The sequence below is a fragment of the Oreochromis aureus genome, linkage group 18 (assembly GCF_013358895.1).
Source record: "Oreochromis aureus strain Israel breed Guangdong linkage group 18, ZZ_aureus, whole genome shotgun sequence".
Taxonomy (NCBI): Eukaryota; Metazoa; Chordata; class Actinopteri; order Cichliformes; family Cichlidae; genus Oreochromis; species Oreochromis aureus.
In genome coordinates, this window is record NC_052959.1 from 15,148,504 (window position 1) to 15,292,109 (window position 143,606).

At 40.8% G+C, this 143,606-nt stretch overlaps 8 protein-coding genes across 13 annotated transcripts in view; 1 reads left to right on the forward strand and 7 right to left on the reverse strand.

Moving 5' to 3' along the window:
- The window catches only part of zgc:153615 (uncharacterized protein LOC777747 homolog), a 9,623-nt gene extending 5,353 nt beyond the window's left edge, over positions 1-4,270 (reverse strand). The window contains exons 1-2 of one of the 2 annotated variants that reach the window (XM_039601783.1): positions 4,082-4,270; positions 1,084-1,193 (exon numbers count right to left, since the gene is read on the reverse strand). In XM_039601783.1, coding sequence (XP_039457717.1) covers positions 1,084-1,193; positions 4,082-4,183 — 212 coding nt within the window. In that variant the 5' untranslated portion in view covers positions 4,184-4,270. Of the gene's footprint in view, positions 1-1,083; positions 1,194-2,948; positions 3,079-4,081 lie in introns of those variants that run through there. The other variant, XM_039601784.1, reaches the window with a different exon arrangement.
- A 1,096-nt stretch (positions 4,271-5,366) lies between these two features.
- On the reverse strand, positions 5,367-7,373 carry LOC116332856. 2 transcript variants are annotated; one of them, XM_031755928.2, is made up of 4 exons: positions 7,056-7,373; positions 6,817-6,954; positions 6,621-6,739; positions 5,367-6,405 (listed from the first exon to the last, which is right to left on the reverse strand). In XM_031755928.2, the coding sequence occupies exons 1-4, from the start codon at positions 7,324-7,326 to the stop codon at positions 5,494-5,496; spliced, it is 1,440 nt and encodes a 479-aa protein (XP_031611788.2). In that variant the 5' UTR covers positions 7,327-7,373; the 3' UTR covers positions 5,367-5,493. The 2 variants fall into 2 exon arrangements, with proteins under 2 accessions (XP_031611788.2, XP_031611787.2); XM_031755927.2 differs by having other exon boundaries at positions 6,817-6,957.
- Positions 7,374-9,450: 2,077 nt separating this feature from the next.
- Positions 9,451-11,444, reverse strand: LOC116332871 (vegetative cell wall protein gp1-like). The gene is made up of 4 exons (XM_031755943.2): positions 11,122-11,444; positions 10,785-10,964; positions 10,591-10,709; positions 9,451-10,285 (listed from the first exon to the last, which is right to left on the reverse strand). Exons 1-4 carry the CDS (start codon positions 11,390-11,392, stop codon positions 9,488-9,490), a joined length of 1,368 nt encoding a protein of 455 aa, XP_031611803.2. The 5' UTR covers positions 11,393-11,444; the 3' UTR covers positions 9,451-9,487.
- Positions 11,445-11,825: 381 nt separating this feature from the next.
- Positions 11,826-17,240, forward strand: LOC116332874 (glutamate-rich protein 6). 3 transcript variants are annotated; one of them, XM_039602522.1, is made up of 10 exons: positions 11,826-11,999; positions 13,236-13,364; positions 13,459-13,545; positions 13,638-13,828; positions 13,961-14,025; positions 14,161-14,324; positions 14,891-14,973; positions 15,116-15,274; positions 15,499-15,712; positions 16,037-17,240. In XM_039602522.1, exons 2-10 carry the CDS (start codon positions 13,239-13,241, stop codon positions 16,286-16,288), a joined length of 1,341 nt encoding a protein of 446 aa, XP_039458456.1. In that variant the 5' UTR covers positions 11,826-11,999; positions 13,236-13,238; the 3' UTR covers positions 16,289-17,240. The 3 variants fall into 3 exon arrangements, with proteins under 3 accessions (XP_039458456.1, XP_039458453.1, XP_039458454.1); XM_039602519.1 differs by lacking the exon at positions 11,826-11,999 and adding an exon at positions 12,131-12,367; XM_039602520.1 differs by lacking the exon at positions 11,826-11,999 and adding an exon at positions 12,131-12,355 and having other exon boundaries at positions 13,238-13,364.
- Positions 16,925-21,651, reverse strand: selenot1a (selenoprotein T, 1a). The gene is made up of 6 exons (XM_031755922.2): positions 21,440-21,651; positions 20,514-20,624; positions 19,105-19,231; positions 17,869-17,956; positions 17,566-17,732; positions 16,925-17,439 (listed from the first exon to the last, which is right to left on the reverse strand). The coding sequence occupies exons 1-5, from the start codon at positions 21,571-21,573 to the stop codon at positions 17,608-17,610; spliced, it is 585 nt and encodes a 194-aa protein (XP_031611782.1). The 5' UTR covers positions 21,574-21,651; the 3' UTR covers positions 16,925-17,439; positions 17,566-17,607.
- A 576-nt stretch (positions 21,652-22,227) lies between these two features.
- On the reverse strand, positions 22,228-28,976 carry kif2c (kinesin family member 2C). Of its 2 annotated transcripts, XM_031755947.2 has the most exons (23): positions 28,854-28,976; positions 28,592-28,672; positions 28,403-28,491; positions 28,213-28,314; positions 27,588-27,636; positions 27,472-27,507; positions 26,627-26,773; positions 26,225-26,347; positions 26,024-26,121; positions 25,818-25,913; positions 25,659-25,713; positions 25,377-25,539; positions 25,109-25,199; positions 24,928-24,991; positions 24,760-24,851; positions 24,507-24,649; positions 24,157-24,370; positions 23,940-24,050; positions 23,786-23,853; positions 23,594-23,672; positions 23,432-23,512; positions 23,232-23,325; positions 22,228-22,582 (listed from the first exon to the last, which is right to left on the reverse strand). In XM_031755947.2, the coding sequence occupies exons 2-23, from the start codon at positions 28,650-28,652 to the stop codon at positions 22,521-22,523; spliced, it is 2,118 nt and encodes a 705-aa protein (XP_031611807.2). In that variant the 5' UTR covers positions 28,653-28,672; positions 28,854-28,976; the 3' UTR covers positions 22,228-22,520. The 2 variants fall into 2 exon arrangements, with proteins under 2 accessions (XP_031611807.2, XP_031611808.2); XM_031755948.2 differs by lacking the exon at positions 27,472-27,507.
- Positions 28,977-43,725: 14,749 nt separating this feature from the next.
- On the reverse strand, positions 43,726-71,803 carry ptch2 (patched 2). Its single transcript, XM_031755939.2, has 23 exons — positions 71,239-71,803; positions 69,608-69,800; positions 60,534-60,723; positions 60,376-60,445; positions 60,170-60,261; positions 57,957-58,065; positions 57,757-57,843; positions 57,535-57,656; positions 56,560-56,707; positions 55,461-55,592; positions 55,199-55,354; positions 54,955-55,047; positions 54,738-54,863; positions 53,496-53,883; positions 52,885-53,409; positions 52,207-52,349; positions 51,932-52,112; positions 51,565-51,845; positions 50,012-50,149; positions 49,551-49,693; positions 46,350-46,752; positions 45,687-46,260; positions 43,726-45,579 (listed from the first exon to the last, which is right to left on the reverse strand). The coding sequence occupies exons 1-23, from the start codon at positions 71,383-71,385 to the stop codon at positions 45,545-45,547; spliced, it is 4,476 nt and encodes a 1,491-aa protein (XP_031611799.2). The 5' UTR covers positions 71,386-71,803; the 3' UTR covers positions 43,726-45,544.
- Positions 71,804-81,236: 9,433 nt separating this feature from the next.
- eif2b3 (eukaryotic translation initiation factor 2B, subunit 3 gamma) lies at positions 81,237-117,274 on the reverse strand. The gene is made up of 12 exons (XM_031755926.2): positions 116,970-117,274; positions 112,851-113,013; positions 111,127-111,281; positions 101,176-101,335; positions 100,937-101,048; positions 94,622-94,711; positions 91,537-91,673; positions 90,881-91,071; positions 90,163-90,225; positions 89,831-89,979; positions 86,106-86,209; positions 81,237-81,428 (listed from the first exon to the last, which is right to left on the reverse strand). Exons 2-12 carry the CDS (start codon positions 112,996-112,998, stop codon positions 81,376-81,378), a joined length of 1,362 nt encoding a protein of 453 aa, XP_031611786.2. The 5' UTR covers positions 112,999-113,013; positions 116,970-117,274; the 3' UTR covers positions 81,237-81,375.
- Between the last annotated feature and the right edge of the window lie 26,332 nt (positions 117,275-143,606).

Genomic DNA, 143,606 nt, shown 5'->3' on the forward strand with positions numbered 1-143,606 from the left:
TCCCATTCTTTCCATACTCTCTAGATAGCCCATTGTCAGTCCCTTTAGACTGACTGTAAACATAACTGTGGCACTCCGGGAAAGCTTTTACTTTCGCTTTGCATGTCTGTGACTTAAATGACTCATTTTCTTCCTCTGTTGTTGCACAGTCTGTATGAAACCAGCCATGATAATTAAACGCACACACAACTCCACAACGTCACTGCTTCTACATAAATTTCTACCAGGGAAAACTATTCCATCTCCCTAATTTGTTTGTTGTAGTTTTCAGCTAACAGTTGTTAGTCAACAAATGACGTAATCTGATGATTAATGCCCTCTCCTGGCTGTAAATGTCTTAACCCTTTAACACCCAAGTATAATACAGGCTAAGTGGAGTTATTTTGTACATTTTCTCTGTAAAATCGCAATATAACTCTCATTATTGTGAATCATTTGAATTTCCTCTCCCAAGAATGGCTGAGGACTTACGGTAATGTAAAATGCAGGTAATAAAATCTAGGCAGAGCTGAATTTTCTGTCCGTCTTTACACAGCAGTATTTTGTGAATGCTTTTTGCTACAATGATACACTAAATATCCCCCAAAAAAGCTCTTCTTCTCTTCTTTCCGAAACCATTTGAATTTTGTCTCTAGCACAAATGGTAACCGAGTCAAGGTCATTTGAAAGAGCTTGTAAAATGAGCCCTCCGCCAGGCCTATTGTAAATAAAGGGTTAACTTAAGGTGCTTACATGATACAATTGGCATCTCAGAGACCCGGCCGACCAAATAAATAAATACATACATTTAAAAAAATGATTTTCATGAGATCCAGGCTTTGTGAGAACTGAGCAGCTTCAGGAAACGAAATAAGTTTTCAGTGACTGATGAAATTCAGTTCACCAAATGTCAGTGATTTTTTTAAATGTCATTTTATTGTACATCACTGTGCTCTGAAGATGTGCAAATGCAGTCAGAATGACATATAAAGCCAACAATCTATCACAGTATTACTATTACGATCCATACAAAATTCAAAATTATACCATCCAACCATTCTCTTCTGCTTGCTCACACATACACATACACTCAGTCAAACGCACCGAGACGAAGGGCCGTTCTTGCTGCAGCTGGTGTAGATGACTGGCTCGTCATCATAGAAACTGCCAAGGGCAAGTTTCTGCCTGATGGACTCTCTCTCATTCCTCTGGGCCTGCCACAAACAGAAAAATGTGGAAGCACAAAGAATATTAACACAGGCGAGGCTCCTGTGCTGCCATCTCTCTCTGCTTGATTTGCCAAGTGGGTCGCTTACTGACAAGGAAGACTGATGAAATTCATAAACAAATGCATAAATTCAGGTAATACGCCAAAATGAGAGGACACTCTAGTTTCTTCTACTCAACTATAAATCATCCTGTTACACCCGATTAAGAGGGAAGATGCGATGGATTCACATCAACCGTCTACTTTTGATTCCATGTATGAATATGAGTGTTAAAGCATTCATTATCTGCTACTACCAGCTGACAGCCTGTCCAGGATTCCTCATCTAATGCTTGTAGTATTGAAATAGATGTATAGAAAATGATTAAACAAATGAATCTGGCAGATGCAGTCCTCATTAACACTTCAGAGAAACGTACTGTTTCAACACTGAGAGACAGTGCACATATTATTTTTTTCACAGGCCAGGCCCAGAAAAGACTGAAGAATGAAACAAGTAATAGGTGTATCTGTCCAGTTATGTCAGTGCATCTGAATGCATTTTTATTAAAGATCTTTGTTCATTACAATCATAGGATTGTATTGACGGTGAATCATCCATAAATGGCTTCTTTCACTAATTTATGCATCACATTTCATCATCAACAGCAGGTACTATCTAAACTGGTTAAAAAAATTCCATTGCATTCTTTTAGTGCTGCTGATTCAAAATGCCGTGTCACTGTGGGCTGGTGTTTTACAGCTTCCTCTTCCTATGTGACTAGTTTCTCTTGACCGACATCCCATTTTTCATACTTTTTGTTTCACTTTAATGACATTGGATCTTTATGTTCTGCCTCCTTTCCCTCATCTGTATTTCTCATTCTTTTCCCCTTTAACCTTTTGAGCTTCCACCCCCGAGCCTTCTATCTCGTTTCCTTTTATTACACTTCCTCTCAGCTTCCAGTCTGTAGCTCCCCCTTTAAACCGATTACATTTTTTTCCCTTGGATCCTCACAACATGATTTTCTATTCTGGCATCAAAGGGAAAGTATTTATATATCGTGGATTTGAGCCAAAAACATCTGCTAAAGCTGCCTGAGTTTGTGAGTGCTCTTTGGAACCACACAAATATTGAATAACACTTCTAAAATTAGGCACGTTTCTCTTATGTGTCAGCGTTTGTACTCAAAATAGCCGCAAAACTGACACATACACACAACACTACACCCTCTTTTTTGTGACGCATCCTTAGATGAGGATGTGACGTAAAAGCATAAATGAGTTCATCGCCATCATTCTCCAAACCAACGCTGGCCCCTGCTCACCCTCTTCAGACAAACAGATGCCCTCCTTACTCACAAACTGACTACACGAGCACATGCACCCCCACAAACCAAAAATTGTACCCCTTATGAAGAAAGTACATGGTATGACAAATGCAAATGTAGAAAGATTTTAGTTCCTGTTCATACAAAAGACAGTATAACATACAATTATATAAATATCAATGATCTGAGATGGAAAATTGTGTCAAATCTGACCAAACAAATGCAGGAGCATACATATTACACAGATATATTCGAGCACAAACCACATACGAACACACCCACTCCCTTTTCCACTCATCCCATATGGCTGATTTATCTACAGCATCACACCCATGATGGATACCTATCATGTATACCTTTAAATATCTTGTTAAATGCTACACACCCATCAGAATCACCCACTAAATGCAAGCAAATACAAATCCACACACCTGGTAAATGCGTTTCTCCTGGTGCACCATCCTTCAGCGCATCGTACTAAAACAGCCGTCCTGCCCTCCTCTACACTGCAGTGAAACTAGACCCAGGAGACCCTCTCTTATACCGCAGCTCCGTGCAGGAGAGCGAGGGTGGGAGGAAGGGATGACAGAGCAGGGAGGGGAGAGGCAGCAGATAGGGGAGGGTGGGGAGACGTGGGAGCAGGAGAGGAAGGAGTGGGAAGCGACGGAAGCAGAGGAGGAGAGAGAAATCAAGGGAGGGGAGAGACGAAGCTGCTCAGTGCTGCCACTGCTTTCCTGATCTGTTATCTGTACCTCCATCTTCCTCTATTTTCTCTCTCTTGCCTTCTCCTCTTCATCTTTCCTTTACTGGAAGGAGAGGGACAAATAATAAATCTGTGTTTCTGATAAGTGGAGGCAGACATTTTGGATCTATAAAAAAAAATGGCAGTTGGACTAGGCTAGAAGGCCTAATGGATGAGAATGCAACAAAATACTTAAAGAGGCCACAGCTGGTTCTCTAATAGATCAACATCTGATTATTGGCCTTACACAGCGTAGGAGATTTGTTATATTTGTTTTGTCTTCTGGAGGAATTTCCTCCAGCCTCATCCCACATCAAAGGTACCAGTGTAATGAGCCGTAAGAGGCATAAGGAAGCACATGGCGGATTTGTCCACACGTGCATAAACAACCAGTGTTGCGTGCACACACACACACACACACACACACACACACAAACAAACAGGCTTGCAGTTAGTTCCCACAGTGCTGTGTCACAGTGCAGTTGTGCACTGATTAAATGACGAAAGACTGACTCATCTTCCTTCTTTCATCAACATCAAGCCAAATATTCTCAGTCTCTCCATGCCAGGAATTTCTCTTATGGAAAATATGCTGCATATATATATAATTATACGCTGCATGCATATGAAAACAGAACTGCATATTGCAAATATGGTGATAAACAGCCTGTTGTTGCACTTTTACCCACAATTTTTTCCCTATAGCCCATTCCTTTTTATTTGGAGAAGTCTCTTCAACAACTACAAGATACGTAGCCATCAGAACAAGTGTCCTCATTTATTTCCATGTGTGGATCAAACAAGAGACAGTGAATCACTCACAGAGATGCTGGACAGCCTGGTTCTTGCTCCACTATAACAGTGATCTGCCTGTGGTGCAAAGATATCCTTAAGCTCCTCTGCCCAGCTGCGACTGTTTACCATGCATCCTAGTCTTCCTCCCTGATGCTGTGCATCTTCCCACCAGTGGCACGTTGTGGCCTTTCTAGTGAATACGTCTCCCTCCTCTTCCTCATCCATGTCCACATCATAGTCCTCCATAAAGATATAAAGTAGAGTAGGCGGAGCAGATTTTAGAGATGGAGGAGGAGCTGAGAGATCTGGTCGGGAATCTAGCCAGACATAAACAGGAGAGGAATACAGATCTTTGACCAAAATTAGTTGTTTAAACGATGGCTGTTCCAGTCCATTTAGTGCACGGTATCTTAATGTTTCCTGTGGTAGCATAGATAGAAAAACATAGATTATTACATAACAAAATGAGATTTTTAAAAAATGTATAATTTCAGTCTCTGGTTGTAATCCTTTCATTAAGTTCATTTAAACAAAGCCACAAAACAAATCTATAGCCTGATACAAACATCCAAATTCTTTATCACTGATAAAAAGCTAAAGCAAAATCATGTGTACCACATAAAACGCTCACCTTGGCTAAAGAAATGCAACCACTTCTTTAAATGACTGAATAATTTAACCAGCTGCAGAGAGACACATATGCAGTGTTGCATGAATGATCTACTTGATTTCTTGTTCTGGAGCTTTGCACCCTCCAAGTAACGTTTAGAAAATGAAGTGGATGAACGACAATGAGCATGTCTGGATTCAGAGTCCAGCATTACACATCTCTCAGTTGTCACGTGTGGTTGAGTTTCAGGGAAGTGTGTACACACACACAGTCACGGGGTGCCCAAGGGGGAGAGAGAGCACTGTGCAAAACTATATAGGAACAGACAGAATAGGGTCTATATGTGCAGTGGGTGAATGGGATTTATGCAAAAAAAGTTTGTGCAAAGATACAAGAAAAAAAAAAAAATGTGTTCCATAAACAAGAACTAAAGGTAACCCTCTACAGACTTTAATTCATTGTCTTAGTATGAGCTCTAACATGTATTGAGGGGGGTTTGCCATAAATAGGTCAAACATTTGAAAAGTAATTCAGTTTGGTGTTTTAAAAAGGGGCGTACCATGACAACCAACATGCTTAGGACTGTGCATTTCACCATCATTAAATGACCAGTACTTTTCACATGAATGAAGAGAGTGTAGTGTTTATAATAATAATAATAATAATAATAATAATAATAATAAACACATACATGAGAACAAGTTCACAGTAGAAAAGTCTTTAATGAATTTTTATCATCATGCACCACAAGAAAACAAGATTTTCTTAGAACAATTTAACCATTACCAAATTCACACCATCAAGAAACCCTTAGCACTTACAGCTCTGCTTAATTCCCAGTCGGACCTCCTTGACCTTTGTACTGAGGAAACCTGGAAGCACTTTGCAAAGGGAAGCCTGAATGTGTTTGGAATCTAGATTTAAAACCGGCTTTGGCCATGTACTTCTGGTCATCAGGGAGTTTCTTAGCCTTGTATACAATATATGGCTCAAAAGGGAGCTTGTCAAATGGAACATATGGGGCTATAGGGGCTGCAGAGGTTTCTGGGCTCACAGGGCCTGGGTAACTCAGTTTCACAGGGGAAGCTGGGTAACCTGGCATAGCAACTGGGGTAAATTGAGACCAAGTAGGTTGCTTTGGCACATTTGGTTTTTGTTGGTATGAAGGCTTTCCATAGAAATATTCAGTCTCCGGGTTGTAGTAGTAAATCTGAGTTTTGTCAGGGATCATTTGCAACGGTTGGCCTGGTGGAAGGTAGTGCATATTAGGAAAATGTGGAGGGTAGTAGGCAGGGCTCTTGGAAGGATTTTTGATGCCACTAGGTCTAACAGTCGTAGATGGTGCCACAGTGGTTGTAGCTGGTGGCATAGTGTTCCTCACTGGGAGATAGGAGTAGTAGGGGTAATAAAAGTTATATGGGTAGTACAGAGGGTATGAATATGCAGGTGGCTTTGTGTGAGGGGGAGCGGTAGTTGTAGTTGGGTTAGTCTTAGCACCTGGTGCCATCATATGCATGTAATAGTTATACCAGTAGGAATTATATAGATTAGGATAGCAGGGCTGTTTTGCTTGTCGTTTCGAGCGATGGAAGTGCCACGGCCTGAGAGAGAAAGGAAATTTCCAGGGCTGTAGAACAGGTCCAGGGACTGTCGAAGCAGGAGTTGCATCAGGATTGACGACAGGGCAGATGAATTTAACTGCCATCCCCCGCCAAATCATTGGCAACACATAGCTTCCATTCTGAAACAAAAACAACATGTTTTGGCCTGGTTTTTAAAAAGCATTTGGCAAATTTAGCATCAAGCAGTTATAGCAACTCTAGGTTAGAAGAGTTTCTTTTTAAACTACCAAAAAAAAAATATGGAATTCATCAAATAGCGTGGATGTGAAAACCATATTTCACCAAGTCTAGGTCCTTTTAGCCACTTAAGGGGGAAAAAAACAAAAAAGCCTACCTCTGTTAGCACACTGCAGGCATTATAAGGGACATTTAAAACTAGTCCCAGTGAATTCTGGTGTATTGAGAAACCACAGCTTTCAGGCACATGCTTCAGTTTTAAGGGTTGTGCATTTTCTGAGAGGAGAAAAAAAATGCCAGTATTCAATGAGAGTTTTTAAAACAGTCTGGCATACTTATAATACTTTTTCTACCTATGTGCAGTTGTAGATCAGCAGCACCAGGCCCCATGGCCTTCAGCTTCATCTTGTTATCGCCACAGAGTAGTGAAGAGTTTAATTGCCTCCATGCTACTTCATTAGCAGTGTCATTCTTCAGCTTTGATCTACTCTCTGCTTTAGGAAGAAAGATATCCCAACACAAAGTTAACTGCAACAACCTTTGCCTCAAGTGTACCGAGTTTATCAAATTGACAGAAACAGCCAAGTGTTACCTGTGATGCTTGACTGATGCAAGTCAACTTGCAGCAACGCATGTCCTGTGGCAGCCGCAGAAGAAGCAGATCCTGACTGGAAGTTAAGCCTTTTTTCATGAAAGAGAATGCTTCCCTTTTTTCCATCTTTCACTGCAGTCTCACTAGATCCCTCATGTTTAACTTTTTTGCCCAGCACTCGCAAGTTTAAACAAAGGGCTAAAGAGCACAGGAGCAATGTGACTGCCACAGTTTGACATGCTCTACAGCTCCAACTTCTATCACCTCCCATAGTGGTGACACACGATGCAGAACAACCAAATCACAGCTTCTGATGCTGTCTGCAATTTGTCACCAGCTAATCAACACAGTTACAGTTTGCACCTGTGGCCTCATTAAGAGCCTTTGGCATCTGACTCTAGTATGGTCCTGGAATAAGTAGATGAAGAACATTTTTTATGGAGCATGAAATGCGTGGAATTCTATAGTCATCATAACTCATGAATATGCAGACAAGATTATCCTATTTAGATATACTGTAGACAGGTGCAGGCTCTGTCTCTGGTTAAACTAACTTTTAACAGTAAACATTTAATAAGAGCAAAATTATTCTCCTTTGGAACATATTTGAATTTTTCTTGATTCAATTCACTTAAGTGTAGGTAGGTTATTCCGATGAGCTTAAGAAACTCTTCTTTGAGTCGATTAATAATCAAATAAAAGGTATAAAAGGTATTTAATTTCATAAAATGTTACATTTAAAAAGGCAAGATGCATGCTTTGTTGCTCCAGTGCAGCCTTTAGGGCAGGGGTCCCCAATCCCAGTCCACGAGGGCCGGTGTCCCTGCAGGTTTTAGATGTGTCCTTGATCCATCACAGCTGATTTAAATGGATAAATTACCTTCTCAACGTGTCTTGAAGTTCTCCAGAGGCCTAGGTAATGAACTAATCATGTGATTCAGGTGTGTGGACCCAGGGTGAGATCTAAAACCTGCAGGGACACTGGCCCTTGTGGACTGGGATTGGGGACCCCTGCTTTAGGGTCTCGAGACAAGTTCTGTTTCAAGAATTACAGTAGTAAACACTGTCTGTTTGCATTACTAAAATTTATACCTGAATAAACCTGTATGTGCAAAATAGTGTGCCGTTAAAACAGCTTGTTTGCAGAGCTTGGCAAGCTATTACAACTGGCTAACTGAAAGGAAGCATGCACTCAAACAACTCCTTCAAGAAAAAAAAAAATCCAATGCGTGGCCAAAGATGGTGGTTATGGTAAATGGACTGGTTTATAGTGTTTTTTAACTCTGCTTGAGCACTTTATACATGTTTCATTCATACCCGCCCATTTGAGCAGTTTTTATTCTAAGCTTAAGTGGCATTTAACATTAGCACTCACAATGGATGCATGATACTTATGCTGGAATATTTGACATGCAGACTGGAGCAGCCAGGGACTGAACCACCAACTTCTCAATTGTTAGATGACCACCTTTGTCTCCTAAGCAACAGTCACCCTGGTTATTCCTGATTGTCTGTATTTACAAATTGTGTTTGTTTTTCATTTTTATTAAAAGGAAAAAAAATGATGAGTAAAGAGAAAACTGGAAGGGTGAGGCAAAATAGAAATGGTCAAAAATGAGTTGATATTTTGTGACAGAACTTCATGTAATGAGCTGAACAACCTGCAACACAAAGCGAAACAACGTTATAATGGTATACAGAAGCAATCAGACTGAAAGTGGATGAAAGTGATGTTCAGTGATGAATCTGCATCTGCATTTTTTTCTCCCCCCCCAATGGCATTTGAGTAAAACAGATCTCTTGAAGGACCCAGCATGCCAGGTGAAGGACCTGGTGTAGAACTGTACATGACTAAGTCCTGTAAAGATACTCCATTTGCTGGTTTGACTAAGTTGGAACAGCATGACAGAACATTGCTTTTTATTGGTGAAAAGGAAGCTTCACAGTTAAGGCCACATAAGCCCAGCATAGTGCAACAAGATAGGGACTTTCCAACATTAATTACATACTTAGTCAAATCAGCAAATGGAGTATCTTTACAGGACTTAATCATGTACAGTTGTACAACAGGTCCTTCACCTGACCTGCTGGGTCCTTCAAGAGATCTGTTTGCATGTTGTATACAGTGCTTTGAGTACTCTGGGAGAGTAGAAAAGTGTTATATAAGAATCAGTCCATTTACCATATCCACCCCACCCCCCTTTGTTTGGTGGGTGGTTGCAGACAACGGGGACATTAATCATTTAAATTTGAGCCCCCAACATCCAAATATCAAGTCTGCTTATCAATTCAAATCACCTCAGCACTACATGCTCACAACATTTACGATCCTTGAGTCGGAATCTGTGATGCTAATTGAGTTGAGCTGTTGAACAAAGAAATTCAAACCATGAACTGGTGTTATTTAAAGCATTTATTATATTTTCTTCAAACTATGACGAAAGGGAGGGATTGGGCATTAACTGAACTTGTTGATGGAAGTGTGGAAAATTGTGTGACTGAGCTTGAGGCAGCAGAGTGTCTGTGCTTCCAGTTTCCAAGTCTGGATTAGGATTGCTTGGATATTGAGGAACAAATTGAGGGAAAGGCGGAACATATTGATGGAGTACGGTGTCTGAGCTTCCAGTAGGAGCCGCCAAATCTGCATTAGGATTGTTCAGATATTGTGGAAGAGGGACAAACTGAGGGAAGTAATGCATATTGGGTGGAACCTGCAGTGACTGGGGATAAGAGTCACCATTAGTTGTGGTTTGAGTACCTGCTGGCACAGGTAACTGAAAGGGCCAAAGGAAAGGTGGACCGACTGGTTTGTAACCAGGTAAGAGAAGCTCTGGAGGAATGAAGATTTCTGGCTTTGCAGTGGTGGTTGTAGTGGCCATTCGGGCTGCCGTTGTGGCTGGAAGTGGGGGATAAAAGTAAGGATATCGGGGAGGAAAGGGCAGAGGGTATTGCTGGAATGGGGGCATTTCTGGTTGCTTTATGGTTGCTGCAGGATCCGATACGGCAACTGAAGGATATGGATAGTGCATTTGTTGTGGAAAGAAAAAGGGTTGAGGAACATGGGCATACAATTGGTCTGGGTTTTTGCTAGCGTAGGGCATCTGGGAGTTTGATGCAGGGTCCTGAGGGGTTTGAGATGCAGTCGTCATAGGAGCTGGTGCTGCAGGTTTAGAACACCAAAGGGAGACTGGAATACCCTGCCACCGCATTGGAAGCACATAACTGCCACCCTTTAAAACAAGGAATATCAGGACAGTGTTACCAGTCAAGGATTCTTTAAGTTATTTACCCCCTTTTAAAAGAGCCATAAATGTTAGAGATCACAATATTAAGTGTTTATGTTTAGCCAAGAGACAGTTCCAAACCCATGACTAGCAAAGCCAAGCCTCAGCCATCTAAGGAAGATTTTCCATAATTTTAATTTACTTCTGATAATTAAAAAAAAAAAAAAAAAAAACCCCACCAAGATTAGCCAATTTTAACAGGCTGCCAATTATTCAAATATAGCATAAAACTTAATTTCAGATAAAATTACCTCTTGAACCACACTGCAGCCATCATAGGGAACCATCATAACAAGTGACAGTAGGTTCCTCTGCATGTTGTAGCCACAGCTGGGAGGGACCTGGCTCAGAGGTACTGGTGGGGCATTTGCTATGGGGAAAAAAGTTTACATGACTATGCAAGCAAATAGACACTTTACCAAAAAAGTGAGCCCTGCTTGCTTACCTTGGTCCACTGCTAGCTGTGACACTCCTCTTCCCACTACCCTGAACTTCATCCGATCCCCACCGCACAGCAGAAAAGGTGCCATGCGCCTCCATGCTGCTTCTCTGGAAGTGGCATCATACGTTTGGCCCATTGCTGCTTCTCTGGAAGTGGCATCATACGTTTGGCCTTTTGACCAGCCTGACATGGAAAAAAAAAAAAAAAAAAAAAAAAATCCAGAAGAGCAAGTTTTGCAGCTATGCACAGAGGCATAGAGCTTTGAAATAAAAATCTAAATTTAAATACATCTCCAAATAAGCACACTTCTTCTTACATAAACTGTGGACCTGAAGCTTACCTATAAAATCCGCTTGATAAGATTCCTCCACAGATGAGTTTGCAGAGGCTTTCCCATATTTGCCCTCTGACTCAAGGCCTGAGCCTTTCCCGTCAGATATTCCGAATACGACTTTCCCCTTTTGAGCACCTAACGCATCGGCCTCTTCGCGCCATCCTCGCCTCTCTGTTTTCGTTAGTCGGTAACAGTCTATTGCTTGCACTAAATAGCACATCAGAATAACAGCTACAGCACAGCAAACGGTGGCACGTCTCCCCTTTTCTCTACGCATCGTTTAGCTGTGCGTGTCTCCTAGAAATGTTCAGAGCTGGAAGGCAAGACTTCGCCACGGCTATTTGTGCGGCAGCAAGCAAACCAGGTGCTGCCACAGCCAATCAGAAGCCGCTGCAGGGACATCAATGGATTCTCTAATTACCTGGCACTATATGCACCTGAGTAATGTCTGGTCAACATTTTATTCTTAACGGGCTTTGCGTGTGTGCGTGTGTGTGTGTGTGTGTGTGTGTGTGTGAGCGAGAGAGAAAGAGAGAGTTTAATTAAGACACACAGTAATAATTAATGAGGTAAACTAAGAAAAATAAATGCACAACCGCTGCCCCATCTAAAAATAGTATTAAAACGCACATGACCAAAAGATGAAGGGGCATGTGTTCAGAGACCTCCGCTGCTCATAAAAGGGAAGGAGCAAAAAAGAGTTCGGTCACCGAAGCGAATTTGTTTTGTCAGCTGCAGTTTCCAAGGTGACCAATGAAAGCCGGGGATCAACCTCTTACGTGCTCAGAAAATATCCAGAATTTGAACATCTACGATGCCATGGCAACCACCAAAGCTCCACCTGCTGGTGAAGCTGCAGAAAGGCTGTTAAATGAACCACTGAGGTGGGATTATTTCCTGCCTCCAAATCCTTTGTAAACACTAGATTACCATATGTACACATTAAAATAATTTTGGAAACGTTTTGGCTTTTCTTTTTAATCCGGACTCTTACCATAGATTTTACTGTTTATTAGAAATTTATGTCAGAACGCTTATGAGTGTTAGCATAACCAGTCAGACAGCAGCACAGATGAGGTCTGCTGTTATGTTTACACATTGCCATACAGCTATTTCATCTCCATGGTTACTAACAACGCCGGCTAGTCTGAAGCATCGCTCAGTACTTGACTACCACTGCGGCAAGTACCTGGTGTTTCATTGTCGTGCTGTCTTCAGCATATCTTCATATCTTCATAGAGTATGTATAGAGGTGTTTGTTTTCACCTACTGTTAGCTTTATCTGTCTTTTTTTTCCCTCCTTAAATGATAATTGCTTTTATATATGTAAAAATATATTAGAAGTATTATACTTGAGTGTGTATGTATTAGGGATAAGTTCTGATTCCTGGTAGCACATGAAACTAGCTCATTGAGCTGAGGATGCAATGTTTTATCTTGGGATAAATACACTAAACACAGTCAAGACAAAAAGATGAAGTCCAGCTTTTCCTGCAAGTCTGTTCAAAGTACATTTTTTTCAAACAAAATATCTCCTACATGTACATTGACTGGTCACTTTATTAGATTGGTGGACCCTCTTTTGGCTTCAGAACTGCCTTAACTCTTCTTGGCACAGAGACAACAAGGTGCTGGAATCATTCCTCGGATAATTTGGTCCATGTTGATATGATAGCATCACACAGTTGCTGCAGATTTCTCAGCTGAATCCCTGATTGCACCACATCCCAAAGGCCCTCTAGTGGACTAAATCGCCCTTTTTAACCATTCTGTTGTTCAGTTTAAACTTCAGCAGGTTAACTTTACCACATCCACATTGGCTGATTAGATGCACACAGTTGAACAGGAATACCTAATGAAGTGGCCAGTGAGTGTATATTTATAAATACATACCAACAGTATTAACAGTTCTCTTATTCAGACTTCTGTGTATCATTAGATGGCACTGCTACATTAGCTCATGATCTGCTCCATGTTCCAGACGACCATGTAAGACCTTGATTGGTTTCACATGGTCATATAATAATCTTGGATATTATTATATGGATTGATATGTCACTCTTTCTAAAACCATTGAGTGTTTCCTTTCATTTGTCATTTTTTTCTCTTTGTCTGGTAAGAGGATGCGATACAGTTGTCCAAAACCTGTCAGTGACCCACCCACCTATTGTATCAGGGCTGCAGGAGTTCTGAGGTACAATCGTGAGTCTGACAATCACAGGATGAATTTAACAACTTTTCCCCAAAGGGTAAAAAAAATGAAAAGACAAATATCTCCTTACTTTTTAAGGAAGGAAGCAAGGTGTTACAGATTATGTTACTCTAATAAAAAATGTTATTCAGTCCCAGACAGAATACCCAGCCCAATGTGAGTACTGTGGGAAAAAGACTCATCCTCTACTGGATCTAACATTGGTACAAAATCCTGAGGTGAGGCAGATTGTAAATGGTCAAGTCAAAATCCCTAAATTCACCTATTGTACTACATGACCTCCTTACCCCCTCCTCCCTGTCCATCTCAGACCCTCTTCTGTTGTGCTCAGCGGCAGCAGCTATGTCAAATGCTGGTGAAGCAAAGACTTTTGTTTGAGGAGAGATCTAACCTAACTGCTGGTAATCTAACTTCAAAAGACCAGATGGAAATTCTGTACCACAAATCCAGAGAGAGTGAAGCTTACCACAAGTTTATGAAAGGCTTTCAGAGAAAACCTAGGTACACATTTGCATGAAATTTTGCATTTTGCATGAAAATGCTTGTAAACAGAAGGAAAGTTGGAACAGAAATATGGCTCAAATAATGTGCAAAATATAATATGAGTAGCGTTTATTTTGTATTTTTTCATAGAATACAATCAAGAGATCCTACAATCTACGGTGGTTACCCAGTTAATCTGCTTGCAGGGCAGACCTGTGAGTAATTAGCAACGTTCACACTGGAAGCCTGAAACTTCTGCATACAGTCATAATAAACAGACAGACAGGTAACAGCATCTTGATTTTATAAAGCTCTGTGAAACTAACGCAGTCTATTTTGCTACTGTTTAGCTGTCTCTGCACCAGGGGTCTTCAGGTTAAGACTCTCACATGCTCCAGGAAAGGGGACAACGTACTGCAGTAGCACAAATGAAAAATGCTTAAAAATGGAAGAGGAGGTGTTGCTCCCTTTTTTTGATCGGAAACCAGTTCAGTTTGGCATATGTAATCATCAGGTAACATGCAAATTAATATTACTATTATTTTTCATGACCCACAGAGTTTGTACAGAGCTTGGTTTTTCTTATTATATTGTAAATATATGATGTTTTGTTCTTGCCAACACAGAGATTTCATTTATGGTTGAATAGAGGCCTCAGACAGCTGCATTATATACTAACACAATGCCCCCATGTGGTCACACTGTGTCTACATAATACATTAAACCCAAAACCTTCACAAAAGCAAGACTTTGTTATTACGCTAAATAGTATTATTATTTATAAAGAGAAACTACTCAATTTTAGTATCGTAAACTAGTAAGCAGGGTAAAAAGGCCAAAAGACAATCAAAATGACCCTGCAGAGGTTGACAAACTTAGACATTGAAAGAGAACTTGAATGTAGAGGTAAATTTGCAATAACGCAACCCTCCCACTTCTTTCAAACTCCACACTATTAGGTTATGATAAGAATAACAATTGTTTTTTATAAATAATTTTTCAAAAGTCCATGTAATTGTGTACAAAATAGAATTTCTAGACATGATAATTTCTTCTTTTGAACTTTATCTGTATTCACAGGTGGGGTCTGGAGTTTTACAGAAATTTTATTCCAGTGGCATCAAATTCCTTACCATGTTCCCTGATGGCTCTGCTCAGATCTTGTATCCTCTCAGATTTGATCATGAAACTTTGCAGAAGTGATTTAAAAATGCACAATTTAAACATTAAAGAAATCCAGTGAATTCCAGTTGAATTGAATATCCTCTATAGTCAGTGTTCCTGTCCTTACCAGCTTGGTTACAGTTATCCCTCCGGCCTCTTGGCTGTACTTATCGTGGTCACTGAACACAATGGAAGAGTCTGTATAGTGTATGACGACGTCAGTGCCCCTAATCAACAAATCAGAGCTATATTCCAGTCTGATGGCAGAGCGACATGCTATCACGCCAATGGAAACATATGGTAGATAGCAATTTTTTAATATTTACCGTTTATTAAATATTGCCTCTTTAAATTATATTATTAGCCCTATAGTTGTTGTTGTTATAGAGGTTGCTGTCAAAAAATGTTTTTGTTTATGGGGTGTAAATGTAATATTTAAAATTTGCACAGGTGAGCATAAATACATAATGGCAATGAGCTACAGTCCATTTATATGCATGTATTTTTCTGTACTCACATTGCAGGCTGTCCTTAAACATGTCTGGCGGCCGTTGCTTAAACAATGCAGGCAACATAACTTGCACGTGGAGCTGGGGTACTCCCACGCCCCTGCAGCCCATCTTTCTGTCCCTCAACAAAACTGTTGGAGTTCGAGTCCTGGGGAACAAACAAGTGTTTGTTTCCTTCTTGGCAGGCAGGCAACAGGCTAAGTTCAGTGTGGGTACCTGCTGTGCTCAGGTAAGACTGAAGCACTGTGCAACTAGTCTGCAAATTGTGAACTGGCTATTTTATATAATTAAACATATGACAAATAAAACATAACAAGGGTTAAAATGAAAAAAAAAAGTGTTGGAAAATATGTTCATTTTGAATATGACACTGGAATAAGTCTAAAAGTTTGGATATGGGTATGCATTACTACCAGTTTTCTGATGTCTTTCTTTCTAAAAGCAAATATATTTTGCATTTCAAACATTTAACTACACAGAGGGTTTAAATGATTTGCAAAACGACTGTAACAAATGCTAAAGTGCTTTATTAACGTGAAAAATCTTTGATTAGGGTGAATACGTGCATACTTCAGGCTCATCGGTCTCTAAAGACGAGCTGCTGGCATTGGCAGCCAAAATCAGGATCCATGCAGCCATTCAGCATCTTCACCAGTACCTGACGACACCCTTACATCCCCCAAAACTTAAGACACCAGCCCATCACCTACAGGTTACTGCTCAAAGGCTCCTGAAAGTCAGTGGTGATGTAATGATGAATGACTGTGACAAAGCCTTCATCCTCAAGTGCCTTCAGGATTGTTGATGTATATGTAATATTGCAACATGATGACAGTGATTGAAATTTAAATAAAGAAAAAAAAAAAAAAATAAGGCTGGAAAAACATTTTGCATGTCCCATTTTTTGACTTTAGTTACCAGAAAACTATATCACCTAAAGGAAAAAACCCCCAAACATTTTATGTACTAGCACCTCAGTGCCAGCATGTCGATATTTTAATATAGAGAGATAACCCTTATAGCACGCTTGACTGAATCAGTATTTTCTCATTTTTAAGGCCAGACTTACCTTTATTTTAAATTCAATTTAAATCGAGACCGATTTTACAAAGAGAATATCAAGTAAAGGTGTTATACAATTAACCCAATAAATGACTTTCATTACTCATTGTCTAAATAAAGTCATCTGTTGCACATTAACCACATTGTATTTTTTAGGCTGGTCTTGTAGTTTTGTTTTTTAATTTCTCCTCTCTTTTGCCTTGTAATATAAAATCAGTGTAGAGCTTCCTGAAGACTTAATAACCAGGTTGTTACTCCAGATATTTCATACCATTACATAGTATACCCACAGTAAACTATAAGCCTGATGACAACAGATGCGTTAGCCATTTAACACCACATCAGTATGTAAACTCAACACCACACTGCAGTTTCAGAGTTAAATAGTTAACAATATGTTTTATTAATCTCCTTAGCTTCCTCCAAGGTTTGTAAATATAAAAATTCAGAAATCATACCAACAGGTTCTCAATGTTATTTTCACAACAGTGATGACAGACTTTTAAGTGCTGCAAATTTCTACATGGTAAACTACTTGATAAACAAATTTCTACATATGGCTCAGTGGTACAAATGACACATTGTTTCTTTTTTTCCACAGAGATCAAATTATATTCAAATAGTTAAAGACTACAAGAACCAATGTTAACTCTCTCCTTAGGGGCTCACTGATATCACCTGGATGAACTCTGTAGTAGTATGAATAGTACAAGAAAATGACAAAATGGCCAGCACTGTTGCCATGGATCCCACTCTGGCGTCAGGGGCGGGTCATCTCTAAGGGGCGCAGTGAAGAGTGATGGGGACATCCAGTCTGTGCTAGCAGTGTTCCTGCCTTCAGCGCAGACGTTCATAAACATCACCTCACAGCCCAGTGAGAAACCCACCTCAAACCTAGAAGGGCAGAGAAAGGAGCAGACCAAATTAAAAAGCATAAACATTCACTTTAGTAGAAGTGACTCCAAAACAAACAAACAAACAAAAACAAAAAAAAAGTCCTTGGCACACGACTGTACTTACATGGAGGGGCTTTTAGCTCCAGCTAGGAATTGAACAGTAAGGTTATGAATGGTGGTGGTGCCTTGTGTTCATGTGAACGTTCATCTTCATTTCATTATCCAGGATTTGCACAAGCTGCTGCATGGAGGGCAGGTGACCTGACTCCAATTTGGACCACACTGGTACATCTATAAAAGAATATTTTCATTTTAATTTGTGGGCTAGATTTTGTTCCATCGTTTCCAGTTTATGAATGTTATTGCAAGAAAAATGAAATAAAGTCAAATCCACTGGGCACTAAGTACGAGCTGGAGTAACACTCACCATTTAATGTGATTTCAAACGCTCCTGTTGACATTAACTGGTTTTCAATCATGTTGCTGAGGAAGAACACCATCATGCAGGCATAAATCTGATGGAGAGGAAAGATTTATTTTATTTAAATAGAGTCTGAAATGTTCAGTGAGCAGAAATTAGGACAAAAACCCACAGGATAAAAGTGTTGCTCTACTAACAGGTTAGCATGTAGCTACTTTAAAATATGAGGTTCATGCCATCCATTAGTGCACTTCTGCAGTCACTCTCAGTGGAGTAACACTTCGCAATATGTTACGATTGTGAAGTATACGGGTATTTCTCACAATATATGCATTTTAAATCCAAGTCACATATGGGGCCCTGCAGTTAAACCCTTAAGACTTAACTGCAGGTCTCAGTTTTGTTTTATTCGTTTCCTGTCTGCAGTTCGCATGACAGGGATTGACAGTTGTGCATGCCTGTTTTTGACGCACACTCTTGAGCAGCTCTCCCCATATTGGCTGATGAGATTACAGTGCAGTAAGATTACACAACAACAAATGACAGGGTCTGGCACAGTCATTAAAACCGGATTTCTGCTCTCAAGCCACCTGATTTAGTGATAGCAGTCTAGATTCATGTTAAATATTATGCGAAAGGATTCCATGTATATACCGAAAGCAGCTTTAAAAGCAAACACATGAAAAACTTAAGATGGTCTTTGTTATCAAACATACGTGGCTTAGAAGCAATTTTAAAAGAACAAATTCAATAGCAAAACCAGCCCAAACCAAAATGAATAAGTCTTTATTGTGTATTTAAAAAGGCAAGAGTTGCTGTTATGTGTTTGGCTTTCAATGGCACAAAAAATAGTTTTTAATCTTTTCAGCCTTCTGTTAAAATGCAAGAATGACCGTTAGTGCAGAAAGGCTTTTGAGACTTCCCAGGTCTCTAACCCTGGGGATAACAAATCCAAGCCAAACAATACTTAACAAAACAACCAGAAGCCACCGAATGAAGAGCTAATGAAATCCTGCGGGTTTTAGTTGTACTTGGCAGTCTGTAAGTAAATGGAAACTAGAGCCCACCTTTCTTCATTTCTACATGCTACCCACGCCTGTGTTATCTGCAATAACTTGCCAAAACAATGTGCAGCTCCATCTACTGACAAGCCAGTCTGCTTTCTAACACGTTATTACACATAAAAACACTACAGTAAAAACGCTCCCATAAGGACACAGCTTTGATTCCAGGAAACCTTACCTTATTTCCTTGGCCCCATTCCCACATTCCGGGGGCTTGCATACCAAAGAGAGCGAACGGGTCCCTGCCGATGATAATCAGCCCAATCACCAGCAGTTTGAACACAGACAGGAAGGAAGCAATGTGTCTGTGGAAACAAAACAAAAATATGTGTAGATATGGATTTGAATACAGCTCTTACACATGATAACATAAAGCAGACAGAGCTTGTTACTGAAGTAAAATCTCTCCAAAATCTTTAGTTTTACATTGTGAGACATTGAAAACAATGGTTAAAGAATCTGTGGGAGTTTGATACCATCTCCATTTCTTTTGCACAGATTTTCTCGTGTGTATTCATTAGAAGCCCAGAAAAATACCTACGAGTCTCAGTAACACCACACCTTAACTACAACACCTGGGACTGCTACACAAATACATCTCACATGTAATACAAATACAATCCAATTCTCCAGGCAATGATTCCTCAGAATGCCACAGACTTATCAACAATTAATCAGAAACCAAGTTATAGTCCATCTGAAACAGTATATGCAAAGAAACAGTTCCATAGCAACTAGAATAGAAGGAGAAAAATTTCATGTTTTATTTATAAGTCCTCTTTTTGACTTTATTATCATAAGTCACAGTGCTGATCGTTGTACAGATGGACTTTTGTTAGTTTAGCTAAATACCCAGTGTTCTGATGCAAGTCTTGATGCGTGCTCAATCATCCAGGTAAGTAAATACCAAAAGGTTGATTCTGTTCATCTGGATGTAGCGTTTTCAGTGGGAGAAACATTTCATCACTCATCCAAGTGACTTCTTCCGTCTCAGCTGACTGCAGGTTTCCCCAACCTTATAAACAGTGCATTGCACAATAACTGAAACCAGCCCAGTGAATAACCAATGGGCTGTGAGGTCAGTTCTAAAACAGCCAAACAAATACTTTAGCTGAAACCATTACATCCATTTCTGTACTGTATACACCAAGGAAGGTATGCAACTTCAGCCCCGTTGCCTGAAAATTTAAGGAATTAAGGAATGCATCACAGTTGTTTGGATTACCTGCAGGGTGTACCCATTTAACATCTTTAAAACTTGGGAATGCAAAATGAAGTAAGCTGGAGTAAAATTAGCCCAGCTCATCTAACAATTTGTGTATTGCTCACATTTCGATTTGATTTGTAGACATTTTCTTCACTGAAGTGATTTCAGGACACTGGACTAAAACATCTTTAAAAAGGACAGCAGTTTAAGCTGTGTCTACCAAAACTACCAGACACCAATCCATGGCCAGATATGTTCGTGCTTGAAAATTTCACTTCCTTAGACAAATCACGGCTAATCCCAGGGAGCTTTCAGCCTGCTTTAATAAGGCTGGACGTAATCCACTTGTAACAAGGCAGGCAATCTTTCGCTCTGCTTACCGATAGATGGGAATAGGAAGATAGTTCTCCCCTTCAATGCGGATGTCTGGGTACCGCTGGTACAAGGCCTGCGTGTACTCCTCAAACACCCGCTTGTATCCTCAGGAAATGCTGTGGGGAATACAAGGACACTGCTAGAAAGCCAAGCACAGTCTAAAGTCAAAACAGGACAGTCTAACAAAGGTTACGTTGATGACTTAGCCCGGAGATTTGAATTTTAAACTCTTCTGTTGATCATTTACTCAAAAGTTTTATATTTGACTTGGCAGCAGCGCGTTATCATACATGAAAGCTGCATGTTCATCTTTGTGGGCTGTGTTTGCTTTCGTGACTATCTTATTTACATTGCAAATGTGGTCTTAAAAAAAAAAAAATCATATTTCCTCGTACACAAACGTCAAACAAAGTGAGAGTTTCCAGGTTAGCACACCGCCTCCTGGTCAGGTTAATATTTAGAGTAGTTAGTGGAGTAACTTGCCTAAAGTCTCCAGGTCTATCAGCGAAAACAATATGTTGAATTCACCAACAATAACTGCAGATCAGAGGGAACATTTTAATGTAATCTGAGAAAAAAAAAAACCTTGTCGTGTTAGCATAACAAGGATAACACATTAGCATGACCTACACACACAGTAGACGGTTTATTAAAGGTTTAACAGCGGAAGTGGAAGCCATGTTTTCCACCAAATGTTTACGAAAAACGTGCCAAAAATTATCGACTTCCAGAAAATGATTTCAGTAGAGCTTTTGACAGCTGTTTATTTATTCAGTTTGAACAACCCGCAGCGTTGTTATTTCCTAACAAACATCCGGGTAAATTAACCTCCTATCGGGGAGCGTTTACCGATTTTCGGCCTGCGACGCTGTTAGCCGAGGACTTTAGCTAGCGTGCAATGACTCGCCAGTTTTTTGGCTCATTTGCTTACCAGATTTGAAACTTGAGAAGAGGTCCCGTGGCAAACTGCATCTTCATTTTCTTTATGCCGCTGCTGTCACCAGCCGTGGCACAGCAGAGGGAAAACACCCCCAAAACCAGGAGCGAGAACCGTATCCACTTCATGGCTATCCTCTCCGAGGCTCCCTTCCTTAACCCGTCGTGCACAGGCAGGTTAATCTGTACATTTCGCTTCTGGTTGGTCCCTCCTCTGCCTCTTCCTCCAATCGCAGGTTTTAACCACTGCTGGTTTCATCTTTAGCACCACCTACCGCTCTGGCAGTTCAACTAATAAACAGAGCCTTTGGGCTAATAAAATATAACCTAGATCACCTCATCTTAAAGATGGGATATTTCCTTATTGGGTGTTTTGATAATAGTGTTGCAGCTGATCTGATGCCTACTAAGGTCACAGCACATGATCAACACTTACACTGGCAAAATTCATAGTCATTGTGCCCCATCATTCCCCCTTTTGAGATCAAAGTCTCATTATAGGACAGGGGCCATCAAAATGTTATATTGATTTTAAATTAGCCTTCCCTCACAGGGGCCAAGTCAAATAATAGAAGCAAAATCTTCCATAACAGCTATTTGCTGTGTAAAAAAACCCAAACAAAAACCTTCAACTTAGTCATTCAATTATTTATACAGAGCCACATCTGACCAAGAATAAATCAATTCTGTTAAAATTTCATAGAAATTATAAATTTGAATCATAGCTTTTAAACAGGTGAACTATGTTCACCTATGATGCAGAAAAGAAATCATACTGCATTCTTAGTTGTGGTATAATTTATTTAATGAGGTGCATAGACAACTTCAATGACCATTTCCATCAAGAATGAGCCCTCCAAAATTTGTCTCGATTTTTTAATGTACATGTATCTAATTCTGCACTAGAAATGAGCTGTCTGCCTAAAATATATAAAAATCACATATTTAATGAATAGTGTTCAAAAACATTTTATTGAATACACAGAAGTTACTACAATGAAACAAATATAGTAAGAACAAACACAATTTTCTAATAAAACAGCTCGTTATTCAGAAGAGAAGGTTTTCTAGTTGATTTAGTGATTCAGCCTTGCTGATTGCTCCTGATCCACAGCAGACTGCAAAGCCATCACTGTCTCTGTGGATGAAACAAATGAATGTAAAGCACACCAAATACATCCTTTTTTCCCTAATCCCTGGCAGGCTATACATTCAATTTTGACAAAACAAGATGACTGTTTGGCATCTACGCATTTGGTTTTTGGTTGTTTTGTTGTCTCATTTTTAACTCCTCAAGACAAGCCATGTACTCCATCACCATCTTGGTCTTTTAAAAATCAGATATGATGAAAGGGGCGGATTGGACTGTCAAACTGCATGCTCAGTGGCTAACTACTTGAAACAATAATCCTCCATTCTGACCATTACTTACACTGATCATTTTTCTCCCAATCTCACCCTGAAAATAATGACTAAATACAGCAGGGAAGTGTTTACAGAGGTCACATTTGGCAACTGTTTTTCTTTCTATAGTAACAGAAGTCTTTTTACAAACCCTAGGTATTGCCCCCTTGTGGCCATTAAAAACAACAGAATTTTAAGGCATCTCTTTGTTGTTTTTTTCCTCAACTGTGAGTCTACACCTTTATTTAAAACAAAAAACCAAACAAACAAAAGAAAAGAGGCTGGAGCTATGTAATAAGGGGTAAAGTTTTGTATAATGAGCAAGCAGATTTAGTACACTAAAGTCACAAAACAAATCAAGCAATATTTCGGTTGGTACAAACCCAATAACTTTTTGGAATGATCAATTAGGTTGGGGAGTCCTTCCTCGATGTTGTATGAGATTTGGTCCATTTCTTGTACAAGGTCACCTGCCCTCTGAGTGAAAAATTAGGCAAAATTACTCATTTAAAAAAATAAAATAAAATATAACATTGTAACTTGAATCCTAGAAAAAAAATATACAAAGTTAGGAAAACTCTACCTTGAGCTCTGAATAAACTTTCTCCTCCAGCTCAGCCACCTGAGATATGGCATCATACACACCGGTATCCAGAACTGATTCCTACATCACAAAAAGTGTGATAAGTTAAATCTGAGAAACGTCTACACAGGTTATAACTGGATTCATGCCGTGCAAGCTTACCTCTTCTGAGGAGCTATTCATTGGCTCCTGTGTCTTAGGTGCTTCACTGGCTTTGGAATTGCCATTAAGTTCCTTCACTCTGCAGAAAATGTTTCAAGCTTCATCATACAATAAGGCGACTGAGAATTCCCATTAGAAAAAAACAACAACAAAAAGCCCACAGATTCAGAGCTTCATATGCTAAATACATACCTGTCAGCATAGCGCAATGTGTTCATTGTATATTCACATGAGGTCATACCTGGAGACACCATAGCAATCTGTGAAACAAAGAAAAAAAATTATTTGATGTGGATTTCAAAATATTCAATCCTGAGAGGAAGTCAAATTTGGTGTGGTAACATACCATGCAGGTCCTGGACTTCTCTCCAATGAAAGAATCCCTGAGGACTTTGGTCAAAGTGCTCATTCGGAAAGGAATGTGATCACTGTTCTTTCCCAGTGAACGGATACACTCCTACAGGACACAAGAGAGGAAACACCAGTGTTTTTGAGTTGCTGTGCATACATTTTTAATGGAGAGAAAACAGAGTACTTCTGCCTTTTAATCAGCCATCGCTTACCTTGAGAGCCAGAAGGCTGCGGTTGATCTCGGCAGTTTCAACTAAAGTACTCCGGTCATTGCTGCTGACATCTGTACCTCGCTCATTGCCAGCCAAATCGACCAGCGAAAACTTGCCGTGCAGCGTGGTAGCACGGTCATTGCGCCGAAGCACAATTTGAAGGATTGCATGAGAGCGGGATGAGTTGGCGTTGGCTGAGGTTTGGCCCGACGTTCTGGAAAGAGAGAGTGAGATACTAACTTAGAGTTTGCCTACCTACACTAATGGGTAATTAATACGTTTTTGTGCTCTTTCAGCAACAAATAAAAATGCACAAAGAAACATCAAACACTTTCTTGATACTAAACTACCTGCATGAACTGCCAATCTGTATCATCTTGATGACCTCCTCTGCTGAGGTCACATAGACCTCTTCTAGGCCGACCACCTGAACCTGTTGTCGTTCATCTTCCAAAACACGCAGCTTGGCCTTCTTATGCAGCAGATCATACACCTAAATAAAAAAAATAAATAAAAAGGTCTAGTTTGTTATATGGATTAATTGAAAATGTGGATTCAGTAGATATCTTCAGAGTGAAGGTTGTTCCCTTCACGTCTTCCTACCTTGCCATTGTAAATCTCAAAGAAGCTGACATAGGCAGAGAGATCCAAATTAGCATACCTCCTGTGGTTGAGGTAGGCAAAAACATCATGGGCTAGAAGTGAAAAGACTCAAATTATGACAACGTCTGCTTTTTGTACAAAATCCAGTTGTTTCATTTAAGGTCCTACCTGCTAATGCGTAGATGCCTTTAGCGCTGTTTTGCTGCTTCCCTGTGAAATCACCTCCCATTGTCTTAAAAATAAATAAAGACTTTGAATAAATTCTATATTTGCAAAATTGTGCTTCAAAAAACAAACAGACAAAACAAAAACACAAACCCTCAAAGTCTTAGCGCAAGTGAAGACTTACATGAGTCTTACCACTTCCTGTCTGGCCATAGGCAAAACATGTTGCCATACCACCTTCAAAAATGGACTGCACCAAAGGTTTAGCTGTGAACCTAAAGGAAAATCATAATTTTAGTCGTCATTAACATTAACAGGAAAATTACAGCATGTATAAAAGTATACATCAAGTCTCCAGTGTACTGGTCAATGTCCCAGTTGAAAAAGCTAAGTTAGAAAATGTACAATCGGAGCCACTGTTGGCTTAATTAAAGGAAAAATGAGGTAGTTACTTGTAGACAAGTTCATTGGTGGCGGTCTCATCAAAGGAGTAGTCAAAGTGGAAGACTTGATTGTCCAAGTACTTGGTGAGGTCCACCTTGTGTTTTGGCTCATGGACCAGTAACGCACCTTTCCCAGGTACAGACACCACATCAATCTCCTTTTTATTAATCTCTACAATACACAAGAGTATCGGAGTCAGTGTATAAACATGGCAACTGTTTTCTCTCCCTTAATTACTCCTTTATATTCAGACGATAGAATAGAGAATGTACAAATTATTCCTGACCTACCCTGCTTGTTAAGGGGCCGCTTGCGAACGCACACACAAATCCTTTGGGGCTCAATCTTAAAAAAGGCAAGAGATGTGCAGAGAAATGAATGTACTACAGTTTCCAAAGCTACAATAAAACTTTCTGGATGTAACATTGTAAGTCCATGTTCAAACCTACCGTTTCAGTAGTTGAGAAGGGTGTGATTTCCAAAGTCGCTCTGAAATCCTGAATCATCTCAAAGAACTTCTGGTTGGGCCGGGAACCTTCCAGAAACTATAAGGACAAGCAAACAAAAGGTACTGTAACAAAATGAGGAGTAGTTTTGCTCATGTTTAAAACAATTTACATTAAAAAAAAGAATAATGGTTAAAGAAATCTTTCACCTTTCCCTTCTTGGTTTGCATATCTGGAGGCTTTATAACACAAGAGAGCCTTTTATTGCCTTTGTTCAACTCCACGGGAGCCACAGATTTCCTTCTGCCTGAAATGTGAAAAAAAAAAATATACACGCTGAATATACACACACACACCGAAATAAATAAATGAGATGTTAACACCTAATACCAATAAAATGGGTTACATACCTCTAATTGTGGATGGAGGAGGCATTTTCTCAGGTTCATCGTTTTCCTTTATGGCCTCGGGAACGAAAGGCTGCGAAGTCGCTGGTTGCGTATCATTCTTTTTACGCTGCTGATTCGGAATTGCTAGATGACAACAAACAAATATATTTCAGATTTAACAGAAAGAAAAGACCAAAATATTCCTTCATACATTTAAAGTACTCAGAAACTTATTCAAATACATTTTAACAGGTACATGATATGACTTTGTACCCTGCAGATGACAAAATGTATATGGCATGGTCACCAAGAACAACATTTCATTGTTAAATGAAACAGATGTGGCTCTCATTAGACCATGTTATACATTTTAACAAATCTTTTTGTTTACCGTTTTAAATGAATAAATAAATCACAACCAACCAGAGTTTTTGAGGACTGATGATGGAGGGAGATCGGGATGTATGGTTTCTGGGTTAGCTGAAGATGATTCTGCAGCTGAGACTGGTCCTTGAACAGAACCCGGGGCCTGAAACATACACGTCTGCCGAGCCTGGGACCGAGTAGCAACTGAAAGTGACACAAGACCAAGTCAAACTGCTGAAATATGACTTTATGCATTTCAGACTGATTATTACCAGCATTATTGTTCTGGAGTAAGACAGCCACTACTGGTAAAGTGGAGGAGAAAGAGGAAAGAAACAAAAGAGAAAAAAAAAAAAAAAAAAAAAAAAAAAAAAAAAAAAAAAAAAAAGCTGTATGAGGCTGTCTGGCAAAACACAAGTGACACCAACAGTAAATTCACCACTTATTTTTCTAAAAACAGAACAACCAAATTAGACATCCACAGTGGTAGAAAAGTATATTTTAAGCGAATAACAAAGATATGAAACACTAATGTGCTGGTCATCAAAATGGTTCTAAGTCCTAAAAAAAGGACTTAAAGGCCACTGTACATGCACTTTTTATTCTCCAATGAACTGATCAACCAGTGATATCAATCAGCGCTCCTTTTTATAGCACGATCTTATTTCTCAACAGGCAGAATTTAAGGATGAAGAGACAAAAAAAAGACATTGTTGCATATGCATGTACAATCACCCAACACCTAAGTGTATTGATTTGCATCCCTTGTGTGTTATCATTAATCTAATGTACATCTAAAATCTGTGAGTTCAGCTCTTGCAGGATTGTCACTCCTCGCCCTTGCACCCATAACCAAAACAGGACCGATTTGCTTTAACAAAAAACATGCACGCCGTGCCGACCTGACTCTTCAGTTCTGGTGACTGTTGTAGTAGAAGCTTTTGGAAGGAAAGAAGCCATTAGGCAAGAGTACTTAACATTTACATCTGACACACACAGAGACCCAATATTTACATACAGGAGGCAGGTGCAGGAATCCTAGATGAGCGCAGTCGACCCTCGTATTTCTACAGAATAAAAACAGAAAGAAAACTGTATAATGCTCAGTCCAGTCAGCCATTTAACTCCCTCATAAGAAGCACCGTGTACTTATGTGTACAAGTTATTAGAACGTCATTCTGCATGTAGTTACATCAAACAGTATAAAAGCGGGGGGAGATTTCTAAATCCAGATGATGTACTATGAGGTGCAATCTTAAAAAAAAAAAAAAAAAAAAAAAGTTATTTGTCACATATAAAACAAACAAACAAAACAAAAATGCTCAATTGGAATTAAGCCACTGTCTTAAGGTCATCTACATGTGGTGTAGAGCATTGCTTCAGGTTTGCTCATGGGAAGTCTTCATTTACAACTACAGTTGTGCTCCTTTTTGATTACACCTCATACAGCACAAGGCTTCTACTGAACATTCAAATTCAACTCACATGCATCCTTACATCCTTCATTGAAATAAGGGTCAACTTAATGTCACAGGAGAGGCTACACAAGGAAGCAGGATCATCTAACCTTGCTGTCATCTGGTGACTGACAGCAAGGTTAATGTAATAAATTATGAGAAAAAACAATGTAGGCTAGCACTCACCTTTTCTGGAACATGAGTCGGTGGGTCAGGAGTTGAGTTTGTGATTGAATTTATAGGGTCCAAAAACTCTGGATTGAGTATACATAACTCACTTAGATCAATCTAAAACACAGAAGAAGAAACAGACTCAGCATATAGGATATTTTAATGTATACCTGGTTGATATTACCTCAGTTATGACATTACTGACCCCCTTTCCACGGCACATGTTCCTCTCATGCCACTCAACCATAACTGTGGACCTGTCAACGGATTTCACCGTAGCCGAATGGACTCGACCTAGTTCACATACATAAAAAGCATGCCCGAGTTAAACTCACGGCACACAGGAAGTACAAAAAAACATAATACGAACCGATTTAATGCAACATGAGCTCACCATCACTGCGGCTGATCTGGACAGAGAGTCCAACGAGAAGTCGGGACAGGCTGTTCTCCATTATAGGACCTTCTTAAAAAGCTGGAAAAAATGAAGGTAACGTTAGCGTATTAAGTATCCAACTCGCTCTCTACCAGTTGTGTTGTCGTCGCCGTGAAAATATGTCGCCTTTTCATGGAAACGTAAAGTTTGATTAAACCAAACCGTCAGTCGTTTCCATTTGTTTATTTTTAGTTTCTTTCAAGATAAAAATCAGACTTACCTTTCACCCGTACCAAACTCAACAGCGCCCAGAATTTAAACTGGCGTTATTTCCGAGTATTTAAGAATCTGATTGGTCTTCGTCATTTCATAGAGTCCAGCGTTCTTCTTCTACGGAGTTATAGGTGGCATTTAAATTGATGTTACACTGCCACTCATCGGACAAGTTAGGAAGGACCGCTACAGTTGTGCAAATGGAAGAACTTCGATACACTAATTCAACCAGACTAGCTCGGTAAGATGTTGCTGACTTTAATGAAATGCTATCTTTTGTCCACGTAAGCAAACAAAAGCAGAAAAGCAGGCTAGTAACATTCATTTTAACAGACAAGTGCTTTACAAGAAATACACATCATACAGTACGGGATTTATATATATATATATATATATATAAATGGTAAATATATGTATTTATATAGCGCCTATATATATATATATATATATATATATATATATATATGTATATATAGTAAATAAAGCTAATACTAATAATAAAGGAATATAAAAAAAATGACCAAATACTCATCACTGATATTTATCCTGAACCCAACAAACTTTATTTTCTAAACCTTAACTGAAACTGAAACTAAACATGATATAAAATCATTATACAGCCAGCAATGGTTTCTGCATGACTTTATCTGTCTCACATATCAGTTTTAGCCCTTTGATTTACAACATTGTTTTGGTTCATTTTTTCCCCGGGCATTTCTTACACACAGCTCTCTTAATCAGTTAATCAGGCTGAGATCTGGACTTTGACTGGGTCATTGCAACACCTTTGTTCTTTTCTTTTTCAGCCATTCTCGTGTAGATTTGGTGCTGTGCTTGGGATCATTGTCCTGCTGTATGCTGTAATTTTGGCAAACCTTTAGCTGTCAGACACATTGCCTCACATTTGACTCTAGAATACAGAGGAGCTCATGATTAACTCAGTGACTGCAACATGCCCAAGTCCTGTGGCTGGAAATCAAGCCTTACTCATCACCCCTCCATCACTGTGCATTGCAATTGTTGTGAGATGTTTGTCCTGATATGCTGTGTTTGGTTTTCAGTGTGCATTATGACCAAAAATCACCACTTTGGTCTTTTCTGTCCAACAGACATTGTTCCACAACTCTTGTGGTTTGTTGAGATGCAACTTTGGAAACCTAAGTCTTTTTGCTGTGCTCTTTTTAGAGAGAATAGACTTTCCCCTTTCAAACCTTCCAGACAAGCCTTATTTATTCAGTATTTTTCTCATCGCAATTTAACATCCTAACGGAGGCCTGTAAAGTCTGAGACGTAACTTTTGGATTTTTTGCAGTTTCTGTGAGCATTGCACGACCTTGACCTTGGGATGAATTTCCTGAAATGTCAGCTCTTGGGAAGATTGTAACATTGTGTTAACACACACCTGAATGCTCCAGACCAGCAAACTACCAAAACTCCTATTTTCATAGTTTGGTCACACTTGCAGATGCTTAATTAACGACACATGCATTTGATTAGCAGCACCTGGCTGTTACTTACCCTCATAATTCCATTGGAAAGAGTAGGAGTGTAGTTAGTTTTTGACAGGACTGTATCTACTTACTTGGTAGAAAGTCCAGACTACTCCCACTCGCTTCAAATGTAACCTGATAGCAGTGCAGCCTAGAGTTTAACTCACTACAGATCACTATGAGATGTGACATTAAAAATAATGACAGAAAACAGACCGATGCATTTCTCAGAATTCACATTTGCCACATTATGGAGTAATTAGACTTTCAGCAATACAACATTGCACTATGACATAGTGATTTTGTTATCTTAACATGAACAGGCTAACAACTGAGCTACTGTAGAACCACAGGCCACATGTTTACATGTAGATCACATAAAACACTGTTCTGTGTAAAATTTTATTTTAAATTTTGAAATACTTTTTAGATCATAGCAATATTACCAGTGAAACCTAAACCAGAAATTTAGAGACATTACAAATACAGACTGTAGTCCTGTTTGCCATAGTCCAATGGCAGCCATGCTGATATTAGACTATTGATTTGGTACATCCATACAAAATATAATAGAAATGCTGCAAACAAATATAATTGCAGTTTTTTTCAGTGGGAAGCTATTTTTAATTTAAAACAATAGCAGCATTATCATGACATCGCTGAAACCAAACAAGCCTCTTTTAATATTACATTTATAGATATTTCAGTTCGTGAACACATCCCTGATCATTCCACAGTGATCTCCAAATGTGCTAAAAGCTGATCTATTTAGCCTATTGCATTTCATGCTTGCGACCACAAGAATCCAGTGTTTATCCACACGCTGCCTCTCTTCTCACACTCACTGCAAACCAGGCACAACATTTCAGTCCTCCGTGACATCAACAATCAGGGACAGCTGGAGAATGACCCATGATGCAGTTCAGCCTTGCCTTCAGTGTGGGAGGCTTCCCATTTTTTTCTCTTTTCTTTTTCGCCCCTTAGCCTCCCCACTACGTGCCCACACCCTCTCAGTTTCCAAACCTCCTAACTATACACAAGCTAGACTTATGTATACACATTCTCCACGAGCGAACGCTGACACATGACAAATCAAAGCTCTAATAAACAGCTTGCGCTGAACAATTTCCCCCCCACCACCAAAGGATGAAAAATAAACAAATCCCTGTCGGTTGAGCGTCCAGGCCATTTGGTAGGTCTGTCTGTTGATGACTGGGTGGCCCAGGGCTGCTTGGTGTGAGGCCTGGGATGGAGCCACAACTGTTTCCTGTGGGCAGCCCAACCCCCAGAACCTCTCCACAACTGGCTTAGTGGGTGGTATTCCCCTCCTCCCTTTTTTTTCCCTCTCATCCCCTAAACCTCTACACCCTCCTCCCTCCTCTCCCTCCTCTCCTCTCCAAGCAATTCTCCTTCCCCCTTTTCCTCCCCTTACTCTGTCAGTCCATCCATTCTCACAGCCATAGTCCTCAGCTCAACACTTCCCCAGTGGCCTCAAGTGGGCCGAGTAAGATAAGAAAAAATGTAAAGAAACCTTGTCTCTGTGTGCACCTTGTCCAAGTATGCCCTCGTCATTTACATAAAGCTAGAAACTGTCACAAGGTGTGATTTTTGCCTGATTACAAAAACATTGGGGGGGGGGGGTTAGTAAAGTATCACACATCCTCATCCACATTTTCTTCTTTTTAACACATATCTTTAAAACTATAACATATTGTTTCTCTTTTTCAAGAATTAAACTACAAAATAAACCACAAACCAGCTGACAGTGCACATCATTAAAATGTTCTTTGAATTGACTCATTCAGTAATTATGTTTTATCTATTCAAATATGTCTGTCCCAAACCTGAGCATGAGCTGTTGTAAACGCACATCCTGTTATAGACAGGCTAGGTCACGGGAATGTGCAATAATGTAACAAAACAGTAGCATCTGTGGCTTCATGCTTTTGTTATTTTCATATACGTTTGTGCGTGTTTATTCAGATTTTTCTCATGACTTTGTGACTGTTGCGGAGAATGTCTCGCACATGTTGCAGAGACTTCAGGGTGGGCTTTCCCTTCAAGCAGCCAGCTCTGTTCCACATTTGTTTGTTCATACTGATAAGGGTTCAATACTTGGCTGAAAAACACTAGAAAAAAACAAACTGAAAATTGGGTTTTTGAGTTCAAGTCTCCTCTTTTAAACACCAAAGTTGGCCTCGACGCTGTCACGCCACGCGAAGATCACAGTCGCCGAAAAGACACAGCGGCATTTTTAGGTGCTGGCTTCACGGCGTCGATTGTTGGTGGTGTTTGATCCGAAGAAGAACGCAGTCTTGTATCTGTTGGCCCTGTCACTGTTTAACCGCTCCCCTTTTTTCCACACGTCCAAAAGCATATTTTCTTAGTGTAAAGAAAATTGGCGGTGGCCGTAGCTCTGTTCCTCTATACAGACTAAATAAACATGCGCATGCATACTGTACGTGAGCTGAGCACACTTATAAACCACCCAGGAAGGCTGACAGACGAGAAGAGGAGCAGTGAGAGGAACAGAGAAAGAAAAACTGAACTACTTTTTCATATTCTTTCTTTCTTTTTTGTATGGTATTAATAGCAATAATAATTCTGTAACCTTTGCCAAACCTAGCACCAATATAAAATTAGGTCTTTAGAATAAGTTTAGCATTTGGGTGTAAGCTGTTGGTGAGTATTAGTCAGTTTTTCCCTAAATATAAAGCGGACTTTAATTCTGTGTCAGCTTTATAGTAATGCTGAAATACTGACCAATGAGGCAGTTCGTAGTGGGCATGTGATTTGCTATAATCATGTCTGCAATGTGCAGTTTTATCAAATGTTTTTCATCTTATTTATCTTTCTACGTATTTCCTAAATATATAGGGTCTGTACTGCATTTTACAACATGACCAGCAGAGAGCAATATAACTACAAACAGAACTGGCAGCATGCAGTCAGGTACAGCTAACTGTGGGATTTGAAATAAAAGTGCTGACAGGACTCAAGATTCAGTATTAGAATGCAGGTTTTCTTCTTTTCCATAGCATAGCTTTGGGTTGGTACGTACTGTTCCATAACTGAACCCACTGCGCATCCACCAGGGAATTAAATCTTCTCAAGCCAGAGAGCTAAACGTGCAACTGGAACATTCACTCATTAAAGCATGTTAGTATTCTTGGCATGTGGAGATCCAGTAAATAATGCCAGTGACCCTTTTTTTTTCTTTCCATGCCATTATTTTAAAAAAGTAAGTACTAAATTTTCTCTTCAGCCACATCATTTCAAGCTTTGGAGTCATTCAGTGAGGATTTCACTCACCTTTGAACTTGTGAGTTCAGCCACACAAAGTTCTATTTTTTCCCCCTGCTTGCAAATGCATATTTGTTTCCTCAGCAATAATTTTATTTATTTATTTTGGCTCAGAAGTAAACAGTTTTTTGAGTAGAACCTGCAATTACAGTAACACTATGGGCATGTGTTTTCTGCCTGTACATTAATGTAATGATCATTTTTATACCTAAAGTTAAAAATCCAATTAATAGAATCATTATTATCGGCACAGAAAACTGGCTTTTTGTTAATGATTAGCCAGCAGTGTATGTTATATACACTGCTGGCTAATATTACAGATCCACTAGAAACTAGTCAGCACACTCAGTAAGATAAATATTTAAATAAACTAAAGCCAAGATTGATGACAGTGTTGGCACAGAACTAAGTACACTTATTCAAGTAACAGGTATGTATGCTACTTTATGCTTCTACTACAAACTCATGTGATAGTTTTATTACTAGATTTTTTATAAGTCAAACAAACAAACAGAAAACTATTGTTTACAGTCCAGTAGATTTCTCTGCTAAAATTCAGATGGTTTCATTTTAACAGCCGTTTTGAAGCCAAAGAACTAAACTTAACACGTGCAACTACTGGTATTCATGCAGTGATACTTTATCTGTAAGTTTTACTTTATATATACTGTATTAAGTTGCTAATTAGCCACAATTTGATGTGATGGTGTTGTATTTTAAAACAGAATCTACCTGTGAATGTCGTAATGGTGATCTCCTTGCCTTTTTGTGGTAGCCAGGTAACTGGCAATGGTGATTTGAGTGTTTGGCTTTGAAAGGAACAATTAGTTCCTGTAATGACTTTGGCTGGGTGATTTAAGCTGCTAAACCTGACATATGACCACACCCCATCTGTGGGCGTCCTGTAAGTGTAATGTAAACTGTAAAAAACCAACACCCTATATGCATCACTAGCTCACGCTTTACAAGTTTGAATAAATGTTTATTTTTGTTTTGTATGAGTTTGTCAGAAGATGAACACACTGTGATTATAAAGGGATGAACATGGTAGGCTGTGGTGTTTAAATAGTGTTCAGATGGTATTAAGGGGCCCAGAGTGAAGAAAATATCACCCATACGATTACAGCGCCAGCCTGACCTGCTGGTACAAGGCAGAACGGATCCATGCTTTCATGTTGTTGATGCCAAATTCTCATCTGACCATTTGAATGTTGAAGCAGAAATTGAGGCTTATCGGACCAGGCAGTGTTTTTCCTAATCTTCTGTTGTCCAATTTTGGTCAGCCTGTGAGAACTGTAGCCTCAGTTCCTCTTCTTAGCTGACAGGACTGGCATTAGGTGTGGTCTTCTGCAGCTTTCAGAGATGCTCTTCTGAATACCTTGGTTGTAACAAGTGGTTTTGGAGTTATTGTTGCCTTCCAATCAGCTCAAAGCACTCTAGCCATTCTCCTCTGGCATCAACAAGACGTTTTCACCCGGAGAACTGATGCTCTCTCTTTTTTTTAGACCATTCTCTGTAAACACCAGAGATGTTTGTGCAGGAAAATCCCAGTAGATCAGCAGTTTCTGAAATACTCAGACCAACAAGTCTGAAACCACATACGCACCACCTTCAGACTCATTTAAATCACTTCTCTTCTTCATTGTGATGCTTGGTGTGAAAATCCTAAATATTGTCACCCTACATGTGAAGCTATTTTGAAGAATTTGAAAGTAAAAGGCATTATAGCCTTTAGATACAGTACTGAAATACCATTAATGTCATTGCTTTACACCCACAACCTCACACATACTGTAAGTTAGGTCACAGAGTGCAACTTGCGGTTCTTCAACTTCTCTATTTGGTTGGTAAAAAGTCCACAGGGCCACTCTGTCACTCACAATTTCCCTATTGGCTTTCATTAGTTTCCAAAGTTAAAGCAAACTGCAGAAAGTAGAGAAGCTATCTAACAAAAAATGGAGGTGGTGGTGGTTGGGGGGTTGCAAAATAAGGGTTATATCTTAATGTAAATCTGTCCATTGAAAGTTTAATGGGAGATTAAAACCAAGTTTTATCCATGACTGTGAAATTAGCCCATAAATTCTATTCCTGAATTCAATCACTTTCTTTATATATAAACTGTAGAGACTGAAATACAGCAGGCCTCCATACGACCTCTTTAAGGGAACACCAATTGAAACCACAAACCATGAATAGCACAGAAATGTGTTAGTGTGCTTTTGAAATTAATCCTTAAAACCCACCAGTGTTTTGGGTTTTTTTCTCCCCCTTTTTTTTACAGGAGCCAACAGAGAAGGCATGTTTGCTTGTATAGTGCAGGGTACAGCATGTGGACCCCAAAGTTCTCAAAGAAAAACTACACCTACACACAGAGCTTTACGGCCTTCTCCCAAACCACAGCAAAGGGATCCACTGCGAAGGTTTCCAGAATAGCAACTTAATTTTTGTGTTTTACTAAGTTCCCCGAAAGAGAGAGAAATGTGGCCGTTCAGCGAGATAATTGCAAAAGGATGACAGATGAAGTCATGTTACCAAACTAGCAGATTGTATCACTTGTTTTAAGAAAAAGAAATCAGATAATGAGATAAAGATTTCCTTTCCAGTGCTCCAAGTCCGCAGACAATGATAATATTTCAGGAATTAAAGCTTAAGATTGAGCTCTTCATCGAAGGTTGTAAATCTCACCGAGCTCAGATTATTTTTTTCTCTCTATTGTTTAAAAAACAAAATAGTTACGTAGTCCCTGTCAAACTTTCTCTGACTTATGCTAAGTGATGTCTTGTTTGTAATAAAACGAGCAACAGACCTCGGTTTGAGACAAACAGAAACCCCTAGTTAGCATATGCAAGACAGATGAACAGGCAACGAATTAAAAAAAAAAATGTTGAAGCTCAAATTTCATTAAAAAAAAACAAACCCCAAAACAAAGCGTTAAAGAAACCACATCGCTGGCCACACTGTGAGCACTGAAGTGTGTTTGAGAAACATTGCGGCAAACTTTGGTTTATTATCAAAAGATGGAACCAAACATTTTTACCTCATAATGACACGATGATTTGGATATTGTCTAAAAAGGCAAATGACACATGTTATTGTGTATTTGTATTGCTTTTATGCTACTAACATTTTTATCATTTATCCTGTTATCATTAACCGAGGTCTTGATTTCCCCACAAGGTCCCGAGCTGACACTTAATTACTTCAGTTCCATCATAAGCTACCTACACGTGAGTGTTAGTTTTATTGTTAATGTGTTAATGCCATTGTTTGCCTTTTCTATTGCACAGACAATGATTTGGCAGACCCTGAGACAAACGATATTGAAAAACCACGCTCATGCATGGTGTCAATTATAGTTTATCATCTGGTTTGCCTAACTTTCTGTAGAGTAAGGCTCTGCCTTATTGCTCCCCAGCCTGCCCCAGTCCTCCTCCTCCTCTTCTCCTCTTCACCACATGAAATGGCTGTCTGTGCCAGCCTAGCGCTGAGCCTTCATTAGCTTTTACTACCCCACTTGGATGTGTTTAGCTTTGCTCTCTTTCTCTGCCTCACTGTGTGTGTCTGTGTGTGCGCGTCTCACCCTCTGTGTGTGTCTGTGTCGGCATATGTTTAATTACCAACCCCCGCCCTCCCTTTGGAGTACCCCTCAATGCCATGCCACCATATCATTACACTGTGGCTGCAATTTAAACTTCAGTCACACATACAGACGCACCAGCATACCCTGGCCGGCCTGCAAATTGCAAAGAGGAGACAGTGGGGCACTGTAGAGAGCTGCTTTAGCTCCTTTATTCTCCCCTAAAATGGAGATCTCAAATGGAAACACACATGCACAAAGGAAGTGATGTAGAGAAAGAAAGAGTACATGAAAAACATAAGAGAAATTGCTGTGCCAGAGAGTACTACAGCACATCCCATCAGGGCTGATCCACAACTACGTTTGGCGTTCAAACTGTTATTGTTTGAACCAAACAAATCACTTATAAACACAAGGCCTCTGCCTTACGAGGCTCATATTTAGGCCCTTCTGTAAACAGCAAAGCACAGAATGAATCAATTAAAAGGGCATTACGCTGGTTCCTGTTTATTTAAAACATGTTTACACTATATGGGCCCTCCTGCCTGTCTGCATGATTGCCTGGAACTTAGCATTCCTCCACCTCCTCCTCCTCCTGCCACCCCTCGACGGGCCCGGTCACGGCCAAGGTATACCAAATACACACACGCACGCACACGGTGCATAGATTACAAACACATTTGTTATGTTGAAGAGCGTTTTCAGTAAATATTGATCTCGTTCTTCCTCTGTTTCTGTGAGAGATGATTAGAAGAACTCCGTCGGAGCAGCGGTCTGCTACAGTGTGCAATCACTATGCAGGAACACATATAAATACATGCAGCAGCAGAGAAACTCAAGCCTTAAAGGAGCATTTTGTTTCAGATGGGTGAGTAACTACGTATATAAGTGGAACAACATGTTCTTCGATTCATTAAACATTTGCTGAAGGAAAAATATTGCTAACACCTAAAATATTGCCACAAATATATATAAAAAACTGCAAATAGCTCAATCATATTAATTTAATAAAGTAATTTCATAAAGGTGAGTGAGTTGTGGTTGCATAAGTTATAATATTTACTTTATTACAGAGTAAGTTTGAAATAATAATGTTAGTGACCTCTTAGGAGTCACCTGGTTGCTGATGACTACAGACCTTAGCTTCTGGGTCTTAAAACTGAAGCTAATGTAGAAGCGCCTTAAATCGGCATTCTACCTGAAGGCCACCAGATGGCGATAATTGTGGTTACAAAAAGAACTCCGGTCCTATAGAAGTCTATGGGAGAGCAGCTTTCTGTCTTAATCACTATAAAGGTTTTCCTGCTGATTTTATCAGTTCAATCACTCATTTTATGTGATGCTGAATGGAAAATTAAGTCTATTTTGTAAATTATGGTCATACCATTTTTACATAATACAGATATGAAAGAACGTACTTACTGGCTAACAACTCAGACCAGCCCTTCCTTACCGCATCCGGTATTTTTGGAAACACTCGTCTTCAAAACCAGACTTGAGAAACCAATCGTTATACTGTCTATGCTGGTCACCCCTTTAGAGTTAGGATGAAAACGTTTTAGCCACATGCTAAACAAGCTCATTTTCAAAAAGTTAAAGATGACATGTTTCAAATAAAATCTAATGCAATTTAATTTTATTTATACAGCACCAAATCATAACAACAGTCACCTCAAGGCGCTTTATATTGTAAGGTAGACCCTACAATAATACATTCAGAGAAAAACCCAACAATCATATGACCCCCTATGAGCAAGCACTTTGGCGACAGTGGGAAGGAAAAACTCCCTTTTAACAGGAAGAAACCTCCAGCAGAACCAGGATCAGGGAGGGGCGGCTATTTGCGCAATTGGTTGGGGAGAGAGAAGGAAGACAGAATAAAAGACATGCTGTGGAAGAGAGACAGAGATTAATAACAAGTATGATTAAATGCAGAGAGGTCTGTTAACACATAGTGAGTGAGAAAGGTGACTGAAGAAGAAACACTTAATGCATCATGGGAATCCCCCAGCAGCCTACACCTATTGCAGCATAACTAAGGGAGGATTCAGGGTCACCTGGTCCAGCCCTAACTATATGCTTTAGCAAAAAGAAAAGTTTTTAACCTAATCTTAAAAGTAGAGATAGTGTCTTTCTCCCGAATCCAAACTGGAAGCTGGTTCCACAGAAGAGGGGCCTGAAAAGTGAAGGCTCTGCCTCCTATGCATACATTATGACCTCACGCATCTACTGTTGGAAGCTTTTCCACATGGTTATAGGTCTATATTTCATAAAACAGGAACAGGGGGGTGGTGAATATAATATCACACAGGTCTGTATTATACAGGATGCAAATCTATGAAATTGACATCACTTGCCCTAAAACGAACTCCTCCGTATATATGTAAATACATACATTTTCTTAACCATATCTCCATTTTAGTAACCCCTGAAGACTTGAGCCAGTCCAAACCGTCATTGAGTGAGAGGTTCGTTATACCCTAAGCAGGCCTAGCCAGTGTATTGCGGGGCTAACACAGAGTACAGGGCTCACATTCACGCCTACAGCCAGTTTACAATCATTAGTTACCCTAGCATGCACTGTGGGAGGATGCCTGTGTACCTAGAGAATATACAAAGTTCATAGTAGCCATTAGATAGTAGTGATTAAGGAATACTAATTTCTGATCGTTGATATTTTTTTGCAGGTAGGAAGATGGTGTCGAGGATATCACTACAGTCTCACAGCTGTCTGCATGGCCTGGTGACCAGAGTCCTCAAGACTTGGATCAGAAGATCAACACCACTCTCACGTCTCAGCTGTGGCGCTAGAGCTAGGAGGCTGTTAGGTTGGCTTAACAGAAATCACTGAACAGTATTTGTGTCTCCTGCCAATTTCTGGATTATGGTGGGTTTAATTTTCAGATTTTCAACAAGAACTATCAGTTCTTACAAAACAAACAAACAAACCAACAAAAAAACGATATCCTTTTAAAATACAGTTTACACTTTACTGTAATTATTCTCTTGAGTAAAAGCGCTGCTGTGGATGTGAAGAGAAGCAATCCCAGTTCCCCAGATTTGTGTGGTATGTCACCCTGAAGTCTGCTTTCTCACTGGCTTTACAGCTAATTCCCCCATTCTTCTCTGCTGTGCTTAGTGCAAAAGTAGAAACACATACACCACCCCCTGCTTCACACAGACGCGCATGCCAGTGCATGTTTTTACACTCACACACTCACACACACACGCACCCACCACTCTCACACACATGCACACACACACACACTTTTCTTTACTAATCAGCCCTATTGAATTCCAGCAACAATAGGCGCTCATCCTCGGGCCACCCAAGCAGTGCATGCACACAGACACACACACATGCACACCAACAGCACCAGATCATGAGTTCTGTCTTTTGTTCCTTTATCATGTTTTTTCTTCCTTCATTGATCTCACCTCACACAGGTCAGGAGTTGGCACTGGAAGATCCTGTTATCTGGACTATCAGCTTCTGGGCCCACACACTGCACTCGCTTACAGAAAGGAGGGAAGGAGCTCTTTTTCACTTACTGTTAACATCCACTGTCCTGGCAATGCTGACGAGAAGCAGACACATCGAGCAGTTTTACGTCCAATGCTGTCCCTTCTATGACGCCTCACAGACAGACTGTGATGTGCCTGTTGCCGTCATTACGGCTACTACATTCCTCCCTAATTGCAAAAGCTGTTACCGACCCTCAAAAAAACTGCGATAATCTACCTTGTAAAAAGGGTTCATGAAGGCAAAAAAGTTCTGACTCGAAATGATTAAGAAATTGCTGCTCTCACCCTGCGGCTCACATTTGCCATTACACAATATTGTTATTTAATTTCTTGGCTGGGGAGAGGAGGCAGAAAAAGTTTACAAGTAGTTCTTGTACTGCTCAGGAAAAGTCCAACACACCTTAATTTTTTTTATCCTATCTTATGTGGTTCCCAGAATGACTCAGCACTCTTAAAAACACACACATTCTCCTGTTTCTTAGGCTGTGGGGACATAAATCTGTGGGGACCCACCTTCTTTTCAGAGGAGCAGGTCCTCACGACATAAATCAATATATTGTACTGGGTTTGAGATTAGGGTGAGGTTAAACTAATATTAACCTCAGGATAAGGTTTGGGTTTAGATAAGTAGTTTTCATGCTTAAGGTAAGGGTAGGTTTCCAGGAAATTAATAATACTGAGTATAAAGATGAGGTTTCACACACACATACACTGTTATTTCATATACTGTTACTCTTTAGGTACATGCAAAATAGTCTCTCATAAGTGTGAACATTAGTCTGAACAGTTGTTTACATAATTTCCCTCCAAAGCATGCTGGCTAAGGCTCCAGCCCTGCTGTGACCCATAACTGGACATGTTTTCTCGTCACTGAGCTGTGACATTGCGCACAAATGTGATGACATCACTCGCTGAGCAAATGTTCTCATTAATGAAGAGCTTAAAACAAAATCAGCAGGGCCCGCGTTGTTCCTAGCTCGAGGCCGTACGTGAGATAGTAGAAACTAAGAGATATTTAGGTTTAGCTTACCCCGAATATAGACACATGAACACTGCGTTGTGTTGTTGCTGTCTGCCTGTGTGCAAGAGTATGAGGCTTGTGTTAGATGTGCATGTGCATGACAGCGACTTCAAAAGACCGAGGTATCAGATTCAGACATGGGCTGCTTTGCCTGGGCTGACAAACGAGGAGCTGTTGTGTGGGAAGCAAAGGAATTTACAGCATCTACCTTTTATCTACACAGGTGGGCCTGTGTGTATGTGTGTGTGCATCTGCGCACGAGGAGGCAGGGATGTGGGTGTGTGTGTGTGTGTTTTTGAGAGAGAGAGAGCATGTAGCTTGTTTTATGTTTGTGTTTCAGAATCTGCAGTGCACATAAACACAAGAGTCTTGATGTTTGTGTGTGGGGGTGTGTGTCCGAGATTTAGACAGATGAGTCACAACAATAATTCAGGCAACCGGTGATCCCAGGCACCTTACAGGTGGTTCAAAGCTCCAGTTCACTGGTTCCTACTGTTAAGGCATTGTTCACGAAGTGGGGACGTCTTACTCAGCTGGAAGACACACGCTGCTAAATGCTTGTCCGTGTGCGACAACTCTTTCTGACGGATTATTTCCTAACCCCAAACCTGTGTGGCTTTCAGTGGGTGTCAGATGACTGTCAGGAAGCTGAGGGCACTGTTATGCTTGGACAACACCTCAGGCACAGTGAGATAACAATAAATCTAAACCGATAAGACATCCAGTTCATTCTGCATGGAGTTTTCTGTCCTTTTCATGTCCTTAGACAATCATCATAAATATGTTTATCATCCCTCTGATCTGTGAAACTCACATTTATTTGAACACCAAGAAAACAGTGAGCGAATAGCTGCGTTTATGTCGTGTTATCCTTTAACTACTGAGTACCAGACAAATGTAGCAAGTATCTTGAAGACTTGGGATGAGAAAAATTAAAAATGTGGTCATCAAAATTTTATGCAGAGTTGGGTTAACTGGGGATTCTTAATTGTGATAGGTGTGGATGTGAATGGTCGCCTCTCTCTGTGTTTGGCATCTTGTCAAGGATGTAGCCTGCCTCTCTCCCTTTGAGAGCTGGGGTAGGCCCCCAGCTCACACAGTTATCCAACACGCTTTGTAAATACTTTTTACTGTATGTAAGGTTTACATTTTGATCTGAGGTTGGCAAAAAAAAATGTGCAAAGCAAAATTAATTTAGTTTTCAGAACCAAATGAAGTGAATCTGCGTAATCTTGTGCTTAAAATGGATGGATGGAGTATGCTTAGAAAACTCATGTCAATCCTTCCCTGATAATATAATAAAGATAATATTAAAATCTTAGTCTTTATCTTAAGCATCTCTTTGATTTTACCGCTTTAGTAACTTAGTGCTTGTATTTTAAGGCCAGAAGGGTCAACATGCTTCCTTGAAGTCTTCTACGCGACACTTCAACATTGTGTCTTGATGAGAGAGCAGGCCACAGTGTGAGATGTGTGCTCCCGTTTTATTTATTTGCAGGGCAACAGGTGGACGTACACACACGCAAAGACTTGCAAAGACCAAAGAAGCACTTTTTTTCATTCCATTTATTTTGTTAGTTAAATTTCTATAGCAGGTGAGGGAACATAATGGTCACACAAGGGTTTTTTCTTGAGCATAGTTTTCAGAAGTCACAGTGTTTTAGACGTGGACAAGAACATTTTTAAAACTGACAATGAAGAAGGAAGGGCCAAGAGGAGACTCAAAAACAAGGTGTAACAGTGACAAACTCCTACACACCTTCTCCTTCATGGTCCTCCAACCGCCTCCTCTGCTCCACACACACACGCACGCATGCACACCTCCTGCTCTCACACACACACACACACACACACACACACACACACACACACACACAAAGGCCTCAGCTCTAAAGTGTTGTGAACCCCTTCCCTCCCATGACCTCCCGCCCCCCACTCCAAACCCCCCCCCCCCACAAAAGTCAACAGAACAATAAAATAAAAGCAAACTCAGCCACAAATAGATATATTTATATATAATATATATTTACTCTTTAAAAATAGAACTTCAGTCTAGATACTAACAACTGTACAAACTACAAAAATAAAAATTTAATATAAATAATTTATATGGCATGACATTAACATTTTTTTCTGAAATAAACTACAAATCAATGCAGGACTCCCTCGCCCACCCCCTTCCCACATGCGCGCACACACGCACCCACACATTCACTCACTCACACACACAGATACTGACAACACCTCCTGGCTGTCTATGGTGTGATCAAACTGTGAAAGGTGTTTTTGTTCAGCTGCAGTAGCTACTTGACTGTTTTTTCATATTTACAAAATAAAAAAACAAAACAAAAAACCCAAAGCTGCCACTTGGAAAATGACACACACACACATAGACACACACACAAATAGATCTGCAAGTTTCTCCCTGCAATTATTTAACCTGGCAGTGATTAGACCAATACTGAACAAGAATAATAACAACTGAAACTCTGTAAAGCAAATGAAATGAAAGAAATGTAACATGACACATACATGAGGTTTGCATTAACAGACAGAGTGAGTCATTAGAAAAAAAAAAGTGAGTCAGAGCGTGTCGAAGCGCTAACTAGACTGAAACCGGTTTACATCGTGTAATAATTGCACAGGGTCGCGATAAAAAGAGACCCTAATAACCCTAAAGCAGCCAGCAAAGAAAAAAAAGAGAAAATAATAAACTAAAAAAACTCCCTTTGCATTTGTGAATTTTAAGATTCCCTTTCAAAAGTAATACGAGAAGGTGAACGACACTTTTGTTAAAGTGACAAAAGTAAACATCACCCACTGTAGAGCTTACAAAAACTGCAGGAAAAAAAAAGACATCAAAGCTCCTTCAAGTAATTTAAAACTGCAGAGGCCGTTGGGGCACAGGAAATATGAATTAAGCGTGTCATGATGGCTGATTGATCAGATTCGACCATTTTCAAATAGATGGTGACAAGCGTCAGCCAATCACTGCCAATCGTGGTACACATTCTGTGTCTTGACAAGAGAAAGCGATAAAAACATATTTATACAATTACAACATAATACTGAGCTCTGAATGCTGTGATAACAGGGGAAGGGTGATGTAGTGAAGGCACGGCGGTTACTACTGTTAAGAAAACACCATCTGCTGTGTAAGTTTTTACAGTGCACACTACGGCAGAGAGTCTGTCAGACGCAGAATATCTCACAGCGCAACACTGTGATAGATGCTAATAGGAGAAGGGGGAGGGAGGGGTACTGCATTTTTCTTTTAAGGCAAATTGCTTAAAATTATTTTGAAGTGTAGCAGCAAAAAAAGGAACATAATACAAATAGAAATAAAACACTGACCATGTATGTTCAATAGCCTATAATCTTAATAACATCTCAGCTTTGTGAAATCATATAGCACATTTCTTATTCTATACAGTGCAGGGGGGCAACCAAAAAAAAAAAAAAACACAAAAAAGAAAAAAAAAAATCAACCACCCCACTTGAAGATAATCTTTTACATCTGAACTTTTACACAAGAGAATACCCAAGTTATACAGTACTCTTTTAAATAGCTTCCCTCTTGTTTAGTATTAAAATATATACTCATAAATTTATATAATTCTTAAAAGAAATATTTTTTTCGTCTTAACACGTCCTTGAAGTAAAACCTCTCTTTTATTCTTTAGAGTCTATGTACAGCTGTCAATGCGTGACGTGACGCCATGTGGACGCTCTGGGGAGTAACCCAGAGACTCGAAGAGAGAGGGCGAGGCGTGTGAGAGGGTCTAGCAGTCTTTGGGTGCCTGGATCCTCAGCTCACCTGTAGCAGACAGAAGACATAGAGTAATCAGACTTTAGGCAAGGGGGACATTAAGTCACGGTCACATGTTACTGTCAGTGACAAAGAAGCCTGAAAACTTTGCTCACCTTGTGTCTTGTCAAGCTGATACTCTGTCTGGCCCTGTGTTGCTTCCAAGTCCTGGAGCTCTAGAGAGTCTCTTTTACATGAAGAAAAGTTTGTTTTGTCACCACATGTCCTCTTAGCAGCCTCAAAACAGTCCGACTCGCTGTCCGTGTCAAAACCTTCATGCATGTAGCCTTGGTATGCTGCTCCCGGCAAGGTCGGGTGGACAGCCACTGTCACAGAGGCCGTGGCTGTAACCATAGTAACAGGTCCCCCGGCGGAGCCTTGTTGTGTTGGCAGGGTAGAGTTGCTATGGCTATAGCTCAGCCCTTTAGTCCTGTTTGGCTGAGGCCCTCTAACGTTCTGGAACCTGGGGCCGCTTTGAAAAGTCCTCCCAGGAAAGTGGGCTCTGTCGCCGGGTAAGTGTTGGCCAGGCTGAGCCTGGAGTCTCTGGAAGCCCCTCTGCTGCTCCCGCTTGTTTTCATCCCAGCATGTAACCTGGGATCCAAGAGGAGACTGTGCAATGTGGGAAGATTCACTTAATGGTTCAATCCTCCCACCAGGAGCTGTTGCATTTTCTCTAAGTGGCTTCACCACCTAAAACAAACAAATGTTTACAGTTAACTTTCATAAGATCTGATGAAAAATAGGGCAGCTTATTTTATCTGCATGGTCATGCAGCGTACCGTAAGTTTAGGGAAGCTCGGGTCTTTGCTCGCTTCCAGCAGTATATGAGATGTTGCTGGTGGAACGCTGGTGTGCGATGCTAAGTATGCACTCCGTTCACAGTACTTATAATCCTCCTCCCCAATCCCTGATGTAGTAGTCAACTCAGAGTAATACTCAGAGTCTGATGACTCAGAAAATGCCTGTTGACGAGAGCGTGGGTTGGGGTGGCCTGTGTAGTACCCATGGTGGGTCATTGGTGGAGGCAGCGGAGGCTCTGGAGAAGGTGACGGCAGGCAGCTGGCATTGTCAACCGGGGTGACCTCAGCCGGAGGACCCATCATGGAGAGGAGGACTGGGAGGAGAACCAAGCCATTAAGCATCCCCAAAACAGTCAGGATGGCTAGCACAGCGAAGAAATACCTGAAGGATGGAGAGACATGAGATGTTAGTTTGGGCGTGAACCAAAAACAGACACGACAAAGAATCGGTGTCAGAATAAAAGCAGCCAGTAACACACAGTAATGACTGATCGCTGTTAATGCATTTAACCATCCTGAAATCAGACAAATGCCAAAGGACAGAGAAGGTCTGTCATCCCTCTTTAGCCTATTGGCAATTTTTTCAATCAACTGGTACGTGCAGTGACAGAGCTGCAATCCATTTAATCCTATTTTCTTTTGCATGCTAAGTTTTATAGGGATTTGGCTAAAATACAGATGCGTTAAAACTGTCAGCCAAGCTCGTGACACTATCACACAAAGTACAAGACATTTAACATTTGACAAATGTTTTTGTTTTTTTTAATTTTTTTGCTTTATCCATTTTTCTATTTAACGTTTTTGTTATGCAACACATTTTTTTTTTCTTTAAATGGACAAAAACACACACTTGTGTGTGTGCAGCACACTCCAAACACACACATAGTTGGCACATGAGGAAGGGAAGTAGCTCTGGGGAAGAAGTCAGGGAAAGCCCAGTGTTTGTGTATCAAAGGCGAGGGGGTTGGGTGGTGGGGTGGGGGCAAATCTGATTCCCTGCTTAGTCCAACTAAAACATGCTTTGATGCCTCCACTGCTGCTGCTACAAGATATTCTCTCGCTCGTTTTCTTTTTTTCTTTCTGCTCACACTGTGCGTGTGTGTGTGTATGTGTGTGTGTTTCCATCTCTGTACAGCTCTGAGGAGGCCAGGGGTGGAGGCAGGCCACAAGAAAGAGCTCCCCAAGAAAATTAGAGAGGACTCCACTTAAACACTAACAGAAAGCAGGGAGACAGTGAGATGCTAACCACCAGCCAGACTTAAAGAGGTAAAACAAGAAAAAAAAAAGAGGGAGGGAGGGAAAAAAATGACAGTTGGTATGAGGGAAAAAAGCCAACAAGGACAAGGATAATAGCTGCAGAGTGTTATGGAAACATTCCCTCTCAATGGACTACTACAGTGATTATTACTACTACCTCACTTGACAAAGGTCACTCTTTTGTCTGATATGTTTTCTCTTTTCCTCTCTAGCAGCTGTCCTTATTTTCCTCTGTTATCAGAAGGATATTCATAAGCTGCTTTGCCAAAAACCTGCGGGGACGCACATATTTAACGAGCATGCTTAATTGAATTAACGCACATTCACCTGCAGATGGCGAAATGATAAATAGTTTATCAATATTATTATTATTATTGTAGAATGGCGTTCACATTTGAGCTCACTTGCTTATTTTAACCCAAAATGACAATTCTTTACGTGGCGGAAAAAGAGACAGAAAGAAAGAGAGTGAGACGTTGGTGGGACCTCCAACAGCGTCGCACTGTTAGGAATTCTGTTGTTTATATAAACTGTAATCTTTTCCATTCGTTGTCAGGCCTGCAGAGTCGTATGTGTGTGTGTGTGTGTGTGTAAGAATGAGACAGTAAGCGCTTACACGCATGTACGTATGTGCGTTTCTCCACGTGTGTACATCCGTGTGTGTGCGTGCGCACTGCCTTGTGGCCTGCCTGCATGTGTGCACATTCTACGTAAGTATGTGTGTGAGAGAAGTCTCTGAGCAGAGCTGAATTAGGCGTGCTGTTTATTCAGTGCATTACAAGGCCAGGAGATGTTTACAGCAGTATATTTATGCTACTCCCCAGCTAGCCAGCCTTGGCTTCCCCCAATCAGCTACAGCTACAGCTAAACAAGACCTCCAACAGAGACTAGTCCCCTCTGTCTCTCCTTCACGCTCTGTTTTTTTGAAAATTGTCTCTCAAAAATGTGAGCAGAGAAAAAGTACTGGAAATTTGCTCTGTGGCACCCTTAATGCCAATCCAACTTCCCAGGTATTCTCAAATTCCCGCTACTTAAATATATGTACACTTCTTTATGAGTGTAATCCAACACTTTTGGAAGATCTACTCATCAGGCTGTGACCTAGCCACCCACAAAGACCTTATGTCCTTGTACGGAAGCCACCCTCAGAAAACGTCTCCTGCTCCCTCTGCTTCTGTCTCTGTTTCTGCAGAAAACTGTGCTTTTTATGTCATGGAGGCCTGCTGCAGTCTGTGAGCTCAAGGCTGTGGTTTAGGGTTTGGGCCGAGACCACATTCGGCTGAAAAACATGGAGGTATTCGCCTTTTTTCCACTCTGACCATGAAACAGTGGTAGAAAACACACGCACGCACGAGAGCAGATGCACACACAATTTACACTCACCAGTATAGACTCTTACACACAAACACACACACAGAGGGTCTGTTGGTGGGCCGCAGAGCATCTGACCAGTTCAAATTTAGCTCCACTTTTTTTTTTTCATTACGGCATCCAACGTGGAAGGCGGGAATGCCAAACAGATGATAGGAATTTTTACAGATTCCCCTGTGTGTGTGTGAAAGAGACAGCGTGAAAGAGTGAGAGGGAGACACCACCCAGTGGGCAGCAGAACACTTCCATGTTTACAAGCAGCTGCTACACACACCCTTGATGTTTTCCCCATTTGTTTCACTCCAAGCTCGAGGAGTCAGATGTGCGTGCGCTCCCAGAGTGACAGAACCAGGTGCTTATTTGTCACTGTTTGTGTGTCTCTGTGTGTGTCTAAAAGAACAACAAAAAAAGGACTTCCACCTGCATATAGACCTCCAAAGTGAGGTTTCCTACTGCACCCAAAGTGAGACGAAACAACCGGCTCCACAAAATGCTGATTCTTCTAAAGGTAGCATATGACCTTTTCGAACGAACACACTCACACTCACTTACCTCATGATGAAGTCAAATTCGGACCCGGCCAGCATGAGAACACCCAGCAGCGTGGAGATCGCGCCGTCAACCACCGGCGCAAACATGTGCTCCAGCGCCACCGCCGAGCGCTTGTTTCTGTTGCCAATCGCTGTCAGGAAGCCCTGCGGAAGAGAGAGGGGGGAAGGTGGGGAAGAGAAGTGAGTTGGAAATCTTGCCGATCACACAAAACTTGTGCTTGCGGTGAGGCTTTGGCAAGCTCCCTAGTTCCTGCGTTTGGTTTTGTTGAGGATTACAACACTATGCTACAAGACAGTAGAGTGTGCATGGAAGCAGGTTGCCAGCATGAGTGAGCAAGCAAACACCTCAATAATTTTAAAATAGCCAACTTTTCACCAGTTATAAATAAAATATTTTGTAATGCATTTTCTTCTATTAGGTATGAGTATAGATTAGGTGGTTAGGTGCTGCTCATTCCTTACCAGAGCGATGTGAACAGTAAACTCCACTCCGATGCCCACGGAAGCGATCAGGATGACCACAGGAATGGCACTCAGCTTGATGCCAATTAGACCCATGATGCCAAACAACTCCACAGTCATCATGGCCAAGATAAACACCTGAAAAGCACACATGAAATTTAGCGTTACCACTTTTCCAGTGCAGGAAATGTTAAGCCAGCCAACACAGTAGGATGAAAAAAGAAGATATGGCTAAACGAGACTGTAAAATTAAAGCATTTCAACTACGATAATGCTTTTCTTTCTAGATGGAGCTGAGTCCTGCTGCCACAATCTTTGACCCTGTGCTCAAGATCTTAATGACATGAGATCAAATTTCCCACCCTCGGGTTAATCCCATCCCCCTCGCCCACTCCCATATTCCTTCTTTCTCTTTCTCTTCTTCCTTCCCATAGATGCTTAACACCAGAGATTGACAGCGCCAAAGGCAAAGTGTTTGCACCACATTCACATTTACTTGTTCATAACAAATTTTCTTGTTTCACTTTTTCCACAAGATTTTTAGCCTGTGTCGCTCATTTTATTGTTTTCTGACATTTAATACAACGGCTAAGAAATGCAGTGCCACAGCTTTCGAATGCCTTCATGTGGGGTGTTACTGTAAAACCGCAATACAAACAGCAACAACAATCCTTAGAAAACAAGGAGGAGAAAGCAGTTCCTGGCCAACGGCGGCTTTTGATCCCAGCAGGGGCTTTTAGCTGGGGCATAGTTAAATTGGAAATGATAAAAGCTGTTTTACTGCTCGACCACATACAGGCTGGGTGAAGCCTTCACAGGCTGGTTGATGCTTGGAGACCATGCATGCACGTAGCTGTGCCTCTCTGTCTGTGTTGTGTTGCTGTCTCAATCAGCGCTGCTGTGGGCCGCTGCTTAAATTAAACGCATTCCTGCTGAAACCGGCTCTGTAGTTGAGCTACAGACCCCCAATGGGGCTATGCGGATGTGTGTTTCTGTGTGAGTTTGGGGTCTTTGAGGACCACCGGTCCCACCAGCTTGTGTGTGAAATGTTATCCATCTGTTGACCACTCAGATTGTCGCTTTTTCCGCTCTCCCACACGCACATACACGTACAGACACATATCCCTGATGGATGGGTTGTGCAGGCCAAGGTCGCAACTGGGCAGATCTGTCCTGTCCCCAAATCTCTCCCTCTCCCTTTGACAAAAGGAGTGAGAGAGTTGGAGGTAGAGGCTTCAGGAGGGTAAAGCCTTTCTTGCTCCTTTGCATTTCCTTTTTTTTTAGGCTAGCCGAGCCCACATTAGAATGACAAAGGGCCTTGTGTGTGTGTGTGCATGCTGGCCCTCAACAGAGAAAAAAGGGGCCCCCTAGACAGTGTTATTGAGCTATGCTGAGAAGGGTGAAAATAAAGAGAGCGAGAGGGAGGAAGGGGTTAAGGATGCTAAGTTAGGATGAGGTGGAGAATTTAAAAAAAACCCCAGAAATGATGTGGAAAAAGGCGTGATATGATGGAATAAAAAAGTGGAGTGCAGGATGAAGAGCTATCCACTTACAATGATGCCTGCAGTCCAGGGGTTGAGCAGGAGGATCGCACAGACCAGGAAGGTGCAGGCCAACACCACACTGATCGACAGCAGGAACCAGTGTCGGAGGCCAATGTACTGCTCCCAGAACAGGAAGGGGTATCCGTTGGGGTAATTGAACACACCCTTGCGGCTAAACTCGTCGCAAATGGTGCGCACACTCTCGATGGCTTCCACAAAGTCGCTGGCCTGACGAAGGCCGTTCAGGTAGAAGGGGAACTGAGCAAACTCCAGGGGCTCTGCAGCCGGGACTGCAAGAGGAGATGAAGAGAAGGTAAAGGGATTTTGTATTCACACCTTTAAATGCATCCACTCTGACCAAAATCAGATAACTTACTGCGCAGATTTTCCCCTGTAGTGTCATACTTGTCATGAATCCATTCTCTGGGGTGAGGGTAGAAGTTGGCCTGAGATGCAGCGTAGCCCAGGGGATCATTACTGACCCAGACTGTCAGGTAAATGTAAAAAACCTCCGGGGGGATCAAACCCTCGACATCCACCAGCCGACGAGAGGTCAGCTAGAGAAAAAATTTGCATTTGTTGATTATATTTTCATCTATAATGTCAAACAAACATATTATGAGACAAAGCCATCTTTTTTATTTAACTCACCTGGCTGTAGTTAAAAGGCTCTTTCTTGGAGCCAGTCTGGATCAGGAGCTTGTATGCCAGAGCCCCGTCTTCTGTGCCGTTACGATAGCTGTCAGCGGTAATTCTGCCTGCCTGCCAGTCAGCATCAAAAGCCGCCTGAAGACCTGTGTGTGAGGTAGAACACACAAAGAAGAGAGAGGATTATTGAGGCTGTCATTTATAAATGCTTTGATTTCTGTTATCATAACAGTTCTTCTGCATGTCTGCCTGTGTGGGCAGTGATGCTGAAAATGTGGAATATCAAGTTTCCTTTTCTGGATCAGATTGACCTGATAGCTATTACTTTTTCTTCACTGGATCTGTGACACATTCTAGCCTAAGGACGCGCACACACACACACACACACACACACACATGCCAAGATAGCCTATGACCTCAAACCATGAGCGAGTACGTCACCTCTGAGCCCAGGTGGATGCAGTCTAACAATGTGACTGAACTTCCACTCACCCTTTGCACATTCTAACCCCCACACCCATTAACCCACTCACTGTTGTCTTTAGCAAAAAGCATGTCTGAAAAAACCTAATGCATTAAATACCAGACTCTGACATCATTATCAGAAAGAGACAGAAAGAAGAAGTTATTACCTAACTCCCTCTAAAAAAACCCCAAAATAACATTACTCTGAATTCTTACCTCTGAGCCAATCCTGGAAGTAGTGCAGCCACATGCGGGGCAGTTTGTTGTCGCTGTCTCTGACCACATATCGAACTGAGTTGAAGGCGTTGTGCAGCTGAATCAACAGCCTTTGAGATCGAGCATAATCGAATCCGTCCATAGTAACCAGGTACATGTTATAGAAGGAGAAATACTTGAACTGGGCGTCGATGAAGTCGTATTCCTTGGTGTCACGTGGCACGATATCGGTCAGGTAAAGGCCGTCGTGCACCATGGTGGTACCGTACAGGCTGAGGCCCAGGAGGCACAGGAAGAGAACAACCACGGCGGCTTTGCTCTTAGGCTTAAGGAGCAGAGGGGCATATTTCTCCCTGGCAAAATTGGACAAGTTCCAGTGCAGGAAAGGGAGCGGTACACACTTTTTCCCTGATCTGGAGTCCTCCACCTGGGCTAAGAGGTCTCGTGTGGAGCTGGAGGTAGGGGTGAAGAGCTGAGAGCCATAGGGGTCTGGCACAGAGGTGGTGGTGGGGGAAGGTGATGCGGCTAAAAGGAGGAAATACAAGCAGGAAATGAGCATTCCAGTATCATAAATTATCACATTGTCAGAATCATCATAGAGTACAGTTTACCTTGAGGCTGGGAGGGAGGGCAGAGGATGATGGAAGGAGGGCTGGTGGAAATCTGTGAGGTAGGCGGCAGAATTGTTACAATATGCTGGCCTGCCGCGTCGCACTGCGTGAACGCCTGCACCGTCGTAGTGATTTGGGTGCTGGTGGTGATGGTCGAGCCAGCAGTGTACTGGTGCGTGTGCGCCGTCGCCGTTGTTGGCGTGTGAGGCTGTTCTCCGGCGTCTGATAACTCTTGAGGTGAGAGGTGGATGACGCGATCGGAGCACGGGCTGTAGAGACAGCAGAGGATGTCCAAACGCTTGTCCTCGCGACGGTGGAGGTCCAAACTGAGGATGGCGGGGAAGATGAGCAGCACCATGGCAAAGTTAAACACAACCACAATGGCCGCCTAGGGAGAAGGAGAAAAAATACAGAGTGAAATAAGAGCAAGATAGAGCTAAGAAGAGACTGAACAGGATATAAAATTACAGACACACCAGCCCAGCTGGGAAGAGTCAAGACTTTTTTTTTTTTAATGTCTGACACCACAGCCCAGTAAGTAAAGAAAAGCTCTTCTCTAAATCACCAGCCACGAATACTAAGCGAGCCAGGAGGGGAAAGAAAAGAAAGAAGTCACAAAAAAATATAGAAAGATATATATAAATATAAAGTTTGAGCAAAACCATCACCCTTCACCAGTTCAGCTACTGCCTCCCCGCTCACCCATCCCCTGAAGCTGACATTCTAACTGGCTGTGGTTTCCAGAGTGTGTCCATCTTTGTGTGTGTATTTGTGTGCGAGCTTGTGTGTTTCAGACCACCCACAGTTAGTCACAGATCAGAGAAAACCGCCTTGACGGCCCAGTGATATACTGGTCCACTCCTCCCTCCCTCTCCCTGCCGTTTTCTGTCTCTGTCTGTTCATCACTGTCTTTGCTCTGATTATTTCCCATTATACATATTATACATATTATATGCGCATATATATATATATATATATATATATATATATATGTGCACTTACACACAAAGACATGCACACACACACACATACACACACAAAAAACATTGGCCCTCTAGGTGCAGTGGCAATAAAACTAGGAACAAAGGCTTCGCTTGCTTTGAATAAATGTCAACTCTTTTAAGTTATCTCTTTCATTTTAAAAGGAGCCCAAGGCCTCATGGTGTGCGATTGTGTACAGCTTGTTTATGCATGCGCGCATGTGTGTGAAAGTGTGTGTCTGTGTATGTCTGCAAAACATACCTGCAATGAGAAAGCTCGGAGCGCAGGGATGGGTACGAGAGCAGCCATGAAGAATGCAATCATGTTGTTGATGGAAGTCAGAGCCACACTGGTGCCGGTGCGACGCAGACAGTCTCCTGTCCGCTCCTTTACAGAAAAAAACAGAAGACACAAATCAGAAGAGAGGAAAAAAGAGGAGAGGACAAAGGAAGAGAGGAGAAGAGGCTTTGAAAGGTACCTTGAAGGGTATGTTGCTTTCAGTTTCTGTGAAAGAGTGAGCCAACAAAAACATATCATCCACACCGATCCCCAGTGCCAGGAAGGGAAGCACCTGGAATAGGAAAAACATCAGTCGAGAATAGAGTCTGAATGATCATTCAGCATGTGGAATCAAACTCTGTGATTTAAATCAAAGGAGGACCTCCTTAAATTTAAATGTGCTTATGAACTGAATGATGTACGCCGCTCCCTTTATGTTGTACCTGTGTCGTAGCGGCATTGAAGGAGAGGCCAAGCAGGGAGCAGAGACCCAGTCCAGCTGCCACTGACAGAGCCACCAACAGCACCCCAGCCAACCCCACGGCCCCCTGGGATTTAGCACAGTCCCATCTAAGCATGGTCACACAGGCATAGGCCAGCTGGAGAGGAGAAAATGTAATATTATTATTATTATTAAAGACAGTGAAATGATACAAGATACTTATTATCCATTAATAATGGGCAAAAGTCAGTGACTATAATCACCATGAGCAGGTATCCTCCAGCCACCCTGATGACGCTGACATCAGAGAAGGATTTCATGATATCATTGAGGGTTGTGGTGGAGAAAGCATGGATGGACTGACTGGAGTTTGCTGGAATACTCTGGTGAACCACCTGAAGGGGAAACATCAATCAAGTGTTAAAGCGTTCTGCTGAAGAATTAAAAAAAACATACTACCCAATTTATAACTAAGCAATGAGGAAGAGCAACTGAAGGAATATGCATCTTGTTACACACATGGTTCAAAATCCCGCTAAACTACTACAGCCCTATATCTTAGGACCCCCTAAAATTTCCGTTTGAAATGTGCATGGCTGTGAAAGCGAGTAAGACGGCCCGAGTGTGTTTTTACATGTGCTAGCGTGTGTGTGTGCGTGCATAAGTATGACAACTGAGGAGTAATGAGCACAGATGCCAGAGGTTGTGAGGTCAAAGGTGAAAAAGGATGGGATCGCATGGCTCAGAAGGAGTCTCCTGGTACATCATGCTCATGGTGGCCCATGAAGGAACCAAAGCGCCCGAAAGCCATTTACCTGTAAGCGTTCGACCATCATTTGCTATCTCGTACAGATCTGCTCTTGTACTTGTAATCCTGTAATATGTCGGGGTGGGGGAACCTCATGTCTCTGTCAGTTTACGTTTGAGTTTTGTTACCCCTCCTCCCCTCCCCAAATGCCCCTCCCTCCCGCTGTGCTTAGCCTCGCCGTGGTGGGTGTCAGCTATCACAGCAACAGCTTGTTCCTATAACTAGGGCCCTGACAGAGAGGGAGATGATTGGTCTACCACACACACAAACACACACTAACCCGGTGCTCTGGTCTGCCCTGCGATTCAGTTTACAAGGGAGCTGAAGACTGATGGAATTCAGACACTGCAGATTAAAGTCTCAGTGCGCTTGTGTGTGTGTTTATGTGTGTGTGTCAGTGAAGATGGCAGCACGAGGACAAGGAAATGAGCTCTAATTTTTCTCCCCCTCCTCCTACATGATCTCAGTGACAACAAAATATCTTTATTTCTGCCCTGCTGTCCTTGAAGCACGGTGCGTTTAAAGGAGCGTGAAATCTGTGTGCGAGTTCGTACCTCGACAAACTTTCTCTGCCAGGATTCAAGGATGGCGGTGGCTTTCTCCTCATTCCAGTTAATGTCGTGGATTTCATAGTCGTCCTTAAAGTGCTCGTATAGCTGCTTAGGACTCATCAGCAGGAACATGGTCTGGAGAGCCTCCGCACTGCAAACATGCAAACAAAGTTTAGGACACATCAGGAATGATGGGCGACTCTTAAAAAAAACATAATATAATCATTAAGTCTGAGTGTTTGGATGTCCCTCGTATCTGAAAGCAGGTGCCGTCTCTTCTAAGATTTGTCCGCCTGCCTGCTTGCCCATCTGCCAGTGTAAACAACTAAAAGCAGGTGTTATCTAGTCTGTCTGCTCGTCTCTAGGCTGCAATCCCAGATGTCCTCAGGTTTTCTTGGCACCGGCAAAGCAAGCAGCAGTGCCGCTCAAAATGTGAAAGAGATGATCATAAATCACATCCAAGAATAAGTGTGGCTCTTGCAGATGGGCCTGGAATCCTCTTTCATTCAAGGCTCTCTTGGGTCTGTGGAGGGGGGCTTGATCTGGGCTCTGACCCAGTGCTCTCACTCCATTTGTACTGGCCATGCTTTTATAGCCAGTTGAACTCTGAAGATTGTCTTATAAAGAGCCCTGGGTTAGATGAAAGTGAATTTGAGTGTTATTCGCCTCCTTGTTTTTCTTCTTCTTCTATGGTCCCGCACACAACAAATGTGTAGCAGGGTGGGGGGGCTTTATGTGACTGTCAATCATCTTTAATTGGCTGATCCCAGACCGGGGTCATTCAGGAAACTGATCCCTCTCGATATGAGGCATTCCCAGCATGCGTCTTCACTGCTGTTAGGGGGTTCCATAGATTCAGAGGGGAACTCGTAGCCTACTTGGCTGGTAGTGATCGCGTCGCATCCTTACTATTGAATCCTTTAATCACACAAGAGGAAGACAATGTATAAATATACCCACAAAAACACACACACACACCTCAGCAGAGCATCCTGGCTGTTCTTGACCCGCCCTCCCAAAATGAGCTCCTCTTGCCAGTGCATGAACTTCCGGCTAAAACCATGGCAACCACCCTGGAGACGCCCAGCAATGTCAGGACTCTGAATAAGAAAGCAGAAATATTAATATGCGCGGCTCTTTGGTTTACTTTCTGTGCACTGTAAATAATTACTAAAGTTGCACTCTTTCATGCGAGGTTACCTCTCCTAGCTCCTTGTTAGGTGCACTGAGGGGGCAGTCAGGGTCTGAGGGGTCTAGACATGGTCTGTTCATGTAGGCATGTCCCACCTGAGGAATCAAACAATGTTAGAGATGTCTCAGTACACAATAAGAGGTGTAAACATAGATGACACACAGCCTTGTTTAGTAAAGATATCCGTGTCATCTTTTCTATGCGTCACCTGGGCTTTGTCCAGCATCTCCTTGAACCCTTCCAGTGAGGTGAACTGGCTCAGCTCCTCCATCAGCTTGACTGGATCTAGATTCATCCACTGGATATCTTGCATACCCCTGCAGAGCAAAGATACACTTTACAATGGCGACAAACACACACACACACCGATTTTACATTATTTGTAGGAACTTAAGGAAGGAAGGCAACGTAAAATAGCTTTTATGAGCGTGTGCCCGCACGGCTACGTGGCTTTGAATTCTTTGCTAATGTTTACTCTGGGCAGGAAAACTTTTACTTCAGTTTCTCTCTCGCTCCTTTGTTGTGGTGGGCTACACAGGAGGCTAGCTGCAGATACAGGATAAAATAGCGTTTATTATCCTGTTTCACGCTGCCACAATGCCCAGGGAAAAGGCACAGTGGCTGCCTGCTCACTTTCATTCCTCAATGCCCTGCACTGAGTCATAACAATTACCTCTGCCTCCCAAACATCTTGATAAGGAGGGAGGGAAGGGAGAGGCCAGGAGGATGGAAGGCAGGGAAAACGGGCGAGGGATGAGACGGACAAATAACCTGTTTGTTAGCTTCACGTGTACTGCACTGGTTCGCTCTGCAATGTGGCCTATATCGGGAAATGTAATGCACTTGCTCAAGGAAAATAAGAATTTTGGAAAAACTGGAGGAATTATGTTTGTGGTTTGTGATTCAGCGAGACAAAGGGAAATAAAATTATCCCAAAGTATCTGAACTCCAAGCTGAATCTCCCCCCGATGGTTCATGAAGAGAGCTGCTCTCCTATTCCCACATACCAGGGTCCCCCTTTTGCTGCTGGTTGCAAAGACACTCCTTTATCAGCTAGTTTTTGCTTGACTGGACCGGGCCTGGGCCCTTTTGTTTTTTCATAGATTGCTGCTTTTTGTTCTCCCCGGTTCTCTCACTCTCTTTCTCTCCCACTCTTCACTCATTCGCTTTCCTGATCACCTCCTCCCATTTTCTTGCTCTCTATCATACTCTTATTTCTTCTGTTTTTGAGCAGTTTTTTTGTTTTTTTTTTAAAAAGGGTTGGAGCAGAAGCTGACTAAAGGGACAGTGCCGCCAGTGAATGCAACAAGCTCTCGTAAGCTCAACGGCAACAACAAAAAAATGAAGAAGTTAAATACATTTAATAAATAACAGCAGATGTTGAGCACTGTGTGAATGTTTGGAAGATGTGTGATTCATCAAAGGCCCCCTTCTCTTTCTCTGGTGCTATGCTTTTCACACAAGCCAACAGGGAGATGCTAAGGATGGGAAACTTGTGTTTGTTTCTGTATGTGCTGGCTTGTCATGCAACATACCGCTGTCAGCTAAGACACACACATAAACAAATAATTCCTCTGCAAAGAAACATCTGCTATGATCTAAACTATCTTTTCTAAACTAAGCACACAATTGAAATATCACTTCTGACGAGGAAAAAAAGAGATCCCTTTCAGTGACTCAATTTCTCAAGAGAACTTTATCCCCCGCAGAAAAAAAAATTAGAATCTCCAAATGCCCAAATACGCCCAGACTCCACAGTTAACTGTCTTGTAGGCTCTGTCCTTCTCGGGGGACTTGGGGCTTGAATACTGCCCATTTTATTTGTTGGACAACTTGGGAGCTGGGAGCCCGGGGCATTACCATGAGAATGCCGAGTGTTAGCCGTGAGCTGACAAAGCCAGCCCCCCTCCCTCCTCCGGGGCCCCTGCACTGATGGACACTCACTCGTAAACTGAAAGAATGCTTACCATTGTCTGACCCAAAGGGCTCCCCTGCCACCACCACCACCGCCGCCGCCGCCACCGCCGCCTCCCCGCCCTCCGTTCTACCAACCCACCACCCAGTTGCTGTTACAGCCATCTACTCTCTCTCCATCCCTGCCTCGCTTGCTTGCCTGCTGCATCTCTCCCTAACCTTCTCTCTTTGAATTTCTCTGTCAGTACACCCCCTTTCAGTCCCTCTCTGGGCCCTAAAAGAACTCTATTACTGACCAGCACTGTCAGTCACAGCACCCACTGACAGACTACTGAAAGCCCAACTGTATGTCTCCATCCATCATGTGCTAGAAGTGACGGACCCCTCCAAAAGCTCTACTCAGATCAGATGGAAGCAGTGCATAGAAACAGCCAAGCCGTCAATGAAGTGCTTAAAAGTGCACCAAAAAAAAAAAAAAAAAGTTATGGCAAATATTCCAAGACTTACGGTAAATAGGCAGAGCCTCCCTGTAGCTTGGCCCCTTCCCAAAAGCAGTCCAATGGGGTGATTATCATACAGGGGAACAGCTTGTCAATCATCTGGGATCAGGAAACAGAAAAGAAAGAAGTAAACATCACAAATCAGTGATAAATAAACGTAGACACAAAAAAAACCCCAAACAAAACAAAACAGCTATTTCTTCATCGACTTACCCTTTCGATCATGACGTTCTCTATAATGGGGACTCCAGATTTATAGCATATTTTATTAAGATCCCATGATCTAAAAGAAATAAAAGTTTTCGATTAAAAGTTTTATTTAAAAACACGTGCGTGCGCGCAGCAGATCTTCACAGAGCATGTCCACTTACTTTCCAAACAATGACACCTGTACTTTGCTGGCGGACAGCGCGGCTTCCATGTGAACCAGCAAAGCTTCCTGGGTGAGAATGTTTGTGCCCTCTTCTTTGGGGGTCTGGATAAGCATCTGTGAGGTAAATACAGACTCCTCTCCCTGTTTTTCCCTTGTGTAGCGAAGCTCTGTGCTCACACGACTGCCAGCTAAAAAAGTAGAAATGAAAAGTGATTAGATAGACAGATAGATAGATTTTCTTTAATGCACATGCAAAGACACTCACACATTTGTATCCTATTACAGAGTAGGTTCTGTGCGTACATATGCACATACACACACACACACACTTACACAAGAACACACACATATATTGACCAACGCCCTTGGCCTTCGCCAGTGTTGGTTTTGAAGGCACTTCACACAAGCCAGTGTCTGGCCAAGAGAAATGAGTAATACAGCTTCTCATTGGCTCCTTCTGCGAAACAGATGTGCCCTGTTAGTTAGTGAAACCAGCCTTCTGATGCCCCCAAAACGCTCTACTGCTCTGTTTAGGGCAGCAGATACAGACCAGGACAATCTGAACTCATAAAAAATAATTATGATGGGCACTTCATCTTTTATTCCTGATGTTTATGCACAGTTTTCAACCTTTAAAGGTTGTTTATTGGAAAATGTGTTCATCTCAGACTCTGTATTTCTCTGCAACGCTTCCTCAGCGGTGTTCTTGCGATATGGCATTGAAAGACATAAAAGTGCTTAGAAGAACAAATGGATAAAGAACGGTGAATATATTCGTGGAGGAAAGAAATATGGCTGTCAGAGATGGTGATGAAGAGAAAAGTTAGAAAGCGGATGAAAAAAATGTAGAGCGAGGGAGAGAGAGAGAGAGAGAGCGAGCTATGTTGTGCTGTGCAATAGACCCCAGCCCCCTAATTACAGGAGGTTGCCCTGAAAAGAGTTTGCCAGCCGGGGGGATCTGTGCCTGTGCCAAGTGGACATGAAACATGCCGCGCTGGATCACAGAGGGCCCGTCTGCCCCTCTTGCTGTCCCACTACACGACAACCCCAGAGAGACAGAAGGGAGGGGAGAAAAGAGGGAAGTGGTGGGAGTTTAGAAACTAGGGCTACCACCTTCTTGATTCTAATTTTTGTCAGTAGTTCACCCAGTTTTACTGCACTGCACTTTGCAGCTGCGAGCATCTATTTTTTTCATCCTTTTAACACTCTCTCATCTACCTCTCTCTCCATCTCTTTCTCTCTCTCACACACACACTCTCCCGCTCTCTCTTTTCCCTCACGCTTTCTGGAACTCCCCCTGGCTGCAACAAGCTCCCATAATTGATGGGGAGAAAAGAAAAAACAAACTATTCAGCCTATGCCGCAAAAGTGTGAGATCAGGTTAGAACTGCGGTCCTCTGTGACACAGTCCAATATTTCTAGGCTTCGCTTTCAAGGCTTTAATTACATTCGCAGGGCCTTGAGACTATCGGGTCACCTTGTTTATTTGCAGTCACTGGTGTTGGGCTCAGTGCATCTCACAAAGAAAACACTTCAAAATGGGACAAGCTCTTGTTGGATGTTCTTTGCACAAAAACTTTTTTTCTTTTTTTTTTTAAAGCTAACGTATTTATAAACCACAGCAGGACATATGCGAAAGAAATAATTCTGCCTGGAATTTTGGAAATGTTAGAAAATGAGATCTGACTTTTATTAAATCATTTTCATACTGCCATGAAGTGTAAACACGAGATTTAGTGTAAAACATTTTAATCCCCGTGGCCCCGTTTGGGTTTTCTTGCCCCACTAATTTCCAATCAAAAAGAAAAAAAAAAGGCCACTAAAAAACTGAACACTTTCCGTTTGAGGACCTCTTTGACATCTGTTAAACCTTTTTTGACATTTCGTATGTTAACCTCTGCAGCGTGGGGTTTTGATCCCAACAGGAACTGGGTGGCTCGAAGAGACTCTGGCTCTGTAATTACAGGCCTCCTGAAGTAAATTATAGCTATTTGTGTCTCGTTCCTCCCATCTGGACCACCCAGGCAGCCAGTCCTCTCTCGTCTCTCTCTCCCTCTCTTTCTCGCCTTCTCTCCTCAACCCCCGGTCCGGCCCCAACCACCCGACTTCTAAGCTTCCCCAGCACTCTGCTCTGCTCAAGTTCACCACTCTCTCCATAAGAAGCCTCTCCGTCTCTACCTTTCTTTCCCTGTTCCTCGTCCCCCTTTTCTCTCTCTCTTTCTGAGGCTGTTTTTCCCTTTCTCACTCTTTTTCAGTTTCCCCCCCTCTACCCTCTCCCTTCACCCAGGCTTCGCTCCTCACAGCCTTAAAGAGACAGTTCCCAGAAACTTTCTTCCCACCCTGGGAAGAAAGTGCCTTTAAGGTTGTAAAGCTGGGTTTTAACAGCCCAGTGGCTGGTAAGTTTATTACACGAGCGATTCTGAAACATGAAATATTAGTCCTTGTTTGGCAACATGATCAAAATTGAAAAAAAAAAAAAAAAGAAAAAAGAAAAATGGAGGGCTTGGAGATGGGTGAACACAAATGATCGCAACTCTAAATCACATCCCATCGGTTTTTCGAGATGCTTTCGCGATACTCGACCACCATTACAAATTTTAGCAAACAATTCGACTCTGATGGGCGCAACATATGAATTCATTTACTAGCTTCACCACTAAAAGCACTTTCACAACAGTTACGACACTGGGAAAGTGAAAAGCGAGGGAAAAATGTCATAACAAGCCCTGACATGGTTTCATGGCTGTGGGTGTACAAAAAATAAAAAATAATAATAATAATGTTTTTAAGAAAGCGTGTTTTCATGTGCCCGTGTATATATATGTGTGTGTGTGTGTGTGTGTGTGTGTGTGTGTGTGTGTGTGTGTGCACTGAGGTGAAACAGGACTCTGTCTTCACCAACCTCAGTCATTTCCTACCCACCTGACCCTTCCATCCTTACAAGCCAAACAGACAGCATCTCCTAACTCAATAAAATATGTGCGGCTTCTCACATCTGGCTTCTAGAACGATCCAAGACCACCTTTAAAGGGCTGTTTCTATTCTATTCTATTCTATTGTGGTTATGGGTACCTAGTCCCAGTTCCAGGCCATTCTAGGTCAGACCAGGCCGCCTTCAAAGTTTAGTGTGGTAGATTAGCTGGATTAGGGGGCCCCTGAAAGGCCCCACGCTGCTATGGAGGAAGACTCAAGAAGAAGAGGGCTGAAGGTGACATGTATGCTATTACTTGCTATGTAGTGCATTTGACGTTTTTCCTGATTTACACAGCATGACAAGATGAGAAGAAATATACAGCCGATTTCTACACAAAACTTCCTTTGATAAAATATAGTTCAGGGGAGGTTGCTACGCTACGTTTATCATAGTGTAGCAACAATATGAAAAATAAATTAAGTTATCCCTCGCCTGCTGTCTTTTACCTATGATTTACTTCCTTCTCCACTGTTTTATTCACAAAAGAGCTGCTTTTTTTTACTTCCTTTTGATTTTCAGCAATGGAGCTAAATGAGACATTCATTCCTTCATCTTGGCACCCAAACAGGCCCCCTTCTTTTGGACCCACCAGAATCTCCACTTCGGATTCTTCAGCCCAGTCCTGCCCTATGGCATTCCCTAGCCAGGGCACTGTCTAAAGCAGGCTGCACCCCAGCAGATGGGCTGTTCCTCTATAGAATCCGTCAGTACAGCTCCAGACTGAATGCACACCCTTTTGTCATTCAACCCTTCAATTTCTTTCAGATGTTTCCCAACAAACACCAGAATAAAATAAAGAGGGAACGTTTTTTTTTTTCTCCCCTCAACAAAAGCAAATGGACCAAAACTTTCCCAGCCTGTAAAACAATGCCAGAGTCGGGATGTAAGGGGGGGTGAGGCAAGGGGCAAGAAAGAGAAGCTGGCACTTTGCTATCTTACCTATAGAAATACAGTGTATCTGTTTAGCAGCTGTCAAAAACACCATTCACTCAGGAAATGAGCTAAACTACGCGCACACACAAAAAAACAAATGTGGTCTCTGTTTGTCCTGTAACTTTTCCCTGCTAATAAAATAAAAAAATAAATACATAAATAAAAAGCTGTCTCCAAATCACACCTTAAAAACTGCATAAAACAGCAAAAACAACATGAAAAATCAGTTTCACTTACTTTCTATTCAGATGTGCCAGTGGTGTTAGCCACCACACATAAATTTCCACGAGGGCTGGCATTTAGGCACTTTCTATTTCCATATGTATAGGCTTGCCTCTGCTAATTATGCTAATCATGGGCAGTGTTGGCCACTGTGAAAAATAGTCACATTAGACACTCCACTGACCGCTAATGCTGCTTAATGTGTGGTTGAAACATACATTCATCCCCGCCTGAAAAGCAAAATTTTTCCACGTTGCTGGTCTCATTCAGATGAGAAATGAATTTATTGAGCCCCAGAAGCATTTCTTTTTTCCCTCCCAAGTACCAAGAAAATGTTCAGTCCCCCTCTCTCTCTCCAGCTCCCTCTCACTTCACTTTTTATACTTCCATGGTGTAAAGACAGAGGCAAATGGTGCAAACTCTAAGGTGACTGGTGTCGCTTTATTCCCCCCCACACCCACCCCACAGCCAGAGACAAAGGTTGCTCTTCAGCGAAGAGATAAAGGGTGCCACACTATACTGATTGAGTTTTTATTATCCCATTTTCGGTTGCATTGCGGCCTTTCTAAGGATATCGCATTCAATGTAGCAAAGAGCCTGACAGTCCAGTGCCCTTTTTTCAGCCCAAAGACATGTTTTATGCTATCACTGTAAACCGGTGATACTCATTACCCAATAAATATATGAAGAGCTTTTATTTTACAACCAAAGGGAAAAAAAATGAAGAAGAAAAAAACCCCCAAACAAACAAGACTTTAAAAAAGGGAAGGTAGAGCACGCTCTTTTGTGCTTCCTGTCTCAGTGGAAGCAAGAGCCATGTGTCTGTCATATGCAGATGTATCTGTAGCTGCTCAGTGTGTGTTTATTTGTTGGGGGGTGGTCCTGGGCTCTCTGTTGAAGAGCGTGTGTGTGTGTTTGGGGGATGCTGAGAACGGGGATGGAATGAGGTAGTCTTGGATTGAGGGATGGAGGGAGAGGGGGTGAAATAAACATTTAGAAGTGACCCAGGTTGACTCTGTCTTGTTTGTTCTCTCTACCAGTGAGGTCCTGGGCCCTGAACGCTGGGAGTTTATTTATCTAGTTGGGGCACCACCGCGCACTATTCACCTCCAATAATACCTCATAGAGCTCCCTTTCTCTGTCTGAACTGGGGCGCTGTGTGCACTCCAATGAATTATAGCATTTACCTGCTGCGCCACTCTGAGGTTTGTTTAGAGAAACTGCTCCAAACGGCGAAACGCCCACGTGTGCATTTGTGCAAACTTTTTTGCTCTCCTCTCTTTAAATCAGTCCACACCTCGGTCTCTTCATATCTTGTCTGATTCCCTGTTATTCTGTATCCACTGTATGGTCTTCACCTCCCTCTCTCCTACATAAGACTTTTTATGGGGCAACTGCTATCCGGATAGTCCTCGTCTCGCTGCGCTCATATTTGGACAGCTTGAGTCTGTGTACATGTCTGTCATGCCTCACCCAAACAACTGCCAAGAAAGATGAGTTTAGTTAAAGTCAGAGTAAACAGCACCACTGTTACATGAAGGCATTTTCTTTACCCTCTTTCCCATACACAGCTTTTCGGCTGTGGCTTGATACGCGCCTGAAAACAATTATCCAAAGGCTGCGCAAAGGCATCCTTAAGTTTGACACATTTTAGTGAAAAAAACAAAAAAAATTAAGCTTAAGAAAGTAACTTCTCTTATAAAACAAACAGGGCTTTATAGAGAAAGACATCCATGAGACCGTTTCGCACTTGATGTTTGTTCAAGTGAGACAGGCAAAAACAGCAGCAAAAAAAAAGGAAAAAAAGTGTGAGCTTGCAATAAACCTTCCACCCCGTTCCTGCCCCAGCCCCCCCACACCATTGTCTCCTCTTATCCTTGTCCTCTTCCTGCGCCTCTTTTTATGATCTTTTTCTTTTTTCCTTGTGAACAATACAGAGCCGGGTCACATGTTGCCCAGGTCATACCTTAACTTTCAAATTCTCAAATGTGGCCCAAGCTTGATAAGCAGAACCACAGTGTAAACTTTATTTAATTCTAACTAGATAACATGAATGATTTTTTGAAAGACAATTTAACTCAATTTAATCCACGCACTTTATGAATGAATTAGGAAATTGGCAACAAGTGCCATCCCTCGGGCCAGCACTGCAGTTTAAAAAGGAAGAAGAAAAAAAGATGTGCATGGGTGTAAGGTAATTTGATGGACGATGTCTGTCTCAGATCCTTTAGAGCAGAGGCAGTTAGCCAGAAATAGTTCGTAATCCCCTTGTCAGACTAAACACCCTGATACTCCAGCTTTTATTCTCCACTACACAGGTGCGAGAGCTGAAGGTACGATGAAGCCTTCTACTTATAAGTTGCGCATCCGCTCTGGAAATGCACGAGAGTCCTCTGGTTGAAGTAAACGATATGAATAAAGACATAAAGAATGCTTGATTGATTGTGAAGTGTAGGCACAAATTCTGTCTCTCTCGCTCTCTGTCTACATTTTCTAGACACAGACTGCACTGCTGTGCTTCACGGTGTTTTGGTCCTGTTGGAGGGAGGAAGCAATTAAAAAAAAAAACAGCCCTGGTGGCCTGACTTCACAGAGCAGGCAGACAGACAGGTAGAAATATAAACAGGCGCACACAAAGCCCGGGCAGACAGACGGGAACGCAGTCAGGAACCTGAGGCGGGTAGACAGGCGGCCAGGCAAGCTGCACGCACCAGAAGTGACAAAGATGACAAGTGTGCGTGTTTGTGTATGTGTGTGAAAACTGCAGGGGGCAGCTCCTAGTATGAATATATGATGGGAAGCATATGCTCCTAACACATTCAGATACACACACACACACACATTCACATTCAGCTTGGAGTGTTAACACATAAGGTGTCAATTCACAGCTAGTTTCATCTGAACAAATTAGGGTACAAGTGGGAAAACTTTCATTTATGCCGCTTCTTAAAGTTGCTTTTGATGTAAAGCCAAATTACTTACATGTTTAGATTACCAAACACGACAAATAAAACTTAGGAACTAATGTAAAATATATGTTTATAATTTCATTCCATCAGTCTGAAATCTGATGTCTTACTAGAAGGCATACTCTTTTTTTGTTATGTGTATTGGTGCATGTGTCTTTTTCTGCGTGTGTGTGTGTGTGTGTGTGTGTGTGTGTGTGTGTGTGTGTGTGTGTGTGTGTGTGTGTGTGTGTGTGTGTGTGTGTAAAAGAGAAAGAGAGAGAGACAGAGGGAGAACTAACCTCTCCTTGTTACCGAACCACTTTACTCTCCATTGAGGCCCTAGCAGCTTTGTCAATGGGCTATTGGTGGAAACAAGGCAGGCAGAAACTTTAGAAAGATGGCCACGGCCTCTTAAAGGCACAGCATTCCTTTTGAGCACCCCCCCCCAGTTCAACTCTCTCAATCCCACAGCAAAACAACTTGCACACAAACATCTAAACATCTCCTTTAAAAGATGGCTTGGCCAATTAGCTCAAGAGGTAATCCCGAAGCTTTACACTAACCACAGTGAAACCAAAGAAAAGGGACACAGTGGCAGCTCTCCTTCTTATTGTGGGAGATGGAGGCGTTTCCTTCAAAGCTAACAATTTCAGTGGCTACATTTTTAAAGATTTTTCTTTTTGTTTCTTTTTTTTTTTATTTGTGCTTGATAGAGAACCTTATTTAAATTCCTGCGCAAGTGAAGCGCACAGCCTTCCAACAACCGGCGGCGTGTGATTCCACCAACACCTCCACACAGGTCCTGTGGGAGCCGCCTGTTCCTGTCCTCCAGTGACATGGTGGGCTTAAAAATCCCTATAGAGTCTGTTTATATTCACCAACTGCTGTGGCGCTTTTAGAGCGTGCAAAACAGGTGGGTAAACTTCAGCTGCATTCACTTATATTTTTTTTTTCTTCTTGTGAGGAGGAGAGAAGGGAGGGAGGGAGGAGGGTAAGGGAGGGAGGTGGTGCCTGCTTGCTTGCCTGCCTGCCTGCCTGCTTGCCTCTTGTTGAATGGAATCCAAGAATAGTTAGGGACCACACAGGGAGCTAAGGGGGGGAGGGGTCAGAGCCCTCAAAGATGGCTAACCATTCACACAGTCCATCTGCTGCAGGGATCAGCCCCGGCACTGAAGCCTGGGGGTTTAAAAGGAATTTGGTCAGTGTGAAAAACCAAATAAAGCTGCCTCTGCCGCTGGAAATGTACAGATAACCTAAACGTAAAAAGTTCAGAGGTAAGGAACTGGAGCACTATCAATAGAAGAGGAAATTGTAGGATATCAAAAAAACAAACAAAAAAAAAACACGGCAGAAATGTCAGGGATGTGTTTGCTCTCATGATGAAAAGACTTAGAAGATAAAGAAGTCAAAAAACATGAAAAACTGCTAATAAAACCATATACAATGCACAGGAGTGAATGGTATGAATCTGATCTATACAAGGCTGTTAATACTGGGTGAAGTAAGTAAGTTTGTTTTCCTTATATGGTGCTAATGCGGTTAGAAATTTGTGCTGTAATTCTAACTTTAATAAAAGCCCCTAAAAAGATAAAAAATACTTAAACTAAGTCCCACAAATCCTCAGTTCTGTCATCAGGATTTCAACAAGACAAGCCATTGTGTCGCTCACTGAACACCTAGTGCCCTCCCACGGCACTGAGATGACACTAACCCGTATCTTCCTGCCAACACCTCTCATCATCAGAACTCCAGCTAAACAACTGAGAATTGTGTACAAACCAGGGGATGTCTGCACCATTTGCTCTATCTCAATCACTCTCTTAGTTTAATGTCACTTTATCAGCTGTCACGATCCAACAAAAGCAACAAGAAAAAAAAGTCCACAAACCAGCTACAACGTTGTGAGGGAGCATACCGAATGGTAGCTTTACTGTAGACTCAGTGCCAGCGACAGACAGCATACAGTTAAGTGTTTAAGACATATCACACACTCACCTTCCACCCATAGCTGTTCAATGTTGGTTTCGATGGCTGCGACTCGGAGTCCCACAGACAGAGCCCCGAAAACTAAGAGTCCAATAAAGAGGACCTTCCCACAGTGCCTCTGGATGTAGCAGCCCAGAGAGAATAGGAAGGCCTGGAACCTCGCCCGGATCCAAAGAGGAGCTTTCTGACCTACTGCCTTCCCCTGGATTGGAAGCAGGAAGAGGATGAGAAAAGAACATCATCATTATTATTATTATTTATTACTATTATACTACACATAATCATGCTTACTGTCTCAAAAAGGTTGGTTGCATATCTTTTCAAACAACGTTGTGCCAGTAAATTCTAAACATTTGAAGAGACATGCATCTGTATTCAGAGACAACATATGTTTGTTATTTAAATCATGCTTTTCATAAAATGGAGACAAGTCGTGGTGCCAAAGAGCTCTGATGCAGGTCTTATGTGTTAAATCTCAGGCTAGACATTATCTGTAGTCCTATCCCAATAATACGATTTAAATGACACTGTGTTGGGACTATTTTGTACTTAATGACGTCCTTATTTAAAGAGAGAGATTTCCAGTGTTTTGGCTTACAGCCTAGAGGAGCACCCATAAATAAGAAAAATAAGAGGTGACAATTTCATTCCAGAGCAAAATGCGTGAATTTAAAAAAAGCTGAAAGTTAAAACTGTGAGCTTGTTCTACTGAAAAAGAGCCATTAACACATTTACTATGCAGTTCAAGCTATTTCTATAACTGTAGCCCAACAGAAAAACATTAATGGATATCTTTTGCTCTAATTTGGTTCTACTTCACATTTTATCAATAATTTTACACCCATCTGTCTAATCTCTCATTTGCTGTGAACTGCCACAAATGTCACTGCTGCGCTAGGAGACATTGCTGTAGTGTTGTGGCTTCTCGCAGCAGTGCTGAAACACGTCCAAGCATCCGGGCGGTCCAAAGATGCTTTGTCAGATCAAACTCAATCAGTGAATTCCTTTACAGGACCCACCACATTTCCAAACAGACCCCGGGCCAGTGCGCTCTCCGCTGGCTGCACACAGCCAAAAAAACACGCACAACACGCCTGGGATAGGGTATGGGAACAAGCCCGTACCTTTCTTTCTCTCTCTCGCTCTCATCACTGTGGCTTTTAACAGCAGAAATCAATGAGAAGCCGATGTCAGTTCAAATATACAGCAGAGTTAACATACAGCTAAAAAAGACGACTCGTTCATTTGTTATCGCTTTATTCCGGAGCGCTCCCCCAAAATGTCACGCAGGTAGGCTTTTGGTTAACACGGCTCTTTCCAGTTAAAACGATTTATGTTATCTTACATCAGCTTCTAATGGCAATTTTCCTTTCAGTATTAAATAGTCAAATCAAACCGATCCCGATTTTGCAGTCGTCTCCCCTCAGGGGAGCACTGGTGGTCCCCGGACTCCGGTTTGATAGCTGCTGCTTAAAGTCTACACCGCATTCCCACATGCGACCCTCAAATCCCGATTAGATAACCTAACTCCTAAATAAATAAGCTGCCTTTTTTGGGGAAAACTTTTCATTCACATCTGCCGACTGGATGAAAGCTGTTTTCACAGAAAAATCCACTCTAGACTGCGACCAGTGTATCACCTTTGAGATCTGTTTGAGTGCGAAAGCAGCGTGGCAGTAGCTGGGTCTCCGGAGTAGGTCTGGGTTCGCAGGCGGCTGGGAGCGTGTGTAACTCGGGGGTAAATCTCCAAAGACGCCGGCCCCTGGGACCCCGCGATCCGAGGCCATAGTCCAAAGAGCGTGAACGGCACGCAGAGCGAAGCGACACAGAATCGGTGCGAGTTCAGAAAAAGCGACAATAATCCAACATAGAAGTAGAGCGCATCCAGCAGCACCGGCAACAAACTAGAAGAACGTTTTCTAGTCTTCCTTTGAGCCAAACAAGTCTCTAAACTCCATCCCAACATTATGCGCCGGAGTCCGTATAGATCCTTCCGTCTTCATTCGTCCCGATGGTGTGTGAACCGACGTCTCAGAGAGGAGTAGTAGCTCTAGTAGTAGTAGTAGTAGTAGCTTATGTCTGAGCCGTCCGTGTCAAGTCTAACTCCGATCCCGTGGCGGTAACATTTGGAGAAGTTCGCCTCTCGGCAAATCCTGAAAAGGAAGGTTTGATGGAAAAGTGCTCCGGCTCCCATTGGCCAAGGAAGAGGCAAATTACTTTGCAAACATCGCCTATTATTAGCTGCTAAGCAACAGCTCACCAAAGTGGAGAGAGAGGGGGACCACCCAGGCTGCTGCTGCCTGGGCTGGAGGGAGGGGGAGGAAAACGGTGGGGAGGAGGGGAAGGGAGAGAGGAACTCTTTCAATAAACTGTGCACGGCCGCGCATGCAAACACACACACCCGCGCGTGCGTGCGCGCACACATTTACGCACACAGCTCGCTCCCTGCCCCACTCACTTGCTTAGTGAGCATTATTCCCAGTGGCCTGGCCTCCAGTTTGTAGAGGCAATCGCACATGCCATCTATTGATATAACAGCGACAGGCATGCACGCACACACAATTTTCAGATTTTCTGTTTCATCAACACGAGCCAATCAGTGAAAGGAAGAAGGAGGGGGGAGAAGAAACGTGTTTTTATAAAGGATTGTAAACATGTGATTCTTCTTTTGTATGGGGGGAATTAGAGATCTTTCAACACTTTTCATATCACTCCAGGGCATCTTATGTTTTGGAGCCTCCACATTTGTTAGACATTTCTAGCTTCCCAGCCTTTGCTGTGAGTGCAGTTTGTTTCAGGCAGCTGTGGAAAGAAGCGTGTGATCCTGTAGGTTCTTAGCACTAAACAGCTGTAACCTCACCTCTTATGGCCAAAAGCTTCTAAAAGTAGGTTGGTGGGGTTTCTCACATCCTAGAAAATATCACCCCTCAGTCCTGTAGTCAAGCCTTTTAAAAGATGGGGGAATTATTGGACACGTGCATCTCTTTCATTAACGCCTTGGTGCCGCCTGGTTTCTCGGCGAAAGCCTTATCTCTCTGGAGAGACTTTTGGAGAGTTTCCATGTCTCGCCATGCATGGTTTCATGAGTTCAGAAAGCAGCTCACCTAAGAATAATGTCTGAAAGAAACAAAGAAAGAAAGATTGTTTTCTCTCTCATAAAGTAAGTAAAGGGTGTCTTGGTGGTTTGCTAATGTAAGCCTCCACTGGCCCCACTCATGACTGTATGGGGGTGAAGAACAAACACTTTCCTGGATTACAAAGTCATTCTCCACCTAAACACTGACCTGTGCTGCTGTGCAGAACATTTGTCAGGTGGCTGTTACTAATTTGAGGCCCGTTGAGGTGACTGTAAAACTATCTGAAGCTAAAGTTAAGCTGTTTGAACATGTCTGTGATGGTGCTATGAGCTCATTTGGTTTATCACTTTGCTGCTAAGTTGTTATGTCAGTTTTCACTGTTTGCATGATATCTAGACAAGAATAAGAGATAGAGAGACATGGGCAGGCTTATAGGGATATTCTATTAAAGGGGCTCTTGCACACCATGAAGAGCATAAGACAGGGACTGAAAAATGATCTTTATTTCACAATTTTCATTTTTTTACAACTATTAATAATGAAAAGTCATATGAGGAGTCAGATTCCAGAGTTAGAATAAGAAAGAAGACACTGATGCAAGAATGAGGTACCAGGGATGATATCGGTCTACAATAAAGTCTGATGTACAGGTTCTGGTTGACCAAAACCTATTAACTGTGCGCATATAATGAATGATAAAACAATATTAGGTGGGTTATGGATTTTCCAAATTATTCAGATTTTTTTCAATTTCTTTTTATGTTTAGGTGGAGTAATAAAAATAAAATACATTTGAAATATTTGGTATGAATGTCTTCACTGTAAAGTCTAATTAGTTGCCAGAACTTTAAAAAAATATGCAAACTCGTTGAGTAAACCTTACTCAAGATAACTAAGTTAGGGCAACTTAGTACAGTTGTGAATGCCTAAAAAACAAATAAACTACAAGAGCCATTGAAAGAACTCCCTGTACCAAGACCCCATCTCACAGTTTTAAATAAAGTGAATAGAGCCACGCACTAGTACAATAGAATTAATACTGTTATTCTTGCGTGCCATGTGGCTATCAAGTTTAATACAACTCAGTAAGATAGTTTTACAAACAGCACTGAATATGTTTGTATAAATATTTTATTGCATTGCATAAGTAAGGCTTATAACATCACTGATATGAATTACTAAAAACAAAAACAAAAAAAGAAACATATTTTAAATGAGTGATGTCAAACTCATTTGACACTGTGGGCCACCTACAAGCTGACTTCGATCTTATGTTTCTGTCAGTGTGCAGAACATTTAATCCCATGCAAGAAAAAGAAGTATGTCTCTTAATCTATATGACAAAGAAATGCTGCTGTAGTAGCTAGCTTAAATTGTAAGAAATAAATATGTCGGGTAGCTCATTGCCCAGACTGTCCTGTAATTATAAAATGCCCTTTTTTTCTTAAAAAAAAAAAAAATACTATGTAGCCACTGTATAAAAAATGAAATTTTTGTAGTAGATGGTGAAAAAACAGGAAAATTTCTATTATTTCATTGATTATTTCTTATGTATTTAATTAGGTGTAGTATGAATGGCCATGGGGTGGGTATTTATCTGTAGCCAAAGCTGTGAAAATGCTTTTAAAAATCCTAAATGAATGTCCTCCTTTACATTTTCCAAAGCTGTCCAGAGTCCTGGCTGGAAGTCTGCCAGGCCAGTTCTGACTCCTGGGCCTCATGTTTGACAACGCTGTTGTAAGTGGTTAATAGGATAGCGTCATAAAATCACTAATAATTGCAGTAAGAAAAAAACATAATGTGACAAATCACATAGAACATGCTGAGTAAACAAAGCATGTTTATATTATTATCATTCTTTTTCACAGCAGCCAGTCTCCAGCATAAGCCAATTAATATGAAATATTGCAAAAAAAAAACCCAAAACGTGGTTTTATATTGAGTTATGTGTATATGTGCTATTATTTTTGACCAACAGCACTGGTTAATTGTTGAGTAACTCAGATAAGGACAGTAAATATTACTAAAGGTTTCCTGAATTTGAAAAATCTGTCAAACTGCTTAGAAAAACCATTGTCATCATCTTCATCATCTTTTAGAATAAAACAGCACAAATTCACCATCACTCAGTGTGTCATCCTATCTATGGAGGTGAAATGTAGGCTCACAGGGTACTGTCTTCAGTTCTCATTAACCACCCCTGCCATTCTGCAGATGTTCACTAACATAGCTGCATATTGTAAACACTTCTTCATCTTGATCTTCAGTCAGAGGCGTCCATCTGCTCCTATAACCTGCTCATGTTCAGGAGTGGCACTCGAAGGCCTGTTTTTCCCCTTCGTGGAACTGGGCATGGCTTGCCTGGACTGGGTTGGGTCGGGCTGAGTGGTAGAGGGAAACAGGCAGCTGGAAATGGGAGCTAATGTGGAATGTGAGGAATTGGGTTGTGTGGTAGGGGGCCCCTTCAAGCCTAACAAACTCAGGGAGGTCCGAGGCCTGGTCTGGAGGCCTTGGATAAATAAACCATCTGAGATGACCATGCGCTGTGCAGATATCTGCCATCACACCTCCCTGGCTTCTAAACACAAACCACCCAAGCCCTCTCTCCTTCTTTCACCTTTCCATGTCCTTTGTCCCACATGGTGCCTCTCCCAACTTCCTCTTTCTTTATCATCTCTCCTGTTCTGTCTTCCCTGCCTTTATCTCCACTTATCAGAATCAGATTTTTTCCCCCTTCAGCTCGCATTCAGCCTCCCCAGTCCTGCTCTCTCCTAACCCCCCCTATCTCCATTCCTCCATTTCATCTCTCCCCAGAGACTCCATCCATCGAGCCGTTCATCCATGCATGGCTGGCTGTCCGTCCGGGGTTCTGTATGTGCTATAGGCAGCGCTACAGAACCGCTCTGGCAGTCAGCCGTCTCACAACAGCAGAGACACTGGGTGTTCAGGCCCACGGTGTTTATCTTTTAAGACAGACTCTGAGACGGCTCATGCCGCCTTTTCTCTCATAAAGAATGAATAAAAGCAAAGAGGGTCTTCACGTGGAAGACACACTTAAACCCAGCAGACGCTTTGTACGTATAGCCAGTAAAACGAGCTATTACAAAAAACGGTTTATATATAATACTTCAAGAAAGGAACGGGGAGTTATGTTGCTCAGAAAAGTGCTGAACTGCAGTGCTTTCTGAGGGTTGTGGGAAACTGGGGGGGGCAAAATAACTGATTGGATTTGGAGCATGCACAACATGTCAAAAATTTTCTAAACATTTCTGGATTCACTTTTGACAAAAAAAAACCTTTAAAATAAAAATCCTTCCATTAAAATGCACCAAAGCAGGAGGTCAAAGCAGAAGTAGCTGTCCTTCTCTTATCCTCTTCTAAAGTTCTCTGTGTTGAGCTGCATATCATGTTATTATTATTATTATTATGTCCTTTTATGTCCAGTTAATAATTAACATGCGAATTAGAGAAAGTAATGTAATTTAAACAAATTTCCCACCCTTTCCTGGTATTACCTAAAGGCACTAAAGTATTTTATACATAAAAAATAAAATAAATTAACAAACAATCAAAACTCTGTAAGACAAGTCAGTAATAAGGGCGATAAGATCATAATAATTTTCTACCCCTTCATTACACAATTTTCATATTTTTCAATATTTTGTCATGCGTCTTAATATTTCAGTATACTGAAACATGAAGCATCAGAGCATCCCATCCAGATCTAAAAGAGAAAAAGACTCAGACATAACAAGAATAAACAAAAAAAAAATCTGTGAAAAAAATAAAACAGAACAGTCGCAAGCACGTTTAAAGTCAAGCCCCATTTAAATGCACAGATTATATTCACAGATGACCAAAGCAAATATTTTAGAAAGATAAACAAAAACACCGGATCAGTTTTAAAATTCTGAAAATGTTTGTATTGTTTCAGTTATAAACTAAATTGCACGCGATTCATGTAAAGTTCACCAAGTCACATTGGTGGGAAGACCCTGTAAGTTTTTCCAGCTTGATAACACACACAAACGTTTACTTCCCAGATATCAGTGAAAAGGCTCAAAATTTGCCCGGGTGCTGAGAGACACTTTCTTTATTGAGCATCTCCGTCAGTCTCAGAGCAGAGTCAAAGCTGCCACCCACAGTCTCACACAAGATTAATTATGATAATGCACTCCTATACCCCTTTGTCATCGAAATGAATGGTTGCGTTTCTGGGGGGAAAACACACAAAACCCAGAGAGAGACAGTGAAACACACTTTTCTTTAAGTCTTTGTTCGTGTGGTTGTAACAGAGGTATTGTCAGATGCAGCAAGCAGGTGGCAATGGAAACTTAGACCTGTAGCCTTTACAAGAAAGTGCGAACATGCATATGTATGGGAGTGAGAGCAAGCATAGCTGAAATGGTATGGCTTTTCCAAAAAAATAGTGCCACACTAGTTTGATTTAAAAGTGTTGAAGCTCATCAGAAAAGCTCCACCTTAAAGATTTTGAAACATTGGGCTCTTCTTAACATGAGACACATTTTTTTTCCTTCAGTAGAAAACTGAGGCTGAAATTGCTGAGACTTTCTCACTATTTTAAAGCCAATAACAAGCAGCTTTTGCTTAAAGCTGGACAGAATCAAATGAAAATATCACTGAATGTCTAAGAAACAAACTTTGGGCTGTTCCAGTTAAACACACAGCGGAATGAGATCAGAAAGAACGGGGTATCTGAAGACTTCTTCCTTTGATGTTGCTGAGAAAGATGTGATCCCAGCCGAGCGCCCAATCAAAGTTTAGTTAATTTGCTGGAGAGGGCGAGGGTGTGTGTGGGAGGTTGGGGGGTTACAATGTGACAGACAGCGATATCTGGCTTAGTGTAGGTGTGTCCGAGGAATGTCACAGGGGTTGTTACCCCACACACTGAATCTGTGTCGCCACACACACTCTTTGTTGGCCGAGCAGCATAAGCAACTGTTGTATGTAATACTTGTAAAAGGGGTGTTTGTGTGCACATGTATTCAAATGCTGGTGTGTGTGTCTGTGTGTGTGTTTTTGGTGTGGTGGTAGCATCTTAAAAGGTATAGTGTGTGGAAAAAAAAAAAAAAAAGAGGGAGGGAGGAAATTCATTTGTGGCCAGAGAACACAGAAGACAAATTGAGGAAGTGTTGTGCTAATGTGTAGGGGTCAGCAGCAAACACACGCAGGTTTCTGACTGACTGCCACTTGGGTGGCCTGCTTGCTCTCTCTCTCTGTGTGTCTGTCTCTTGCTCACCCACAATCAGCCCTCAAGCCACGAAGCCACCCATCGTCTCAGACACCCCCACCACCACCCAGAGCAGAGACTCCACCCCACCTCTCTGTGCATCTGTTTGTCCGTGCACCACACATTTGCCTCCACTGTCCATCTGACCCACCCATCTTGTACTGTGGCTCTTTATTTCACACTTCTCCAATAAAACTTGAGTTCATGATGACTGACCCATCACTGAGCCACTCTGAACCCCATTTGTTCTAAATTTTTAAAAAAAATGAAGAAACTCCCAAGAAACTTTCCTTTCTGCTTCTAACATAGTGATTCTTAGTACTCGTCTTAACTCATAAGTCAAAATTTAGAAAAGTGAACTATTTCTTTACCAAATCTATCAGCTTTACTCTGGATGATCCAGACTTTACTTTGGATAGTTTTCCCCACAGCATCTTCAGTAGACAGTATCGCTCCAACAAAAGCAAATCAGTCATTTACGGACTATCAAGAGTCTCTGGAACACTAATTTCTGGAAACATGTAGCAAGTATTAAAAGTATTATATATTTTTTTTCATGACTTTGTGTAAAACAAAGAAGGTTGATTTATTTCAGTTTTATTCAGGCGGTGGCCAGGGTGTGGCGTTATAAAAACTAAAAGTTCACAGTCCCTGGAGGGTAAATGAGACCCCACTTTTTCAGATTTACATGAACTTCCCCTTTTAAACTACAAATCGGCTAACCAGCTGTCTTTTATTATACGAATCTCTGGGATGGAGTCATGTGTCGCATGAGATAGCATCAGTATAACATGCCCAGAGGTGTCATATAATGCATTTATCTTAACAAAAAGCATTAAACGTTGACAACCATTTGAATCTTCCCCAACCAACACTGAGCCACTTCCCAGACTCTTAACAAAAGGAAAAAAAAACCCTCTGCTGAACTCCAGACCTCCGTCAACTTTTGTCTTTATAATTCAAGCACACCATCACAAAACAATACACACTTCACACTCAACAACCAGGTGTAAACACTCACCACAGAGTCATGGGGAAAAAATTAAGTTTGTCTAAATTTCACAACCGTTAAGACAAATCTTGTGGACAACCAATGATCATCTATGAAATGGTTCTGTATCACAGATGACTGGTTTTATGATAAAACACACGAGCAGGTCTTCATAACTTGCAAACCTTTGGATGCATGTGTGCACATGTGCATTTGCAGTCGTTCATAGGGTTATCAGTTGCTGTAACAGAAGATTAATAATGGTCACACACACACAAGCAAACAAATCTACTGTATGTGCCGGAAGACGGGTTCAGCCATGGTGGTGCTTTACTGAGGGGACTCCGAGGTATTTGCGTAAATATACAAACCTTTACCCAAACACACCCGGCCGCCAGATCTCATCATGTGGTCGAGGAGAGAGGTCAGAGTGGAAATTTACCAAAAGCGCAAACACGGCCAAGACAAAGAACACAGACAAAGTGAATCTTAACTGTTGTTTTTATATTTTTTAAGCTAGCAAATGCAGTCTTTCAACACCGCATTTAGTCACCCTCGACATATGAGGAAAAGTTCCAAAGTAAGAGCCCTTTGCAGAAACCACTGGCTTGTCGTGACTGCTGTGATTGCAATACTTACTAACATCAAAAATGAGACAATTTCACATTGAGAATGAAAAGTAGATTTAACGTTTAAATAAGCATAAAAATGATTAGTAAAACTTTTAGCAAAAGTTTCACACAGAAATTGGAATAAAGATAAAATGAGGTAGAAAAAGCAAGAAGCTGCAAAGTAATTCAGTCTGAGTACTTTCTGCAGTAAATACAGTGAGAAGACATTTCTGTGGTGCATCCCGAACAGCCACACAAGTGTCTGAAAAAGCTCGTTTTTTCAGCCTGACGCACACACTTATAAATAAAGTGTAACTCCTTTATTCGTATCACACCCCCCCAGCTTAAAACTGAACTCATGATAGTGTAATTTTACATTTACATGCATATTCTAAACTTACTATTTAAAGATGGCCGTCCAGTTTTCTACAAATCCTGACACAAACTGCTATGGGGAGAGATTACAATCCTTCTCAAACTAATTAGGACAAGTAAGTCGCTGCTAATTAAGCTTACAAAAAATAAAGAGTTTTTCTACAAATTTAAGATCCATGATTTAGTTTTCTAATCAGCTGGATTTGGCCACTTTGCGTCAAAATGATCAAGGTTATTTTCGACACATTACACAAACCACAGACTGAGTTTATTAATCAGTGAAGCAACCCTTTAAGGGTAAAACTTTGTGGTCAACTATTACTGCTTTAAGAAACTCAAATAATGAATGAAATCTATAGTTTTAACTTTTAACTGCATGATTCATACTTTACTCCATATCTGGCATTGTTAAACTGTTATGGCAGTAAATTGTATTTAAACTCTTGTAAAGTATAAAGTCAGAGAAGTAACTGTCATTTCTAGTGAGTATTTATTTGAAACACATGACTGTATAGCTGATATAGACTAACAAAGCTATCTAAAGGACACCAGAGAGGAGGGAAAAAAACCCCGCACCACGATAATCTCTCTCCTACACACACGGGAACATCACATAATCAGGCCACAAGAGACAGTCTAGATGTCTCATGCAAGGCCACAGACACAATAAGAAACGGGGGACAGTAAATCACGCGCATGCACATGTACACAAAAAAGCATCCCTGCAGACATCCCTGTCCTCATCTTCTTCCTTTGTGACTAAGAAACCCTCAAACCTGTAATTTAAGAAAAAAGTCGAGTGATGGAATGCAATAAATCTCGTGACAGCAAAAGGAGCAGTAATGGAAAGAGGAGAAGAAAGAAAAGCATCGGGCGCAAGTCGGCTTCCTCCTCTGCTGCGTTCGTGAATGCGTGTGCGTGTGAGGGTGGGGTGTCGGTGTTAACTGATACAGGATCAAGTTGGGTGGTCCGGGGCCTACACATACACCATTTTTGTGTACAAATAAACTTAACCCCCACGCCATTGTGGTCTCCCCTCCCACTGCCTTTTCTCTCCCTTCCCTGGTCTTCACAGCTGCACAGTGTGCATGTGTAAACACCCGTGAACATTCGAACGTGCATGAGTGCGCGCTCCTCCCTCTGGAACAGGCTAAATTGAGTAATTGACTGCTGCTATTAAGAGACAGTAATGATCTGATAATAACTAGTGTGGTGACATGATTGCTAAGGTTGACTCGGTACTGCCACAGAAAAAGTCTGTAAAATGAAAGAAAAAGAGGATTTCTTAAAAACAGTAAAAAAAATAAAATAAAATAAAAAACACATCCACAGGTTCAAGTTGACTTGAGTTTATTTGGACACTGTGTACAAAAAAGCCAATCGAGGTCAAAATCTAGGCTTCTGATTGGCCTATCCGCTGGGGGAATTAGGGCCGTGTTTTGCTGCACTCGGATTGGTTAATGAGGTGAAAACTAGATCTCCATGAGCTGGTCTGTTCCAACGATGATCTCGTTAGTCCGTTCAGCTGCAGAAAAGAGATATGAGAAAAGAGATTATATCAGTTGCAAACTTATCTTGTGATCTTCACAGTTGAAAAAATAAAACGGGAAAAAAAAAATGCCACAATAATCCTCCCCAAAACCCTTTGAACAAATTCAAAAATGTGCAATCCACAAGTGTCAGCTTCAGCGATCTCTTCTTGAATATTGCCACCATGCAATATGGACTTGCACTTTATTGCCAACTGGTGCACTAAGCACATTAAAAAAAAATATTTCAAATGCTGAATGACTATAGATGGTTGTTGTTGGGCTTCAACAATACCCATAATGTGTTCATCGTTTGAAAACGACTGCCTGTAATGTGAACCCCTTTCCTTCCACATCACGGACACAGCAGTGCTGACAAAACATATCACTGGCTACAGGCGCCAAACAAATATTAGATTTTTTTTACTAAGAATGCAAAGATTTCTAATAATAAAATTGTCATTTGGCAGCTACATTTATACCTTGGATTTCTCATGCACTTCTTCATGAGATTTTCAGCATTTGTTTATAAACATTATACCACGAAGATCCTGGAGCACAGTTTTTGTGCTGATGTTAATGCTGGACAAGGCTTGAAATCTAGAGTCAGTCAGCAGAGAGTTGGTGATTTCTACAATCTATGCTCCTCAGGTTGCTGTTGCGATAATAACACCTAAGTGTTGGCTGTATGTTGAATTTAATCAGTTACTAATTGATTACTTCCAGCAGTGGTGTCCCGTTATTTTACTGATTACTTATTTTCAAAAGTAATTAGTTAGTTACTTTTTAAAAACAGATTTACAACCTGAATAGGTGATAAAGCTATATCTTTCAGCCCAATTCTACTTTTTTGCATAATCCATCATACAAAATGTAATCAAATGGAAATGTCTCTTTTAATACTTGTTTTATTAGTTTTAATTTTTAACTTTATGCATCAAACAAAAATTTAATTATATGCAACATTCTCTGACTGGAAGAAATTTGTTTAACATTTAAACCTATTTTCTGTTCCAGCACATAAAATAAAATATTTTTTTGTGTTTACACTCACTCTTTCAAATAGATGCTGTAAAACACAGCAGAAAATAAATAAACAAAAGTTGCTCTATTTTCACCTGTAAAGTAGGACGGGAGTTTAGGTTTAGCCTGCATATTGTGCCGCAGCGGTCAGTTGAAGACTCAACAAACTGTGAATTTCCCATTACAGTCGTGGCGCAAGGTGCTTGCTTGGAAGGGTTTTTTCCACGCACAACGGACACTTGTTTTTGTCACTTTTATGGAATCAAACTCAAAATAAGGTCAGTACTTCCACGCTTTAACGCTGCATGCTACACTCTGTCGCGCACTCGATATATTATGATCTGCAGACAGCTGTTGTCACGAACGTCGCACTCGCTTTCGCTGTCATGAGACGCCGCAAAAAATCACGGTTTTGTATCGCAGTAACGCAGCGGTGGCAAAGTAACGGTAATCTAATTACCGTTTTGCAATAGTAATCCATTACCACAAAGACAGATTACTGCCCATCTCTGCTTACAGCTGATGGGAATTAATTTTATGAATTGACTTTTTGCAGCAGTGGTGTCTTATTGAAGTACCATGTTCGAATCCAGTGAGCTTTTCAGAACAACCCACTCTTTCACAAATGTTTTCAAGGCAGACTGCATGGCTAGATGCTTGATCTTATATACCTGTAACAATTTTACTGAAAACACCTAAACTAAAAGATTAAGAGGTGTGGCCTAACACCTTTGTCCATTTAGTGTAACCTTCATTAACTGAAGTAGAAAAAAAAAAATCAACTAACAAAATATTTAGTGCAATAGAAAGTATTTTTTATTTCTGCATAATATTTCTAGTAGCTAACAAATTGAATACACATCCAATAAGGAGTTAATTGGCTCTTTTTCTTTCTTAAGTCATTCTCTACTCAAAGCTAGTTTAACATGAGGAAAGTCAGCCCCGACTCCTCCCCGCATCGCTCTTTCCCTTCATCCCCGAGCATCGGTACTGATCCAAAGCAAACGGTGGCAGAGAGTTATGTTCCATCCACACAGACAGGTTTTAGTGTGAAGGAATCTGTTGCTCAGAATGAGCTTATCCTCAGCTGTGAAGAGGGGAGAACAAATGGAGCATGGGACAGCAGGAGCGGGAACAAGAGGGAGTGACTGGGCAGAAAGGGAGGAAAGGTTACTCACACTGGGCCAGATAATTTGTCACTAACTAATAGAGTTTGTAGATGTATTAGGACCATATGTAACATTACATGTTACATATTTCTACTGCTGGGCCTGTGACACATATAAAAGGAGTCAACACGTGGAGTTAAAAAAAACACCTGTGTTTTGGAATAATTATTACTGTGACTATTTCCTTTTCCACCCTTCTTATAGCAACGCATTCTTATCAAAAGCTGCTGTTTGCATTCGGTCATAGATAATTCTTTGCCTTTTTTGTCAGTGTTTTGAAGCCCACTTATTCTATGCCTACATCATAAAATGTGCTACACATATAAACAGAAAGAAAGAGAGCTTTCTTAAAGAAAACACTGAATTGTTTTGTAACTCACTGAATAAAAGCACACATTCAAAGCATCCAAGACCAGTGCGTGAGCTTGCATCGTTGGCATGTGTAAATAAAAGGCAGTGTATGTATGACACCTGCAATAGCGAATGCATATCTGAGTGTCAGAACACCTACAGGAGAGGTATGTATCTTTAAAATATCAACACCTGATGGACGTAGACGTGTGTATTGTATGTGTGCGTGCGTGCGTGCATGCGTGCACGTGTGTGTGCGTGGCTAACTGTCAGGGTGGTCCTTAGCTGCTAACAGCTTCAGCAGCAGAGTGGGTGTGTAATGTCTTTAGCAGCCCACTGTCAGCCAGCTAATTTGGTGGTGAGAGGTAATCTTGTGCTCTCCTGCAGTAACAATGTAACGCAGGAGGGAAAGAAGGCTTATCTTTACTGCAAAGCATTACACAGAATAATCTGATCTGACCTGTTCTTCATACACAGCCAGGCTTGCCTGAGTGATTCTGCCAGCCACTGTTAAACTGAATCTCCAGAATTGTTGTGTTAAATCTTTTGAAGTAGGTAGGTTACGGCAGATTAAACGAACATATATTAAAAACCTGTGTGACACTCTTCCGAGTTAAGTCTGTTTTTATTTCTTTGCCTGCTAATTGATTTTGAAATCCAGCACATGCATGCCAAAATATGAAGGTAAGTTTATGTGCCAAATTATTGGAATAACAAACATCTCAGTGAACCCAGGACCTTTATGGCATGTCGCAACTTCAGTCACCGAATAAGATTCAAATCTCTCTGCTGTATCTGGTACTTTTTTGTTTTTTTCTTAAACTGTAAAATCTTCTAAGGAAGACGACTGGCTTTGGGTTGTCTGATGAATCTGACTTCAGTTTGCTGTATACACTGGACGTGTTAAAATAAAAGGGGACAATTTATGGTGAAAGGCTGGATCTTTGCTGTTGTTTTGGCCTTATAGCACACGCAAACACAGGTCCAAGTTTCCAGTGTTTAGTATAATAATGTCAGGAACTGTCTAACAGCAAAAAGGGGAAAAAAACAAAACAGCTGAAGCAAGATCAGACTTCCTGCAGCAATCGCTCACTGGATGCTCCAAAAGGCTTCAGCTGTTTCCAACAGTTTTAGACAAGTTTAGCTCAAATTCACACTGTTGTTTCTTGGAACACCCTGTTGTTCACTCAATTAGGCTGCTCAGTCTGGTAGCTGAGCTCGCCCTCTCTTTCTCTATATGTGTATGTGTGTGTGTGTGTGTGAGAATGCGAGTGTGTGTGGATGTGGCTGGAGGCTGTTGAATTCCGGGTGGTCCTGTTCTGGCCCTGCTCTCTAACCTCTCCATCAATGTGACACACACATACATACACACACGCACAGCTAGCTTTTGGGACAAGAGGATTAAGGAAATTTAAAAAAAAAAAAAATCTCTGACAAATCGGACTTGAGAATGAAGAAACTTTCCTAGTTGGCTCTAACACTTGGCACTTATAAACAGATACCACACACATACATTAACACCTTATCCGAGTCAGCCAGGGAGAAGTACAAATAAGCGCATCAACAAAACCTGGACGTTGCAGCCTGTCAGAGCTATTTTTTGTGCTGGAAAATGTTAAGAGTGCAAGATGTCTCTGCTTTTTTTTGTCCATACTAGGATTTTACTGCCCATTGCTCAGGATATTTGTTTTACTGAGGCCATCATTTATCCCATAGTGTCCATTTAGTTTGGGGATTGAAAACATGCTCCTGTTTAACTGTGCCATTTAAAAGAATTAAAAGTCCAAATGTACAAACCGAAATGCGAGTACTGAGAGGAAACAGGAGTTGACTACAGTGTGGGCACCAGAGCAGCTATTAAACTCACCTTGTGGTGAGACTGCTTTGCCAACTGGTCAAAAAAATAAATAAATAAAGCCATATAAGTGCTTATAAAACCAGAAATTATAATGTTCACAAACCCATTACAACCAGACAAACTACCTGCCGAGGTAGACTGTTTCATATGACTAAAATCGAACAGCAAGACGTTGGTGTGCTGAGAAGAATGAACAGGATAAAATGAAATCAGGCGATAAACACTGATAGGCCATTTCTTTATGTGTGTGCATTTATGTCGGTGCCTTTTACCTTCTGGTTCGATGTGTTGTCCATTTCCCACCAAACAGTATTTGAGGTCTGCTCCTCTGCCAATAACAGCATTACTGCAGATCACGCTGCCTTGGATATTACACCTGAAAATAACACACACACACAAACTGCATGAATTTGGTTTTATATCAATAAATCTGTATGTGTGCCAGCCACTATGTTCCCACAGTGATGGTTGGTGGCTCTATGCATTGAGAGCTAACAGGTATACATATACCTGCCGTGCAGTACCTGGTGAATGGCATCATACGACAATGCCATTCGTCAGCATGTCGGTTTTTACTGCCGTTTTAATGGTATATCAGTACAGATGTTCAGAGAACCACAGATGTTGCAACAATTTGAAAATATAAGACTTTGTAGAAAATTTCTTTGCCTCTGGTTTTGACTTCTTCTCTCCAATATCAGTGCTGATGGGAAGGTGTTTTTAGAGTGATCGCACCTATTGTTCAAAAGAAAACTGCAGCAGCTACCTACACTATGGCGATGAGCATAAACGGATGTGGCTGCGCGATGACGTTATCGGCAGCACGCGAAGCGACCAATGCGGCACATATACTGGGACCTTAACGCTCCTTTAAACAGAGGAAAGAAAACTGACATTACATGAAGAGATGCCACAAACCTGTGGCTCTCTTTGCACCACCACTTTACCAGAGATTTCATAAAAAATACCCTTGTTCATCCAGCTAAAAATCTCATCGGGATTTAATCGCTGTTTTAAGAGTGATATGGCCGAGAGGGAAAATCATTACATGAGTAACAAAAGCAGTCAGATTGTCCAAGAGAACTATTTTCTCAGTCTTCTAAAATTGACATAATCATTAAATATTATTCCACACTATCCTCAAAATATTAAAAAATGCACAAATTTCCCTTCCTAAACATACAGTTCAAGAAAATCCTCTTAAAAGACTCATAAATCTTGTATTACCTGAATAAGGGATGAATCAGTAGATCATTAGTGCTAAAACATTATTTTTCAGCTCAGTTGTTTGCTCTCTGGGCCCTTATGTAAATACGCACAGGCAGGTACACACAGCAAAGAACATTCATGCAGCACTGGGAGCTTCACAGGAAAGGCGCAGCTTTCCAGCTGGGCGCTAAGCTTCTTTACTTGCACCGTCATGGACTGAGGGCCACACCGGAGGTTACACAGACATTCGGACTGTTTTCCCCACCTCACACCTGCTCCGAAAACTCAAAACTATCCAAACTATCCAATCAAACGAACTTAATGACACAACATTAGCATCTCTATTAAGTTACGAAAGGCGCCCACGTTGTGTGCGCATATATGTGTGTGTACGCTGTTGGCCCCGTTCTGGAGTCCCACCTGAGCTGGCAGTGCCAACCCACTGTGCATGCTTACATTCAGCCAAACCATCACCATAAAATTCTTGGAGAGAGACACAGACAGTCCTGTGTGTCCTGTGTCGACTAACCATGAAGGGCGTGTATGTGCGAATGTGTGTGTGGGGTAAGAAACGCGCGTGTGTTTCAGAAGCTCGAGAAGCCCAGCGGAGAACACATGTAGGTCTTGCCCAGGCAGTGACGCACACACACTTGGCCCTGTGCACCTCACACACAGACAGGTTTGTATTGGCCCATTCTATTCAGGTGGTTAGGCTTGGAGGGAGACAGAGAAAAGAGTGTGTGCGTGTGTGTGTGTGTGTTTAAGTTACTACCTAGAAGGTGGTGGTGGTGGTAGTTGGTGATGGGAGATTACAAGATTCAGAGTTTTGTAACATTAGAGAGAGAGGGCGAGAGAGAGACCACCAAAGAAGCTTCGAAGCTGAAACACCACTAATTACTAACACCAGGGCTCCTCCTTGCCATGACCCCCCCCCACCATCCTCCCTCTCTATTACCCTCATACACAAACACACACACACACACACACACGCACACATGTCAACCCCCCACCTCCTGTGCCAACCCTCCCCTATAAAGTTGACCCCAACTATCCCCCTTCCCAAACATGCAGCGCTTTGTCAACAAGCTCTGGTCAGCACCAAACAAAGAAACCAGAAACGCGAGGGGTTTCTGCGACATGGCTGGGGTCTGCTAATCCCCTCATACTGGCTCTTTCTTTCCTTCTTTCTCCTTCCTTCTTATGTCCTCAAAGAAAGAAAAGAAAGAATTGCAATTTCTTTCTTGCGTGCTAGCCTGCTTTCCCCTCGCTTCTTTCTTCCCTTCTCCTGTCTCTCTCATTCTTTCACGCCTTTGTGCGTGCACCTACATGGGCATGATGAGGGTCCCCATGCTAACTGGCTGGGGTCCCTGAAAGGCTTAAGAAGAGATGGCGAGAGACAGAAAGAGAGGGAGATGGCGTTGAGGCCTTGATGTAAAGAAAAGAGGGAGGAGGAAGAATTGAGATAAAAGAAATAGGAGCCTGTGAATGAGAGCATTAAAATCCAGAGCTGAAGCCAAGATGAGTCCCTTTAAATCGATATTCCTGTCCTAAGATACCAAACAGATCAATCTACATGCTAATTCTACAGTAGTCACTGTTGCTCTCTGTGCAAAGCAGTCAGTTCTTTCCACCTTAACTCTTGACTACAGCTGAAACTGGACTGGATGGAAATCTTGCTGCATCCTTACTCAGACTGGACTCAAATCACAACTACAACATCTGACATGCTCTCCATTGAGCTTCTGTGTTTCTTTAACCAAGTTGGAGTTCCTAAATCTCAAGTTGAAATGATGCAATTTGCAGCACATTGGCTGTATGGTGGGTTTTTGTTTTGCTGTTAAAAATGATACGAAGTGGAAGAATAACATCATTTAAAAAAAAAACTACACAATTTGCAACACAATGTTACATGTAAGCACAGACGTGCATGTGTAAACTAACTACAATGTTTACCTCCTGGTGAGCCTGATTAGACCCCTGTGCTGAAACCTTTCTTTAAATAAAAGATGGCAAACTGGAGGGACAACTGATCCTTAAAGGCTAAACCAAACACATGATTTTATTAAATAGAGGGGGGCTATTAGAGAACGCACCATCTGAACTCCTGTGGTATTCCAAAAATTCTACTACCAGTGGGAAACTGGGTATAGCCAAGTAAATTAGGCGCTTAAATGAAATGCATGGATGTTGTGCGTTTCACTTCACTGGCTCTGTGTTTGTTTGGAACTGGTCTCTGGCTGGTTGCACACCAATAGTTGCATTGTTAACTCAGCGATCCCACAGAACGCAGAAAACAAAAAACCTGTTACACCTCCTATCACCGGACACACACACACACACACACACACTTCAATGAAAAGGTATGCAGCGAATGAAGAGGGAGCCACATCTATGCTTTTATAAATTCTAAAAAAGCCAAACAGGTTGATGACAAGTTTAGTGGTTTTTCAGAATAGCTGAGAGGCATAAATGTTCCTTCACTTCAAGTCAAATAAATAATATAAACTGCTGAACAGGAGGATAAAAGTGTTTTTTCATGCTTCTGTTTAAAATCGTGTGCTTGCTAACTGCTGCTTGTCACCCACCACATGCAAGTAGCAACTTCACACTTAAAAAAAACAAGCCAGATAATTAAAACTTTAATCTATAAACATGCCTTCAAGGTGAAATTCCCTTTCTTTTCTTTTCTTTTTTTTTTAGGTTAAATTAATGCGTTCAAGAAACCATTTCAAAGTACACAACCTCAGCAAGTGTGTGCATGTCTGTGTACAACTGTGTGTGTTCTCACCCCTCCTCGATGGTAACGCCATGCATGATGATGGAGTTGGTGACTTTGACCTTCTCTTTTACAGTGGTGTTGTTTCCAATAGTAGACCTTTTTATGGAAGTCTTGTCTGCAATGTGGCACAGAGCTCCGATGATACTATCTGATCCCATCTGAAAGCCCACCACAAACAGCGACGGAGATACATGCATACACAATTTTAGTCCACATATGGTAAAGTGCCTTTAGACAACAAGAAAAGGCTCTGATGAAATGAAGACAATCTGAAAAAGTTCAAAACAAGAGGGAAATGCTAGATAACTGAAATACAAGTATGGCTTGTAGGCTATACTCACCTGACATCTCTCAGAAATGTCAGCAGATGGATGGACTGATGGTTCTTCAAACAGCTTTGGGGCCTAGCAGAGAGAAAACGGGGGGGAGTGAAAGAGTGATTAAGCAAGTAGTGATGGGTTTCAAAAGAGACTGTACCCAGAAGATGGATGGAGCATCTGCATGTTTACGTTTTTAAAAAAATGCCAAACAGGTTGACCGTAAGTTTTGTAGTTTTTAGAATAGCTGAGAGGCATAAATGTTCCTTCACAAGTAAAGTCAACTTAAAAGTGCATTCCTAATAATGGCCATCAGGGGGTAGTTCCCACGGTCCAACTGCAAAAAAGTCTTTGATAAAAGGACCAGCTCTTACTAAATGTCTGACCTGAGTAAATTTATCATCAAATTGGTGACTGGAAATACTAAATCTGAAGTTTCAAGATGACATTTTACTGACAGCAGCGTGATGTCATCCAAGAAAGGAAATCCGAGAAAGTTGACTCATTTGGATGTAGCAGTTTCAGTGGGAGATGCATTTTATCACTCATCCAAGTGACTTCTTCAGTCTGGTTTCTCGCCTTTCTCCCACTGATGTTGCTACGTCCAGATGAACGGAATCAACTTTCTGTGAACAACATGTACACATAAGCATTTAACCACAATTAGGCTACTGTAGTCATGCCATATACAAAACAAACAAACAAGCAAACAAACAAACAAGCAGTCTAATGTTTGACTCACCAGTCGGTTCACCTCTATATAAGCAGCTAGAGTATTAACCCGGCAGCACAGACCCTGGTCCATAATGTGAACATAGCAGCGCAGCTTTCCTCCATGGTAGGCCTCACTCATGTCACCGCGGTGGTCATTCCAGCAGGAGCGCTCCTGCGCCAGCTGGAGGAGAGGCTCGTCCCGAGATGAGATGAGGAGCTCTGGACACCAAAAGAGGAAGAGATGCAGGAAGAGAAGAGGGTTAGAAGCTGATACCTTGGGCAGAGATGCCCTAACCTAGAAGTTCTTTATGACGAATGTTTATAAGCAAGATGAAGAAGAATTTTAAAAAGGTTGCAGTCTTTGGGCAAGGCTGAGGTTTGGACATCTGCAGAGGAGGGATAGTGGATGTTCTGAACAAAGGATATCAATTATTTAGCCTCCAGGCAGGAGGACAAGATGAAGACCACAGAGAAAATACAAGGATAAATGAAGGAGGACATGCAGAGTGTTGTAACAGAGGAGGATGCTGGCGACAGGGTGAGATGGAGGTAGATGATCTGCTGTGGTGCTGCTAAAGGGACCAGCCAAAAGACAAAGAAGAATAATCATGCTTGGGTTGTTAAATGCTGTTCCTCCTCTGATTCTGATGCATGAAGACATGTTATGTGAGTGCAAACAATAACCGTGGTTTGCAGGCCCGTCGTTTTTTTCCTGGGTCTGATCGTCTATGTCGTCTTTCAGTTTTTGGCTGTTAACAGTTTTGGAGAACTGTTTACGCACCAAATATGGCACCAACTCTCCACGGATCGATGAGATAGACCTCGGATACAAAAGAAATACATAATTAATTTAGTCATTTAGCAACTGGATCAGGTAGGAAACACTAGTTCACGCTATGCAATCATAACATCTTACAATATCTCGGTAAAAATAAAAAGACAGACTATACTGGAATAAAATGGTTGTATTTTTGAATATCACCAGAGTAGTTATGAGCAGTAATTGTGTAACACTCAATAACAGCATGTAATAAATAATTGAATGATGTATAAAGGAGTCATTGTCCCTATAAAGACGTCGATCAAAATCAGGAAAGGAGGCACTGACTAAAGACTGATGATGTTCCAGCAAGAAATAAATAAATAAAATAAATAAAAAGAGCTAACAGTGACCTTTCTTCCAAATTTCTCTCTTTCTGTGTAAATCAGGAGGCAATATCCTCATCTTAATTTCTTTTTCCTCCTCTCTGCACTGCGCCGTGCTCAGTGTTCCTCTCTACCACACCACACCCCCCTCCACTTGCCCTCTCTTACTTTCTTTTAAAGGGAGATTAGAATTTCCATCTGAATGACAGGAGAAAAACAACAGTTACTCTGTCCATTTCTCTCCTTGAGCAAGAGACAGAGAAAGAACATTGAGGAGAAAGGAAGAGAGGCAAAGAGGAGCCGTGAAAAGAGTCCAAGAAAAGAGCTGAAGAAAGAAATGAGTCATCTAACAAGAGAGATGATATATGGTGGCGGTAGAGGGTGCGTTGGTGATGCAATGATGTAAGATTTACATCTGCATCTCTATGGCAAATTGCTACTTTCAAGTGCTTTAACCAAAAATATTCACAGGATTAGTAAAGGGGATTTGTGTTTGTTGGCTTGGCTTTGGATTTATTGAGTGGAATAAAAGTAGCCTGGTGTGGATGCACTCCATTTATAGTTGTTGAACTTTAACAATGGGTAATAAATGATTTCCACAATTCGGCTTTCAGCGTGGTACCCACTGCTTCATGAAATAATGTGCAAGTTACAAAATACACATCTGGAAGGCCTCATTGCCACCCAGTTTTGAGAAGTTGCCAACAAATTTTAATATCGATTTTATTTGATATTTGCTTCCCAGAATTAAACGGACACAATCAAGCACTATTTAAAGTAAATGCTCCGCCAACAGGACACAAAGCAAAAGCAAATCAAGCGCTCCCTATATCAGAGCTTGACAATGTGACAATCACAGCTGTTCCCTGCACCACACAACTAGAGGTTTCCTGGATGTACTCAGGTGTGTTAAAAGACAGACACACAACAAAAATCAAATGTGTGGCACAGCAGACGGTGAAGAGTTTCTGCTCAAAGTGGACTATCATCTGCTGTTTGGAGATACTCTGGATTTAGTGATATTAACCGAGAAGAAATCAGATGCAAACAGTGCTGGAGAGGTGTGTCTGCGCCTCAAAGCAACATAAGCCACTTATTCACATGCCTGAAAATGCACCACAAACTGCAGGATAATTAAGGCATGAAGGCCAAGAAAAACAATGCTTTGTTGCTAACGCAAATCGTCCACAAAACTCAGGCTGTGCAGTTCGTCTATGTATTCCTCCACAAAGATGTGCTTAAATCACAACTGCAATCACACTTCTATTGACCAAAGATAAGTTTCCGTTAAACTTAAAGTTAAAATTAATGGAGAAACGATGTCATTCCCTTACACAATTTTTTTTTTTCCACAGAGGTCACAGCTGTCGAGTATTTAACCTTAAGTTCATCCTCATGTCCATCATGCAGGTACGATAAATGAAGTGTAACTTTACTTTTTCCTTCTAGTAGACACACTTATATCAGGTGAATAAACACCTTATTTGTCTGTAAAGATGTTTTACTTAACAAGACCATAGCACAATGTAAACTCAGTGAAATCAGTCCCCTCTGATGTAATTTTGTGCTCTTTATATTTGTATTTTTATGTTCCTTCTAAAAGATGCACTCAATTTAGGTAAAGAAAAGTAGTCTTATTTTTACATAAAGATGGAACATGTTGCATCACAAGTGAAAGCAGTGTTAAATTTAGAAAATTACTGCCACTAAAATGAATGAATAATCATGACAAATAATCAATATTGCTGAAAAGAATATTGTTTAAAAATTGTCAAAACAACTTTCATCAATTTGCTAATTATAAAAGGAATAAATGGAAGAATGAAGTCCTAAAAACAGCATTTGCAAAGTGCTAGTTCCCACTACCTGTGTGAAAATAGGTATTTGTATAAGGTTTTGTCAAAGAAATTCACAGCAAGCATTTACCCAGCATTCAAGAAGTGACAACGTTTGAACCGGCCCGCTTCCTGTTGTCTGTTTCAGGTTAAAAAGAGCAAGTGATGACAAACCCTGATTCTCAAAATAGTGAAAAAAGCTTTAGCCTTTCATTTTTCAGATGCAGCACAGAGACTCCTATATAGACTCCTCCGGCTATAGTGAGCTCCCCCGTCACACCGCTTCACTTCAGAGGCTAAAGGCCTAACAGCCTGTCTCAGTGGCACATAGTAAAACAAATTAACACCTCACTAGAATACCATGCTAACAGAACCTTTCAAAGCCTTACACACCATGTAACCATGTTAAACACACACAGATTAAGCAGCGAGGTAGAGTTCATGTCAGCTTGACTGTGGGGTGTATGCATAGACACATATAGACACAATATAAGTCTGTTGAGTAATACCTCTCACAGAGCAGGCATAAACAGTAACATTTCAAAATTCAACATATTAAAAAAAAAATACAGTCAAAAATAAGTGAAGAAGGTCTGGGGAAATTTTTATGTCCACTGTGGACTTGGACACTTGTTTTTCTTGAGAGTGTTTCTTGGTGTGGTTATTTGTATTTTGTTCTTGCAGATTTTTTGAAATATTTTGTGAGTTTGTATGGTCTCTCTTGTAAAACAGTCTGAGCTCAGTAGGACTTCCTGTTAAAATAAAGATTCAAACCCCCAAAAACGTACTTGTTTTCTGTGAGGAAGTCCACGACAGCTTTTTTCAGACAGTAGAGGTGAGCGTCCACTAAGCCTGTTTTGATGAGCATCCTGGGATGTCTGTGGGTAAAAGGAAAAACAGAGACGGAAATCAAAGTTCACAAAGTGTCCTCAGTTCGTGAAAACAAAGCATTAAATTCCACCGTTTGCACACAATGGAAAAGTGTGATGCACAGAAACAAATACATTAAAATACACACTGCACACCTGCGCTGCTTTTACCATCTTAATTGGGTGCTACCTCTGGGGGAGTGCGCTTTGATTCTCTTCGTCACCTGCTGGTTTTATCTTTAATGCTTACTTCACGTTTGCTCAAGCCACTTTTAATCTGTGTTCCTTTGCACGCAGGACTATAACACTTGATGAAAAAAAACAAAACAAAACCAGCTATATTGCCTTATTGTCCTCTGCCAGCTACCATAGATGTCGTCCCTCGGGCAGCCGTCATGCATTCACTCATTCACACAATTTTTTCACATAAGGAGACGCGGAGTCAAAAGTCTGAATGTGACATTTATGAAGCGACAGCTTAAAGAAAACAATGCAGTCCCAGACGTTTCAATAAACAAATCTATCAACACCCCTACGTCCTCTCTGACTACTTACCCTTTCTTCCTCTGCCCTTTCAACCACGACATAATAAAAACTGTAGGGTGCATTCCTCCTTAAAAGGGCCATACCACTTTTAGCCCATTTATTACCAATCACATAGACCTTTCATTACTGCTTACCATCTTTCACAGCATGCCGCAGTGATTTAGATTTTTAAGGTTGTACAAACAGGTTGAAGTCTGTCTCATTATCACACAATAACTCCGACCAAATTAAAAACAGACACGTCCACTGTTCGCAGAGGTGTTCAGTTTTGATTTATTATTCCACACTAAAAGCAACAGGAATGATAATTACAACTCTCCCTGGAAAGTGAGTGTGACAGCAGGACGCCACGCCAACATTACTTTGACGTGATACAGTTTTTTTCAAAGCTGTTTGCTTAAAAAAGATGTGTAAAATTCTTGAAGTCATACAAAATTAAGGAAACCAAAACAAATCAACTGCAGTCTTACAGAAACTCTATGCAGCTTTGTGAAAAAATAAGTACACCCCATTATTTAAAAACGTGTAGAACCACCTTTAGCAGCAATAACTCAAAGTGATTGTTTTCTGTTTGACTTTATCGGTTTTTCACATCATTGTGAAGGAATTTGGTCTCAATCTTCTTCACACGTTGATTCAGTTCATTGAGCTTTGTGTGCATTCATTTATGCACAACTCAGGCACAGGTACCACCACAGCAGTTGACTTTCACTGGGTCTTCGAAACACCTCGATTCTTTTCTTTTTCGCCCATTCTGTTGTAGATTTACTGCTGTGTTTGGGATCATTGCACTGTTGCGTTACCCAGTTCTGGCCAAGCGTTAGCGTTAGTTGACTCTGGAACACTATGGTATTCAGAGGAGTCCATGGCTCGCTCAATGACTCCAAGGTGCCCAGGCCCTGTGGCTGCAGAAGAAGCCCAAATCATCAGCCCTCCAAAACTATATGAAGTGTTTGTTCTGACATGCTGTATTTGTTTTTCACCAAAAGTAGTACTCTGCATTACAGCCCGATATCTCCACTTTGGTCTGATCCACCCCAAGGACATTGCTGCAGAAGTCTTCAGGTTTTGTTCAGACGCAACTTTGAAAACCTAAGCTGTGCTGCCATGTTCTTTTTAGAGAGAAGACGCTTTCCAAACAACCAACACTTGTTCCATCTTTTTCTACATTTAACTTGCCAACTGAGGCTTCCAGAGTCTGAACTATAGCTCTTAAGATTTTGCAGGTTTTTTGAGCATCACAAAGTCTGACCTTCGGGTGAATTTGCTGGGACCTCCACTCCTGGGAAGATTGTGGCATTCTGTTAACAAACACCTGAATACTTCACACCAGCTACTTGCCAAAACTACTTCTTTTATAGAGGCGCACACTTGCTGCTGATGAGTTAATCAAGTGCATTTGATTACCAGCACCTGGTTGCTTCTTTCTCTCTGAATTGCTTTGGACGCAACAAGGGTGTACTTGGTTTTTAATGGGAAGGCGTAGAGTCCTGTGAACACTGTATTTTTCATATGACTGATTGTAAGTCTGTTAATTTCCACATATATGACCAAGATTTAGTGAATATATGTTTAAAAAAAGAGAGAAAAAGAAAAAAGTTTTAATATAACTGAAACTGTTTTTTTCTCCTCATACACACAACTAATAATTTAAACTGCAATTTTTTTTTTTTTAAAAACAGCAATACAAGAAATGAAGAGAAAAATATCTGTGGTGACCCCCACAGGAGCCATCAAAACGATCTTCTCGACAAGCTTTCTCCTCCCACCTCAAACACCAGGCTTACAGTATAACTGGAGTGACTCAGGAGGATTACTTAGTCTCACACACACACACGCACACACACTCAACAACCAGATGGTAAAAGCTCTAAATCAAACTCAGTGTGTGTCTGTCTGTGTTGAGGTATTTTATTAAAAAGCATAAAAACACATGTTCACTCTCACACACAGTCATGCTCTATGGGTGTCCCAGGTGTAAGCCTCTGTGTGGCTATCGCATACATAAAGTAAAACTCATCAGAACACCCAGCATGTGACATCACTGTTTGGCACCTGCAGACGGGCAAGAGACAGAGCCTTGGATAATGGGGTTATGAATGATGATGTGTGTGTGTGTTTGTAGGTTAAGAACAGGTGCCCTGAATCATAATAAAAATATGTTAGTAGCCATAAAAAGCAGCACAGTAGGTACAAGTATCACCATATCAAGACTGTTGCAGTATAAAACCAAAACATATTAACTTTTTTTAAGGGGACCTCATTACCCTCATTTTCTGGTCCATATGTTTTTATTCCAGGAATCTATTATAGCAGCTTTGCATGATCACCAATTCAAAACAAGTCCTTATTTTCCCTCATACTGAGCCTCGGTTTAACTACTTAGCTCCTCTTCCTCAAAGTCAACTTTCTTTGATTGCCTGCAACTGACAAACTGAACATTTGAACAACACCTTTGGGGGGTCTGCGTATGCCATGTTAAGAAAATCCCCTCCCTTTGACATACCGCAGACCCAAGAGCAGAAAAAACTGTTGGAAACAGAGTTTTTAAGAGGAGTCTGAAGCGTGAGCACACTAACTACTTCCACACATGCTGACTTTGAAATGTTCGTGTTTAATGAGTATGCACCATTGTAACAGGACATATATTACCCGAACATTAGTAATCAAGTTGCCTTTCCTAACAACGGCATCATGTGATTTCTGGTTGCTGCGAGTGCTGTAGAGCTCATTGTCGAAGGGAGCAGGAATTTAGTGCCTCTGCAGGCAGGGATGACTCAACTGTTGGATTAATGACTGACTACTAAAGTACCACTAAAGTCCTCAGTGGGAGAGAGGAGTCACATCTCTCGCTCTCAAACACACACAGCATAATGTCTTATTTAGTTACAACTAAAACCCCACAGCGGACGGTGAGTCAGATGCAGCAGAATGGCTGTTAATACCCTCATTAGTCAGGTTTTCATAACAGAGCCAACAGTGCTGAAGGCCTTTTTTTTTTTTAATTTAATCACTCCTCCAAAGCAAAATTTGTGATTCCCGTAATATTAAACTAGCCCCATAGATGCTTTCTCAATTGAATTCACATATCTGATCTTGTGTTGCAAGCCTACAGTGCACATGGCTCTGCAAGTGCAGTCAGGCTGATGTTGATAGCTGTCAAATCCTGTGCAAACACACTCATTATGTGGGACCATTGATACATATGTTTAGTAAATTTAGTACAAGGATCTTTGGAAGGGAAGTTATTTCATTTTTTAAAAGGTACTTTGTTTAATATTTGTGTTTATTGGCTTTTAGCCCCACGTGTGCCATCATTAGTAACAGATGTAAGTAACTCCTAGTCTGTTTTGCTGAAGATCACTGCAGTTGATCTGACCTAAGCTTCCTTGCCTTTCCTTTATACACTTACTGGCCACTTGTTAGGCACTGCTTGCTAGTACTAGGACACATTTCAGAATTGCATTAATTATTTGTGGCACAGATTCAACAAGGTCCTGGAAAAATGCCTCAGTGATTTTGGTCCATATTGTCATGATTGGATCACACGGTTGTGGTAGATTTATCAGCTGCCCATCCATCATGTGACTCTCCTGTTCACTACATCTCTTGACTTGAGTACAGTGAGCTCGATGTCATGTTCATGAAACCAAAGTGAGTTTATTTGTGCTTCATGACATGGATGTTATCGCTGTCAGAAGCAGCAATTAGAAAGTGGATACACTGTGGTCATAAAGGGATTGACATGCTCAGCAGGGAAGCAGTGGCATGTAAGCAATGCTCAGTTTTAGCATCAACAAGCCATTCTCTGCAAAATCTAGAGATGCTTGTGTGAGAAAATCCCAGAAGGTCAGCAGTTTGTGAAATACTCAGATCAGCCAGTCTGGCACCAAAAACCATGTCACATTCAAAAACCTCTACATCAACTTTCTTACCATTTCTGATGCTCAGTATGGAGACGTCTTGACCATGTCTGCATCCCCAAATGCATTGTTTTGCTGTCATGTGATAGGCTGATCACATATCTGCATTAAAGATCAGCTGAACAGGTGCACCTAATAAAGTGTATGTCATCATTTTAAAACCTCCAAAAAAAACAAAACTAACTGCAAAACTTGGCGCTTTGCTTGTTTTGCTTGAAACGGTCTAGTTTTCCGAACTATCCTGTTAAATAAGCAGATTAATACACAGTCAACCATTTCTCCAGACCTACATCCACAACATTCTGACAGGTGGAGCTTAATGTATGAGAGGAAGCTCTGCTGGATTCCTTTCACACCGTTTAAGCGATTTCCAGGTCAAACAATCTCACATGTGCAGAATGTTTTGAGCTAACACACCTCAACCATGTGGAAACTATAGAGAAGGAAAGGGAAGAAAAATTACAGAGAGGCTGAGGTAGAACAAGCATGGAGACTGTAAGAACAGATGGTTGGTTGTGTGGAGGGATGCACACAACAAGAACTGGTTGAATGAAGTGAATGAAGTGGGAAATTAAACGGAAATTCAGGAGGTTGCACACACTGATTCATTTTTCTTTTCACTAAGGTTCCACAGAAACTGAAAAGAACCAACTGCAAAAGATACTACAGGTGTGAAATGTTAATGTGTACAAATGTAACACGAATACGAACACTTAATATCCAAAAGACGCTTCATAACCTGTACGTACAGTACATGTAAGCTGTGACTACTCTGTGGGTGATACTGCTGTTGAAAACAGTCAGGTAGCTACAGGTGGGAAACAGGAATCCATACTCTGGCATTTACTCTGCTTACTACCTCAGGCAAAAAATAATTTTGTGTGGGTGTGTGACATGCGAGCGTATAAATGATCAGAGGTGCTTTCAGTGTTGGAAGTCTTTCAGTGTAAGCTGTAAATGTTTAGCTGTGGGCTCAATAGGTTTCCATAACACTGTGACAATGTGTGACTGTTTTCTCTCCATCAATGTCCGCCTCGAGGTTGTGTTATGCATTCATATAAGCATTTCTGAGTTTATGAAATAAGACAGAATGTGTGTGTGTATATATGTTAGTGTGTGCCTCAAGAGTTTCCCTGTGCAGAGAAGCATGCGAGCAGCTGCTCTGGCCCCCCTCTTATTGGCCAGAATTTACTGTGTCTTTGGCTCCATGAAGTATTTACGAGCTCCCAAAACGACTGCTCTCACACATACATGCATTTTAGGACTTCGAAACAAAAACCTACCTAGAATACTCTTCCTGTAACAAAAATCCCACACGCCACCACAGAACCTTCGCCCTAAAACACACCGACTCTGATTAGAAACTTAAACATCTGCTTTGCCAGAGCTAAGAACCTACAGATGTACAGAACACGTCACCATCAGGCAAGTTTCCAAATACTGATCCACGCATGGAGGAAGAAGAACCTGCACGAGAACACGTGCCGCACATGCTCAGCAACTTATAGAGTGAACACTGATTTGCTTTGGTTAACAAACCGTGCTGTGGACAGCTGTCATTCAACTAAAACAGAAGAATCAGGAGCCTTTAAGCAGACACAGACCCCTTCGATCCAGTTTGAAGTGAACAAAAGCAAAGATTCAACAGTGAAATGATTGAATGAAAGTGGATATCCAATCAGAAATGAGTAGACTTTCACATATATGTATAATTTCTAATGGCTCATTTGGACATATAAATAAGCAAAGGTGTGGTTAGACTTACTTCCTCATAATGGATTTCCTGATTGATAGTCCGTCCTCAAGATCTGCCTCATTGGCCATGAAGAGCAGCCTCTTTCCTGACTGATCAACACCAACAAAGTCTCTCTGCTCAGCTGGGGAAAAATACACAACATATACTATTAATACAAAAAAATTGTCCAGTTAAACCACTGCAAGGAAAAGAAAAAAAATACAGATTAAATAAACAGCGGATGCAAAATGGTCTCATTTTCATTTTACCTGTCTTTTTCTTGCCCTTCTGGCCTGGGACGGTCTCTGTGAATTCGTGGGCTTTGCTCATTAGCATGGCCATTGTCGCGTTGTGCGCCCGGAACAGATCGACCACCTCGTGAAGCGCCGCGTCGGTTATCAAGTCACAACTCAACACCAGGATGTCGGTCTTAAGAGAAAGATTTGAAAGAAAATGACAGTGATCTATTCATGCTGATGTATTTACTTGACAGCGCAACGGTAAGACACGACAGAATGTCTGACATAATGAACCTGACGTGGTTTGGTGGGACTAGGATTACTTTACTAAGTATAAAGAGGTTTTTGACAAGAGCTTGCAGGCACACACACACAACTCTGAAACAGACACAGAAATGGCTGAAATACAGTTGGCAGGGTGAAGCATTTAGACTATTGTATACATAAACTTTATTTCCGCACAAGTGCTTGTTGGCCCTTTGTTAAAGTGACTTAAACTCTGATTACAGAGAGTAGTGAGTAATGATTTCTGCTGTTATTCACCATCTCTGTTTGAGAACATGTCATTTCTCTTCAGATTTTGTTGTTTGACATTGTGTTTTAATATGAAAACAATATAAGTTGCCTTGTTATCCTATAGATATTCGTGTGTGTTGCTGTGAGTGCCTACATTATTCACAGTCTTAACTTCTTAAATTCAATGTTTTTTAAAGTGTGAACTGTCTTGCTTCTACTCTCAGCAGAATCAGTAACATAAATATGTAAGTCTGGGAAAACAAAGCTTTCAGGATTCTCAGTATTCAGTTCAGTTCAATTCAAGTAATGCTCTATTTATCCCAATAGCTGAGAAATGACTGGGTTATAGCAACCAAAAAAAACCAAAAAAAAAACAGCTTAGAAAGGTTAAAAAATTATACTTGAGTAGCTCAGTTAAACGGTAAATTAAAAAAAAACAGTAAACCAAAAAGAACAGATCTAAATAATAGGAGCCTGAATCAAAAGGGAATAAAGGTATTGTGGTATAAGGTGGTGAAGAGTTTCTGCATCTGTCTTCATGGAAACAAAGCTGAACCAGATGTCAGACAAAAAGTTCAGCTGCTGATCTAGTAAAAAGCGCAGAGGTGGTGCGAAGAAATTACTCAGCAACTTTTGACAACAAAAGTTATCTCCAGACACTTTATGCTGTAAGCCAAGAACCCTACAACAGTGAGTTACACAAATCCCAGAGTACCTGTTTTTTCTTTGCTCCCTTCCCTTCTCCATTCATTCAGGTCTGAGAGACAGAATCCATAAACAGTGAGTGTAACTATATTTTTCTGCTGTTTCTCTTTGTGCAGACCGTCAGCTTGCTTGGATCCAAGCAGACAATTCAATTCATAAACACATGGTCTTCGTCAAATTACTTTTGTATTAATTTGTGATACTTCTAAGATTTCTGAAGTCCTTGAAACCTTGCTTTCTTTTTCTTCTAAAAGCCCACAGTAGATCGAAACGACAAAAAAGTATCAACAGCTGATTAAACTACAGATATTAAAAACAGGAATTGTAACAAAAACAGAACTGCTCAGTCTGTATTGTGATTATTTACACTGAACAATATTTCTGGCATAACAAATGAATGCTTTCAATCAGATCTTTAACATTGCTGGTAATAAGTTACACTATGTCACAGTCTATACATTTTAATAAAATGTTATGCAACAAGTCTACTGCTCTTCCAGTAAGCCATTTATGCTAGTTTTACTCTCTCTAATTACTGCAAATGAGTAGTTTTACATCAACAGATGCAGCTACTTCTGTTTAAAAGCTTTGAATTTGTATAAAAGAGAAATTACATGTGATTGGGACATTTGTTTAAATCTTTCGCAATCTCGCAATTTTCTATTTTTTGTTTGAAGTGCTTGAAAACGCCTGACAAATTAGACATCTGTCCTGTTTAGTTTTCAGTGTGTGTATGCAGTTATCTCTCTGAAAAACCCGCCTTAAATAAAGGAAGATTAACTCCACCCTGTGTTTACATCCACATGTCAAGTCTTGCCCATATTTGAGTCTTTTTTTAAAATCATGCTGCACTCACTGCATTCAGTGACACAATATCACATAACTCCCTTATCCTTCTCCATTTTACCCTGGCTGGCTGGTTTTAAGTACATTTCTGTGAACTCATCCACATACAACACTGCTCTAACGTTACACACAGGCAGAGAAAACCAGCCACCGTTCAACAAAATGCACTTGAGCTTAAAACAGAGCCCACATTTTTTTTGAAAAGCAGAGTCTTATTTTAGAATTTCCGTCTTGAGCGAGAAGAAGATGACTATCTTAAATTAGTATCAGTATCCCTACTATCTAACCACATGTAAATCAATACACGTTTGGAAACACAAATAAATATGCAGCTGTGAATTCCAGTTGACGTATCACTTGCTCTTACAGCGAGAGCAAAAGCAGTACCTGTCATTTGAACTGTTCTCCACTGTCTGAATGTGTGTTCGCACGTGGGTGCAGCCGCATTTGTGTCTGTGTGCGGTATCCATCTGTCTGTCCAGAGATGAAGGCTGTCAGCATAGGGACTAATCCCACCATTAGCACCAGCAGCCTTAACGACAGAGACATTATTGCTCTGTTTGTGAAGGAGAACACAGAGTGAGATAGAGGGGATGAGGAAGAAAAACACATGAGCAAAGAATCCACAGACAGTGTCAAACAAAAGAAAGAAAAGGAAAGATTACTGTGAAGTTTTTTTTAAGAATTTTATAGAGAATAAATGTATTAAATTATTTGGTTTAAAAAAGGATCAAAGTATGTAGAGTATGCTGGATCAGTGAGATCAAGGGTCAAGTTGACCTAGATTTACATGCAACTCTAATCTTGACCTGGCGACAGGAAGCTGCCACAGTAAAACTGAAGGTGCCTGCAAGAGATCTCCTGACTCCTGAGACTCTGAGACCTTTCAGCTCTCCCCTCGCTCTATCAGACTGATAAGCTCGCACACATGTTCAGAAACAGAGCACTCTCACACAGCCACACACATTAAATGGACAAAGGCGTGCTTGCTTCGTTCACACATGCACGCACGCAGACAGGCAGGCAGGCGTACACTCAGAGGCGACAGCCGAGTGGAGTCAGCTGGAGAGGCAAAGACACTTTGGCCTTTCAACAGCCAGGATCACTGGACAGGTCAGGACCACACACACAGGCGCACAAGCAATCACACACAGATGCGGATTTGTCCTAGTGGTAACTGACTTCCATCCAAACCTAGTGCTTGCACAATCCTGACCCGTTTCAAGGACACTTTCTTTGTTGTACGAGGTATGAATCCACCAGTAAAGGCTGACATTCACGACTCTTATTTACAAGTTACAAAATTCAGCAATGTCACGTACATAAAGAAAGCTATGATGTATATAATAAACAAAGAAAGTGAGAAACAGAGATTCTGGCTTCATCCAATTGTCATGAGGAGACAGCAGCGGCGAGAATTTCATGGTTTGATTTAGGAGTTGAAGCTGTATCACGAATGCTTTTGTAAATAATTCAGCATATTTCAAAGAACTGATCGACCCAGAGCAGCATTTAGCTGCGTGTTGGAGGTAAAATAATATTTCACTATTAGATTAGATGAGCTACACTGCACTTGTTGTGTATGTTTTAGTATGAAAGATGAGCAATGCACTTTTTGGTAGCTGCATGCATGCATGCATTTACTCAGCTGCATCAGACTTTTTACACACACTTCCAATAAAAACAGTCTACTTGTTTAATCTCTTTTATATTTTGATTCCTCAAAGGATTTTTGAAGCTAATAACTTGAAATGACTCAAGTTATTGTAGGTTTGAAGGATACACAAGCCTTGACTGATGTGTTCATCATACAAAAACAAAAACAAACCACTGAATATTTTCCATTTCACCCTGGGCTAAAAGTAATGTGGGTCACTTTTAACATGTACAAGTCTTGCCTGGTCTTCTTAAGATTATGAAGTTTCAACATTGCAGTTCAGTGAAAAGACAGAGAAAATGCACATGGAGTAAGGGTGTGGAGCAAGACTGTTGAAAGAGGGAAAGAAATAAAAAAAAGACACATCTAAGTATGTTTGCTGTGTCGCTTTCATGAAAAGCCTCAGCCCCATCTCTCACTCCTCTCTTTCTTCACCTTTTGTGTCGAGTCTTACAGGCTGACTAACAGATGTGGACCAAAGGTGAAGCCTTGAATCACAAACTCCAATGTATATATAGCTGTTTTAGTTCATACGCGCTCATTATACCAGGTGATTAAGCCTCAACGATAATAAAAACGTCAAAGAGGCTTTCGGCGTACAAAGCAAAACGTGCATGCAAAGTACTCCTTTCACTAGTTTGGCTTATTGTGAAAGAACTCAGCATTAATCAGCATATCCGTCCACTTTTGTGTAACCTCACTGTTTGCAGAGTGAACAAAATAAAAAATGCTCCCTGTAATCTCTCCTTTCAGTGTTCGAGAGAAATGGCCGACTGTGCTCACCCAGAGCACACACTGATTCCTGTAACTATTTTGTTTGATCGGTTACACCAAATCCCCTCATGGAAGGGTGTTTGCATCAAGATGTGTGAGTGTCTATACTGTGCGCAGGCTTCGGTTTGACAGATTGAGTGATCTCTGTGCGGGGATTTGGCAGGCCATGGTTACAGTTCCTCACTCATCACCTTGCAGTGTGTGAGTGTGTGTAACTCAATGCCTCTCATCCAGCTGGCTGCTCAAAGGATTAGAAACTCAACGATTCTCAATGAGAGCATGCTGAAGCTAGTTCTGCCTAAGTGTGTGAATATTTGCATGTGGTAATTCCAAGCATCTATTAAAAGGACTAATCTAGCTAAGAAAATAACTAGAATCTGTACACCAATTCAAAGGGGAAAAAAGAAAAACGATTAAAGCCATTTGACCAAAAGAACTAAAAGTTGACTGATCATGTTGTAAAGAATGAATGTCAGAAGGACATTTTTATCTTCGATTGTACAGACAGGCACAAAATAAAGAAAAAAACCCCTGAAAGTTTTATCATTACAGTGAGAGCATTTAGTGCCTTTGCTACACTGTGGGGAGTATTTTGCCGGCAACTTGAATGTAAAGTTGTTTACAATGATCAGCTTTATCCATGATTTAACATTTCTGTCCTGACAGGAGCACTCTCTTTCAGGACAATAACACCCACAGAATCACGTGGAATCACTAGATTTTTAACCCATTTGAATATCTATGCAACATGTCGAGTGTGGCAGACCAAAAAGATGATTATCGTATTTTCCGCATTATAAGGCGCACTTAAAATCCTTTAATTTTCTCAAAAATCGACACTGCGCCTTATAATAATAGTTAAAAACTGTCTAAATTCTTTCATCTTTAATATAATGGTCAGCGTTGCTGTTTTACCAGGTGTAACAATTAAGTTTAACATCCAGGCATCCATGTCCAGTGCCATGATTACCGGTTCTGACATAAAGTTAGTAACCAGACCGAAAAGCAGCGCACCTAAACATGATATAGCATTTCTGACTGAGAGATTTCTGAGCCAATTCTAATGCCAATCATTTTATCGTTTCCGAGGATAAATAGGCGGGGAGGTACGTAAAACGTTGACTTTTGTAGAGTTAGAGCTGGATTAAAATGCCCAAGGCGAACCGATCAAAAGTCTGGCTGTACTTCACAGCAAAAATGCAAACTCAGCAGCCTGCAACAAGTGCTTTAAGCTGATAAACGTGATACTGTCAACCAGATAACACCTCAAATCTGATGAAACACCTGGCGATAGCGCATAGCGATGATGTAAAGCAAAATGCGCCTGTGTTTGAAAAAGTATTGCTGCGAGAACCATCATCATCAGTAAATCTATGTTCTGTGATGCCTGTTAGCGGACCTGGAGTTAGCAACATCCCCCAAAAGAGTAGCATCCTGGCCCCAACCCTGTCAGTGTAGCACGAAACTTTGATCGGATGATGATGGCAGCAGCAGCCGTTCATCTTCTGCGTGAGTACTGTCATGTTGTTATGCTAACATTAACGTTGAGTAGGCTAACCACATTATTACACAATGCATACCAGGTGAACTAGCAACACCGTAACCCTTACATGCAGCTGTCTGCTGTTTAGTTTGATGTCTTCACTTATGTTCACCCTGGCCAAAAAGGCTAAAATGACCAAAAAAAAGTGGAAAACAGTTAAACATGAAGGTTTTTGGACAAAGTTTGTGTTTTTTCCATTGTTTAACACTGCTTCCAGCCAAGAGTGATACCATATATGCCCTATAGCTGCAGAAAAGGCTAACATAGTTATCTTTTACCTGAAAAAGCAGCTGAACATGAGATTTTTGGACCAATTTTGTGTTCTCCATTCTTTAAGACTTTGAGACCTGAAAGCACCGCACCGTTTTGGAAAGATTACTCCTTTGGCACGGCATCGGATAAAACCTAAACGACACCCATCCATCAATTAAGTTTAACATCAGGCATCCATGAAAACAGAATTTATTAAATTTTTTAAGAGTTAGAAGTTAGCAGGAAGTTAGTGCTAGTTTCCACCTAAACATGATATAGCATGTTCTGACTGAGATTTCTGAAAAAATTAAAGGATTTTAAGCTCTGCTATCACTTCCAACATAAATGAAGACAGAAAACTAAACAGCAGTGACTTTTATAGGGTTACTGAAGTTGGAATAGCTTCATATATATATCGTGATATGATCGCTAGCGACATATGTTAGCATAACATAAACACAGTGAAGCTGGAGGATGAATGCTAACTTTTTTCCACTCGATAAAAGTTAACTCGAGGGTTCCCAATGGTTAGGGACAAATGCAATCGCATGGCAGGATGCTGTAAACAGACCAAACGTCAGTCGGGAGAACAACTGAGATAATCCATCCACAATACGAGGTTAGTCATTAATATACTGCAACAACATGGGAATAGAGCAGCTGCGAGAGAATTGAACATTAAGGAATCAATGGTACGGAAGTGGAGGAAGCAAGAAGAATGAGTTGAGTAAAGTTTGACTTATCGGACTGTTGTGTTTCGATTAATGTGCCTTATAATCCAGTGCGCTTTATGGTCCGAAAAATACGGTAATTGTAGGGATATTGTATTGATTGAGGCTCTAAAACAATGGTCTTACATCAGATTGTGATAGAGGTTTCAAGATGATTGTTTGTGACCTGACCTGGGACAAAGTTAAAGCTACAACTCACATTGTAACTGAAACTATAGCCTGTTAGGGTTAACAAAATACTAGAATTTCAAACTTACCGAAATGCAGTGTAAAAAAACCACAGGGGGAAAAATCTTTTTTCTAAAGACTAGAACAATACAAACTTTGCCAACTTAATAACACATGGCTAATATAGGAACTGCTTATAGTTAAATGACTAACGTTAATGTGTGTGTCAGTCAGACTAACGTTTATAAGTGTGTAATACTTTATTCTTTGTAAAGACTTGTTCAGTCTTGGGGTGCTGGTGTAACTCATTGGGTTGAACAGTCAAACCATATGCCTAAAGGCTTCTGCAGAGTCCACCCCGTGCCATTTCCTGCATGTCCATGATTCCTCCCTTCTTTCCTTACTACTCTAGTCTCCTGTCACGAAAAAAGGCTAAAAAGCCCCTAAATTAATCTAAATAAAGTTGTCCAGTGTTGTGAATGTCAAATACTTCAGCTGCTAGTGAGAAGAGGTGCTGCGTGAAGTGTGTCCACTAGACGAGGCAAAGATTGCACTGGTGGTATTGATACTGATACAAATGAGTAATTTGATAGTAATTTTTAGTATCTGAGAATCGATTTTTTTGACAACCCTACTACGCCCTACATCTACTTATCATCCAGTAGGAATGTAGCATGTAATGATGCTGAGTGTTGGGAATGGAAATTCCTGGAAATATTAGGATCCTGTGGTTTTTCTTCCCTTTGAGATTAAGGGCGGGCGATATTGTTTCACATTGTTCCTCTTTTCGATATGTTGATAATTAAGTGGTTCTGGTATTGTGAAATTAGTTGACCTTCTAATAATCTAGCTTTTTACGACAAGCTACACTCATATGCCTTTCTAAGTATCAAGCAAACACATTCACCCACCTGCACACACGCACTCTTTGGGAATTTGCCAAAAAGAAGGAGCGAGGAATCAAACCACTGACCAGAATCACAATCCAGATCAAGAGTTGTGATTGTGCCAGAAAAAAAAGTCATGATCTTTTGGCCAATCACCTACCAACACTTGGTTGAGATCATAATACAATTTAAAAAAATATACCAACAAAAACTCGTCTTGATTAAATAAAGATGTGATTGGATACAAAAGTTAATTTTGTATGACAAAATGTTTGGACTGTATTTCTGTAACTGCCAAAAACGTGTCTTTTCTTGTAAATGTTTGAGTCAGACAGTACCATAGATCAGCACTATTTACCTTGCTGATTTCATATAGCATTACTGTAAATATGTATTCCCTGAAAGCCTGAGAACAACCATAAAACCTTACATTATGGACATACGCATGAATCACAATGAGTTAATTACTCGAAAGCATTCATAGTATCACCTTCGTTTAAGATTTGATGAGTCTTAATTAATTTTGATTCTTAAAACTGGCATTTCTAACTGAGCCAGTGGTATACAATTCGTTGATAGTAAAACAATAAACAAGAGAAATTGCTTTTGAAACACATCAACGGTCAACCCTAACCCCAAACTAACCCTAAACTCATATAAACATGTCTTCATGGACACAAGAGGCCAGTCAGTACAATGGCATATACACAGGGTCACCATACACCCTTACATACCCAAACACAAATGTTGCACAGATGTGCATGACTGCTGCATGAGAATAAATGGTGCACTGGCTAAACTGGCAGCACAGGGAGTTTGAGTCTTAACCATGACCTCATCTGTTTAGAGTGAATCGGATGAAGGGAGGGATGGAGGGATCAGCAGGCAGGATATAGAGGGGGGTATGGAAATTGCAGTTGGGGGTCATGGATACCAAGACAGCATATGTACACGTGTGTGCCTGTGAATGTTTGTGTGTATTTTAAAAATGTGCAATGAGGCACCTCGGCGGCCTTGGCCCATTCAAAGGAGGAAAAGGCATGGATCGGTGGTCAGCCCAGCAGTGTGAACATCCACCTAAACATCCCCCACAATCTTTGTCAATTTTTTACCTTACCTAAAACCTTTCTGCAATTTTTTGTATGACCGTGACATTAAACAGAATTTATTTAAAAAAACTCCCTACAAAACACTGTCAATCAGAGCAATGGAGAATGGTATTAGAGAGCACAACATGCAACATGCAGTGTCTGTGGATACAACATGCAACTCTTTACTGGCACTGCATAATAAAGCAGAACTCAAACCAATGCTTCCTGCAACTAAACAATTTAATCATAGTATTTTGTTCAAAAAACACTGCAAATAGGATCCTAAATTATTGTAGACACTGGAACAAGTGTTACGATAGTCGCAGTCATGCAGGACTAGAAACTGGAAACTAATAACCAGTTGCTAGGGAAAAATAGTTTATTCTTCCACCATTTGGGAAATGGTTGCTAGAGGTTGCTGGGAGTCGCTTGCAAATGGGTGCTATACCAGGTTGCCCACAATTTCAGACAATGACTGCAAACACTAGCCCCCTAGTTGCAGAGTGATAGTGAAACTGTGAAAAATATGATGGAAATGTAAGCTATTCACCTTCAAAGTAAAAATGTATAAATGTTGTGCCTTATCACTGCAAACAAAACATTTTAAAAAGGTGCAACTTTTATTTTGAAGGTAAATGTTCTTTCCAGTTCAAGTCAGTCTCCAGACCCGTGTCACTGAGGCCTTTAGTGTAACCCTTTCATTAATTCAGTCTGATCTAATTCATGCTTGTATTTTCCATACATAGCAAATAAAGGTCCAAGAGATTTGGAGTAAATATGCTCAAAAACACACACACAAATATACACACACCTTGATCTTTGGCTGGATGTGTCTGAGAGCATCAGCGGTACCCATGTCGCCATCTTCCTGGATAGAAACCACATCCAGTTTCATCTTCACATCCTTTATTTTAAGGTCTGTGCTCATCATCTTCTGGACCTCTTTGGTAGTGATCACTATCACCTCTGAAAACACAGTTCACAAAAGTATCCCTTTGATTATCGTACCTTCATAAAAAAGGAGACAAGCCACATCAGATGCTTACATGGCTATAATATGTTGTGAGCTTCAAATAAGCCACTTTTCTGTTTTTTTATAAAGTTGGTAGGAACACTACTAGACCACTTTACGAATCTAAAATGTTGTAGAAACAGTCTAGTTTAATTAGCCTTGTCTGCATTAAATGGTTTATACCGGGCATTTGCTCACTCTAGCTGTGTCAGCCTAGTAAAACCTAATTGCACAGATTTGGCTAGGAAAATGCACACTGTAAACTGCTGGCCACACAGAATGATTATGTATAGAAAGCAACTTTTATTTAACCTAGCGCAGGCTTTTGTAATGAACAGCATATTGCCAAAAAGAAATAAATAAATACTTTATAAGGTCAGGTTTTCTGAGCCCCACTGCATGCTGCTGCACAAGAGTCAGAAAACTTGACTATAAAAAAATAGTCAGGAAATGCACACCTGACGTGCTGATAATGTGTTGACAAGCTGATGGAAGTACAACTAAAACAGACCAGAACAAAATCTGACTCAATATAAAATATTTTTAATGCTGTTAACTGAAGATTTCAGTGCCAAACAAAAGCAAAACTTTCACTGACCTTAAAGAGAATTAAGCATTACAACTGGCTTCGCTTTTACATATTTAGAGTTTGAAAAGCATAACACATTTTAAAGTAACTTGTTGTTTCTTTTAGGTATTTTGAATGTTTTAACGATGCTAAAAAAAAAAACCATCTAACCAGTTTTAACTCCCCAGAATTTAGAGTCCAAGTAGTTGGTCAACAACTACTTGTGTAGGATAGATCTTACTTAAAGTCTTGCATTCCATATTATCGCTTATCCCCCAAAACAGATAATTTATTAAACACACAGCTATAGTTTGCACTTCCCTGGATTCTACCCAGCTTTAACAGTTCAAATGATGAACCAGCAATGAAAGAAATACCATTTTTTAAGTCACAGTTGACATGATTATAATCATAAAACCATTTTTATGACCTCCTCTGACATTCTCTCTTCATTATGTCACTGCAAAAATAACTATCTCCCTTTAAGAGTGCTCACAGTTTTTACATCAGTTTTTGTATCTGTAATTTAATCCTGACAGTACTAACATTAAAAAAAGGAGTCCTCAGTTATAATAGGAGGTGAAACTATTTTTCTTATAGGTCTGAGTTTCCACTTTTTGTTCCAGACTTTCCAAGTGGGCCACATAAACTTACTGGCAGGATTTTTGCTTCTTTACATTTTATGTGGAAAGCAAGAATGACTTAGCCCCAACTTTAAGACTTCTCCCCCGCTACCACTTACACAAAGCTTGCATGCAACAAATACAGTTAATGTGAGCTGTACGCAACAATATAAGACCTGATTTTATAACTTGAGATGACCTATAAAGCAACAAATATTTTCACATATTATGGACACCTAGACCTATGAATAATATTTTTAATATTCAGTATCAGCTGAAATAATAGCTGAACCAAGAGATAAAGAAGCATTATATTTATTGCTAGCTCTCACCTTCAAATCCCACCTTCTCCAGAAGGTTAAGGGGATACCACATAAGGGGCTTGTTGCCAACAGGCAGCATAGCTTTGGGGGTGTTGTATGTCAGATCAGTCATACGAGAACCCCCACCCGCCGCCATCAGCACCGCTTGAAGCTCCATGTCTGCTGTAGATGGCTAAGAGAGGAGGGGACATTGTAACTGAAAACGTATAACATACAGTACAGACCACAGGTGTAGACTTAGTGCTTCAACAAATTAATACAGCACTAGAATACTGTCTATAATATATGTGTATAACACTGTACATTAAAGCACAAAGTGTAAATTATGTTCATATTAACAACAATGTGAATTACTAAATGTAAATGTACACCATGGGTAAATGGGCTATTGTACATCAGTTCAATATAGTTCATGCACAAGAACACAAACAGATCCTTGTTAAAGAAGTAAATGTCTTTTTATTACTTTAATTATTAGTTTTTAAATGCATTTATTCCTACATTGTTGTTCATTTTAAGTAAAAAGTGTAAAATGTACACAAATAACATACTGATTGTTGTGCCTCAGCTATATACTCCAGTCAGTCTTCCAAGTGACACTCCCTCTGCTCTAGCCTGTTTACCTTATTCAAAAAGTCTTAGCTCACACCAGCAAAGATTGCAAATTGATATTTTCTGGGCTCCAACAGAAACTAATGGCTTCATCACTCCTCCTGTCTTTTTAAACTGCCCATAGGATGCCATTCATTCAAATGACTTAAACCCTGATATGTTCAATGGATACCTGGTTTTACTGGAGGACTATGATTTAAAGTATGAATACATCCATCCATTTCTCTTCCACTGAAGCCTATCCCAGCCGTCACAGGACATAACGCAGGGTAAACCTTGGACAGACGGCCAGTCTAATAGAAGGCTAACACAGAGACGATCAATAATGCTTACATTCACACCTATAGTCAATTTACAAACACCAATTAAGCTAACCCCATGAATATCTTCAGACTGTAGGAGGAACACAGTAAACATGAAAACCCCACACAGAAAGGCCCCAGCTGGCTAGCACACAGGAAGCTAATGACAGAAGGTTAGCAGTTTAGAGGCATTCCACACCTGCTTCAGATGTTTAGTAGTTTGTGAAATTGCAATCTGTGGTCAAGTGAACTGACACAACTGACAAGCTCTCTATGATTCATTTACTCTCAAGCCTGTGTGACTGAACAGTGATGCTAGACGGACTTCATTTTACAAAGTTAGGACATTAATGTTAAGGATCAGTGCACTCCTGAAACTGTGAATTCCCTAAAATACTAGTATCATCATCATGATCATCAAGAACTGTATTTTTCTGTCTTTCATGGTATTGGCTTGATGTACTGTGTCACTAATGAGGTCTCGGTGCTGATGGATGAGCACAGGAGTCAGCTTCTAACATTTCTGAATGTCATGATCATGCTGGCAACTAGGGCAGTGCCACATTAAAACAACCACAAAAATACCAGTATAACTTTTACACAATATAAAAATGTCTTATCGCAAGGTTCTTGCCTTAGCAACACCATGCATTTACATTCCCTAGTGCACACGACAATGAGACAAGACTAGGCATCTCTGAGAGTGAGAGCCATTGACGGTTTATTATAAATGAAAACCATACTTTGCAAAATATCCTAGTTCCCACTAAAAGCGAAAACAACAAGCATATTTCAGCACTTGGAGCAAATACACATTGCCACAGATTGTACAACCAGACTATAAAGTAGAAGATACAGTGCAAATGTAAACAAATGACTCCACCGAGGACCACTAGCTGTTCTCTAAATGCCAGGGAGAACCAACAGTGGATGGAAATTACATATGTGGTTACATGGTGGAATAAGCAGGACATTAAGCAGCTGGTCAAAAGGCTGGTGACCCAACATACAACATCCCAGAATGTAATGCTATGTAATCACTACTTCACTATCGTGCTGGTACTTCTGGTACTAGTGCTGGGCGATATGGAAAAAATATTTATCACGATATGAATTATTTTATATCACGATAACGATATATATCACGATATACCACCTGACCTGTGGTCATCTGGAAAGTATGCAGTCTTTAAACAGCGTTTCATGGAGAGAAAAGTCTTTGTTTTGAGTTACTGTAAAGCATGTCGCAAATCTGCAAGCACGTAAAACCAGCACCATGTTTTCTATAAATCACAAGACAGAGTTTCTTTTTCAAAAATATCATTTTTTTACTATACCGCCCATTTTCTTTCATAAAGTTAAGAGTATGTATAGTGAGAAGATAACACTAATATATTTTGTACTTGCTATTTAACCTTTAAGACCTACCATAGAACCAAGTCTGCCAGAGCTTATCTTTACATTTATTTATTTTGAGTGTCTTCATAGTTTTATTTTTGTATGAGAAAAGAATACACAAATTTTATATACTACAGGAAAAATGAAAATAATAAAATGCAAATTTGCAAAAACACATTTGTGTGCATCAAAATAAACTATTTATAACAGTGCAATTTGACTTCTAAGCATCCCAGAAATCGATTGAAGAGCATAAAGTCAAACATGACTTTTAAAAAGACCAACATAGACTTTGAAGCTTAAAAACTACATTTTGCCCTTGAAATAACGTAACTTCCGGTTTAGACAGGTAATGGCGGACATAAGATAGTTCATGCTGACTTATGAACAGTCTGATCGGATCGGCAAAGCCTGTTTCTGGAATATTGTGTTTTGTGCTGCAAGTCTGGAATATTATGTTTTTGTTGCTGGAAGTGCTTTTTTTATTGAATTTTTTCCAAAGCTATATGTGGAAGGAAACCGTGACCTAGGGCAAGCTAATGGAATAAGATGTGCATCTAGTACAACTCCCCACGGTTTCATATGCAAAACAAATTCTTATTTTGCTTTTAGTTACGTGGTTACATTAGCAGCATCCTGCAAGGATGTGAGGACTAAAAATAGTTAGGAAAAAGTGGAGTTTGCCTGCTCCGACCGTGTTGTAAAGGGTTAATGATATATTTTATGTAATAATTTGTAAAATTCAGGTTAGAAACGATAGAAACGATAGAAGACAAACGGCACGATAGACACTTTTCTATCGTCCACACAATATATATCGTCATATCGCCCAGCACTATCTGGTACCCGAATAGATTCACACTTCAATAAGTCACACTTCAATCAGCATTATTGTTGGGTATTTACCTTAAAATATAAAGCACCTTGAGGCAACTGTTGCTGTGATTTGGCACTATATAAATAAAATTGAACTGAATTTAAATTAGTGTTTCATCAATGGAAAAGAAGGATGGAAATACACTTTATTTACAGTGATGCTTATGCCTGCAAGCTGCAAGCATCAATAAAACCTTGTTCAGAATTCTTTTCTATATAATCAGTAATACTGTTATTGCAAGTTTCATTAAAATACTGTGATATAATTTTGAAGTTATACCGCCCAGCCCTACTGCTTCATTCACCTTCATTTCAAGAGCATGCACAGCTTAATACCTGTTGATTGGACTCCCAGTGTCTTTTTTTCCCAAGCATTCAGTGGTATCCACCTTCAACGCCATGATACCAGTGCATCACCAACAAGTTTGCACAACTGTGCTTCATTGTATGTAAACAAGGATGCCTGTGCTTTATTGTAACGTATGGCACCTATGGTTGCCATTATGCACCACAATGAGCGAGAATGTGCTGAAAATAAGGAAAAAGAGGAGGAATCTGCATATTGTGTTTATCATGATGAAATATGACATCTAAAATCGCGCAGTTATTTGACTCCTACAGTCATAGCTTTCTTAGTCTCAGTACAGCATGTGCTTCACACAGCGCCTGCTCTAAATAACAGAGTGTACGAGTGTACTGAATGTTATATTTGCCGGGTTAGGTGTGCTGCACACACACTCGCAACAGACGGCTCAATCCAGGTCCGCTTTCACATATCTTTTATATCTACCATGTCATCGCTGTAGTAACCACTAGCGCCAAACCGGCATGTGTGCTCAGGACATACCCTGTTGACCGAGTGCACACCCATGCTTTAAAAATCAGTTTGAATTAAGAATTAATTCAAAGCCGAAGCAGTGAGATATAAAACTTTACCTACCTGTCAGAATCCCTCCGAGCTGTTCGGCTGCCTCGAAATGACAGCGGTGCAAGACGCATGTAACTTACTTGCCGTCAGTGTTGTTAGCACTCGGCTAAGGACTAGCAGCGAGCAGTAAACGATGCCGCTTTTTCAGAGATAGATTACAACCAACCGGACACGTTTCTGAAAACCGACAGGTAACTTAAATACAAGTAAATAACAGATATTTGATTTCTCGCTAAATAATTTAACAGTAATTACGCAAAAGACGCTAAGCAACTAGCATTTTAATGATGACACCTGCGTGCCTTTAGTGAAATGCGTCCGTGCGGGAAACTACTTCCTCTGTAATATGGTTCCGATCAGAGAATAGGAGAAAAACTAGACCATGATTTGTCATAGACTGAAGTTTTTTACAGACAAGAGGAAAAGGAGGAATGGGTATGGTTGAGAAGAACAGATCTGTTTAACAAGAAAAAAAAATCTTCAGTCTGCTGGGGTATAATATCATCATGCTGGCAAGCTAAACTATGATTTATACTAAATTAATTTTCCGAGTGATGATGATGATAATTGTTTTACATTATTAAACAGATAAAGAAGATTCTTTTTTTAAAGCTGTGGTACCAGGAATTACAAATGTTCACACATAGTAAAAATGTGAGCAGATTAGCGGCCAGAAGCCAAACAGCTACTCCTTTAGATTTAAAGCTTAGAAAAATCCCAATTCACAGAGCTGAGACGTAACAGCAAATTGAGCTCGGGGAATGTGGCTCTGGTTTTGTTTGCTCTGGCCAGGAGATGAGCTTGACTGCTCGTTACTGCCTGCTCAAAGCCAGGCAAGCACGAGAAGGGAGGGAAGAAGGAGAGAAAAAGAAAACAACAAAGAGACGAAGAGGCCTGACTGCCTGTTGTTGCCCAAACACCATAATGCTGAAACTATTGAATGCAATTTCTCCACCGTGAATGGTGATTGCTGAAAAAGTGGGTGTCCAGCTGCATTTGCTGTCTGTGATTTTTCATTGTCTTGGCTGAGTATTGCTAAACATCAGTTGAGGTCTAAGTCAGATAAGCAGTGCAGAAGAGCCATGTAGACAAATAACAAAAGAACAAACTCTAAAATCAAACAATCCCATATGCTATTTATCTTATAAAAGCATACTTTAATTGACATATGATCATTTCTGTTTATCATCTTCTCAAGCCTGCAAGGTGTTGTCAGTATGCAGGTGGCATCTTTGTCAGTTCATACAAAGGAATCTAGGAAAAAAATAATAAAAAGGCCACAGTAAAAGTCAAATAAAGACCACAAAGATTACTTAACTTAGCTGGTTAACCACAGGGAGCTGAAGTGTGTGAGACATTAGAGAACTTGGCTAGTTACAAGAAAAGCTCAAACAGCAAGATAGCAAACATGTCTAAAAGGATATCAAAGTTGTTTTTTGTTTGTTTGTTTGTTCTTGTAATAACAATAATAAACGGGGTTAGTACAGAAGTTTTTTGTGTGATGTCATCTGCACAATACTTGAGTTTTCCTCTATAGTGGATGTAATATCCTTGTGATGGTGTTGTTCTTGAGTCATAATAATGTTGTGTTGTAAAAACTTTGGAATGTGGTGGGAAAACTAAAAAGTGTTTGTTTACATAAAACTCTCTTCTGGAATAAATGGTAAGTGTTTTAGTTTTTAATAGCAATAGATAACTTCTTGGCTAATGCTAACTGATTGCTCAGACAATGTGATTGGCCAGTTGATGAGATGTGCATGTGTTTTATGCTAAGTTCCGTACTACTTAAAAATTTAATTAAGTACAAAGATCTTACATGGCTCAGCTTCTCTCCTCCTCCCCTCAGACATCAATGTTTCTTGCTTATGCTTTCCATACTTCTACATTCATATTCATTTTTCTTTATATTATTGCTTTTCAAGGTTATTAAAGATCTCAATAACTGTCATTTTAATCTCTCTATTTTTAATGCAGCTTTGAGTGACTATAGAAAAAAAGGAAGCTTTTCAGCAAACTCTGGTTTGCTTGCAGAAAGGTTTCTAATAGGCTTTGTCATTATATACTGCCCTAAGGATATCCTTCCATACACATAGAGACAATACTATTGAACAATCTCTCTCTTCATTTAGCATGTTCATTGTAAGGAGGAGCCCTACAGAGACACACTGTAGGGCTTCTTTGATATATGTGGGGAAAACGGAGGAGAAGAAAACAGAATTGAAAAATGAGGCAAAGAGGAATCACATGTAAATTAAAAAATTCCCCGAGCGTATGTATTTTGCATATTTTCAAAATACGCTTTATTTGTCAAAAATGAAGACATCCGACTGAGCGGTTAGAGGAAGACAAAATGAAAAAAAGGTCCAAAACAGAATACCACAACTCCGAGACAGAACCAGATGGGGATATGCATGCAAACAGACATGGAGACAGTCGTGCAGGTCTAATCGTTGAGTGACTTGAAATGGAGCCCTAAGATTTCCTCTGATTTCCTCTCCCTCCTTGGCTCTGTTGCAGCATCTTGTAAATCATTCTCAGTTCACTGAAACAAGCCAGTTGGATTAGCTTGGTTTAGATCATAAACATTTGTAGCACAGACCACCCAGCGAGAGAACAGAGCCAAGGCGAGAGTCTGTGTGAGTGTACATGCATGGGTGTGTTTGTGTGTGTGTTTGAAGCCTCCCTCTGAGTTTAGAGGTGGGTACTGCAGAACATACAAAGTCACACATGCGCACACACACACACACACACACACATACTTATACTGTGGTTTGTGTTTGCTCCACTTCCAGGGCCAGTGCTCTGTGGGGCCCTTACCACTGCTATGGAAACTAAAACCGGCACGTTCGCCCAGTCAGTGTCAGAGATGAACGCACATGCTCGCAGTTCAAAGATTAAGATGTCTCACTGTGGCAGCGATGCAGAAACTGTTTTACATTCCTTCGGTGATGTGATTAGTTTTTTTCTACTAATTTACTGTGAATGCACTTTCGTTTATTGCATGCTAAAAACCTCCCTCTTGTTATGAAATACTTCACAAGATCCATTGTCACTGTTTTATTGGACTGAAACCCAGAATGCAAATTTGTTCATCATCAGCCTCAAGACCAGCTGTGAAATGTTATATTTCAAACAACTGTGATATAAAGTGTGTTTTTTGGGGACTCGCAAATAAATGTCTTTTTTTTTTACCTGACATTCAACAGTCTGCGTCACTAGACCTTGAAATTCATTCCTTTTCACTTGAACACAGTTGGAGTAATTCGTTTCTTGTTTCTCTCTGCTTTCAGGAGGGATCTGAGAGCCAAGCTGGTGTCAGAACCAGGAAATATCTGGGTTGGGTTTTGAGAAGCCAGAGTGGGAAAAGCTGGACAACTCCCTGCTGCAGGGCGCTGGCACTTTTCTCTGTAAGATGCTGTTTGAGGGTCTCTATAACCCATCTGACTGTGCATGTTATCCATTTGCATCCCTCCCTGTTGAGCTACAATACTGGCAATTGTTGTCTATCGCTCTGCCACATTTTCCATTACGAGACTCCGTATTTACTCAATTATAAGACAATTCCTTTTTTCTGAAAATTACATGTAAAATAGTTGTGGTCTTCATGAGTCTGAGGGTAAATGCTGGATCTTCGGTAACAGAGTATAGCAGCTGTTGAAAGTGAAATGATTATATTTTTAAAAAGCGTGCTGCAAACGCAAAGGCTGTCATTGTCAAGTTTGTAAAGGCCTTTCTCAATCGTCTCTGTGCGATAAAGGCTGTACAGGAAGGCTGTTTTGAAGATCTACTAAGGTGGTAACAGAGGAAGATTAATATAGACTTATACAGGAAAAGTGCTAATGGAAGAGGGAGGATTTTGCAAGAAGAAAGGAGAGAGTTTGCCCATATCATTTGAACTGCAGCTCGCTGTCTGCGTCTGTGTGTCTTTGCTTGGCCACATTCTGTCTGATGGACTTTCTGGGAGGTCTGTTAACCACACAGGGCAAACACGAACAGACACACATGCACACACACCTTTATATATACACTCTATAGCAATAAAAACAAAAGTATATGGAACATTTTGTACCTTTTGTTTAGAGATCATTCATTTCAAATCAATCTAATTGATACCTTTATATTGGGGATGAACACCAGATCATTACATTACACTGCTGAACTGTGTTATATATTATTTAAATGCAAAAACTTGAATTTTTATAGACTACAGTATTATAACCTAAATGTGCAACAAACTGATGAACAATAATCACGTCAAATTACAACTTACCCCCCCGACTCAAAAATAAGTTTTCAAATCCTAACTCTGTAACTAACTCTGTAACTATCTAACCCCTAAAAAGCAAAAGCATAAATGTACGAAATTAATAAATCGCTCTCCTTTTGGAACATTTTGTGGGTAAGCGATGACTCAGCTATGGATTTAACTCTTTTTATGTATAAACCTGTCCCATTTTATGGACAACACACCCAAAATGTTTGGTCATGTTTGATCTCTCTCGATCTGGTGGCCTTCCTGTTCAGCAGAAAAAAAAGCGGACATGCACACACACACACACGTGCGCGCACACACATGTACGCATCACGCACTTGTAAAAATCTTATTTTCAACTGAAATAAATGTTTATAGCATTCCAAACATTTTGTGTGTGAGACAGTATGTGTGGTCCTGTCTGCACCTGAAATAAATGGTTTGAGGTTAAACATTTTGTGTGTGAGACAGTGTGTGGCACGCCAGTGATGTGTGTGTGTGTGTGTGTGTGTGTGTGTGTGTGTGTGTGTGTGTGTGTGTGTGTGTGTGTGTGTGTGTGTGTGTGTGTGTGTGTGAGAGAGAGAGAGAGGATCAGAGAGATGTAGAAATGGAGAGCAAGAAACACTAGTGTTTGTGTTTGAAAATGGGAGCAAGGCAGAGAGAATTAAGGGAAAAAACACTGTCTGGGGTATTTTATTGTATCCATTAAATTACTGAATTCACTAAATTTACTAATTCACTAAATTGCTAATAAATTTAGCCTTTAAAAAGCTACAATATAAGAGAGATACACTTAGTACTGGCCAAGACTTAAACAATGTGAATGCTTGTAAAGCCTAGTATTGTAGCAATGTCATATACAGGGATCAAGTTGCAAATTGACAAAACCAGTCATACACAAGAGCAATAAAGAAATGCTTTAATGTGATTAGTTGAAGTTGCCCACAGTTTTGCATTCATAAGTCTCAAATATTTTTCTTTGTCTAAGAAAAAGCAAATCAAAATGAACTTTAACAGGTTAAGTGTTTAGCCTATAGGTTTAATGAGCATTTACCTTTTTTGTTAAATATGTCTCATGTCCTAAAAATAGCTGTCCTAGAACAGCACAGTGCAAAGACACTTCAATTCAGGTTCATTTATATAACATCAAATCACAGCAACAGTTACCTCAAGCCACTTTATACCACAGTGTAAAAACCCTATGATACTCTGGTGAAAGCCTCAACAATCAAGTGAGCTCCAACGTGCAAACACTTTGTAATGGTGGGAAAGAAAAACTCCCTTTTAACAGGAAGAAACCTCCAGCAGAATCAGGCTCAAGGAGGGGCGTCCATCTGCCGCGACCCACTGGGGACGAAGAGGAGAAAAAAGACCAAAGGAGACAGGGCAAAACACAAAATTTACAGACGTTGTGATTGAAGGTCTTGCACTATTTGGCCATTAAAAATATCCACCGTGTTCATAGTGACCCTCATGATAGTATACAAGAGGCCTGAGAATTATAGTCCATTGTAGGAAGTTTCAAGTCCCCACTATGGCCTTAATGGGGCCACCATATACTGTAAACAAAGGTGGACATTGCTTTTCCATCTGAAAAGTTAAGCAATGCAGAAGAGTGTTAAAGCTTTGCCTCGTTTCTTGTTACCAGTACTCATATGACTGAGGTGGCCGTAGCTCAGGTATAGTAGGTCGTGTACCAATCAAAAGGTTAGTCGATCAGTTCCTAGCGCTTCCTGTCCATGTGTTGAAGTATTCTTGGGCAAGCTACGATGCATTCATAGGACTGTGTGTGTGTGAATGTTAGATAACAGTGTTAAAGTCCAGCTAAAAGCAGTGTGTGTAATTGGGTGATTGGGACTTGTAGTAGAAAGCCACTTTGAGTGCTCAAAAGTGAGTAAGTACCAGTCCATATACCATAAAGAAGTTGGAGTGTGTAGAAAACAAATTATCAGCTTAATTGATTTATAACCTTACTATAAGTTTTTTCTGATGAGATCTTGGTCTCCATAGGCTACTTTCAGCTCCTCCGATGTCAATACAGCACGTTTGATTTGGTAGAGTTTTATGCCTGATACCCTTCCTGACACAACCCCAAAGTGGGATTTGTGTCTCTGATTGGAACTGACCAGCAACCACTAACTATCTCCATAGGTAGTTTCTTAACCTCCTAAGACCCGAACTCTTCCACAACATGCATTTTTAATTTCTCTTTGATATTTGGGCATATTGGGGCCCGACGAATGTAAAAACAAAGAATTACCAGATTATTTTTCTTTAAGAAAAATGAGAGCCACAAATGAGGATATTCATTTAAAATTTTGATAGAACAGTAGCAGTATAATGTCCTCGTAAGTGGATATCAGGCCCATGTAGAGCAAAATTGAGTATTTTGGTCTAAATAACCCAAAATGTGATGTCCACATATGTGGACGGCAGGTCCTAGGAGGTTAATAGAGAATGATGTTATTTTAACAAATGATGGTCATACTTCAATGTTCAGTAAAGTTGGGTGTGTTTTAGAGTGTGGCAACATTGTGACTGAAAAGTCACTACAGTAGGGCCACAAAGTTTCTAACCAAAATGGGAGTCCACAAACCAATGAGTGACATCACAGTGGCTGCGTCTTTTATATGTAAGTTATGGGATCCAGCCACTGAAGGAGAGACACACAGCTGGGGGTGATTAATTTTGCAGTGACGCTCATTTGGTTCACAACAACAGTCCCCTCAAGGTGCTTTGTATTGTAAGGTGAAGACCCTACAGTAATAAAGAGAAAACCCCAACAATCAGATCCTCTTTGAGCAAGCACCTGGCGACAGTGGGAAGGAAAAACTCCCTTTTATCAGGAAGAAATGTCCAGTAGACGAAGGCTCAGGGAGGGGCAGCCATGTGCCTTGACCAGTTGTGGCTAGAGACAGGACGAAAGACATGCTGTGGAAGACAGCCAGAAATGAATAATAACTAAAGAGTAAATGTGGAGAGGTGTATAAACACATAGTGAGTGAAAAAGGTGAGTGAAGAAGAAATACTCTGTGCATGATGGGAATCCCCCAGCAGCCAAGACCTAATGCAGCATAACTAAGGCAGGATTCAGGGTCACCTGATCCAGCCCTAACTATATGCTTTATTAAAAAGAAGAGTTTTAAGCCTAATCTTGAAAGTAGAGAGGGTGTCTGCCTCCCGAATCCAAACTGGGAGCTGGATTCACAGCAGAGGGACCTGAAAGCTGAAGGCTCTGCCTGAGCCACAACTAAGTAAGCCTGCAGTCTGAGAGCAAAGTGCTCTATTGGGGTGACACGGCACTAGGGGGTCTTTAGGATAAGATGGGGCCTGATTATTTGAGATCTTGGATGTGAGGATTTTAAATTTGAATCTGGATTTAACACATAGTCAGTGAAGAGAAGCCAATATAGGAGAAATATGCTCTCTCTTTCATGTCCCCGTCAGTACTCTGCAGCATCTTAGATCAATTGAAGGCTTTTCAAAGAGTTTTTAGGACACCATGATAATAATGAATTACAATAGTCCAACCCAGAAGTAATAAATGCACGAATAAGTTTTTCAGCATCACTCTGAGACAGAATGTTTCTGATTTTGGAAATATTACACAAATGCAAGAAAGCAGCCCTGCATATTTGTTTCATTTGCACACTGACGGGCATACCCTGCCAATGGATTCACAGCCTATGGACTGAAGAATGTGCAGTGTGTGACCATTTTTACAGTCTCATTCTGTAAAACAGTAGTAATGCCATAATAGCACACCATGCCTCTCTGGCAGTTTACAAATGTCTGTTAACTCCCCAAACAACTGTTACGCCAGGCACTATAAAATACATGGAAACAGTTGTTTGCATTTAGAGACCATTATACAAGTAAATAGAGCAAAAAAACCTCCCAAAAAACATAGATGTGGGTATTTTCACACATACAAAGGACCACACACACAAATATCGCTGAAAGGGCAAATGAATGCTGATATAAATGATATCACTGGTACCACTGGACACATCATTACCTATACTTGTTTTTATAGGTGACTAAATGAAGCCTTTGATGGTACGCTGTCTGGTTTTTGTGTTTTTCAACCCGATTTGCATCAAGTAATGCGGGAGCATGTTGGTATTCAGCTGTTTCCAGCACACTTAGTGTCCGTGCCAGTAAGGAACTGTAATCTTGAGTCTTTCCTCTTTTATGTGATGGTTATCTTTGGCTCTTTCTGTTTTTTAGCACTCTAGAAGCACGGCTTTATGTGTCTCTCAGAGTTTGATCCACCACTTGAGTTGGAGCAGAAATATCTGAAGAGCTTGTTTTCACAGTTCCTAGAGGATTAATCATGATTGTCATCCCTCTAGTGCCACCATGAAGTTGGTGTCATTACTTCTGAACTGTGAAATCCTTATTATCCATTTTAAATATAGAGATTTATGGAAGAGCTTCACTACATCCAGGATGTCTAAATATCTGTAGCACAAAATGTATTTTGCCAATAACAGTGCCAATTTATTTGTCCAGTGTGGACAAATAAATTGTAACTTTAAATGATTCACCTTATGTGTGTGCTCAAGGATAACTAGCTTTTTAAAAAAGTTTCTGCATGGATTAGCCCACACACAAGGCCATATAACTGTATGGGTGTATGTGCATAATACAGACAGTGGGAGATTGAAGGAGGAAGGAACAGCAATCCTGCAATTCTGCATGAGAGGCTGTGTATCACTTCAGGGGTTTCTGTATCAAAAAATAGTGCACATGCCTGCTCACGCATATGCACACACACACACATACACACACACACAGATAGGTAAAAGCATCTGCTCCAGATGTTTAGAGTATTTTGTTTCAGTGAAGGTATTGCAGCCTCACATCGGAGAGGAGATAAATCACAGTGCTGGACAGCAGCGAAGACACTTTTAGAGGTATTTCTAAACCCACCGCATTCACTTGGTTCCCATATGCCAATATTCACAGATGCCATTTGGAATGACACTCGCACACAGACAGCGGCAGTACACAAGGCCGATTATTTTCAACGCTACCCGTAAAACTTTACTTTCGGTTGTGAGGGAAAGTATGAAATGGAAATGTTGCACCAAATAAAGACTCTACTGCCATTTATAGACTCAAAATTACATTCCTATCACTCTGACGTGATGTAACGAAACAGATACGCTTCTGTGCATACTTAAGTGGATCAGACCGTCCAGCATCGCGAGGGACTCACCAAGAGCCAGTATTTTTCTTCCTCTGTTGGATAATAGTTTATGAGACACCAGCTGAGCAGCCTCAGACCTTCTCTGATGTGGGGAGGGATTCAAAATCACCATTGTGGTTTTGTGAATGACAGCCGTTTCCTGATCTTGACCCCTAATGTAGTTGTTTCCTCTCCACTCTTGATGTGCAGCCTTTATATTCAGCTGTGGTCTCATCAATCATGGGTTCAGATGTTTGGTCACACATAAACCCTTTCACACACAAATACACAATCCACGAACTGAGAGACCCTTACATTCATTTAGATTCATTTATAAATGTATATAAATGTATATAATTTGTCCTGGCCTTAAAACTTGTTTTTCTCTTAATAAATTAACAATGTTTTTTTTATATGGGGACTTTTTTTTGTATATCTTTTGATGGCAAATCCGCATATGTGACTATGGTGTTCACAACATGATTAAATGCTGGCACACAAATATATTCATAAATGTTTGTTTTAAATAATCAAGTTGTGTTAGGCCTATACTAACTACCAGCAAGTGATCCAGTCTGTTAACAGAGATAGCCAGTTACATTTAGAGCTCATAACTGATCCTCAACTTATGAATTGTCAATTAAAAAAAAAAAAAAATACATGTTATTACTACATTTTCCCACATTGGTCTTGTGTGGGTTGATTGCTCTATCATTCTCATTGAACTCACCGGATGCTTTTTATATAAACATCTTTCAGGGAAGATTCTATTAACTAGGGAATGATTAAGTCTTTAGATCTCTCTTAAAACTGTGGACATAAAACTCTGCTGCAGGTTTTCTTCTTCCACTAGAGCCAGGGAATGACCACCATCTGTTGGTCGGAAGCATGTATTGCCATAAAAATAAAAAAAAACAGAACGTCACTGTGTTTGCACCAGACATGAAGGAAACTGGGGCAACTTGATGGCCTTAAATTGTCACATTATGACTTTCTGTAATTTGCATAAGATTAAATGTTATAATAATATTACATTGGTCAATATAAAGTTAATTTTATCTTAATTCTAACCAGGCATTCCAACCAGCATCTTATCCATGAAACATGACAGCTGCTACCTTCTCAGACGAAGCAATGATGCATCTCCACCAGAAAGAAGAAAGCTTAATTCTAGATCAAGAACTGAGAGCATCAGTGTTTCCTGTTCATTCACAGCTGTCAATGTACTGAACTGACTCTAAACTCTAAACAAAACAAATTCAAAGAATTTCTTCTTTGGTGCATTACAAAATATAAGTCAATAAAATAAATTAAAATCTCCTCTGTTTAAAGCTGATTATAATCATTTTGCATCATAAATTTCCTCAAAGCATTTCATTCAGACTCAGGTTGAATTGATCTGCTGTACTTAAAAAAAAAACTGTTTGATTATTACAAGTGTGTTTTCTGCTCTGAGGGGGATTTTCTCTGGACATGATGTGACTGACCTTGTTGCTTTCAATCCATTCACAGTCATGCCTTGCTTCACTGGTGGATGTCACAGTGTCACCCACAGGGATGAGGGAGCTCATAGACACACACAAACACATGCGCATACACGCACGCACAAAGACGCACAGCACATCACAGCATCCTCACATCGATTCCTGGCAAAGCCAGAGCGATGCAACTGCTACTCCATTGTCAGACCCCTTAACTCCCTCCTTCCTGCTCCCACTCTTTCTCCTCGCCACCCCAGTCTCTACCCCAATCCCTGCTAGCAGGCCCCACTCTTTTCTCCTGGTTGCCATGGAGATGGCTAACAAAGCCATCACTTTTACCAATTTCCTCAGAGACAGGTGCTGGCACAATGACTGCTTCCTTGCCGACTGAAAGGGGAAGGGGCAAGAGGGGTCCATGGGAACTCCAGGCGGACACTCTGAGGGCTGTCCAAGTGTCCTCCTCCCCGGGCCCAACCGAGAAAAGAAGGCTAATTTGTTGTCCCTGTTTTCCCAGGGAGGGGGGATGCAGGAGAAAGGAGGAGTGGGGAGAGAGGCTGGGGGTGGAAGGAGGGCAAGTGGGTAAGAGAGAATGAGGCAGAGAGAGACAGAGAGTGTATATGCAAAGGGGTGTCCACCAGTTTTCAAAACAGACCGCCTAATATCAGTCTCCTCTCGCTTTCTCTTGCCAATGGGTGGAAAGGTCCTCCTTTCTCCCCTTGTTCCTTCATCTCCCCTCACTTCTCCTATTCTCCTGTTACAACTCTTTGGGCCCAGAAACAATGGCGAGTCATGGCATCATGACTGCAAGATGTTTCAATTTAGCTTTCAGCAAGCGTTCACTTCCTTCTTTGTGTGGTGCTCTGTGTGTGTCTGTATCTGGTTTTGAATGTTTAGTGCAATAAAGTTAGATATTTCCTTATTTTTTTCTTCAACTTTGTGCAACTTTATTTGCAAATATCAGGTTCATCAAAAGCAATCTTTGCGCATTGCAGGATATTCTATCATTGTTTAGTTTTTTTGCAGACTTCATCTTTATCCATATGTAAAACGCAACTGATACTCTGACTGAAGGTAATTATAAAACTGGAGGAAACTGTCAAGCTGCAGTTGATTTTAACATATGGTATCATTTAACCTCGATTGGATTTTAGCTTTGATACTGTGACACCTATTCTCAACAATTCTTCCTACCTTTAAGTTGTTGATATTTAGTACTACGAATACAGGGGTTACATCACACATTAGTCACTGATAAACTGCTGCAGTTGATTTGAAGTCATTGTTTACTGGTCTCTTCACAGCCTGGCTGACTCCTCTGAAAGAGGGGCTGTCTGTTGGAGCAGGCGCAAAGTATTTATTGCCCCTCTAAGAAGACAAGCCATAAGCTTTCAATTTAAGTGAGGTGTATGTTTGTCTGCTTATGAAGTTGTGTGCATGCATGTGTGGTAGCGCTCGTTTGAATAGACCATGCAAACGGTTTTGTTAGTAGCACAAAACTTTCTGAGGCAGCATGTAAAGCACTTAGGTTCTGTAAAGGACACGGCATTCAGCTGCAAAAGACCCTAACGGTCATTGTATTGGCCTGTGTGTGTGTGTGTGTGTGTGTGTGTGTGTGTGTGTGTGTGTGTGTGTGTGTGTGTGTGTGTGTGTGTGTGTGTGTGTGTGTGTGTGTGTGTGTGGATAGAGAGAGAGAGTGAAAGCATCAGAAAATTAAATGTACATTCTGGTCAAATAAGTGGTGATATGCTTCTAATTATTCTGTTAATAGTGTGGTAGTAGCTTGTTTCACAATAGTGATTTCTTTTTTGAATTAAATAGAAGGAAATAACAGAAAATTGTTAAATACATGAACGAAACAAAACAGTGTCTTTGTTTCTTGATAAATCCCATTCATTTACCTTTTAGAAACTGTTGCCCATACAGAACTGTATAGGTCCTGGTTTACCCGTCATTTCTTCACATTTTGATAGGAAAATGAGAAATAGATGCAGCGATTTATTGGAACTTGATAACACAAATGGAAATACAACATATAAGGTGAAACAGAGTTTGTACAATTGTAATGAGCTTGAATATCAGTATTTGGTGTGACTGCCTTTATTCTTCTGCATAGTCTGTGCGCTCTTAGGCAACCTTTCATGTTATTTCTTTAACCACGCTTTTGGAATAGTTCTCCAGGCTTCTTTAAGGACATTTAAAACTCTTCTTTGGGGCAAAACAGCAGCTCCTGGTAGACAGAGCAGTCGCCTGAGATTGCAAGACCAGACTGACCAACCTGTGCACCGCCTAGACTGGACTGACTACAAGAAGGCCTATGACACAATGTCACACACCTGGATCCTGGAATGACTAGAACTGTACAAGATAAACAGGACTCTAATAGCCTTCATCAGAAACACAATGGGGATGTGGCGAACTCCACTAGAGGCCAACTTCAAGCCGATACCACAAGTCGTAGTTGAGTGCAGGATCTACTGAGGAGATGCTCTGTCCCCACTGCTATTCTGCATATGCTCAAACCCCCTCAGTAAGATCATTGAGAAGACTGGCTACGGATACTGACTACTGAATGGAGCAATCATCAGCCACCTCGTCTACATGGATGACATCAAGCTGTATGCCTGGAGTGAACGAGACATTGATTCACTGATCCACACCACCAGGATCTACAGCAACGACATCGGAATGCCATTCGGACTGGAGAAGTGTAGTTGGATGGTAACAAAGAGACGGAAAGTAGTCAGAACTGAGGGGATTACGCTACCATAAGGCAACATTGCATACATTAAGGGCAACTACAAGTACCTGGCGATCCCACAGGTCAAGGGAACCATGAAGAGGCTGCTAGGAAACCACAACCACCAAGTACCTGCAGAGGGTCAGGAAAATCCTAAGGAGTCAGCTAAATGGCAAACAAAATGTGGGCTATCAACACCTAACACCCTGCCAATGATCAGGTACCCTGCTGGGATAATAAGCTGGCCAAAGGAGGAGATAGAAGCCACTGACATCAAGACAAGAAAGCTCCCTATCATGCATGCAGGGTTTCACCCTAAATCCAGCACCTTGAGATTGTACGCTAAGCAAAAGGAAGGAGGCCAGGGACTAGTGAGCATCAATACCACAGTCCAGGATGAGACAACAAACTCCATGAGTACATCAGGAAGATGGCCACAACCAACCGTGTGCTTAGTGAATACCTCAGGTAGCAGAAACCCAAGAAAGAAAAGGTGCAAGGAAAAGAATCATCATGAAAGGACAGGCCCCTGCACAGTATGTACCACTAGCAGATAGAGGAAGTGACTGACATCCAGAAATCATACCAGTGGCTGGACAAAGCTGGACTGAAAGACAGCACAGAGGTGCTAATCATGGCAGGACAGGAAAAAGTTGTAAGACCCATAGAGGCTGGGGTTTATCACACCAGGCAAGACCCCAGGTGCAGGCTGTGTAAAGATGCCCCTGAGACAATCCAGCACATAACAGCAGGGTGCAAGATGCTAGCAGGCCAATACATGGTACGCCATAACCAAGTGGGCGGGATAGTATACACAAAAATCTGCAACATCAATAAGAAGGAACACGGGAAGCTAGAAAAGTACCAAGGGCTGAGAAGAACTCAAGAAGATGTGGAGGGTGAAGGTAACATTGGTACCAATGGTAATCGGAGCACTCAGTGCAGTGACCCCCCCAGGCTAGAGATCCCAGGAACACCATCTGATATCTCTGACTAGAAGAGCGCAGTCCAAAGGACAGCAAAAAAGATACTTTGCAGGATCACTTGTAGGGGTGAGAGGGGAACTTATCTATCTATCTATCTATCTATCTATCTATCTATCTATCTATGAATATACAGTCTTGCAAAAGTATTCTATCCCCTTGAACTATCTATTTATCTATCAGCCATCATGATCAATTTTATTGCATTCTGTGCCAAGACATACCATGTTTCCAGCTAATTTGGGAATCATCTTGATTCAATGTAAAATAACTGAAAAGTTTTGCGTACCTGCCCCTGACTGGATTATCTTTCTTTAGACTCAGTTAAAGAAATCTAGAACAAATTGCCCATTTTTGCCCATTACAGGCAATGTTCAAAAATTTGGACAGAGAGTGGTTTGAAAGTTAGAATTTAGAATGGATTCTTTGCTAGGCTGCCTGTTATGAGTTAGGTGCCTGTTTATGGTGGAATTATTCTTCGATCACTATTAAGCTTAAGAAACAAAAACAAACAAACAAAAACAAACAAACAAACAAACATCAATCCTCTGAAAATGTTCTAGGTCCAACCCGACCCTTGACTAAAAATTAGTGAAAAGGGGATACCAGTGTCCAAATCTGGGACTTTGAAATTTGACCTTCACAAAGCCTGGAGAACTGTTGCTCATGACCAGTTAAAAACATACAAACCTCATAATATCTTATTCAACTATGTTTGGACTGTCCTGTCCTTCTACCAGTGGGGGTCATCAAAGTCAGAAATTTTCAGATCCTACACAAAGTGGTCTGAGTCTTATTATTTTAAACATTTTCCTTCTTATTTCCTAACAGTTCATCACATCTGTGAAGCTATTTTACACGTTGTTCAAATATATTTATATGTAATTCAGGTTTATAGGTGACTAAAGCTGTCAATACATCTTCAGTAACAAAAGATGAATGGAAAAATTCACTACATGACATTTGTACAGGGTCCCATGAAGTTTACATCTTTGGTGGGATCACATCATCTGACCTCCAGGACGTTTCTCAGCTGTCAGGAAAATCCTCACATGTCACACCCGGACATATATTTAGCATTGGTTTATTATGTTTGCCAGGGAATGAGGAGTGAAATACAGCACAGCGGAGGTAAACAAGGCTTTGAAAGATGAGTTAAACATTAGCCACAATTTCCATAACAGAGACAACCCAAACCTCTGTTCTTCAAGTTTCATTCAGTAAAATAACTTTATGTATCAACTTAAGGTGTGCAAGAAAACAAATCATCACTGTACGGTTAAAAAGAATAAATACAAGGAAAGCATATCAGTGCAATATGTTTTAAGATGTTATTTAAAGATATGACACTCAGTTGGTTTTGCAGTTTCCTGGGTAGTTACAGGGTTGTAGGCTGAATGTACCCTGTCCCATTATTAAACAGTGGAACATTCATGATTTCGTGCCTCACTGTTTCAAAGAGCTGCGTTTGTTGGCACGGCTGTGTCATTTAATAACATTTCACATAGTTCAAATACTCGTGTCATAAATCTCTTGAGCTATAACTTCCCCTGTAGGGTCATCGGCGGGGAAAGTGGCATTGATACTGTTACAGCACATGCCTTACTGACATGCCTCTTCCTCTCTGCAGCTCATAGTTACTGTTGCCACAATATCACAATATCAATTCATGACAGGAAAAACTCAGTAATACAAGAGCTACTTCTCATGTATGGAGGAAACAAAATAGCATTTTATTTTGTAAATTAAGATAAGTGAAATCCTTCCATCAATTTTACTAAGAATACAAAAGCCTAGAGCAGGGATGTCAAAGTCATTTTACTTTGATGTTAAGTTGGCTGGAGGAGTACACATTTAATCCCTGAGATATCTTAACATAAGAAAAAGAATTTCAGCAGTATGTCTCAGTGTTTCTACATGATAAAGAAATGTTGCTAGACTGACATTTTGGGCTTAAACTGTAAAATTACAGACAAAGTTCTGGTAGCTCGTTGCCTAGATTGTCCTGTAATTATAAAACAGAAATGTTAGTCACAGAAAATATATATTTTTTCCTTTGACTGTGGAGCCACTGTAAAAAACAGAAATTTCTAGACTAGACAGTAAAAAGAACAATTCTGTCATTTAATTGTGTATCTATTACTTAATTACTTTGGTGCTGTGTAAATGAGTATGGTGGATGCCTTTATCAATAGGAAATTCTGTAAAACATGAAAATACAGTTAAAAGTCCAAAATTTACACCATCCCTCAATTGTTCCCAAGCCAGCCAGTGGAGTACATTGGATTCTTTGCCAGGCAAACGGCGCCTCTTGTTTAACACTCCTGGACTGGATGGAGCATATCATAGCCAATATTTGGTGAGAGGTGGAGTACAGGACAGGTCGCCCATCTATTACAGGGCGAACACAGGGACACAGACAAGCGTTTACTTGTGCCCACACTGACTCATATGACCATTTTGAATCACCACTTATCTAACATCTTTGGACTGTGGGAGGAAACCAGACCACTGGGAAGAAAAATCAAAGAAACCATGAAGGCGCCACACACATGCAATCTCCAAACAGAAGGACCCCCAAACACAATTCATATTTCAGTTGAGATAAACCAAATTGTTGTCATAAGTATAAGTCGGTGGCACTTAAGTAACCTTTGTTATGTCTGCAAAAAACTTGAAGAAAATCATGTTTACAGTTTTATATAGTCGTGTTTATGCGCGTTTGTGTGTGTCCAGCAGATGGCAGTAAAACATAAGACATGATTGATATTCCCCTTTTTGCTTCATAGAAACTCCTTGTATCGTGACAGCATTAAAATAATAATTAAAACAATATTAATGATCAGGTAGAGTCCACTGTGCAGTCAGAGAATTGAAAATAAAGCTATTTCTCCGTGTCAATTGTTGCTGATGGAACCATTTTAAAAATAGGAGCTGCATACTATTTTATGTTCAGTCTACAGTTTTGTTTTGCCCATGATAAACTCTGATGTGGGTCTCAATTTGCAAAAAGCTTCACAGCAGGTAATCACAAAGGAAACCAACGGATATAAACATCTGCTTTAAAAGGAAGCGCTGCAGGCCTTTTCTATTCATCATGTAAATGTTGCCTGCCCAAGGCCATCATTTTTTTTTCTTTTTAACCATTAGGGGGAAGCATTGTTCAAGCTATTAGCCCGTTAGTACAAGCATCTTTTGTGAGTGCAGCTGTGCTGCTTGATTGACCCCTACCATCCATCTCCCCAAGTCTGTTTCACTCTTCCCTCGGTTGAACTGTAAAAGGATCTGTTTATTAGCTTCCTGAATGAGCACAGTGAGCCGACAAAGAGACAATACAATATTGGATTTGTGATCATTAATACTCATGTGATTCTTTTGGCTGGTTTACAGCCTCTGCTTCTCTGTAGCTCTTTTCCAAAAGGGATTTATTTACTCCCATGATCCAGAATCTAAAATGACCAAACAGAAACACCTGGACCATCGATTGTTAGAAGAAACACTGGTGATGTGTCCCACAACACCAGGTATTATGTCATCCTTTACACATTCTCTTCACGTCTTTTAATGACAGTCTAATGAACATTGTAAATGCAGCTGGCCTATATAGACTGTTTTCCTTGCATGCGTAATCACTCTGGGAAATTATTATTCAGCAGCTCACCGTTTTCACTAGCTGACCTAACAAACAGCAAAGCATGCACTTGCAGATAAAGCTTCTACCTCACACAGTCACTGATGGTGAAATATTAAAAAAAATATTATTTTAAATTGCATGTGGTATGCTGTTAGATACGAGATGTATGAAGATGTGTATTTAGTAAGTAAATCAAAAATAGATATAGTAGAAAACATAATACAGGCACACTTGAATGTACAAATTGTGAGAAAAGCAGATCATGTAAACAATATCAGCCTTCACACAGTAAGATTAACTTATTGTACGTCAGCTGCAAAATTCATCCCCTTCTTTTTTTGAAAGATTTACAGCTTGGTGAGCAATTTCGAGAGCAGCAAACACACAACTGTTTTGCTTGAATCATTAGTGTAATAACCCCTCTCTTTTCTTTGCTCTGTCCATCCAAAGTGATTCATAGATGCAGACACTGCAAAGCTAAAATAGCAGCATTCAGTCCCTCACCCACTCTGTAGATTATCTGGCTGTTCCCTTGCAGGAAAAGGCACAAGTAGATTTAACATGGATAAACAAACACTCTGTCCTAGCTGATAGGGTATGTGAAATGTGCAAATAATCTGTCTTACGTTTTTAAAAAACATTATCAGATTCCCTCCCTGTTTTATAAATATCAACGCAGCGTCAACATAATACTGGGTTTTGGTCTGTTGGAACATTACAATGCCTGAAGTCAGGAATGAGAGCACTTCTATTTGTGGTAAATTGGCTGTTTGGTGAAGTCCAGATGCGTTTAGGCCTGCAGACTGAGCTGCTGACTTACTGTGATGTGATGTAATCCGTGATGCTTTAGCCTGTGCCCGACCCCTTTAATGCGCACATTTGTGTGGCAAATTCATCTTTTTCCTTTTAGCTTTTAATCTATTCATATCCTGCGTCAATGTCCTACTTTTAGTTGTGCATTGTTCTATTCCGGTATTGTACAAAGAAGGCAAGTGATGCACACACACATACACAGACAAGTAGGCAACCTACAGTACAAAGACTAAAAGCTGCAGATGTGTCGGGGGGAAAAGGAGAAGGGATAACTTGGTTTATTTCTTCTTTCATTTTCATCACATAAACAAACACACAGGTGTTTTCAGATTATCAATACAGAACTTTTGCCTTTTTAAAAGAAAAGTCAACAGTGATTTTTTCTGTTTGATATAATATTGAGATTGGGGCACAAACACTGCAACAAACTATTGTAAAAATACAATTTATGCACATTATATCCTTTTCTTTTTACTGGAAATGCTGATGGGTTTCCAGTATAAATGCTGATGGGTTTCCAGCAGTCTATTATACAAACTTACAGCTAATATGAGCCTGGTTTTCATTCTGTATCCCATTCCTCCAGTTTGATTAGCTCTGCCCATCTTCGTCTGGCGTGCGCACTAGCATGGCTATGTTTCTCAATCATTATGCACACCTGAGCATCATCTCCTCATCAAGACTGCTGCATTTAAACCCTCAGTCTTTAGGCCACTGTCTGCCAGATCATTCAGTGTTCTGCATGGTACGCTTGCGTTGGACAAACATTAGGTATTTGTTTAAGTCTTTACTTCTGGAAGTATTTGTTAATGGGTTATGTGAACCATTAAAGGATAAACTAGCTTCCCAGAATGAGCCAGCTAACCTTGATTCTCTTGTCTCTCTAGCCGTAAAATTAGACAATCGGTTGCATGAGTGATGTAGAGAATGGTTGGCGCTGATGCAATCTCAATCCAACACTCATGCTTTACGTCATTTCAGGTCAAGTGAGAGCTTGTACTGTTGTCAGCTGGGACAATTCTTGGCTATCTTTCCATCTCAGCCAAAAGACCAGGCTAACTAATAGAACAAGGGTTACTGGTACGCCCTAAAATGCCCATTCAAGCTATTCCGTTACCAGAAATTCACATTAATGCTCTTAGCTTAGCTTCCAATACTGAGGCCAGCTTTTTGGATAAAAAAATTGAATGAGGGAAGTATTCCTTTAGAGCACAGGTGTCAAACTCTAGGCCTTGAGGGCAGGTGCCCTGCAGATTTTATATGTGTCCTTGATCCATCACAGCTGATTTAAAAGGCTAAATGACCTCCTCAACATGTGTTGAAGTTCTCTAGAGGCCTGGTAATGAACCAATCATTTGATTCAGGTGTGTTGACCCAGGGTGATATCTAAAACCTGCAGGACACCGGCCCTCGAGGCCTGGAGTTCGACACCCCTGCTTTAGAGCTATTAAACCCCCCTTGAAGAGCCATTTGTTGATCGTGGCTCAAGAGTTGGCAGTTCGTCTTGTAATCGGAAGGTTGCCGGTTCGAGCCCCGGCTCCGACAGTCTCAGTCGTTGTGTCCTTGGGCAAGACACTTCACCCATTGCCTGCTGGTGGTGGTCAGAGGGCCCGGTGGCGCCAGTGTCCGGCGCCACCGGACGTTCATGTTACCCTGGTAACAACCATAATACCATATTTTTAGTGAACTTGTCAGCAAAAGCAAAGCTTTCCCTCTACCTCCGCATACGTGGTATTAACCTCCTGATAGGGGGACCTGCCACCTGCCAGAAAGCTGTATAACATGTCACATCAAGCCTCGCCCATCTTCTTGTCCTGTGGATGCAGCAACTTTCTTTTGAAAAAAAAAAGAAACTGAGACCCTTCACTGATACTCGTGGACTAAACATGATCACAAATCATTACCACTTGCAACTGGCTAACTCAGCTTTTGATTTTCTGAAAGATGCTGCTGTCATACTAACTTTGACCTGAGGAATGCCTAACACATTGTCAGCATCAGAAAAGGATGAGTTATTGTCAGTTCAAAACGCAATTGGATGAATGGAGATGGACTAAAAAGAATCTCTTCTATATTCAAATCCTGATCAGACTCACTGGTTCTTGTTCTTCAGTCACTTCAGCTTCACTCTTATGTTCCTGAAGCCAAGAACATCCGGCCAGAGGCCTCTTCCTGCCAATACACTTTTGAGGAGATGACTTCTGATCCTAAACCCATTCTGCCTCCTTCCTGCTTTTTGTTATTCCTGTCATCCGATGAGCACATTTCCTGGACTCTGGTTCATTCAACTCTATTGCATATGACCAACCAATACAGCAAATGAAATGCCACATCAGTGCTCCAGGTCACAAAGTCTGGAGCACAAAAATATTCCTTTGAAGATTTCTAAGTATCAAAAATTTAAATATATAACTTATTCGTATTTTATAGGTTACAGCGGCTCCCTATTGTGAATTCAGATTAATCTCTCATCCTAAATAATCTTGTCTTATATGTTAAACCAGAAGAAAAAATCTCAATTTCACAAAAACAAAATCAAACACTGAACAAATATCAATCAATGTCTGTTTTAACAGGATGCGGTGGTTGCAGCTGCAGTGAAGGCTACAAAAGCAAACAGGAAGTGAGTGCTGTTCTCTGGAAATTTCAGAGAATTTCACTACTTCGGCTGACACCTGGCTCTTCTCTAGTTGTTTGCGACAGAAGTAACCAAGGTAACCAAAAAAAAGTTCATTTTATTACGTCACCAGATAAAACCAGTCAAGACAAGCACGCTCCAGCAGCACCGGCACCAGCACTGGGTACAGGCTCTTGTCACATCACACACACTTGGATTCTGCATTACACGTCATGCCTCTTCTGCAACAGTGTGTCGTAAACAGCTTATTCTGCCCCCTACTGGCAACTGAAATAAATGTGTAAATGGAACAAATGAACAAACTGCTAAATAACTCAAGCCGTATTACATTTTTCACCCGAGTCCTCATCTGCATTCAGTTGTTTTGTAGTCAGTTTTACTTTATTCATCACATTTGTGACAGACATTTTAGTGAGGCTGCTTTATCTCTTCTGCTTTATATGACATCTTCTAGAATTACTGTGTTCAATACACTGGTGCTTTTCAGCATTAGGCACATTGAATGTTTTTGCACACACAGACTCTCAGTTACAGTCGCTGCCTGTTTAACATTCACACACACACACACCTCAATCGAGCCACTGCTGTGTCAAATTGATCACTTTATCAGCTGGCTCTGCTCCAGCACACTCCCTTTTGTGCAAGACCATGACTGCAGCGGTACGACTGATATACAGGCTCTGTTATATTTGTGCCAGTGAACTGTTTATACATTTGAAATACAAATTCTCACCATACTGTAATCATTGGCTTAAAAAAAGCTGCAGATTTGGTTCAAACTATGTAAGAGTTCATCTGTTATGAGGTTACAACATTCCCAATCTGGCACTCAAATGCATTACAGACAAATCCTTTTGTTGGGAGGGGGGGATGACAATAGAGTTTATAGAGGAGGAAGTAAAAGGAGGCTACAGTGCTTTCATGCTTATCTTAGCCTACATCCACTTCACGTTGACTCATTTTCCCTCTAAACTCTGGTTATATAATACAGCATGCAACATTTTGTTAGATGCTTTCATACCAGTGTATTAAAGGCCTCTTAACAATGCTCTGGGGATAATTCAGTCTGCCACTGTGCCAGAGCTGCGCTAGTCTGAAAGTATTACTTTGACAATACACCATCTGTTTTCGTTCTCTGTTTTGGGAAGCATAATTTTGCTTGTTATTTTCTCTGTATGCTGACAGTTTAATTTATTGTAGAACATGTCATGTTATATATGTCATGTTATAGTCATATATTTTTGATGCAGTTTAAGCAAAAACTTGTAACTGTGGTCTGTGTTGTTACGGACACTGAGATAGTCTAAGACAAGCCACAGATCTGAAATTAAACCATGTCTAATATCACAATGGCAGGGGAAATAGATGGTACACAAGGGGCTCTCTAAAGCTTCCAACTCTTCCTGAACTAAATCAGGGGAGGACGGGCCATGTAGAAAAGGAAGAATAATATGTGAAGGATTATGTGAAAAGATGTGATTGTCTTTTCTTTTAAAACCACCAACTTCTAAATTTTGACTCAGTTTGAAAGATGCTCAGATATTGAATATGCTGTAAATGGTTTCATATACTATGCAGACTTCTACTATTATGATTACAAATTACAGCATTACAGACTCACAAATAGCAATGATGACTCATTCTGTAATTTGAATGTTACACAAGATATGAATGTGTCTGTTTTACTCTGTTGACAAGTAATTTAGTTTTACTACATTAATTAATAAAAGCTGTAAAAGTCCTTCAATTTTTTATGTAATGAAAGAAGAGTGTTGTCAGTCAGCACAAAAGTACACACTCTGATTATTTGCTTAAACAGACCCATGCACAAACACGAGGTTGCTGTATCCAGCTTTATGAAGATACTTCCAGCCTACTGTAAAATCTACTGTTAGTTAATAATTTAAAAGCAGCCTCGTGCCAGTGCTCAGAATTGATAGTTTGGTGTCAAGAGGAGGAGAAAACAATGCAGCGCACGATCTAAGAGATTATGTAAGAAGCTACCCTACAAACCTGGATTTTGCAGGACTTTACTGCACAGTGTGATTTTCCTTCTAAGATCCCATATTTAAGATTTGCAGGCTTTCTAATGTTTTCATTTTGGGTTATAATGTATCATAGTTTTAGAAAATGACACTGCTAGTGTCTGTTTTTTATAGTATCATCTAAAAATATTTGGCAACTCACACATTAACTAGATTGACAATTTTTCTCCCTCTAACAAAATTGTCCAGAGGAATCTATGTCTTGACACATATTATAGATTTAACCTTACACCTCTATTGTATTGTCAGAGGGTTGGAGGAGCAGTTTTAAGATCTAATAAAGTTTGGTGCAGCAGAACTAAAAGAGGTCTTCCTTGTAAAAATGAGAGGCATTATAAAAGATGAAAAAATTAATTTCAGTTAAGTTGGGCATTTTAACAAGGGGGTCTGTAAGGATTGGCTTGGAGTGAGCCGCAAGTGGTGAATAGGGGAACTGCAGGTATTGGCTCATCCACATTGGCTCCTCAGGAAAAACCTTGCATGTTACCAACAATCCAATTCTACGTCAAGTGGTTATTTTGGAGAATCAGTTGTCTTAGATCAGAGGCCAAAAGACAACTTGCTTTTAATGTCTAGTCCCAATGCAGAGAAGAGGAGTAGGCTTGTGTTTACAGTCAGAGCAGCACATAACCAACATCTAATCTTTCGGCACACGACATCTCTTAAAACCTCTTCTCCAGAGAGATACAATCACATACGCACATGGATGTTTACAGCTCAGTTTTGGGCGTTTGCTCTGCTTTTCCCTGCTACTCTCATTGTGTCTCTGCTGCCTTCTGATCTTTACATTTTTGACATTCCAGCCATCTGCTGGCCTCTCATTTGCTTGGCAAGCACCGCAGATGCACTATACTAAACAGGCTGAGGGGTGCCTCAACTTTTCTGGCTGTCTGACTATTCGGCAAAAGAAAGAAAGATAGAAAGATAGAAAGAGAAAGGTTACATAAAGACCGTATCAACACCTTCCATTATGTGGTGTAAAAACACAGCAGAAAGTGATGAACAATCATGTGGTGTGACGATGATATTTCACTCTGGAGATTTATTTTAGTGGTTTGAACCCAAGACGCACAAAGTCAGCCGCAGACATAACTGTTTTCTTACACCAGATATTAATCTGAAAGTGAGAGTGAGTAGGGGGAGTTTTTTAGGCTAAGGGGGCATCAAATAGCCGTACATCACTTTTAATGGGTCGTTGCTACACAAAACAAACAAAAAAAATCAACAAAAAAACTACAACAAAGGAGCGGTGAGCAATCAAACAGTGGTGTACTGTCAGACATTTTCCATAGAAGAAGGTTATGTTTGTTTCCACGCTGGTTTGTTAAAGGTGAAATGCAATGATGTGGTTGAAAAGAGAGGATGTTAGAAGGTCATAGAGTGGTTTTCAATGTCTTAATCTCTCCCCACATCTGCTTTTATGTTTTCTTCTACTTTCTGTTACATTCTTATACATCTGGAATTTTTCTTTTACTCTTTTTAGTTAGTAAAATGCCCGAGCAATATCTATGGGATTTTTTTTTTCATACATTTACAAATTTCTCAAAAACACTAAAACCGTGTTGAACTTGATGCACCATGATACTCACTCCATTATAATATAACATTTTTCGATGTAGGCAGAAATTGAGAGATTCAAAGAGCAAAGATAGACTTTAAAACTCTAGAATGCCCAACTCAGCCAACAAGTGGTATTCTCCTACTTGGCAGCAGTACTGCGAAACAGCAGCACCTGATTGTAAGGGACACTGGTTTTGTTTCTTAGTTTTGTCTGTCTCTTAGTGTAATGGCACACAGACACTGAAACAGCTGGTGTTTTAGCCTGACATTTACAGACACTGCTACATCACAGAAATCCTCCAACAGTCAACCTGCACTGTGGTCTTTACGGGTTGCCTGTAAAGAGCTTCAGCTAATATTGTATTTGCAGTTTTACTCACTGACTCTCAACATGACTGACAAGAGGTCCAAATGTCTCTGGGCATCGCTACTGATTGACTAAAGGCGGAACTGGTGCTACAGTGACTCATGTTGAGGTGCCAAATGATGTCTGTCACTATCAGGAAAATGCATTTAGAAATGGTACATAGAAGCAGCCAGCACCCAGCCAATGTATATGAGTTAATAGAGACCCGAAGAGAATTTAAGAGAGAGTGATCTTAATTAGACGCAACATAATGTACAATGTTGTGTCTAGTCTAGTCTACTCGACACACATTGTTACTCTTGCTAGTCATGAAAACTATGTGTTATCCTTATTTTATTCATGTACAACGGTAGCTACCACTGGCCACTAACACTAAGTAAAGAAGATAGCAGCTATGCTAACCAGCGCTCTTCTGAAGTACTTGATTGTAAAACAAAAAAACAAAGCAGCCATACAGTATGTCATGTTTGTCAGAATAAACTGGAACAAAACCAAGCAACCGAAGTAATGTGCAAACACCTTCTGCACCAGGATGCGGATGCCAGCATGAAAGAAGCCATGGCTACTGCTGCTAGTGCTCTTGAGGTTAGCCAAACTCTGCAAACTAGACTGATACTGTGTTTGCAACATTTGGGCCTCAGAGCCCAAATGTGGGCCTCAACTAAGAGGAAGAACCTTAGTCGTTCTGCCCCGAGACTTTGAAAGGCATTTCCACCGTATCTCCGGACTACAAACTCTCTCTTTACTTTTACATCACATCTAAAAACCCATCTATTCAGAATTGCATACCCTTCATTATGACTTGGTCTTAGTCTATATTTTGTTGTCCTTGATTAGCTTTTACAGTTGTTGGTATTTTGTTTACCTTATGTTTTAATTTTGTTGTGCTAATGTAAGGTGACCTTGTGGGTTTTTAAAGGTGCCTATAAATAAAATGTATTATTA

Excerpts from the sequence above, each read along its gene's own strand:
- LOC116332856 (XM_031755927.2), bottom strand. The coding sequence starts at position 7,326 with ATGGGAGGTGATAGAAGTTGGAGCTGTAGAGCATGTCAAACTGTGGCA. Across the intron at positions 6,958-7,055 it reads GCATCAGTCAAGCATCACAG|CAGAGAGTAGATCAAAGCTG; the intron begins GTAACACTTGGC and ends TTCTTCCTAAAG. Across the intron at positions 6,740-6,816 it reads TGATCTACAACTGCACATAG|AAAATGCACAACCCTTAAAA; the intron begins GTAGAAAAAGTA and ends TTCTCCTCTCAG.
- LOC116332871 (XM_031755943.2), bottom strand. The coding sequence starts at position 11,392 with ATGCGTAGAGAAAAGGGGAGACGTGCCACCGTTTGCTGTGCTGTAGCT. Across the intron at positions 10,965-11,121 it reads TTATCAAGCGGATTTTATAG|GCTGGTCAAAAGGCCAAACG; the intron begins GTAAGCTTCAGG and ends TTTCCATGTCAG. Across the intron at positions 10,286-10,590 it reads GCTGCAGTGTGGTTCAAGAG|GGTGGCAGTTATGTGCTTCC; the intron begins GTAATTTTATCT and ends CTTGTTTTAAAG.
- LOC116332874 (XM_039602519.1), top strand. The coding sequence starts at position 12,152 with ATGAGTGTTAGCATAACCAGTCAGACAGCAGCACAGATGAGGTCTGCT. Across the intron at positions 13,365-13,458 it reads TAACAACTTTTCCCCAAAGG|TCCCAGACAGAATACCCAGC; the intron begins GTAAAAAAAATG and ends AATGTTATTCAG. Across the intron at positions 15,275-15,498 it reads CACGCCAATGGAAACATATG|GCTGTCCTTAAACATGTCTG; the intron begins GTAGATAGCAAT and ends CTCACATTGCAG.
- kif2c (XM_031755947.2), bottom strand. The coding sequence starts at position 28,652 with ATGGAGAACAGCCTGTCCCGACTTCTCGTTGGACTCTCTGTCCAGATC. Across the intron at positions 27,508-27,587 it reads GATTCCTGCACCTGCCTCCT|CTTCTACTACAACAGTCACC; the intron begins GTATGTAAATAT and ends TCCTTCCAAAAG. Across the intron at positions 26,774-27,471 it reads CACCAGAACTGAAGAGTCAG|TTGCTACTCGGTCCCAGGCT; the intron begins GTCGGCACGGCG and ends TGTCACTTTCAG.
- ptch2 (XM_031755939.2), bottom strand. The coding sequence starts at position 71,385 with ATGGCCTCGGATCGCGGGGTCCCAGGGGCCGGCGTCTTTGGAGATTTA. Across the intron at positions 60,724-69,607 it reads TGAACAGCTATGGGTGGAAG|CTGGCAGTCGTGTGAGCACA; the intron begins GTGAGTGTGTGA and ends CTACTTTTTTAG. Across the intron at positions 55,355-55,460 it reads CTGGAGGATACCTGCTCATG|CTGGCCTATGCCTGTGTGAC; the intron begins GTGATTATAGTC and ends TCTCCTCTCCAG.
- eif2b3 (XM_031755926.2), bottom strand. The coding sequence starts at position 112,998 with ATGGAGCTTCAAGCGGTGCTGATGGCGGCGGGTGGGGGTTCTCGTATG. Across the intron at positions 101,049-101,175 it reads GAAGGGCAAGAAAAAGACAG|CTGAGCAGAGAGACTTTGTT; the intron begins GTAAAATGAAAA and ends ATTTTTCCCCAG. Across the intron at positions 89,980-90,162 it reads ACATTTCTGAGAGATGTCAG|ATGGGATCAGATAGTATCAT; the intron begins GTGAGTATAGCC and ends GTGGGCTTTCAG.